This window comes from Mugil cephalus, chromosome 13 (assembly GCF_022458985.1).
Source record: "Mugil cephalus isolate CIBA_MC_2020 chromosome 13, CIBA_Mcephalus_1.1, whole genome shotgun sequence".
NCBI lineage: Eukaryota > Metazoa > Chordata > Actinopteri > Mugiliformes > Mugilidae > Mugil > Mugil cephalus.
In genome coordinates this window covers 1,276,310-1,418,280 of record NC_061782.1, presented here as the reverse complement: position 1 = coordinate 1,418,280, position 141,971 = coordinate 1,276,310, and the positions used below count along the sequence as shown (strand labels likewise).

Sequence of the window (141,971 nt, the reverse complement as noted above, 5' to 3'; positions counted from 1 at the left end):
GGAGCTGCAGGACCAGCGACGTGGAGGCGCTGGCTGTGGTGGAGTGAGCAGCAAATATGAGCTCTACTGCTGTTTCCTGTAGGAAGGGAGAATATGGCAGTTTTTACTAATGCACTTGAAATTCTGTCACAGTTCAGTGGTCGTTTATGCTGTTCTTCAAACACTGTCTATCAGCCATGTGATCAGAACTTGTGATGCTGTTTGCAGACTTTCGGAACTAAGTTGTGCATCTAAACACTGAGAAGAATCCTGAAGAAAAACACCTTTAGTGTATTTATACTTGATCAAGTATTTTCCACCGCGGAGCATGCAGACTCCAGGGCTGTACGTCTGTTTCTACATTAGTTTACCTTGAGCTCCTGGATGCTGAGCTGATGGCCGTGCTCCTTGGCGCTGGACAGCATGTAGTCAAAGGCGTCGTGATACTCCTCCTCCATCTGCTGCCGCTCCATCTTCTCCTCGATGATCTTCTCCATGTTGGCATGCAGGATCTCTCTGGCTTTTATCCCCTGCACACAGAGAGGTGTCGTTAGAAATCTGTTTGTGTTGGAAGCTGGTAGCCATGAGGCTGTGCTCTCTCTTACCTTGCGTAGCCCAGTGAGCGGAGCGTCTATGGGCAGCGAGAAGAGGTTGTTCATCAGCTGTTCGAAGATTCCCGCCAGGTAAACGATGCGTTCCTCCTCCAGCTGCAGACCCAGCAGCACTCGGACCGCGATGCGGAACGTCAGGGACCTGGCGGCGCTGTAGACGTCGATGGCGCCCGGCTCCGAGCACCATTTGGCGATTTCAGACTTGACGACGTCCTGCAGACGGGGCAGGTAGGACTCCAGAGCCCCCCGGCTAAACACTTTGGCCAGGATCTTGAAAGGGTTAAGGAAACAAAGAGTGAGGAGTCGTAAAAAGTTATTACCTGGTACACGGCAGTCAACACCTTTCAGTAAACACTCGCTAAAGAGGAGACAAGGCTGGGTGGGGTAGGACTTATGTTGAAGAAGACAATCGTAAAATCTTCTAAAAATGCTTTCAGTCATCCAGGATTACTAAAATAAACTGGAGCACCACCCCCTTACCTTTCTCTTCCTTTTGTGTAGGTCCCCAATGGAGTTGACCAGGGTGTTGGGTCCCAGGATGATGCGGGTGCTCTGGGGCCACTGGGTGCACACCAGGCTGTGCTCCCCCAGCAGGATCTTCCGGATGTTTTCAGCACCGGTCACCCGGATGACTGGCTTCCCCAGGAGGTGGGTCTTGAACACGTTGCCGTGACGTTCTCTGCGCGAGATGTGGAAGTTGGAGCCCTGGAATGAGAAAGAAAGTAAAAAATAATTAAATAATTCATTGCATTTTAAGCAACAACACTGATGGTATTGAAACAAATCAGATTCATCTGTAAGTAATGAAGATATCTAAAAAGAAAACAGAAGATTTCAGTATCATTTGGAGGAAAAAGTTTTTTTTTTTTTTTTTTTTTTTTTTTACTGCAGTTTATTTATTATTTTCTTTAGGTTTACTTGACTATTTTTCTGCAGCTTTAACCCTGAATTTGATGGAAAGTGGAGAGTCCTGCAGCAGCTTCCACTCTGGGAGCGGTAACACTTGGTGCATGTGTTATTTTTCAGCTTCATCTGATTCTCCGAAGAAAAATATTTGGCACAAATTAGGAACTATTGTTCATTACCCATGTGATAAAGAAAATAGTTTTAACTTTTGCATCACTTAATGAAACTTTTTTTTTTATCACAGAAAGGCAACTTTGATGAGATCTAAGATGCTTTAGTCACTGCTCTTGCCCCTGAATCCTGAAATCTGTCTTCTGCTGTCTTCAAAAGTTCCATTCTCTCTTGCGTTTCTGAATATCTGACATTAAATCTGGTACCTTGATGTCCTGGATGCTGAGCTGCTAAAATCTAAAGCAGAAACCAAACACAGGCCTCGGGACTCCAGTGTGGAGAGGATGGGTTGTGGGAAGGATAAAGAGATTCGGGGGAGAGGGGTGCATTCCTCACCGTTGGAAAGAAAGAATGAAAAAGAGGGAAGGAGGGAGGGAGAGAGCGGTGGAAGAATTGAACAGAAAACGTCTGTTTTTGCTTCCCAAGAAGGAATTACGCACCGAGCATCAAGTCCGCACATGTTGCATTAACAACAGAACTCAGCCTGCACAAGAATCCGCGGAGCTCATTGAAGCTTCCCGCGTTTCCAGATACGTTGTCAATAATCTGATTAGTAAAACCGCCTCGTTTATAGCAGTAAAGACGAGAGTTTGAACATTTGAGCAAAAAAATCAGGACAAAGGAGGAGATAACCTGTGTTTAGGAACACCGTCTCTCACCTGGAAGAGCCAGTGGAACGTCTCCCCGACCAGCGGCCATCCCATGGAGCCCTTCGGCAGCGGCAGGCTACTTTCTTTGTCCCGGGTCAGGCTCCAGCGGAGGCTCCACAGCTGCCGGGTCAGCGCCAGCAGCAGGAGCGCGGAGAGGACCGAGGTGAGCGCGGTGGCCAAGGCCGACAACACCCCAAACTGAGCCAGGGGTAACATCTCCTCCGAGCTGGTCCACGTCCCAGCATCCACCTGCGTCTGTGCGCTTGGAACTGTGTCCGGCTGCGGTGCGTAAAGCTTCTCCTCCTGGTCCGACCAGTCTTCTCCTACGTCTTCTGGTCCTCCCTTGTGAAAATGAAAATAAAGGCGTGTTCGTCTGAGTCTGAGATCTGATGCACCAGAAGAACCAAAACAAAGAGGGAGAGAAAGAATCCAAACTCCTGTTGAGCCAGTTAAAGGTTAATAACAACACGATCATACACGATCATACGGAGCCTCCTGACTGATCCGGTAACAGGCAGCGATGGAGGTCTCCTCGGTCCCTTTTTACATTTAACTGCAGTTTTACATTAAAACTAATATCTGTCAGTTTGGATTGAAGTTGAAAAGAAAAGAGTAATTAGACCCAAATGGGATTTTTTACGCGCAGATTAAATCTAGAGTCAGAACACGTGTCTCTTTTCTCGTTTGTCTCGTTTGTGATTATTTCAGATAGATAGACTTTAAAGACTTTTTTTTTTTTTAATTCCAAGGCTGCCGCGCGTCCAACACAAACCAAAGAGTCGTGGGTCAGAGCGGATGGATGCGCCGCAGACTTAGAACCTGAATGAGCTCCATGAGAAACGTGCTGCTCTCCTGTGAGGAAACTCCCCTTCATTCCGCTGCTGCTGCTCAGTGATGAGTAGCTGTCAAGTATTCCAAATAGTTTTACAGGTTTGCGTGCGCCGGCTTGTCTATTAGGTTACGCGCCTTTATAGGTACAGTTTCGGGGGGCTCAGCCGCCCCCCTCCCCGGGCGGCCCGAGGTTTATGGACCAACAGCAATAAATCAGGTTTAAAAAGACGAAAGAAGAAAGAGGGATTTGAATACAGTAGGCTACAGTATGGAGCAGATTAACAGGCGGTGCTAAACTAAACTAGAGGTGAGATCCTGTAGCAGGATGAGCGCAAGAAAAGGAGAAACAAATTAGTTACTCACTTACTTTCCCAGTAGGACTTTTGGAAAGAAGAGTCGCCTCTGACAGAAAAACAATCCTCCTGGTTTTAAAAGGAAAGTTTCTTCCGCGGCGCCTTCTCCGTCAAACCGGTGACTGTTCCTCCACAGTGAGTCAGGCTGCGGGGGGTTTTATAGAACAGGCTGCACGGCGTGATCCACCTTCAGCGGATGACGTTGGTCTGAATATGTTAAAGAGGCTCGTTCATTCACACGGAGCGGACCCGAGTGAGAATTAAAAAAAGAGAGAGAGAGAGACAGAGGGAGAGAGAGAGAGGGAGGGAGCGAGAGAAAGAAAGAAAAAAAAGGGAAACGTTTGGAGATCAGAGCGGAGACGCAGCGGTGCGCTCAGAAAGAGAGAGGGAGAGACTGAGCACAGGAGAAGAGAGAAAGAGAGGGAGGCTGTGAGGAAGACAGAGAAGATCAGATGGCAACGAATGGAGAAAAGTCGCAGGTAGCCAATGAACTGGGATCCGTCCAGAGTTTGACGCAGGTTTGGAAGCTGGAGCCTGATTTAGGGAAATGTGGCTGCAGACTTCTAACAGAAAACATTTAAAATACTGGAACAGTTGTACAAAACAAAACAAAAAAAAAAGATGTTATTATTTTACAGAATTAGACTCGGCTCCTCTACACTTTTTTTATTTAATTCTTTGTTTTTCCCTGATAAGAGGAGGTAAGGCTTTAAATTTCAACCCGGAAAAGGCCAAATCCAGATGAGACTTGTCCACAGGTCTAGATTTAGTCTGTGCGTAAAAAAGCAGCTTTGGGTTTGTTCCACTGCGACGTTAATCCAAACCTGCATCTTACATATTTATATATGTGCATTTTTTATAGACTATTAACAAACTAAAGCGCGTTTTATCACCACGCTGAGAACTGTTTCACCTCTCAGCTTAAAGTTCAATTAGATTGGCGTTAATTAAAGCTGAGGTTTGCGCGTCCCAGCGGGAGCAGCGAGCGGCCTGTGCGCGCACATCCCGCTGTGACCGGTGTGTCTTCCCGGGGAGCAGCGTTTACATTCGCCCGGTGTTGATTGGAGAGCGCGCTGGTCGCTTCTGGCTGTGGGCGGCTTGAGAATGAGCCCCGACCGAGCAGACTGATGCAAACACGGCCACGCTGTTGATTTTCACACCTTCAATTAACAGGACGTTTCTGTGGGACTTTAACCTGGACCCACGAGCGTAAGATACGTTTAACTAAATGTGATGTGATGTGATCCGGCCTCCGCGTAGTTTAGGTGAAATAACGTGGAAACACTGCGGAGCTGCGGGGCAACAACGTGAAATAACATTTATTTTAATGTAGGAAAATACATTAAAATTCTTTTTAAAACGCCATTTAAATACTCATTTAAAAATGTAAAACATTAGATGAAAACTCACAGTGTTTTTTGTTATTTTATTGATTTTTTTTTTCGTTAGTTCAAAAACAAACAAAAAAAGACACATCAAATGTAACATGTTTTGTTTTTTAATGTTTTATTTTATTTTATTTTTCTGTTTTCCTGCGTGAATTAAAAAGTTTTATCTTCACGTTTTATCTTCAGCCCCAAAATCTCCAGATAAATGTGAGATCCAGGAGAAGCTGAGGCCCGGGAATAATCACACAATAATAAACACAAAGCTCTTTAGGATTCACATCCAAATCAGTCCTGTGGCATCTTTCATGCTGGAAATAAAAGCAAACAATACATTAATTCATTCATTCATTTTAGAATGAATATATATTATTAGTAATATTAGTAGAATAGATATGTTATTAGTGCTAGAAATTATTATGATTACTACTATTATTAATATTAATGTTATTTAATTAGAGCTGATTCTTATTATTGTTATTAATAGTATTTATTTTAGAGCACACATTTATTTCTTCTTATTAATATGAGCCGTTTTTCTAAGCTCCTGATTATTGTGTGAGTTTAAAAAATATTTTATTTCCCTTCCTGTAGAAATGACTCATTTTATTTGTGTTCAGTTTTTTTCTTACTCTTGTGTGTATTTAATATTCTCGCTGTGTTTTTGAGTCAAAATCAAATGTGAAATAATAAATAAGTGATGGAGACTTAAAGAAAAAAGCTTTAAAGGCATCAACGGACCGAGCAGAGTTCTGAATTTATCTTTTCCTTTCCAAATATTCATCTGTTGCTTATTATATTTTTACCGTTATTATAATATTTAGTATATTTGCTCATCGCTCAGAGCCCTGAGTTAAATTGCAAAATTAAAAATTTAAATGTCTTTAAATGTTCTAATATAAGTTACTAAAAATAAGAAAAACCCTTGTCCCTCCTGTTTTCTTTATCCGTCCATCCTCCCTCCCTCCCTCCCTCCTCCTCCTCCTCCTCCTCCCCCCCTTTGTGATAAGTCTCAGTTCATACTTGTGTCAGAGCGTCCTGGCTGTCAGCTCCCATCACAGTCTGATCATGAGAAGCAGCAGCAGTGGGGAAGTTTGTCCTGGTTATGAGTTCAATGAAATCCACCAAACCAAAAACAAGAAGATCCACGCTCCTAAAGAACGACCCTTAATGGAAAACACACACACACACAAAAAAACACAGTTTATCTGTTTATTCTAAGCTGTATTTTAACTGTGACTTTAAGTTGCATTCAAGGACTCCCCGACATCTGATATCTGAGTTCAGACTGCAGGTGGAATTCAGATAAATGCCTGTTAACCCTCATGGATTATTCATGTGTTTGGAGATCAGTTTTTAGAAGCCGTGTTGTGGTCTGAGCTGAAACACAAAAGGTTTTTCCTCCGGAGACACAAACAGAGATGCATTTCCTGTCCTCAGCTGGGACACTTAAAGGGCCGCTCCACTAATCCCGGCGCTGAGCTTTTAAAAGCTTATGTAATGGAGACCTTCCTCGTGTGGCGCCTCGGGCCGCTTCGTCCACATCGCGGCTCTGGTTTCAACCTCAGGCTCCGGGAGACGACGGCAAACAGGAATAAAAACACACCATCATCCACGGGAAGGCGATGGAGGGAAAACATCTGGACCAGGCCTTCTTCTCGTTTCTTCTACCTTTATTTATTCAGGGACGACCAGATGAGAGAAAGATCTCTTCTCCAACGATGTCCTGATTCTAAACAACACATCAGCTCAATGTATGATACAAGGCATCGATCAGAAGACATTTAAAATGTGCACTCAGAGAGCATGGAGTTAAAAGGAGTCAAGGCATCCAGCTGGAGTCCTCACAAAAGATTATTTCATCCATTTGATTGGTGCAAAATACTCAAACGTTTGGGACATTAGGAGCCAGTGACTGGAGTAACTGAATAATTCAAAGATAAACAGAAATAAACAGTAAACAACGTTGTTCTCTTCTCAGAGTCAATCAGACGACTTTTTGGTCCACGTTTATTAGTGACTTCTCCGTAGTCTGACACTGATAAAAATCTGTCTTCCTCCAGGAATGAGATTCAGTTTGATTAGAAAGTGTCTTAAAAGAGAACTCGTCGTCAGCGTTTGGCTCGTATCAGGCCTGAGGGCTGATGACTTGATAAGTTGAGGAACATCTTGATCCTCCTCTGGTCTCAGATGTTCTCCTCACGTCTGAAGCTTTTCATCCGAACCCGGAAAATCTGAAAAACCCCAGACAACAAAAGGAGGAATAAAAGATGACTCCAGCTCCAAAAAAGCGTCTGATATTTAAGATCGTAAATCTCCCCCAACCGCCACAGGAACATGAATTCATTTATCGGCTGGAGGAGAAACTTTTCTCTGTCAACTCCCTTTTAAAGCCTCTGGGCTTTTATTCCAGGGAGAAGCACCTAGAGTCGTGTTTTTCTATTAGTTTCTCCTGCTGTTAAATAGCAGCTGCATTAATTTAAACCTTCTTAGACTCTAGATCTCAGATCCTAAGTAAAGATCCATTATTAACTGGGTTCCTGGGCAGTGGATTCTCCTTCCTTCTCTTCTGTTTCTTGTTCTAAATGACACATCTGACTCTTTTAAATCCAGTCTCAGTGTCCAGATGTAGACAAATCTGAAACAAATCCAACTGGAAACACAGTTTAAACCTCTGCTGAATGTTGTAATGGATGGATTTCATGTAGTTTTAAGTTTTTAAACCTATATGAGCTTCACATCCCAGAAAATACATGTAGGGATGTCTTCAAAGATAACGTTATATAGGAGGAGGCAGGGGCATTGTTTCTCTTCACTCCTCATAGACAAATAGAATAAAATAGAATAGAATAGAATAGAATAGAATGTATAATGACGGTGGAGAGCTTCTCCTTTTACTAATTATATACAAAATAGTGCAAAAGGAATAATTTACAAAACAGTTAAAATACTAAACACTAAAAATATTGAAAATATATTAATAGAAATGTAAAAATCTATTTTACTGGTGAAGACAGACAGACAGTGTTTTATTTGGATTACATTTGTTTTGCATTAAAAGTTCTACATAAATAAAGTTTGATTTGATTTGATTTTGAAAAAAAAAATCTGTAGAAATGAGACTGGAAAAGAATCTGGATCAGGTTTGGATCTGGTTCTTCAAAAGAAGAAGAGATGAAGGAGAAGCAGAAGAAAAAAACTTTTATAATCCGGATTCTTTGTAGATCCCGTTAAACACATTAGTGACAGTCTGAACGGTTTAAACTGATCTTATATTTGTAAAGTAGGAACATTGTTTCTCATCTTTACATTGAATCTGAAGGAAATTCATCTGGAATCACATTTACATTAAAAAATGTTTTATTTGATGTGACTGGAAACACATTTTGAACCTGGATCTGGATTTGATCAAAAATGTTTTCTGTGCGACTTTTAGAGCCAGAGTCTGAACTATTCAATCTGGTCTCAAAGGTTAATGTTTTCGTTCCTGGTCTTCACCTCCTCAGACGTGTAAACCCAGCGTCCACATGAACGTCTGTTATTCATTTTACAAGTGATGCACACAGACACACACACAGAGAGAGGACATGTAGCAGCACGCTGGACACACACACACACACACACACACACACACTAATCCACCAACAACACGAGCAGCTTATTTAGATAAACACACACATCCATAAACAGGTGTGTTGGTTTCCAGCTAAATAACCTGTGACTAAACACTTTGAGACGGTTTGATGGATTAAATCAGGATGGAGAGGATTAGACAAAAACACACAAAACTACTTCCTGTACACAAAATAAGAGAGGTTTGCAGGAGAATTCACCTTATCAGCCTGGCTGTGTGTGTGTGTGTGTGTGTGTGTATGTGTGTGTGTGTGTGTGTGTGTGTGTGTGTGTGCAGAGAGTAGAAAGTGGTGTAATGTAAACACTGGATGAACTGTGGCTGCTGTCAGCCTGAGGCCTGAGGCAGCGCGCTCTGACAGTCTGAAGCCTTCACTTTGATCAGAGTCCTGCTCCATACCAGCTAGTGTGTGTTTGTGCATGTTTGTGTGTGTGTGTGTTTGTGCATGTGTGTGTGTGTGTGTGTGTGTGTGTGTGTGTGTGAGAGAGAGTTCATCTTCCTCATTCTCAAAATGTCCCATGTTAAGTGATGCACGCTGAAAACGCCGTGTTCATTTCAGGTTTCGTCCTCTGGTGTGTATTTGCGATCCTTCAACACTGAACCGCTGTGTGAGTGTGTGAGTGTGTGTATTTGTGTGTAATTAGCGTAGCTGCATGCCTCTCCGGGTCATGTGTGTGTTTGGGGGGGGGGTCTCTTCAGGTTTGATGCCGACAGAGTCTGACAGGTGCTAAAATCAGCTTCAGCTTCACCTCGTACTACCTGAGAGGACGCACACACACACACGTACACACACACACACACACACACACACACACACAACACACACACACACACACATGTACACACACCTCCTGATGTTTTGCATGCACAGTTTTTATCCTCATCCATCTGTCAGCCATCCAAAGTAAAAAGGGGAATATATTTTTCCAGATTCCAGATAGTTTAACATCACTTTAATTCACTCAACGATAAGAAAGAAAGAAAAGAATAATGTGGAATAAAGTAATAAAGTCTCTGTAAAAACGCCTGAAACAACAACGACGAACACTGAACGCTGCAACGTTTCAAAGATGACAAACCAGACCAGAACATTTCTGCAGGTACGAGCTCCTCTCTCCACTGACTCTGACTGAAAGAAAGATTTACTGGACTGAATCCAGCCGACGCCGGTAAAGACTTCAGGAAGCTACAGGGACCAACTCCAGGACATGAAAGATCAGATCAGGATCTACTGTACGTGGTGTCAATAAACAGGTTGAGCTTCACGGTTTGTCTCTAAAATAACGTCAGAAATACGTTAGACCTGAGAGTCTTTCCATCTAAATCTGGATCATGTCTCCAGGTCTCCAGCCATGTGTCCCTGGTTCTGGTCCAGTGGTAGGTAGAGATCCATCACAGACAGAAGCTGATACAATATTCTACTGACCACATGGTGGCGCTGCAGCTGATTTACACACAGACTGAGACCAGATCTCCAGTTCTGACTGGGGACGCATGTGGAGACACATTATAATTAATTAATTCAGACCAGGTGTGAACCATTGGGACTCAGAGGTTGATTATAAATTATGAACATTTGATGATTGATTCTGTTCACAAAATTACTAGTTTAAACCAAACATCTATTCTAATCTGATCTAATATGAATTCGCAAAGTGTAAAATGTGGAAATTACATAGATGACTACTTGTGTTTGGAAGGTTCTTAGAGTAGTTGGAATGTCCTTTGTTCAAATTGGTTCCTGAACGCACCACAGTCTTGATTGGCCAATTAGTGACGTTCAAGTTGAGCTACTGGGTGAAACGTGGTGGAGACGGTGATATGAGTTAGTGTGAAGGAGTGGATATGACTGGAAGCTCAGGAGGAGCCTTTTTCCTTCAGGTAATCTACTTAATTTATGCAAAACCATGACCACGCTGAGGCCTGTCGCTAGTTAGCGCCTCATGCTAGCAGAATGAGAGACTTGGGCTTGTTGGACTGAGCTGCTGAGAACCTGCAAGGCTGCATCCCAGCTCCAACATGCACAGCACAGGCATTAGATCCTGGTATGTGTGGGAGCTATGGGGCTACGGTGGTTTTGTTAATGGGTGAGAAGCTGATTTGTTGCATATGAAGTAAACCAGGTCTCTATGCACCCGAGAAAGATACTGAATACTGAAATATTCTGATTCGTATGTGGCCCCTGAACTGAAACTGGTTTAAACCATGAAATAAATGCATATTTGACCTCCACCATCTTTAAATAAATAAATTTAAAAAATGAATAAGCGTAAACAGTAAAAAATAAGCAGCTGAATCTCCGCCCATTGGCTTAAAATCTCCACTCGCTGTTACCCAACACCCTGATGCCGTTGCGGGGTTTCGTCGGGTGAAGCCGTGTGTGGAGCACAGATATTTATGACGTTGACTTGGAGCCAAAATAATCAGGAGACTTTAATAAAGTGTGAAACCTGAACCTGTTGATGTCACCCGTTGGTTGTTTTTGTCTCGGTCGCTTCCCTCAGAAGCGAAACGTTTAACACTTACCACAGTCATCAGCTCGCCGCCCTTTGATCTGTCATTCTCATTTCTAAAAAGGTTCATGTAATGAAAGATATCAGACAGAGTGTCTCACAGGAGACCTCTGATATGAACTCTCATCTGTAAATTGTTCTTATTTATACCTGAGGTGACTCGGACGGGTTGTTTTCCTCCACATGGAGACGGGTGCAGGAGTCTACGCCAAAGTGTTTTGTCGTATTGTTGTTTCATCCACATGGAACCAGCGTTTCAGGAGCCCGTATATAAAAGCACATTTTTGAAAACAGCCCCTGGAGCAGATAAATCCCTAAACGCCACCCAGGCATTTCCATGTGTACAGAAATACACGTATCTTTCTTTACGTCCCTACGTCTCCCATGTGATCATCCCAACACCATCACCACCAACAACAACTACAACTACAGCAGGACACAGTGTTGCTCTCATGCTGCAGACGCTACTGAACTTTATATCACTATTATACCAGGCGGCCTCCTCCAGGTCTGAACAATGAAGCCCATGCACAAGTGCAAAAAACTGCAGTTCATCGAATGGCCACAAGGGAGCAAACCCCACAGACCCCCATGTTAAAAAGCCCAAATTCACAGCATTATTAAACATGTTCACAGGCTGGTTCAAAAAAAGGATTATTTCACTATTCACGGTATTTTTTTAAATTGGTAAGATTTAAAATTCTGCATAATTAAGTGGGTTCTCGCTTTGTGTGACAGGTGCTAGCCTGAGCTAACAGCGTCTGACATGACCCTCATGTCCATATTTGGAGAATCCTAGTGTGGGCGGAGTGAAGCTCATCCAGGCTCCGCCCACTTCGGGATTCATATTCGAGGTTCAGAATCCAGTGGGTGACGTCACTAGTATATTCAGCCTGTAACTTATACGCTCTATTTCTTCTTCTCTGTCTTGTTGTATTAGTGTTTTCGGTTTCGTGTGGACGCAAACATTTCCTTAGAATTTTTTCAGAACATAGTCGGCTCCGTTTCAGTGTGGACACGGCTGTGACTTGCACATTTTATGAGAAGCAACTTTTTTTGTGCAACACAAAGTGCATCCTTCACCTCCTTTAGTGTTGACTTGAAATATGTGTGAAGACGCATGTGAATCAGAATTGCGGAAAACATCCTTTCATTTGGGTCCACCATCCTGAAGAGTTTTTACATCCAGACAAACAGATACAGACACATTTTAATTAAAACCAGGTGTGAACACAGCTATCTAAAGATGGGTAGTTGAGATCTGATTGCCTGAGTTACATACAAATGAAGAAAATTCGTAATTAAAGGACCAGAAGCAGGGATTTAAGGACATCTACTGGTGAGGTTGCAGATTGCAGCCAACTGAATGTGATGCTCTTGATCCTCTCTTTCCAAATGGAGAACTTAATCGTGGCTTAAATTCAACTTAAAGGTGTGATTATGGATGCTCTATTCCATTTCTGCCAATAGATCCTCTAAATCCCATATGGTGGAGCTTTAAAGGCTCTAGGATGTTTCCATTGCCAGTGGGATTAAGCCGAGCAAAGACCTCAAAAACAAACCAAATGTGCCTAAACATGTGCAAAAAAATGTGTTAATGCTGGGGGAGTGATTTGCAAAGCGTCAACTTTTGCCCTGAAATCTCTGCATAGAACCATCAATCAGCAGAAATTAAGAATCTCTCAGTGTGAAATGAAAGAGCTCCTCATTTCAAAAGCTCTTTGGTCCATGACCTGCACCGGCAGCCTGGTGGACGCAGACTTCCTGTCCTGTTAAAGAGCTGCCAGTCAGGGGAGCGGCTGTCAGTTTACAACGGAAGCTGCGGTCGGATATTTTACACCGTCTTTCCTGGAAACCCAACACTCCTACGAGCAGCCGAGCAGCAGGAGGGAGGAGAGAGAAAGTTTTCACTCGTTCCCAGGAGACGAGGGAAGATGAATGAGGGATTGAAAAAAAAAGTGCACGACAGGGGTGATAACGAGGTAACGTGGGTCGTCGCAAGGATCCGCGGCGCTTGATTTCATCCATCTGTCCTCGCTTTGATTTATTTACTGACGGCAACAAGAGGCAACTTCATTCAACAAAGAACTTTTTAATTTAACAGAATTATTTTACATCAGGATGAAACTAAAGAATCAGTTGCAAAAGTAGCATCTCTTTATGTCAGAGAGACAGATCCGAGAATTTCTTCCAGAACAAATAATCACTTGAATCATGAATGAAGCTTTTTTAAAAATTGCAAAGGGCAGAATAAAAACTAAGACAGGTTAAAAGATTTAATCATCTTAAACCAGTTTTAAGTTGGAAACCTACATAAATTCAAGGTGTAAGAATATTAACAACCAATGAAAGGTTAAGATGACCAATAATCCTCGGGTGTAATATGTTGAAGAGGTCACAGAGATGGTAAAAAGTTTTTCATGCCATTTACTTATATTCGCGTTTATTTGTAAGAAGAATGTTCTTGCAACACGAGAAGAGATGCATTAAAAGACCCATTCAAGTTTGCATGATGGATGTGCAACTGTACAACGTTTTTATTACTTTAAACCTCCAACATCATCACTTTAGTGTCAAACAATCAGTCCCAGATCTTTTGAATCCTCCTCCTCCTCCTCCTCATCTCTTTGATACTCTCCTCCTTTCTCCTTGTCTGAGTCGCCGCCTGTCATCAGAAGCCCCCCCAGGGAAGAGGTGTGTGTGTCTGGTGCTGATGGAGAGTGTGTGTTATCCTGTTAGCTGCTTCACAACAACGACATTTCTGCCCCGTTTGAATCCTCTCCCTTCGGTACGAGGGCCCCTTCCTGAATCCGCTTTGCATTACTCACCTGAACGTTTTCATCTTTTCAACTAAAACCAACAAAAGAATTTAGAATAAAAGTGAGACTGAGTCTGGTGGCACCTTTAAGCTCATACATGCTGAATATTTAAAATAAAGTAAGAGTGGATGAGCATGAACGTTTTACGGCTGGAACTAGTTTTTCTGTCCAGATTCAAAAAGTCTGTAAAGTCCTTGAGCTGAATGTGAAGAGAAACTGGGTCATGGAGGAAGACAAGGAGCCCAAGAACACCAGTGGTTCTCCAGAAGAACCAGATGAATGTTTAGGAACAAGTCAAAGTCCTGACCTTCATCCAGTAGAAATGTTGGAGCATCAGTTGATGAGAGGAAACCACCAACATCTCACAACTCAACTGGTTCTGATCTGAGGAACTGGATCGAATTCTATGCAAATTCTATGGTTTTCTATGCAACAGAGCAGATTTTCTGTGAATCATCCGGTTAGAAATATATATTTTTTAGCATCACTGCATCATGCAAAAATATACGAAACCAACATCAGGTCCACATCAGACGACCGAACAAGAAATGTGTGAGAAAAACGTCAGATTTTAAGGCTTCGGGGGGGAGAAGGTGAGTAAGGTGAGGCGTACTGGGTTTGACCCCCAGGCCAGCCCCTGGGGTGAGGGGCAACATGGGGACTACCGGTGGGTCCACTTCCTTATCTCTCAGGCGGAGCGCCCCGCCGAGCCGGCAGGTCGGGGTATCGGGTTGGGGCTGAGGCGAGAGGTCACAACCTCTGCTGGGAACAAGAGCTACTGTTCGGCTGCACTCGAGTTTTTAAAAGAGACGCCTGTTTCCAGAGAGGAGAGGAGGCGAATGTTTCATCCACACAGAAAGACGTCTAGTAACAGCAGACAGATCAGAAAAGCTGCACTTATGTCCTTCCATGTCATATTTCACATGTGATTGTTTTATTTCCATCTAACTCATTGTGGACATTTAAGACTTTTCTTGAAACAACGAGAACTTTATGTGCTGTTGGTGCTACCGCAGGAAATAACTGGAAACTCACCTGGTTTCATCGTATTTGATTGTTGCGGCACAACTCAACCTCCTCACATCCTATTTTATTATTTTTACATTCTTTATGGATGTTGCATGCACTCAGTTTTATCTTTTAATTAAAAGAAACACACCTGGATTCAGTAAGTCTGCATTTGTTTTTATCAAAATGTTAGAAAACGATTCATCTTCATCCCAAGACTTTGCACTAGTCAAAGGGGTCATCAACAAGTTTAGCTTTAACCCCAGCGCTAACCCTAAATCCAAAACTAACCCCAACCCAAACCCAAGGTGAAGCCCTAACCCCAGATTTTCCACATTTATGTAAAATAAGTCTGACTTGAAAATCAAATAACTCAAGACTTTCTTGAAACAGTGAGAATTTTATCTCCTGTTATCAGTTCACTGGGCATCCTCAACTGGTTTCATCTCATTTGTTGCATATTTGCTACACATTTCAACTTCGCATGCAGTCAAACACATCTGCTTTCATTTGGTCCCAGTTTATTTTTTATCCATTTTCATTTGCAAAAAGCAACGAAACCAGGAAGCGGCAGCAGCAGCAGACGTTTCATCTCTAACTCAAAGCAACAAACACCTTTTCATATCTTTGTTCTGCTTCTTTTTCTCTGCACGGCTGCATGTGTGGTCCGTCGTCCGTCTTTCCTGGAGCCTCGTTGTGACGATGTCCAACAGGAGATGGGACGTGTGCGTCTCTGAACCCTCTGCCGTGGCCCCCGGGGGCTGACATACCTGACGCTAGGGAAATGACCTCCCCACTGCCTACCTGAGAGTGTGTCTATAGCTGCCTTTGTCAACTCTGACGAGGGAGTAAACAAAGGAAGGAGGAAGTGTCCTTTATGTGAGGGAAGAGCGTCCATCCAGCCCTGCAGTCATAGCACAGCGCACAGCAAGACCACCTGCTACACAAACACTTTGGTGGCGAAGAGGCTTCAGGCTACGATCGCTCTAATCAGTGTGGAGCTGGATCAGCTAAGGCGTGTGAGTGAAGTTTACGAGCTGAGATGACGTTCGCAGTGAACCGCAGAGTAAATGTTTTCCCCTGTGGTTTGAGTTTGAGTGGGAACACGATTGAAGCAGAAACACGGTCGTGCTAAAAGTGACACAAGCTTCTTTAAAAGAGGACAAGAGATATCAGAGAAGGGTCTGGTCTAAGTAACGTCCACATGAATGAATGTCAGGCCCCAAAGTTTCCCAGCAGAACACTGAATTATCACAAGATGGTTTAAACCAGTTCTGCCCAATTCTGGTCATCAAGCTCTGCAGTGGCCTGATCAGGAGCCATTCATTTGAATCAAGTGTGTTGGAGGAGGGTAACATGGAAAACATGCAGGGCAGTGGCCCTGGTTATTCAATGATCCTGTCCGTGGTCATAATGTTGTGGCTGATCGCTAAAAGGAGCGTGTCAAAGGTGCAAATAAATGTAAATGATCTGAATTCTTGTCTTTGTAAACAATCCTCATACCTTGGTGAAGATCCTCCATACAACTAAAGCTGTTTGACGGTGCAGATACAAGGATTCATCCAGAGGAAACTTTCATCCAAACGTGTCCTCCGTCGACCTTCTGCTTCTTCTGTCCATGTCACAGATTACTGACATCAGGATATGTAGGGATGTGCTGCATTGATACGGTTTTATTGATACTACATCGATAAGCATGAAGGCTAATGATGTCGAATTGAACCTGTAGGAACCGGTTCTTCTAAGGTTCTTTGCCCGTCCCTGCTCATATGTCTTCTCTAAGGAATGCAGGAATATCCCCAGAGCTTCCTGAAACACTGCAACACCTTTAGCTTTATCAAACTTTATCAAAAGATTGAGTCAAATGAGAAGACGGACCCAAACATCTCCCCAGGTGTCCACGCTGAACAGGCTGGAGCTAAAGACGAGACTGTGGGTTTCTGCAGGAGGAGGTTTTTATAAAAAATGTCTGTGCAGTAAAGAGAAGGAGAACCAGTCAGTATTGAAAGTGGTTCAGTCTCTTTATGGAAACCAGACGGACTCGTTGATCAGATTCTTCTCTGATGGTTTTGATGTAGAGTGTGAAGCTCTAAAGAGGCTGAAACTAAATTTCTGTGGTTTGATAAGAGAAGGAACAGGATGTAGTCGGTACCTGTTCTTCCATGATCCCAGAGGTTAATGAGGACGAACTGGGATCTGATGTCAAGTGCAACAAGCAGCGCCACCATGTGGTCAGTAGAATGTAGTATCACGGATCTCCACCTACCACTGGACCAGAACCAGGATCCAGATTTAGGAACACGATGGAAAGACTCTCACATGTCCCACCTGGTCTCTAACGTGGACACTTGTGATCAGATCACTCAGGCCTGATGTTACTGTGGAGTCTGGACGGGGAGACCCCCCCTCATCCATCACTTACAGTAGGAGGCAACCTGCCACCAGTGAGTTATCTCTGCTCCGCCCCCCGACCAACACAGACGGCGGCTCGAGCTGCTTTTCTCAGACAAAGCGAAGACAAAAAATAGTTTGTAACTTCTAATATTCCTGAAGACATTTTTTCTTTATTTTTAGTTCCCTAAACTGCTCTGCACGTTTAAACTGTGCAGTAAATTTCAGTTAAACAAAGTCACAGTTTAAGGTTTAGTATCCGGCAGGTAACCATGGCAACATGCATATTATATTATATATGATATATTATATGTACGTTATGGTGGTAAAGCCGTGGAGACAGTAAAAAGCAGATCAGTTCATTCGTTCCCAGGGCAAAAACCTGAATTCATCCTGTTGCTCAATGTGACACTGTGATGTGCACATGCTCACAGGAAGTTTCATCTGATGATGATGATGATGATGATGATGATGTGTCATAACCAAAGAAAGTCATGACCCTGAACTTTAGTTTCACAACTCTGGATATATATATATATATACACACACACATTTATATGAGTGTGTGAGTGAGAAACGACTTTGTGAATGAACACCTGGACTCCGCCCACTCACACACACACACACACACACACACACACACACACACACACATATACCTGAACTGTAACACATGCACACCTGGCAAGACCTGACACACACACTCCTCATTCCTGACTGCTCTCTGATTCCTGCCCCACTGACCTTTGACCTCTATCCATCAGAGAAGCCACGTTTCCTGTGTGTGTGTGTGTGTGTGTGTGTGTGTGTGTGTGTGTGTGTGTGTGTGTGTGTGTGTGTGTCTTTTCTGCCTTGACATTGACCTGCTCTTCTTGACCAAGTTAAATAAATTTGTAATTTATGTGACGTTGTCTGGATTCTGCTGGTTCTGTTTGATAAATGCCAGATCATCAGTATTGAATGAATCACTTCACACAGGAAGTCAGACAGTAGTAGAACATACTTCTGTAAGTCACTGGATACTCCCCAACCAATCACAGCCACTTTGTTGTAACCTAATTAAACTCCACGCCTCTCAGGTGACAGGTGTGACTACTACTACTCTTCTGGCCATCGCCGATCTGAAGATCCGGGGGCAGGTGAGTCAAAAAAAAACAAAAAAAAACTAGTGTCTTTTATTTCCCTTTATTATGAGAATCAGAATCTCTTTATTGGCCGAATGTACAACATTAAATAAAAGTTAATATATAAAATTTAAAAAAATAAAAACTGGAATTAAACATTGATTGAGTGACGGATGCAGAAATGTGGGGACTTGGGGAATGTTGAGGAGTTCTACTCTGAGCTTTGTCTCTAAAATAAATAAGGCCAGTGCATAAATCAAGAAATCTGACAGGCACATTTTTTTAATTAATTAATCAACACCAGGTGTGAACCAATGGGACAGACTGGAGGTTAACGGAAGGCGTGAACAGGGTCAGTTTGAACACAGCCTTGTGTTTAAACACCGTTCTCTGTGCATCCATCCCGTCCTGTCCCTCTGCTCTGGAGGTTGAAGCTGAGAGCTGTAATTATAGCGTCTGGCCCAGAACCACCACCTGTCACATGCGTGTAACACTACACCTCAGCATAGCGACGCACTCGTCAGCTCGTCCTTATCTGCCGCCTTTGAACTCGACTCGTCTTCTGGCTGAACGCAGCATCGCTCTAAGTGACTAAGTGAGACCACGGTTCATCTCGCGCCCTGTCACACACCTGCAATTTAAAACCTGCAAACACCTCCACAGTGGTTGACACGTCATCCCTGCATACTTCTGACATATTTTGGAGACACATCATCCTCTACGCACCAGGAATGTTCTTCAGTCAGCCTCTGCTTTTCTTAAAGGTGACTACTGGCACCAGACACTGACTGACTCAAATCATAATATTAAAAACCTGGATAAGATTTTGTTGCATATTTAAGCCGACAGACTTAAATGTCAGGACATGAGTCCATGAGCTGAATGTGAAGAGAAACTGGGTCATGGAGGAAGACAAGGAGCCCAAGAACACCAGTGGTTCTCCAGAAGAACCAGATGAATGTTTAGGAACAAGTCAAAGTCCTGACCTTCATCCAGTAGAAATGTTGGAGCATCAGCTGATGAGAGGAAACCACCAACATCTCACAGCTCAGCTGGTTCTGATCTGAATGGGATCAGATTCCTTCAAGCTGCTGAGTGAAATGATTCATTTTCTTGAACAAATAAATGCACAAGTCTAATATTTCTGATTCATTTGTCTGATTGGGTTCTCCTTGTCTCCTTGTCTCCTTGTCTGCTAAAGTGTTTAGTTCATCATTTTTACAAAGTAATGTTTGAAGATCATTGTATTTTAAGTCTGGAAAGCGAGAGCTGACACCAGCTCAGAGTTATTACCTGAAAGTTTGCACCAAGTTTACGAAAGGTGTTTCCAGGTGCAGCACTAGGCTGGTGACTCTCCTCCTGGATTTCATTATGAGGCGTGTTACAACAATTGTGTAATGTGTAAAGTCCTCAAACTAATCAGAGTCTTAAATTCACCTCCACGGTGCTCAGATGATGAATATTACTATAATTATTATTATAACTTTTATTTAACCAGGTGTGTCCCACTGAGATCAGCGATGTCTCCAAGAATGTCTCAACACATGATTCCATTAAACACGGACATAAAAGATAGTTAGTCAGTTAAAAATGAAACATTTCACTGGATATAATGGGATTTATCTTGGGCTTAAATACATTCCAGATAGACTCCAGATTTTGCAAAAAGTTTCATCCCCTTTCCCTTCATGGCCTACGTCACTGTGACGTTAGCCGGAGGCGAACACTGTTCGAACCATGAAAATGTCTTTTTGCTGATTAAAAGACAGGACTGAAGTGAGACAATTAACAACAACAACACATTTCACACCAGGTCAGATTAATATGTGATGCACATCAGTTTCAGCCTGGATAACGTCATGGGTTAGAATAAATCGTGAACTAAATTACGTTAAGTTAATGATTATTTTGAAGGATTCTTGTAACATGTTAATGCTAACGCTAACTGCTAGCTAACACAACATTAGTTGTGTGTGATTTAGGGGGTTGTCCAAACAGAAGTTGCATTTACTACGTTACCCTCCACAGTGGTTCCTCTTACTTCATGTAATATCTTTGTAGGAGAAGCTTCACTTGATAAAGACAAACCAGACTTTGTCTCCTCTGTGTCCTTTGGTCAAATTGTCCATCCAGTGAGTGAGAGTGTAGAGGACGGTGAAAATAGTCCCATCAGTCTGAGTCAACTTTTAAAATAACTCTCACACTCTCTGTGCCATTTCCATTGAAATGTGCTAACTGACATTTACAGGCTATATGTTTGAGATGTTTTGCCTCCAGCTAAGCCCCGCCCCTAAAAAAATATGTGACACTGTTTACAAGCTGTGCAGGGGTCTATATGTGATATATATTAAGCTCTGAGTGTAACCGGCTCCAGAGAGACTCCGGACCAACCAAGAGGAAGGTTGTGCAAAAATAAAAAATGCAAACAGAAATCTCCCAGACATGATCATGAAAGACGTTTTCCAGCCAGAATGAAGCAGTGCAGGCGTTTGGTTTGATGGAAATTCAGAGTTGGCCCGAGTCTTTCTGGAGCCGTTTGGACCTGAAACAGGATCAATTCTGTGTAAAAGAAAAATAAAGTAGCTAAACTGTCGGCTGTGTGCGCAAACTCACTTTTCTTTTAAAGCGTCTGTGTATCAGAGATTGTTCCTTTAAATGGAGATTTAATCATTGAACAGCCTCCGCTGAGGGGGGGGGGGGGGGGGGGGGGCTGATGTGTTATCAATACATTAGCTGGATAGTTGGATTAACTGTATGAGGTGGTGTCAGGTAGGACGGAGCACCAGCGCTGCTCAGACTGACACAAACAGATGAGATGAGCTGCAGGGAAACGGCGAAGACAATGAGGGAGGCAGAGCCCAGCGGGGGGAGGAGGGGGAGGAGGGTGAGGAGGGGGGGCTGCCCCGCCTAATCCCCTCCATGGTAATTATATTGGAGAGAGGCTGAGTGTGTGTGCGCTCTCCCCTGCTATGTGAGGGAGGGTCAGCATCACTATGAAAGGAGAGGAGGAAGGAAGTTTGGCCAGCGGAATAAAAGCTGAATTAATGGGCAAGTTACAAAAAAATACTGGAGCCTGGACTGAGTGACGGATGGAGAGGAATTAGTTTGAGCTCATAGTTTGACAGTGAACACCTCACATCCTCCAGGATGCTCACAGGAAAGCTGAGTCTGACCCGGATCTGTGTTGTTCGGGTTCTTCACCGTCAATTAGCAAATAAAGAAATAAAAGCTGATTGTTGTCACCTGTGAACTCAGAAACACTCCTCATTGGTCGCTTTAAATTTCACACGCCCAATCCAGCTGGGAGGTGTCATATAAACAGATGCCTGAAGCAGGAAGTGCAGACAATTCGGATTTATGTTCGAGTTATAAAAAGACCGGATGTTGCCAGACTGGCTGATAATAATAATAATAATAATATAAAATTTATTAACCTGCATCAATGTGATGGCGTAGCTATGGCGACAGACCAGACCCTAACGCTGTAGCGTGACGTCCACCTCCACAAGAAGTGTAACGTCATGTAGCCGAGGCTTGGTAGCAGTGTGTTTCCTCTGTAGTGTGTTTCCGTCAACATTTTCATGGAGGAAATTGAGGATTTAGGCCACATATGTAGGTCTAGTGAATGCAAATCATTTTCTTTACATTTCATGCAGATTTGCTCTTAGAAACAGCGATGCATTGGATCAGGACATGATTCACCCAGACTCATGTAAAAGAAGGTCACGTCTATGTCCTGATCAGACAGATTTCATGGAGACATGGACTAAAGACTCAGGGTCAGACTCAGAGACAGTTTCTCATACAAGCCCTGACCAACCTCAGCCTGATATTTCTGATATTTCCATAAATTGCTCTGTGTCTCCAGTGAAAGTTGCTGTAACTCTGGTAAAGTCTCGTCTGCTCACATCCCATAATCACTTTGAGGAAGATGGATTCAGATGAACTGGTCACATGACCTCCTGCATCGTCTCCAGTGTTTCACTGAACTTTAGAGATAAACTTTTATGTGGATGCGTCTGAGAAACCTCCTCATGAGAGCAGAGATGTTTCAGCTTCAGATGTTGGAGAGGTTTTTATGAAGGTTTTTTATTGACACAGAAAATGATCACAGCTGTACAATACTAACTTCATTTAATGCTACTAATACTTCCTCTTCTCACCACAGTGCAGTATTTATTTATATATTTATATTTTTTTAATATATTACAAGTATTCTTTGCTTGAAATATTCATCTTTTAATATTTGTTTCTTGATTCCTGCACTGATTGTTGTCAGTTGTTTTGTTGCACCTCTAATTTCGTCGTTACTCTGCCACAGTGACAATAATAATAATTATAACAAAGCTGTTTTTAGTTGAGGCTGCAGACCTGCACGGTGCACGACTGACTAAACGTCCTGAAGAGAACCTCCAGCTTTTCACTTAATAAATCCTGGTTTTCAGCATCGACTCTATGAATGTGTGACTCTCAGAAAACAGAAAATCTAGTGCAAGTTTTCCATTTTTTAAAACTGAAACAAATGCAGACAGATGTCACAGAGCACATGTCTTCCAATGGCCTTTGGTTCTCTCTTCAGATTATATTATATATTGTTATATATGATTATATTATATATTATTCCCTTATAACACAACGGCTCATGTTTGAGCCCAAACGTAGAGACAAGCGACAAAGGTGACAAATCTCTGTCCACTCTCCTGAAAACTCTGAGGCAACAAACACAACTAATACACGAAGGATGTTAGTGAGGATGATGACGCCTGAAACACCTGTCACTTGTTGTAGTTATTGAGCAGGAGGTGAGATCTAACCAGGAAGTGGAGGCGGCTGTTTGCGTCTCCTCTTCGGCCTCTAAAGACTAAACGTTGACGTCCTGAAGAGCTTTACTTTCTGTTTTAAGTGATAAGAAGTTATGTGGAGGTGAGGAAAGATGAGCCTGTGATGGTGTGATTAGAAATCTGATAGAAATCAACGTCCTCGTCTCAGGATTTTAAAGTTTTCATCGTCCTGTTCTGTTCCTGTTAACAGTTTATGGAACTATAATATCAAATCCCCAAAGATAAAATGAGGGTTCAGATGTCTCACATGTCTCACAACAGTGGACGGTACCGAGTGGGGACAGCGGGATTCAGCTGAAGTCCCACCGGGGCCACTGTAGTGGATGTGCACTCACTCCTGGGACTGGAAGGTGTCTGGATAAAAGCCTCCATTAAATCAGATGTTTGGGAGGAGTCGCTGCTCTGTCTCACCTCTGGCTCCGCTCGGCTGTAACGGGATTAAGAGTCCGGCTGATGAATCATCTGTCAGGCAAAGTTAAAAAAGGCATTAGACACAGATACCGGTTCACTCGCCGGGTGTTTCATCGGGTAAAGTGATTAAGTGAGGTCGCTATAGCAGAATTAAAAAGAGGCAAAGAAAGCAAAATGCACCGGGGCAAAGGAAGTTAAATAATAAAAAACCGAGAGAATGAAGAGGACGACTGTGCAAAATAAAACAAAGACCAGTAAAAGACACGGAGAACGGATAGAGGAACAATCGAAACAAAGAAAACGAGTGGTCGTCGGCTTCTTTACGTCTTCAGATACTTTAGACCAAACAGCATCAGTGCTGATCGGCTCTTTTTCATTTGTTCAGATCTTCGGCTGAAAGAAAACTCCTCCGTCCTCCTGAGGAACCTCTGACCTTCTGCTCAATGGACTTTGCTGCTGATCAGCTGATCAGCTCCCAAACACCTCAGGCCTTCACGTCTTCTTCCACCGTCATCGCCTCCTAAACATGAAACTGATTCTCCAGCGTCTCCTCAAACTCTCCTTGCATGTCCATTAGATCAGTGATATTTAATGAAGGATCAAAGCATCAATTCTTCATCTTCATTTTTATTTTATTTTATTTTTTTAGTAAATTTCAAACTCAAATCTCACAATGCTCCATTTTTACTAAATTATTAACTAAATTGTTCCGTTATTACCATCAAGGGACAAAAGTGTCCTCTTCAAAAACGCCCTAAGAGCAGAAAATTATGATTTTTTCACTACTTTAAAAAAAATCTTTTAATCCATTTTGATACTAATCACAAATACCAAATGTTGGATTTTTTTTTTCCTTTTTACTGTTTATGCCAGTGTTTGTGAAAAACTTTAGGTGTTTGTGATTAGTACTAAAGTGTATTAAAAGATTAATGCAATAAATCAATAAGTATTAACATGTGCTCTTATTTTGAAGAGGACACTTTTGTCCCTTAATGGAAACAATGTAACAATTTTATAATCAAACAGACACTTTGATAAATCACCAGAACTTTTCCTTCTTCTTTAGTTTCATCTACAAAATCAGAAATGTAACATTTATCTTGTGCAATAATTTCTACACTTTACAAGCAGCATTTATTTTATTTTATTTTATTTTTTATTTGAGCCGCTACATTAGAAAGAAGAAGTAAATGTTTCACAGATGACGCACATCGATGAAAAGCTTTTGTGTTTCGCGGTGTCGTGTTCAGTTACAGAGACATGTGAAGCAACGCTCAGACCTGAGGAAATTACAATAAATAAAATGTATAAAAACATAATAGTCAGTGGATATATGGATGAAACAGGAAGTAAACTGAGAATAACTGCCTCACCTTGTTGGTTGCTGTTTTTGTGTTTTTGTGTTGTTTTTTGTTTCTTTTTTGTTAGAAGTTTTGTCGTGGAAACTTTTTTCCTTTTGTAAAAATATAGAAGCATTTAAGTTAAATAACTGATGGAGAAGAGACGGGACCAGATAAGTTTTCCTTTTAGAATATATTCCATGTTTCTTTCTTCCATATAGTTTTTTAATTTATCTTTTTCTTTTGAATATATTTGAAATAAATAAAGCTCAGTCACACTCACCTGGCATCTCACATCCTTTACATTTTACCTTTTATATACTTTCATTCTGTACTTTTATTCTGTCACTTTATGGGAGCACACACACACACACACACACACACAATAATAAATAAATAATAAATAAAAGGTTTGTTTTGTTAAATCATATAAATTGTCTAGTTTTATTTAAGGTCTTTGGTGCAAACGAACCAAACGGACAGAATAAAAATAAAAAAATCTGAACCTGCCACAAAAGAAAAAGGAGAGAATTTCTTTGCAGCCGTCACCGAACTCAGTTCAGGTGAGAGAAAGAGTCAAAAGGAGCCGAGTGGCCGTTTCTCTGACACATGCGGCTCCTGAAAGGCAACAAAGATGCACCGAAGGGGTCAATCATCCACCCGCTCAATGCATTCCTTCCTTCCCCCTGAGCTTCTGTCTCTCTCCCATTTCTTTTCTTCTGACGGGAGGTGGGGAGCTGCTGGAGCTGCTTGAGAAAACACACACACACAGAAAGAGGAGAAGACAGAAAGAAACGAGGGCAGGAGTTAAAGTGAATGAGTTTTTCTTTTTTTTCTTCTTCTTCTTCTTCTTTTTGGCCACAAGTGGACGCCGTGACAGGTAGCTTTCATCGTGGGCCGCCCCGTCATTCAGCATGATTAATGGGCCGCTCGGGGACAAGCAGCGCCCTCTGAATGAGAAATATGACTAGTGTCTGCTAATTTGTTTAGCATCGAGCCGCTCAGAGAGACGACTCTGTCTGTGTCTGTGTCTGTGTGTGACAGCCTCATCCATCCTGACAACAAGAAAGAAAGAAAGAAAGAAATAAAGACAAGCCAAAGGACGGTTCAAGTTTGATTGACACCCTGTCAATTTATAGAGGTCCAGACAGGAATGACGGGGGGTGGGGTTGGGTTTTTTGGGGGGGGGGGGGTCTGGTACTTCATTACCAGTTGGGTTCCTACAGCTGTCAATCATTCAAACAATGTGCACCAGGGTGCCGTCCCCCTACTGGTGTCTCTCTTTCACGCTCACTCTTTCACACACTGGTCTCCGGACTCATAAACCACACACACACACACACACACACACACACACACACACACACACACACACACACACACACACACACACACACACACACACACTCACACACACACACACACACCCAGACAAAGCCGCGCGGCATCACTTCCCGTCTGAACTGAACCGAGGTCGTTATGTGAAAGTGACACCGCGGTAATTTAATATAACGTGTGAAAGACTTCAAGATGTTTTTGAGTCGCGTGTTCTGCAAAAACTCAAGTTAACAAGAAGGAAAAACTGGTTTAAAATGAAGGATGTGTTATTTAAAATGTAAATTTAAAAATATAAGATTTCTATAAAAAGATTAGATTCAACTTTATTGTCATTACACGTGTGCAGGTACTAAATGCTACATGCACCTACTAAAGCAGTAAGTGCATGTAGCATAACTAGCGCGACGTAAAGAGGTGGAAAGAAGTTTTTGGACACCATTAAAAGGTGTGACTGCATTAGACAGACACAAACAAATACAAATGATATTTATTATATCTGCAGGAGGAAGAAAAAGCTGGAAACTGGACTCATCTGACCACAGACTCTGTCCAGTCCTTGTGTTCTTGGGTCTAACCTCTGTCTCTCATTGATCAGCCTTGTAGGACCTTAAGCCGTGATCTAAAAGTCGACCACGTTCACCCGCTTGGTTTGACCACTGCTGCTGGAGCTCCTGTGATGTCATTGGCTGATTTTCTCTGCACATGTGGATCAGGATGAGGTTATTTCTGTGTCTGTCTTTTATTTCCTGATCATGTTTTGAGTTTCCTGCTTTATTTTGTCAAGTTTCTTTGTTTCCTGGCTGTTGTGTGTCCTCTTGTGTCCCTGATTGCTTATTGGTTTCTCCCCGTGTGATCGCCCTGATTTGTCTCACCTGTGTGTATTTATAGCTCTGCCTTCCCTGTTCCCTGTCGCGTCATTCATGTTATTTCCGAGCCGTGTTTTAGTCGCCTCCTCATTGTCCTGTGGATCAGTTATTTTGTCATCTGTCAGTGTTCTTGTGGTTTTCCATTTTTGGATTTTCCTGCCATGTGTGCAGCACCTTCTGTTTCCTTTTTTACTCAAACACTTCTTGTTCCTCATCCTCCTTTTCCTGCAGTGAGTCCTCACCTCCTTCTTTACCTCCACATATCTGACAGAAGAAACACTTGGACGTCCGTCTTTCAGTTTTTGGTTCGTCTGTGTTTCTGCACAGCGGATCCAGCTGATGAAGGACTGAATCTGCACTTCCTGGTGATGTGGAGGCAGCTGGACCTTCCTGGCTGAGAACCTGTATCGTCTTTAGGTTCCTTGTTTTAGATGTTTTAGTCTCTGAAGAACTTTCAGATGTTCTGGTTTTATAAAGACACGAAGCAACGGATAAATGTGTCTTTTAATGAAAAGCACGGCCTCTGTTAGTGGATCACTGGAACCAAAGTGACCCAGGACTCAACATCTCTCATGTATTTTTATGGAACAAACCAATTTGAAGTTTTTAGTGACTGTGGTATTTTGTCTTCTTTCCTCTGAAGATGGTTCTTAATGACCTTGGCTGGATGTTTGGGCTCTTTGTCCTGCTGCAGAATAAATGTCCATGTCCTCCTCCTCCCTGATGGAGGATGATAATGGATCAATCTATCTGCCTGAGGACCATTGATCCTGACCAGACTCTCCAGGAGCCTCCTCCATGCTTCACTGTTGCCTGCAGACTCTCGTCATTGTAACTGACTTCTGCATCAGTCCAGATCTGCTGCTGCCATGTTTCTGAGCCCAGTTCCTATGTTCTGGTTCATAGTTGAGTCTCTTGGTCTTGTTTCTATGTCAGAGGGATGTTTGGCTGCAGCTCTTCGATGAAGACCACTAGTGTCCAGACTTGTCCAGACAGTAGATGATGAACCTGGGTCCCTCTGGTTTCTCACAGTTCTGAGCTGATGTCTCTGCTGGACGTCTTCAGATTTCTAAGGGAAATAATCTTGATGTGTTTTTCATCTGTTGCTCTAAGTTTCCGTGGCCGACCACTGAGTCTCTGATCCGACATAAAACTCCTGACTTTGTGCCAGTCGACCTAGAAGGACTGATGCTGGTGTGAAGGTAAAGGGCAGTAACACCAGATATTGATGTGACTTCGATTTGTCTTTTCTTCGCATTTTATAAAAACTGATAAAAGTAGACAGCATTTTTCCACACCTGACTAAAACCTTTGCACAGTACTGTAGGCCACTTGTCATTTGGTAATGTGCTTGTTTGGCACATGTTTGGCATGTGAAACTCACCTTCCAACTACAGGTGAGTATGTGGTTGCTAACAAACTCTAGTCATATGAGTTTCTGATGAGCAACACCCACAAATCCTTCCTATTTCTACGTTAATGCGCGGTTTAAACTTTGGCATCCAGAGCGAACCGTGTCCAGACCCCAGAAATGGAGCTACTGTTTCCTCTTTAGTATTTAAGGCTTCTTCTCCACATCACGATTGTTTTGGATCAGTAAAGATGGAACACATGGAGGAAAGGTTCCCTCAGCAGGTTCAGAGATACGAACAATTTTATGACTCGTCTTTGGTGAAATTTCTGCAAAAGTTTGTTGAAGGTGAAGCAGGAGGTAGAGAGAAAACTAACTAGCCACTAGTGTTTTTACAGAGCGAGGCAGACTGATGAGTGTACAAGTATAAATGACTAGCACGGATGTAGGCGTAGGTTACACCGTCTATGACCCGCAGAAACTCCTTTCATCGTCTTTACAAAAGAAGATGAAACTCCTGTTCAGATCCTGTTCAATATGTTTCACCTTGTTCCTTCATTTACAACCGTGACCTGGACGGAGCGAGAACCTTCACAAACATTATACTTCCTTCGATTTGAGGAAACCGGGAGTCATCCAGTGTCGGACTGATTCAGAACAGTTTAAAGGTTCCTGAGTGACATTTCTTAAGGGAAGGCGGCGTAAAAACAGATGAAGAGACGTACAGAAAGGACTGAACGCCCACAGACACAAACCCACCCGTTACTGTTCCCCTGCGTTACTGAATGAAACAGAATAAATACACAACACAAACAGCCCCTCAGCTGTTTTTGTTTTCAAGCAGACATTCATAAGTGGAGCAGTGACGCAGCCTTAAAACCACTTCAGCCCAGCAGCAGACGGGCGGAGGGAGGCGAGCGGGTCTTTGAAGCCGAGGCGAGGTGAGCCGCAGGATCACGGAGATTGATGCAGCGACACGGAGCTTTGGAAAGCAAACGCAGAGTTGTGACAAGTGGTGATTAGCAGCATTTGTGTCTTTAAGCTACACCCTCTGTCTGTCTCCAAAAACAACACACATCCACCCCTTCTTGTCTTCCTCCTGCAGAACCAGCTCTAATCCCCTCCACAATGTTCCTGCTACCGTCTGTTTTCATTGAAGCTAAAGCTTGAGTGCGTGGAGCTCCCTGTAACATGACAGTGGAGGTTTGTTATGGCTGGAACGTGGAACCAGAGCGTGCTTTTATTTTTTTATTTTTTCTCCTTGGCCGTGGACTGTTTTTGCTCTGAGCGCTCGGCGGGAGCGGATCTGAGCGCTGAACCGTAGCAAAGCAGAGTAATTGTCTCTTTCCTCCTTAACAGGATTAGAGCCCAGCGGTGTGGCGGGTTCAGGACTCCAGTCGGCCCCCGAGCCTGCCAGCTGGTCAACCGCTAACGTTAGCCGGGGTCAAAGAGCCTCCACGGAGACTCCGGATGAAAGAAAGTAAAAGAGCTGCGAGAGGCCTGAAGGTTGATGCTGAATCTGAAGTCTCGCCGACGCGGGAGGAAGAAACGTTGTCAGATCTGAGTTTAGTTTGCACAGGGGAAACAGTAGAGTCTGAGGAAATCTGGAGAGAGGCCTCCTTTCTAGTTTTAGAAACTCTAAACCTGAACTTTGAGATGCTGCTGTGAGGTCTTGTAATGAGGATTTTAACCCTCCATTGTTCCTCTGGTGGTTTATGGGACAACAGAAGCTTCATGAACCAATCAGAGCTCTGGACTCCAGCTGTGTTTGATGTAATGTGTCATTTTCTTCTGATTTCAATGATAAAAGTCAGAAAAAAGTAAGAGAGATTCTGACTGTAGTGATAGAAACATCAGAGTCTTGTCTTTAAAAAGAGACCGAGACCATGAATGAGCTGCAACATGTTCATGAACAACGTTCAGTTAGTTTGGATACGTCCTAAATAGGACACGGTTTTCATTATGTCTAAGAGGCAATTATTGTTTCACTGATATTGAAGTGAAGAAATCAGAGGCAGCCAAGGTCTATAGCAGCATCTTTAACTATAAGCTTTATCAAAAATTAAAGTCTTAAGCTTTATCAAAAATGAAAGTGTTAAGCCTTAAAAGTAGAGAACATGTCTGTCCAAACTGGGAATAGCTGAAGACTCTGCCATTCTACTTAATGAAACTCTAGGAACCACAAGTCAGCTTCAACTTTGACTATGAGCATCGTATAATTAAAGCTTTAAGATATGATTCAACCTGGCCTTTAAGGGCCTTGTATGTAAGAAGGAGAAATTTGAATTTGACTCTCAAATATAAAATGTTACTAACTCCTTTCAGACTACAAACGAAGGAAAATCAGTTCCGCTTCCTATCACATCAAATGGTTTAACATGTAGAGCCTTAAAATCAGAATCATTGAATATTGAAATCTACCTTCTACCCAGAGGTCACCACTGTTTTAGTCCAATACTGTTGGGAGGTTTTAGAAGGACATATGTCTGACCCTTAAGAGAGTGGATAAAAACAGGACTGCACAGGTTTGCTCATGCACACAGAATAAAAAGCCCCAAACAATAACAATCCCGTTTGGGAAGTGGTGTGTCATGGTTTCAGAGCATATATCTGGTTGTGTGCACGCGCCTCGCCGGCTCTGAGCAGGTTTACTGTAATTTGTCACGTGATTTAAAGAGCTGGTCGTCTGTCCGTGTCTGGCTCCGCGCAGGGCGGCGCAGGGAACCCGTGCGATCAGGCATTTTCTCCGTAGGTGTTCAGGTTTCACCTACAAAAACACAAGCGTCAGACAGCAATAATTACCAGATCATGAACTCGCAGGAAAGGTTCAGAATCATTAAAAACAATTATACAAAGCCTCCCCTGAGCTGCTGAAAGCCTTCCTGTCTGATCGGAGGTTTGCACGGAGGATTCCTCCGCTGTGGGTCCCCCGTGGACTCGGGCGACGCTAGGCTCTGCTCCATTCATGCGTTCATTTGTACTGTATGTACATTAGGGTTCATCAGGTTATTGTTCCACTAACCCTTCATGTTTCCGTCTCTGAGCCCAGGGCCCTTTGTGAACCTGATAAGATAATAACAGCACGTCACCGTAGCAGATCTGATTAGACAAAGATTAATGTGAGGTGACATAATAGCAGCAGGAAGGTTACATCTTCTGAAGAATGAAAGCGCCTCGGGGGCCGTGAGTGTGTGGTCTTTCAGTCTGTTCCGAGACCAGTCTGCACGTCTTTTCTTTCTTTCTTTATTTCTTTTTTTTTAAATAAACGTGAGAACAGTTCGGGGGGGAAAGTAAAAGCACGAGATGAGATGTCTGAAACGTGAGAACATTTTTAGAAACATGAGAAGACGTGCCTAAACATTTTTTGGTCGAGTTGATGCAGCGATATTTTGGGGAAGTCCAGACGGCAAAAACATCTGCACGAAGACACGCTGGAAAGTTTTGGAGCGCACGTATTTTTTCTTTGGGTTGTTTGTAAAATGAATAATCGCTGAAGTCCGAGGAGGAGTTTGTGTGTGTGTGTGTTACCCTCACGCCGACACACGCTAATATCCAGACTGTCAGACCTATCCTCGCACTCTAAACACTAATTACAAGCAATTACTCGACATATCTGGTGCTGCTGCCCTCCAGCAGTTTAAAGAAGGCGGATTCCTGAAGGAAGCCGAAGACTTCGCACTGAGCAGCTACGTGTGGACCAACGAGTAAACGACCAACGAGTAAACGACCAACGACTAAACGACCAACGAGTAAACGACCAACGACTAAACGACCAACGAGTAAATGACCACACTTCTGGTTCATGACTCTTATTTATTGAAAACAAACACGACTGTCAACACAAGACAGACGACGCCTTTATCTTCAGTTCAGTTCTATTAAAATCAGCTCATGAAGAAGCTTTTTAAATAACATTTATAACAACATTAGAACGGTGAGAATGTTTCCTGGAACATTGTGAAACATTGTATGAATTTAGGTAGATTGTGTCAGAAAGGACGTTCCTACTGGAACATTTTATAAAGCAGCTATATTTTCTGAAGGTTTTTGAGAAAAAAAAAATCTTGAAACATTTGTTTTAAATAAGGATATTTTGTGGAATATTTTACAATTTTTATTCTGGGGGAAAATATGTAAAACGTGAGGAGATTTTCTCAATAATTCTTTTTTTCTTTTTCTTTTTTTTAAAAAAAAATGTGAGGACGTTTTCTTGAAGCAAGGACATTTTCTGGAACATTTTTAAAAAAGTGGAGACATTTTCTGGAGCTCTTTTGAAAATTTCCTTGAACAATTTTAACAGTGAGGATATTTTCATGTAATTTTTGGGGAAATTTGCACCTCAAAAACTGCACTTTCAGGAACGTTAAAAGAACATTTTTCTGAACCATTTTTCTTTTTAAAGAGTGAGGACTTTTTTTTAACTGTGTGGACACTTGCTTCAATGTTTAAGATGCAAAGACATTTCTAGAACATTTCTAAAGAGAAAAGTCTGGAATGTTTCACAAAGTGTGAGCATGTTCTGAGAAGGAGACATGAGTCTAAAAGGACATATTTGAGACTTTTTTGGATGTCAGGAGCATTTTAAGTAGGTGGGAGATTGGGGAGAAACATATTGGAGCGTTTTCTGAAATTTTCAAAGAAAAGTGAGAACACTTTTCAAAAAGCTGGAGACATTTGTATGTGAAAAGAGCATATAGACATGTACGCAGGACATCTGAATACCTGTGTGACTGAGTCAGCATCTGTACGATGTGTTTACATGTGTCTGTGTTTCCTGACAGACGTGACTTACAGGAGCTTTAATGACGGCGCGTGAGGCCTCGTGGCAGCTTCAACTCCAGCAGACGAGCAAACACTAATAATCTAATGACTAATCTAATCTGCACCAACCAGCTTCTACATCACTTTCAGTCCAGTATGTAAATCACCCAAGTAAATGTTTGACGGAGTCACTATGGGTGGGGTTGGGGGGGTGTGGGGGGGCAAACCCGACGCAAACTTACAGCTGCAGAGTTCAGTTTGCTAATCACGCTGACAAATAGGGTCAATTAAATCTTAATGACTGTTTACGGACTCTCACATTTTAATAATGACCAGCAGATAAGTAGAAATCCTCTCAGCTAATGAGTGTCTTCAGGTTATCAGTGAGTGTTTGTGTGTTATCAGCTGGGGGGCGGCGGGGGGGTGATAAGGTTCGGCTGTGTTTACGCTCCATCCTGAGCTCCAGATAAACAGCAGATCTGATTCAGGCTTCACCGTCCACCAGCTTCAGCTCAGCTCAGTGAAACCAGAGAGACCTCATCATCTATTCTATCCTAAAAAAAAAAGTACATAACAAATATAAATGTCGTTGTTATATGTCAAAAAAATCCCCATTTTTAAATTTTTATTTTGCTAGATTTCTGTTAAAAAAGCACTAAAACATGAAGAGCTGCAGATATTAGAGATATTCTTTATTAAAATGAGGCTTTTTGTTCATTTCTAGCTATTGAAGAATGAGCAGGTTGGACAAACAATGAACCTTTAACGGCCTGCGTTCACACCCGGTATCAATTAAAGGGTTTAGAACATTTACAAAGATACAAAAAACACTTAAAAGCTTTTAAAATAGACATAAACTCTGTAGTAATCAGACGAATCGTTTTGATCATGAGCAGAATGAAAAAACACCAGGAACCCACTTTATAACACCTGTTACTGGAGAGATGTTCCTTCCTTCCTTCCTTCCTTCCTTCCTTCTTTCCTTCCTGCCTTCCTTCCTTCCTTCCTTCCTTCCTTCAGGCAGTAGGGGGCGCCCCATCGGCCTCAAGCCTTTAATACAGAGATAAATTATTACTTATTCGAAATGAAGCAACAGTTTGAACCTTTGACTTGTCACAACACGTAAAAGCTCAGACGGAACAAATTTCATTAACCATGACACACACACACACACACACACACACACACACACACACAGACACACACACACACACACACACACACACACACACACACACACACCAGGTTTCAGTGACAGTACCTAAAGCTTTTGCCTGAGGCCACAACAGACTCCAAAGCTGAGACTTTGACTTTTATTCTGCATCGAGAGGAAACGTTAACGTCTCCGTCTACATGTGTGCGTGTTGTGTTTCCTCTTTTATCCTGAGGAATTATCTCTGGACGCTTCTACAGTCTGGTTTTAAAATATGGGACGTGGGGAAAAAAACAACCTGCATCCAAACTGGATGGTCCTTCAATCAATCACAGCCAGTTTGTTGATAATAAATCCAACACCTACGACTACTGATGCTCTTCTGTCAATCACTGCACGAAGCCCCGCCCCCAAACAATCTGAATGGCTGAGCATTAATGGAGCTAACGGAGATGCTCCATGAATAAATAAAGGAAAGATTGTTAAAATGAGTGGAGGAAGAATTAAAATGTGCAGAGAGGTTAAAACTGGAGAACATCTGTCTGGGTTTATTTTTTATATTTGAGTCTGTGAGTGGAACTGACAGCGTGATAGAGTACGTGACACCCGTGCTGTCTTCACACTCACTCAGCACACGACAACAACAACAACGCGATGAAATGGATAAAACTCTTATGTTGCCATCTAAATATTTTTAGTTCTTCTGTAATATTTGTGGCCCAACAGAGACCTGGTCTGACTCCAGCTCCGTCTGTGGAGACATGATTTAAAGTGTATTTCTGAGTCACAACAAAAGAAAGAATGTGAAGGATTCCTCCGCGCACACACACACACACACACACACACACACACACACACACACACTCCTGTGGATGCTTCAGATTTGTTCTTACCTGTTTGCTGCTCCGCTCACATACCTGCTCCCTGAGGACTGTTTGGCAAACACTGATACTGCAGGATGCTGATGCAACACACACACAATCACACACACATTCCTACACGATACACACAGATCGCACGTACGTAATAAACACAAACACATGCAGAGGTCATGCAAACACACACTATCACACACACAACGACAGGACAGAACGGGACTTTGGACAAATGTGTTCTGAGTTTGGTAGAAACAGTTTAAAAGATTTAGTCACAAACAAACACTCAATACAACTTCCTTCCTTCCTTCCTTCCTTCCTTCCTTCCTTCCTTGTGGTCCTGGTTCTGGTCCAGTGGTAGGTAGAGATCCATCAGCAGCTGATACAATATTCTACTGACCACATGGTGGCGCTGCTGCTGATTTACACCCAGACTGAGATCAGATCTCCAGCTCTGACTTTGAGACACATTATAATTAATTAATTAATTAATTAATTAATTAATTAATTAAGACCAGGTGTGAACCAATGGGACTCAGAGATGAGATCAGATGAGACGTTTAAGTTCTGAAATATTCACCACCTCATCCTTCTCCATGAGTCCACTCAAAAAGTCTTTTTTAAAATAAATAACTGTGTAACGTTCAGGAGGCCAAACACAGTTTTAGATTTCTGAGATGTGGATAAAGTCCAGTGTCTCCGTGTCTCCAGTGAAATGATGTAACTCTGGTAAAGTCTCGTCTGGTCACATCCCATAAATCTCTGAAACTCTCGTCACTTTCAGGAAGATGGATTCAGAGGAAAAACCTCCTCATGACAGTAGAGATGTTTCATCTCCAGATGTTTGAGAGGTTTTTATGAATGAGATATTTGGATTTTGCACGTTTCTAGGAGGAAAAGAAACGTTGTTACTTCTAGGTTAATATTCTACCGTGTTACTTTCTTTTCCGTGGAAAATGGCGCTACCTTGCACACCTGCACACCTGCACAACTTCCTGTGATGGAAATTCCTGGGCTTGAGTCAACAAACACTTGAGAACTGACTCATACGTTCAGCAGGTTAAGACATAAATGTCGCGGATGGATCTCGGCGAGGTTGTGACCTCTATACTGCAGCCGTCCTGCCCCTCCCATGTCTTCTTTATTTTTTCACCTGAGTGATGCACAGCGTCTGTCATCGCGCACAGAAGAGGTGATGGGATTATCTCCTATTTGAACTGATCTCAACTTTCATACGACCCCACCCTCCGTGCTCCCTGTCAGTTTTCTCCCGTCCTCATTATCTTATAGCTGTCAATCCCGTCTGTGTTGGTTTTGGAGCCGGGTTTTAATTCTCTCTGAGCTAAAGCGATGTGAAATCCTCTATCATTGTGAAAACACAAACATCTACACCTGGGATTGTTTCGACTATTGTTAGAACTTGTCAGCGTGTTCCACCCTTCAGGCTCCAACTCTGGAGCACGACGGAACAAAAAGCACAAGTTTATGTACTTGCAGCAAGAGTTTCTGCTTATGGTGCAACTCTGAGGTGAAGCCTCGTCTCCAGTATCGTCTGTGACTGAACGTTGGTAACAGCTGATCACAACCGCTTCAGTTCTGAGATGCTTCAGGTCCAACATTTCTATTGATGGAGTTCAGCTCTTATCTACATTATATAGACAAATGTTATCGTACACGGAGAAAATACCTCGGCCGTTATATGTATTTTATCACGGGCGCCGCCATCTTGCTTGGGCAGGTTTTATCTGATACCGGAGCCAAACTGGTACTTTTGAAACGTTTTTAATGCATTTTGTGACGTGCAAGTTGAACAGAATATTAATTTAATTAATATACAACTAAGACTAAGAAATAAATAAACCAATATAATAATAATAATAATAATACTAAACCAGTGTTGTGGGGTCTGTCAGGCACCAGAGACGCTACATCTCTGGTCTGTTAATAAAATGCTAATGCTAATGCTATGTGTGGTCAGATGTTGAGTCTAATTCCAGGTGTTTCCTCCTTGTTGCATATTTAGAGGTGAAGTCCAGACAAACTTTAGACAAACGTTTGGTCTCAGACGTGTTGAAGGTTCACTTCCATCCATGCAGCTATAGAGCTAAGGAGGCTAAGCTAATTAAACACTCACTGGAACCAAATGAAGCACCCAGATCAGTCTGGTTACTACCGTTAGCATCAGCACCGTTAGCATCAGCACCGTTAGCATGGTACCCAGTGTTGATACCGACCGACCAGACTGATCTGGGTGCTTCATTTGGACCCAGTCAGTTTTTAATTAGCTTAGCCTCCTTAGCTCAGTTCTTCTCCTCAAAACGTTGAAGGACAAACGTGATGTGCAGATGGGAGCAAAATGTCGTCACTCTTCAAGAAAATTACGATGAAACGGAGGCATAACATCATGACCACCTTCCTTCAGCCTTTCAAAACAGTTTGACTCATTAGTCAACACCTCATTCACACGTGATTGGATTTTTCTCCGTGAAGAAACCAAGAGGAAAAAGCTTTCAGAGTTCACTGGTGGAATTCACAGCTCATTGGTCCATCAATGATGAGCAGATGCAGCAGAACAGGCCCAAACCAGGACATTAGCGCCCCCATGTTTCATGGAGGGATGAGGTTCTGATGCTGGAATGCAGTGTTGGTTCATCTCCAAACATTTAAACCAAACTATTCTACTCTGGTCTCATCTGTCCACTAAACATTGTCCCAGCAGAAATTTGCAGCTCACAGATTATGTTCAGATAAACAAATAAATGCACACTTTGTCTTCTTTAAGTTGTTTTTTGCATTTTGTATTTGAGAAAACAGCAGCCACCATTACTTCAGCTCTACACTGACGGTTCATGGTGACTCTGGCTCTGCAGCTTCCGCGTCTTTTATATTCCGTTCACCCCGGGGTGTGTTATAGCCGTCAGCACTCGGCCCATATGCAATTAGTGTCGGGGTCGAGGGTCAAGGCGGAGATTTAAGCCTGAGACCTGCTGGTCGGTCAACAAACCTGAGGACCAAATCCCCCCCTGGACTCTGGGGAGGGAAACCCCGCCGCTGACAGATCTGAGCCAACACAAACACACATACATGGATCTGATGTGGAAACGGGTTTTAAACCAACACTGAGTTCAGGTAAGCACAAACACAAACAGACACGACTCTGAGCCCCAGCCACATGCTAATTAATGCTAACTGTGTTTTTTTTATTGAAGACGATGAAGATAAACTTGATTCCATGAAGGGAGCTGATCTCACACCTGCTTCACACCTGGTCTTAATTCATTCATTCATTCATTATAATGTGTCTCAAAGCCAGAACTGGAGATCTGGTCTCAGTCTGGGTGTAAATGAGCAGCAGCGCCACCATGTGGTCAGTAGAATATTCTGTCTCTGATGGATCTCTACCTAAGGAAGGAAGGAAGGAAGGAAAGGCCAATACCCGTTCAGCTTATTACACAACATTGGTGGTGGTTGTGGGGGGGGGGCACACCTGAAGCCAGGAGGCGAATACAGCCGCACAACAAACAAACACGCCTTCAGATTTACAACAATACACAACACGCCATCAACCCACACAGGTCGTCTTAAAACAGATTAATGAAATTAAAAAGTGGAGGACCTCCCGTCTGCTTCCTCGCAAACACCAGAGTCTGTCATTTAGTCGGCATGAACGCGGCTCGGTGGAACGTTCAGCTCCAGGCTCCTTCCTGAGGTTCACCGCCATGTCAAAACCTCAACCGTCCTCCCATCAAAGCGATCGTGACCCGTAGACCTGCCGATGCTGTGAAGCGATTTCACATGAAAGTGCTCGTTGCGATAATTGGTGCCTTTGGTGAATTAAGGAAAATCCCCCAAAATTGGAGATAATAGGTAGAAACCTGGAAACTGTCAGGACATGAACGAATGAACTCCCACAGCTTCACCTCAGCACACTCCTGTTTCTATTCTTTCTATTTTACATAAGACGTTGTTTATTTATCCCACCTATGGGAAACTTCCTCAGACAAGAGGAAATAGACAAATATGTATATATATATGTATATATATGTGTGTGTGTGTGTGTGTATATATAGAAACAATAATAAATTTCAAAGAACGTACAAAATGTACAGAATATAAGAAAAATATATAGATGCATTCTGTGTTTACAGTGTGGAACGGTAAAAATGGTTACAGTTGCTAAAATTATATAATATAATTGCTAAGATTGCAAAGGAAGGAAGGAAGGAAGGAAGGAGGGAACAGACCTGTTTTTATTGACCGTTATCTACATTCCACGTGTAACCGTTCCTTTCGTTGAAAACTGTTTGGTAAAGTCTCCTCTAAAGTCTCATAAATCACCGTCGGTTCTTATTGAAGTAAATATTTCCAGCACAGTCACTCACTCTGTGGTTCAGGTTGTGTTGTTGTTGTTGTGCAACAAGGCCGAGCTGACACAGATATTTTTATTATCACGTATCAGCCTTCTCCACCGCTGCCCCCGGGGGAAAAATCAAATCAGAGTTGGCTTTGATGCAGCATTCCTGTCATGTCACGACTCTCATGGCATTTAAACGGGTTTAACCCTTAGAACCTGATCAATGCGTCCACTGTTACAACGTCTCTCAGTGTTTGTGTAACCACAGGTCTGCACACACACACACATCAGTCAGCGAAACACTAACTAGACACAGCAGGAGACAAGAAATAGAGGGGAACACGTTACTGCCCCAGTTTGTCTCAATTGATTCAGTAGAAGAAGAAGATGTTTCCAACATGGCTGCCCACGTGGAGTAGAAGAAGAAGAAGAAGAGATTATCTCTTGGATGTCAAGAAAACAAGGAGGAAGACATGAGGGAAAAGAAGGAGAAAAAGACAAAGAAAGAGGAGAAGAGGGAGGAAAATAAGAAGGAAGAAGATGGAGGATGAGGAGAAGGTTTCTTGAAGAAGTAAAAAAAAAAAAGTAGAAGAAGAAGAAGTGTGTTCCAGCTGGGTTCATCCCTTCAAAAACATTCTGGAGGAGGAGAAAATGAGGAGGAAGAGGAGGAGTGGGATGAGCAAGAAAGACAAAGAGAAGAGGAGGTAAAGGAGGAGAAGACATCTTCTTCCATGTCCTGAATCTCTTAGAAGACGACCAAGATGTCTCCATCGTCTCATTGATTCCATCTTCTGGTTCATCTCTCTAACAAAGCGAGGAGGAAGTCATGGGAAAAAAGAAGGAGCAAAGAAGGAGGACAAAGAGGAGGAAGCGAAGAAGGAAGAGGAACTAGAAGAAGAAGAAGAAGAAGATGGAGGACAAGGAGAAAGTGGAGGAAGAAATATTACTAAAGAAAAGGGTCGGATGAGGAGGAAATTTTCTCGAGTAAGAGTTGTTAGCATGAAGTCAAAGCAGCATCAAAGCTAATCAGTGTTGTATAGAATGTTTTCCAGCGCTTTAAGATTAAGAGGTGGAGGTGGAGGTGGAGGGGGGGTTGGTGTCCATGGATCTATAGACCGGGGGACCTGGCATGCTGCTAAGTCCTTTTTAATTCTCAGCTTTAACACTGAGCTGACATTAACACGACGCCGAGAGGCCTGAGAGAAAACGGAAAACTTTTAACGTGGTTTAAATATCAGCTGGTGGGTTTTTTTTTTATGGTTCAGACTGAGGCGAAACCAGAGGGAAAACAAAACAGGAACAGTTTTAAGATCCAGAGCGAGAACAAGAACGAAGGGCGCGTTTTAATTTTGGCATGTACATGTTTCAGGAGGGAAGAAGAAGATGATGAGCAGGAAGACACAGGGAAAGAGAAGAAGAAAGAGGAGGAGGAGGAGGAAAGATAAAAAAAACAGAAGGAAAGTAAGAAGAAGGAGGATGTCTAGAGTGGAAGAAGACGACCAAGATGTCTCCACACGTTTCAAGTATTAAGAAGAACATGAAGAAGAAGGACAAGAAGGAAAACAAACCAAAGAAGAAGAAGAAGGAGGAAGAGAAAGAGAAGACATTGTCCTCCACAGGGATGTTTGATCCTTTCTGATCTGATACTAAAATTCAGTTAGTGATACCGACCCGATACCAATACACCTTACGTTTCAGGTAACAAATAACTGAAGTATCAAAAGTATCGAAATGTTAATTTGAGTATCGGTTTTGGAGCATTAAGATCTGGTATCGGAGGTATCGATGTTTCTGCATCGACCTGTCACGTGTTTCAGGACAGAAGAAGAAGAAGAAGGGATTAGTAAGACGTGGGTACGAAGAAGAAGAAGAAGAAAGGGAAGTAGGACAAGGAAGAAGAAAAACAACGTCAGTATCAGTAAGTTTGTGTTTCTGTCACATTCAGTAAAAAGCGAGTGTATTATGGACGTGGGGAGCGGCCGATGTGGAGCAGCGAGGTGCCTTCATTAAGTGAACTCATGAAGTGTGTGAGAGGTCAGAGCCCACGCGGCGCTGCCTAATAAGAACACCAGCACCCCAAACACACCCCTCCATCAGCCCCCGCCTCCTCCCGGTCTCCTGTCAGTTAGCATCTCAGGCCTCCTCTGGTCCTCTGGTCCTCTGGTCCGCACCAGTAATCCTGACCAGTCTGAGGCCGTGTAAAAAAGAAAGGAAAAGAAAAGAGAAGAGAGAGGGAACGAAATTCAATCTGACTGAACTGATTCTGTTTTTGGCAGATTCTGGTTTGTTGCCGTCTTTGTGGTGCGGTGATGTTCTTCAGGGTTCATTTATGAGACAGAAAAGGAAACTGTGTCTAACCCTCTATCATTCAGCAGCGTCTCCATGAACCAATCAGAGCTCTGGACTCCAGGTGTGTTTGATGTAATACGTCATTATCTTCTGGTTTCACGGATAAAAGTCATTATAGGATTCAACCAACACAACAAGTTGTTATTTTTAACTGGTGATTCCTCCTGAACTAAACCACTTAGAGAGATTCTGACTGTAGTGATAGAAACTTCAGAGTCTTGTCTTTAAAAAGAGACCGAGACCATGAATGAGCTCCAACATGTTCATCAGCAGCGTTCAGTTAGTTTGTCTATGTGGTTACCAGGGAAACAAATAGCGGGAGAAGTGGAGATATTTGCATATTTGCTTTGACTGGAGAACTACATGCTTTTTATTTTCTAATAGATACTGAATATTCAGTGTATCTTCTTATTCACCAGAGGAAAAGCCTCCTTTATTTTCTTCTGTAACAAGGATGGAGAAATCTGTTTTATCTTGTTTGTGAGTTTTTATACAGTGGAAACCTGTTGTACAAAGACTAATTCAACCTTTCTTTCTCTTTTTTTTTTAATGTCTGATGTACATGTTCCATGCAGGTATTTTAACGTGTTTTCTTGGTTCTGTTCAAAGTTTTTCTTCTGGTTGTGCTTGAAAAACAATGAAAAAACAGCTTTGCAAATTACATTAATATTAATACTCAGACTCCACAGAGGTTGTGAGGGACGTCGAGATTTAATCTGCCTCCAATTTACTTTAAGAAGAACAGGACAGAACAGGACATTTAAAATAATAATAATAATAATTAAAAGTGTGGACATTTTTCTTTAAAAAGTGAGAAAATTTTCTTGAAAACTTTAATTCAGGAATGTTTCTTAATTGTCGAAGTGTCTTTACAAACAAAATGGTTGTTTATCTATTTATTGAAAAGTAACTGAAACCGTGGACATTTTCCTGGAAAATTTAAATAATTTAAGATTTTTTTTTTTTGTCTTTACATTTATCCACAAACTATTTCTCTATACAAATTTTAAGGGAGAAAACTTTTAATAATTTGTCTTTTCTTTAAAGTGTTTTTACATTTATCCCCCACATATTTCTGTAGTTCAGACCTTGACTCTGGACATTAATGAGTCACTAGAGAATCACTGACAGGATGTGAGGAATTAAACTGGACCAAACTGAAGCTAGTTTTATGAGTTCCAGGTCCACTTCACCCACATGTTCCTATTTAAACATCCATCTGTCCATAGAACCAGATCAAATATGACACAGAACATGTTGGAAACACAGCATAAAGGATTTAACAAACCAGTAGAGTTTGTTTCTGGTCTCTGATCCGTCCTTGTTCTTGTTGTTGAGACGTCACCTCTTAACCTACCTGAGCCACACAAACACACAAACACACAAACACACACTGCGGCTGGTCCTGGTCTGTCACTACCTGCCCCCCCCCCCCCTCAGACTCAGAGCTGATGAAAGCGGGGGGGGGGGGGGGGCGGCTGGCGTGACTGCAGCGGTGGCATTAATTGCTGCAGCTTGTTTCCACAACAACACACCAGTGGTTATCATGAGGCGTCCCTTCCTGGTTCGGTATCCCCACGGCAACCGAAACTATTAAAGGGGAGGGGCCGCCGTGGCGCCGCACCCCCCCCCCCCCCCCCCCCCAGGTGGCGTTGAGCCGAGGAGTCTGAGGAGCTGCAGGACGTCCTGTCGTCCAGGTTTGAACCTCCTGCTCCTGAATCCATCTCTGCTCCTCGTCTCATCGTCTCGCTCACTGGTCGGATTAATTAATAATTACAGCTTCATCAGGGTCCTTTAATCAGGGAATCTCTAAAACTCAAGTTGGTTTTTTTACGAAGTCCCTGGTTGGAAGCTTAAATTATTGATTTGATATTAATTAGCAGCTGTTTAAGATGCAGATTTAAAGTTTATCTTCTCTAATGAGAAATAAGAGTTCATTTATCTTCTGTGTTTCCAAACCTGTTAACGTTGAAGAGGCAAATTCTAAATACAGAACCAGGGAAATGTGCAACTTGTGAGGAGCCCTGAGTGGAAATGTTTCAGAAAATGAACTTTTCCATTAAATGTTGAGTCACTTTTTAAGAATCTTGCAGCAGAGTGGTGCAGGATGACATCCCTGGTTCAACGTCTTTAAGAAACCGAGGCAGAAAATGTCTTGACTTCTGTAGAAATGTTTTCAGCTTTCATGTGTTAATGGGAGGGTGGTGAATTCCATGCACTGGAAATATTTCAAATATTTCTGAAAAATGTCCTGTTGTTTTTAAATTTACCAAAAAACTTCCTCGTGTTTTTGTCGTTTTTTGTTGTTGTTGTTTTGTTTTCAAGAAGATTTCTGAAAATTTCCAGAAAATGTTTTCACTCTCTCAAAGAAACTTTCTAAAATACAAACTCATATTTTAAATGTCCCTGAAAACGTGTGGTGTTATGGGTCAAATATAAACTCATGGATCATAGAAAATGTTTTAATTTTCTCCATTTTAAATACTTTTTTTTTTTTTTTAGATGGAAAAGAGATAAAAGGTCTATTGGGCCAGAAATATCATGTTTAATCCAGAGTTTACATATATATATATGAAAGAATAACAAGTTAGATATGAGGTGAAAACCCATAGTGGAAGATAAACATAGATTTTTTTGACAGTTTTGGGCTGAATTAAGTCGGTTTGACCCAAAAGACGTTGGGTTAAGGACTGAACGTGGTCAGTTATGCCTCATGTTGCTCTTTATTCTTTCCTAAAAAGGCTCCACTTCATAAATATCTCCTCAGCCTCTCCCAGGAATAAAGAAGAGAAGCAGACTAAAGTCCATTAACCTTCTGAGTATTTAGAATTAGTAGGACCCAAGAAGAATAAAAAAAAAACTTAGCATCATCTTTGGACAGGAAGTATTAAAAAGTATTTCAATCCCTGAACATGGCTGTGAAGTCCCAACGTCCTCAAATGAGTCCCTGGTAATTGAAGTTGTAGCTCGTTACTGTTGATAGAATGTGTTAAATTTGTGCATCACATCAAACCTGGAAAGTTTCAGTCATAAAATTTGGACCTTGTAGCACAAACCTAAAAGTAAACGTCCCCACAAGAGGACGCAGGGTCTCAGAAGGTTAAAGACGACGTCTGCCAGGAAACTGGAACGTGAAACCAGCCTGACAGAACTTCCCTTCAGCACCGGCGCTGGAGGAGAGTGTTTCCCTCCAGAGAAGCGTCCGGAACATCTGAGGAAGGTGATAAGTGACGAACACAAAGCGTCGACTCCACCTGACCAGGTGAGCGGGAGATGTCCCAAAATGGCCGCCATACTCTCATCGTTTTTTCCGTCTGGCGCCACCCGCAGGGCTTAAATCAGACAGATGGTCCAGAGGTAAAATGTGCAAACTGAACTCGTGAAGACGTACGTACAGATGTTCACGTGCAAAATAAATGAATAAAAACCTTCCTGATCGGATCAGACTGGAACACGTGCAGACATTTCCTCTGTCTCCTCTCTACGCTCTGTTCCTCCCGTTCTCATCAGCAGCTCTATTGACGGCAGCCTCCCATCCCTCCATCCTCCCATCCTCCCATCCCTCCATCCCTCCTCCGACTCTCCCTCCATTCTTCAGAAGGACACAACCTGCACTAATCCGCCACCCGGCGCTGGTTCATTCCCTCGTTCCCCCTTCTCGTTCGTGCACAAGAAGAATACCGGCTCCTCTTCCCTCTGTTTTTCTTTCTCATTCTGCCTCTGGTGCTGCGGGGTGAACGGCAGGTCAGCCCTATTAGCCTTTTTCACTGTTAGCGGCCCGCTAAACAAGACCAGCTTTTATTTCACTGACAGAAAGAGACACACACACACACAAACGGAACGGACACGAACGGTTGACCACCAACAAACTCCCTAAATCACTCTGTTGTTATGTCATTTGTCTTTTATGTTTATTTATCTATTTAATTTTATTTTTATTTTTTTACATCTTTTCTTCTGTTTCTTCATTCAAACGTCCAACGAATCCATAAACTGTTTGGCTTTTTAGTTGGATGGGAATGGAGCAAAAAAGTGGTGCAATGATTGCAAAGCATCATGGGAACGTGGATTGATTCATCATCATGATTAATGTGATTAATAATCTGAACCCAGTGAAGCATCTGCAGCAGAACGACTGTGAATGTGTCTCAGTTTGTCCAAGTAGATGTAAACCAGGTAAAAATATAAAGAAAGAAATAACGGGTAAAGAAAAGCACTCATTTATTATTTTTTGTATATCTCTTTTATTTAATTATTTCCTGTGACAAATACATATTTTGTGGTAAAAGTATTATTTAAATGTAAAAATATACATTAGTTCATGTTTTACTTACCCGTGGTCAGAGTGAACCGGAACCGGAACCGGAAGAGGGGTGACAGAACCGCGAAAGGAAGGGTGAGGAACTACATGGCGGCGGAAACATTACGGCAAAGAAAACGACTTTGAGAAGTTAACACGCTGGTTGAGGGACGTACATCGAGACAAACGGACAGTGAGTCTTCGAGTCACCGTTCAGTCAACGCAGCACCGTGTTTGAGTCCACAGGAGGAGCATTCTGGAAAAGAGTGTTCGAGAGAAGCGCAGCTAGAAGCTAATGTAGCTAACGTTAGCTTTCACGACCGAGCCGCTCATTCAGCCAGTTAGCCTGTTAGCCTGTTAGCCTCTTAGCCTGCCGCGGTGAGTGTCCACCACGGACGCTACCGGACGGGAGGAATCGTCTAAGGCCCAGGATGCAGCAACACGCTGACCCGCGGAAAGGTCAAGGACGAGGACGCCATTGCTGCCGTGAGGCGGCCATTGTTTCTTTGTCGCTGTGGCGCGAAGCGGCCATTGTTTCTTTGTCGCTGTGGCGCGAAGCGGCCATTGTTGTTTTCGGGCTCCTACGAATGCGAGCATCGACCCAGGCCCCGCATCGGGTACACATTACATTTCATTTTATTTTATTTTCATTTAGCGAATGAAAGTGCAGGCTATAGGTGAAATAATTTATTTGTTGTGCTTTTGAAACTTGGGTGCATGTTGAAAAAATGACATTGAACTGGCAGAGAAACGGGTTCTTTAAGTTTATTGATTGGTCTCCTTATTTAAAGGGACAAATAAGCACTTGAATGTTACTTTAATTTTTTTTATTTTCCATTATTGAAATATTTGTGTGCTTAATAGCAATAATTGTTAAAACTTTTTTTAATGGTATTTTATAAATAGTATTGTTTATGTGTATGTAGATATTCTAGCGAGTACTTGGGTTTAAGGTACGAGTGCTTCAGAGGGAGGCTAAAAGGAACAAAAAGGGTACCTACCTATAAAAACAGAAAAAGTAGTTTCATTTATGTATAGTAGTGATTAAAAAACCCTAAAAAGTATTAAAAACACAGTTGGTTAGAAAGTAGCTTTAATAATAGAGTTCATACATAACAGTTCATTACAGTATACTTGCCTCTTAGCACTAGTTGCCCATAAAGAAAGCGATTTCTTGCACTAAACACAAAAGTTGCTGAGTTGTTGAAACTGTTGAAGGTGTTTAACCTGTTTGTCTCGAGGCCTTTGAATGTACGAATCATTTTGGTCACCTGTGACACAAACACCTGTGAGATTGCTACAAAAGTGTCAGAATAACAATATATGTTACTGTGTCAGAGAAAATTCATCTGGAACAAAGTAGAAAATATAAATTTCTGTTCTTGCCTCAAAAACAACAACAAAAAAAACCCTGATATCTGGTTTAAAGGCCAACGAATCCTGAGCAATTTTACAGATTTAGCCCATTTGTGTCCAGGAGAATTGTGCCTTTTTGTTGCATTTTGGCCAGTCTGAAAAACTAATTTAGTTTCATTGATATATCACTAAACACAAAAACAACAGCTTTGACTCATTCACCCAGACCGTCTGTAAAAAGGAGGCCTTTGGTGAAACTCAGAGGAGAATATCTCGACAACAGATTGGTCAATTTTACTGATTGACACCTCTATCGACCAATCAGAGTCTAGACAATCAAAAGTCATGCCCAAAGTTACCGTAGCAACCACCAATGGCGATCCAGAGCAAAGTAAACACAAAGATTGCACATGGTCAACGACCAACCTAGAATTATCTTCCTTTTCATGTAAACAAATGGGAGCTTCATGATTCATTTCAGTTATTTCCACGACTCTTTGGATTTTAGTTTTTTTGTCACATGGTGAACAGACAGACATCATTGTATTCAGCAGCATCTCTGCGTTCATATGGTTTGTGTGGCTATCTTGAAGTGGTGAGGTTAGTAGAAGCGCTGAATTACACGATCACCGTTTCGTTTAGGTGGCAATGCCAGATAGAGGCTTTTAGATGAGTTTCTCATCGTCATTTTGTTGTATTACATGTTCTTAATGGTGAATGCTATCGTGCGTTTAGACCGTTTGTAGCGCACGGATCTGACGTCAGGTCAAAATGGACAAATGATGGCTGTTATTGACTAAATATTTGTGGGTTCATCATTATAGCACTAGTTTTTACTTTATTTGATCTGAGCTAATGTTATCTTTATCTTTACTGTAGCTTGCCAGTTTTAGCTGTTAACTAATATAAATTAGCAGCTGATTAGCAGCTAATGTTGTCGTTTAGGCATAAAAACTACCCTTTTCTTACCAAAGGTATTGGTAACTCTCATATGCATGACTAGCTTAAGCAGGTATGTATAATTAGCTGCACCTTCACCTTAGTTTTTTCAAGGTTTTAGCTCTAGAAGCTAATGTAACATGACTGACATGGCCATGTTGTACCAAATGTCTGCAGGTAGTAATTAACACTGTATTCATTTGACAGTAGTTAGCTTGCAGCTAATTTTAATTTCAAATGTTTGTATTAATTTTCAAATACAATGCAGGACAATACACAGATCGATATTAAAAATACTGAATAATGAAAATAAAATATACAAAATAAAATAAAAAATACTTGCTTACAAGTATGCATGTACACAAATAAATAAAAATACATATGTGCGTCCTGTGCAAAGTTTACAAATTGACAGTTAAAAGGCGTTTAGAAGCTAATGCTACACGTGTTTAACTGGTAACACTGACAGTGAATTAGCAGCTAATATTAGCATGGTATGTTAATTTAACATTTCCATGTATTAATTTATTTCTGCTGACGTTTATTCATTTATCTCTTTCCTAAACCTGCTCCTTTCCTTTCAGGTGGGTTTTTGGCTGTGACCCCCCCACGGGCCTCCCCCCCTCCTCCTCCTCCTCCTCCTCCTCCCCCCCGGGCCTCCCCCCTCCTCTCTCCTCCTCACCCTGGGTGTGCCAGAGAGGAGTGGATGTGAACTCTGGGGAAACGCCGGAGCTGATTAGGCCATGTCCTGCTGCTGTCATTAGGACACAGTGGAGACACTCAGCTTAATGGGGGAGACACATCGCAGCTAATTGCCTCAATTTGGATGAAGCCCTGTGACAGCTCGCTGGTGAGGAAGGGCACACACAAGGTCAATTGTCCTGCGCCTGAATGCTAAACTCATTTCTGATGTGTTATGATTGACTGAGTAGACACTAATGAACAAGGAAGGGTCATTATTTCAGGGTTCAGGGAGTACAGAAACCGCGGACGAGCACAAGGAGCCCGTTTTCCGCCTCGATGCACCGAGCTCGGCCACCAGAATCATATCATTTCAACTTTCGTCATTCCAACGTCAGGCCCTGTCATTTGGAAAATGACCTGCGATAAAGTGATTCCCAGAACTTTATGTCCTCCACCTCCTCCTCCTCCTCCTCCTCTTGTGATTAATTCCTAAATCAAACAGCGCGATCAAAAGACGTACGGAATCGCCGAGAGCCTTTGAACCGGTTCTGACCAAGTAAATGTGTGCATCGTCGCTATTATTATTACGGACAAAGTACGTTTTCGTTGGCACAGTCGATGGAAAGCCACCGTGAAAAGTACAAGAGGAGCAGTGACGCGAAGCAGCAGTGAATACAAAACGCTGAGCGATGGGAAGGCCGTGTTCGGTTTAATTAAGAATCCGTGCATCACACTGTATCCTGTGAGTTTTTAAAGAGCACATTTCCCTCATTAGCTCCAAGGAGACGTTGGTGGGTTTTAGTCAGAACTCTGAGAGTCTGCAGCCGTAGAACGTGAATCAGAGTCGCCACCGTGTGAATCGGTTGAGCTTTTTTTGTTTAGTTTAGTTTTCCTTCAAACTATGGAGGAGCTGGAACTGATAAATGTTAAGCAACAGAAAGAAAAAGAAAAACTTCCTTCAAACATGAAGGGCTGAGTTCCTGGAACAAACCGAGGGCATAAACAGAAGCTTTAAAAACTGACCGATAAAAGAGGAAAAATAAGAAACCGAAGAGCACAGAGAACCATGAAGGTGAATCGGAGACGACTGAGTGTTTGCTGTAAATCAGCAGAAACGTGTCTAGTTCAACATGAAACTGAATAAAAGGAAAGACGAAGGAAGAAGATGTTGAAGAAGTAAAATAAGATGAATAAATGTCTGGAGGAGAAGGAGGCGGCGGCGCTCTGCAGGCGGCTGGAGGTTCAGAGACACGTGGGAGAAGGACGGAGTGCGTGTCTCCGTCCCAGACAAACTGGAGACACTTCAACAAAGACGACATGCGAACATGACACACTAATGAACACATGAGTCCTTCAGATCACATCACGTCATTCAGGACTGTATCTGGAGGAAGAGCTTCACATGAGCCTGATTAAAAATAAGAATTATAATAATAATTAAATTATAGAATTAAAAACTATATTTATTTTAAGCTGTAAACCACAAATTAATGAACATTCAGTAATGACAATAATTATAACAATTTCAGTTCAATCATCAATCAAATTTTATTTATATGGGACTTTTCGAATTGCGCCACATTTTACATTTTCACTGACAAAACTTAATGTAAAAAGTGAAACAAAAAAGGACACGTTAAAATAATAAAAGATTAGTATAAAAAATTTGAATAAATAAAACTATAAAATTGATAAAATATAAAAACACAGTAAGATATAAGAACATTAAAAACATAATGAAGTAAAAAGGATAAAAATATAGAATAAAATATACAAACGCTTGAAACAAATTTAGTTTAAATACTTTTCATTCAATATTAATTTTAATTAATTTCATTCATTATAGTTCACTGTAAAAAAAAAAAAATCCAGATCTATTTGTTACATGTAGCAAAACAGAAATAAAAAGAAAAACCAACCCTTAATAAAAAATCACATCTGCTTTATAAATAATATAAATAATAATTAAAAAAATCCCAATTAAATAATTATTATTTTTTTAAGATTAAGCAGTATTCCACTTTTTTTTTTTTTTTTTTTTTTTTTTCTCAGAATAAATAATAGGAATTAATTTAAATTAATTTTATTATATATAAGAAGAATATATCATATATATAAGTATTTATTTACCCTGGTTGTGTTTCACGGTAAAATCAAGCAAATTAATAAATAATAATTTAATTGCAGGGATAAAAGGAACAAAATAAATAATAATGCTGGATCAACAAATATGTTAATAAAAAATAATAATTTACCGAAATTAAAATTTATTTTTGAACTTTAAATATTAGCAAACCGATTATTTTTATTAAAATGAAAAAGATTGGAACATAATAAGCAACGATAATTGTTGCGAATGTCCATTATTTGACTGGGAAAACAAACACAAAGAGGAGAAAAAAGCAGCAGAAAGGTAGAATATAATGAGAGCGGAGAACAAAGAGACGCAGAGAAAAGAGGAGTGCGGTGTTTTTGTGCCCTTTTCCACTCTGGAACACCACTGGTGCCACGTTCAACCGCTGAAGCTGCTGGCCAATCGCCTCTCCTCGTCTGCCATGTCACCCCCGGCATCATTGGGGGTCAAAGGGCGCCGTGCCCCCCAATTAATGAGCCAGCGAGAGCCTCCACCTCCCAGACTCCCACAATTCAGCGGGAGACGGAAACCTGAGAGAGGAGCGAGGAGCGAGGAGGAGGCCGCTGACGTCTGCAGGAGACGCCGCTGTTTTCTTTTCCATCAGAACCCAAGAACAAGAGTTGCGTTAGACAAAGTTCCCCAAAGTTTCCCCCGGCGCTAACTGTTCACCCTTGTAATCAGATCATGCCCGCTGAAGGGTCAGGAACAAAGGCATGCAAATTCTAATTAAATGCGCAGCGTTGGGACAGGCCCCGTTTGATCGCCGAGCCCTTTCATGCCCCCTAATCGCTCCTGACAGCCCCTTCCAACAGATTCTGTGACAAACTTCTCAATTCTAACTGAGGGGGATTTTTGAACTTTGCTTGCTCCTGCGGCCTTGGCTCCGGGTCTGTCAAACAATCCAAATCAATGACCCAATTGACCACTGGTCCCCTTGTAGATAACCTCAATGAGCTCTATGTTGCCATTCATTGTGTCGGAGGGGGCTAAATGCCGATAGCATTTTATGGTAATTAAACATTCGTTTGGTTCCTAGCTTTGAATACAAACACTGGAGGAGGAGGGGAGGATGAAGGGGCGGAGGGGGGGTCCGGAAAGCACGGGGCGGCTCTTGGGGGAGGTAGGGGGGGAGGATGCAGGTGCAGGGAAAGGATGGAGGGATGGAGCAGGGACGAGGAGGAGGAGGAGGAGGGGACGGGTACAACCTCGGCACTTTCCCACCAACATGGCCCAGCGCCACCGCCGCACTCATTAGGTCATTACAATAAGGAAGGAGGCATTTTTTTGTTTTATTAAAAATCTCATTAATCCCACAACAAAAGGCACGTACTGACCTCATTGGTGCCCCTGTTATCTGAATATGCCTTTATATAATGGGGGTGTCTAATTGCAGCTCGGCGCCGAGCAGCTTTCCCTCCGTCCGACCCGCCGGGCCTCGCTCTGTGTGACCAGTGAAAGGGGAGCTAAAGAGGAGGGGGGGGGGGGCTGACCTAATGGGAAACCGGCTCAGACATGAGTCCCTGCTTCCTCGTCTACAGGTGGGACGTCCCGGCTGAGACCCGGCGTCCTCGTACGGGGACGTTACCCTGCTTCATTTTCCACGTTCGTCCTCTAGAACTAGACGCTCGTCGGATTCATTCACGAAGCAAACTGGACGAAACGTCACATTATTTTATACTATATATTCTCTGGTTTAATACGACACAAACTGTCAACAAGTTCTAACTTCACTAATTAGTAAGAACTTTCATTATTTGCACCGATTTTCTTTCTGAGCCGATATCGAGTAAAATTCAGGCTGATATCAGTGATACCGATCAGATAGTTTGTGTTAATGCACCGTAATGTGTCTGGTGAACTTAAATAAAAAAAAAAAAAAAAAACATTTCAAATCATAGCATCATAGAGAACACAAGACGTCAGAGTCATTTATTTATTTATTCATTATAAACTCTGAGATAACACAACAACAGAAAAACCAGAGACACAATCACACAAAATATGAGAAAATCTTTCAAACACTAAAAGAGGAATAAGTAAAACGATGACACCATTAAAATAAATGATTGTTTAACTGTTAAGAACGACTATAAAATGAAACCTTTCATCTTAATCCTGACCCTGTTTTCTCCTCCTCGTCATTAACACCTCGTATCCTGTGTTGTGGTTTAACATGAGTTTGTTTCACAAGGTTTGTTGTGTTGCCACAACTCAGTAGTTTAGTTACTTTCCACTGTTCCTACATCACCTCCAATGACTGAAGTATTGATATTTTATTTTGATTTGAGAATCAGTTTTTGAGCTTAAAGCCTTGAAAACGAACAGTTTGATTCACTTCATTGACCCAAACATAGAAATGATTTTGTCCAAGATAAGAAAGAACATATATGAACCAGACATAAGACTAAGAATCAGATTAAAACAGAATAGAATAAGAATGAGGTAGTAAATTCACCTGAACTCTGATATCACACACGTTGCTACGGCAACAGCGTTATATTCAGTGTAAATATGTAAATATATTTGTATAATCTCAGTGGATTCTCCCCGTTCATGAGCATCAAACCCGCCTGTCGCCTCCCGACAACCCAAGTAACCTGGAATAAACAGAAAAATAAATTAAATTACAGACAAAATTTGCTTACGAGCAAGTAAATTAAGTCCATATATACGTCTCTCTGGTTGCCGTGGTAACACTCCACCGTGTTGTCATTATTGTTTCCTATAAAATAAACAAATGGTCTTATTTTTCGTTTGTTTTATCAAATGTCTGTGAAACTACAAAATATTTAAGGGCTGAGATCAAACTCTGACTCTAGTTTAAAATATTCAATCAATCTTTATTTATAAAGCTTTTTAAAATGTGCTGCTCACAGACTTTAGAACGAATAAAAAATAAAATAAAAATAATAAAACTACTTCTCAAACTGAGTTTAAAGTCAAAGAGAAAAATGATTTCATTTGTAAAATAATCTTCAGCTTTTGGTCCTTTTGGTTTGATTTTGTAAATGAACAGTTTGTTTATTGATGTTTGTTTTTGACCCAAATGAACGTGAAATAATAATAATGATAAAAAACGTGACGTGTGATTAGATCTTTAGATCAAAGCTCCACTAACTTCGTGCTGATTAATGATAACTGATAAATGACGGATGATGGATGATAAATGTAAAGTTTAACCTTTGAGCCGCATCGCGTACGTGTTGATGTGAACAGGAAACTCCAACCACAGATCAGATAAACTCATCTTTTAGATGTTTGCAGATTCAAATGTGACGTTAGTGCTCGTTTTCCCTGAGTGAGTCTGCAGTGTTTTTATAACATTCAGATTTAATTACGTTTAATATCAGAATAAACGTCAGGAAACGGTCGATACCAGGAAGAATCACTGTTACAGCTTTATTCCCTTTGATCTTCTCTGATACTTCTAAGTATGTTTCATATATTTTACACTGATGTGTTTATTCTTTTCTTTTTTTATATGCAAACACACAAACACAAACCCAACAAATACAGATATATTATAAACATATACAGGATTCTTAGATAATATCTAGAACTTTTACCCGTTAAACTGTCGGGAATCATTCCCAGGATGAGACTTGCTGCATCCAAAGAGAAACTAAAGTCTCCTTGTGAAGCTTCTTCCAGAATCCGTCCTGTATTTTTGTGCCCTTGATTAGTTCATGTCCTTCTGTGTTATTTCCTGCTTTTCTCTTAGTTCTGAACACTTTAACGAAGTCGTTCTGATTCTGATGTATTCAGAGCTGATGGGTTTTACGCTGCAAACTTTGTTTTGAGCTTCTTTCTTTTTTAATTTTTTTATTTTTACCAGGTGAACTTGGCTCTGGTTGAGTCTCGTCTTCTTCGCACCGACTCTATAAAACGTCTTTTAGTCCATTTAAGTCACATTTTAAAGCAGCAGAGAATTCATCATCATCATTATTTTTATTCTTTATTCTTTTCTTTTAGTCGAACTCGTCTTTAAAGTCGTCGCCGTGTGTGAGGATCCGTTCATGACTCGATGTAGAGGAGAAACTAAACAGCCTGTGGTGATGGAGTGATGAGAGGAGGAGGAGGAGGAGGAGGAGGAGATGAGTGATCCAGTCATCCACAGCTATGGGACGTCCCAGAGGAGAGGAAGGACGGGAGTGTTGACCGATGGTCTGCTCCTCCTCCTCCTCCTCCTCCTCTTCTGTCTCAGGTTCCTTTAATGAATTTATTTAAGAAAGAGACGAATGATTTGATTAGTTTTAATCATTTATCGCATCAAAAGTCTTTTAAAATAAATCGACTTTTTAAATTTATCAAACCATGAGTCTAGATTTAACATTTAATCAGAATCATTCTTCTTCTCCTCCTCTATTTCCAGTAGATGTGATGCTCTTTCTACAGTCGTGCATCTTCTTATGTTGAGCTCATTTTTTAATTTTTTTTATCTGGTCTCCATGGTAACGGCGATAACTCCGATTGATTTATGTAACCCCCCCCCCCCACATACCTCCATGGCCTTAACCACCCTTCACTCCTCCTCCTCCTCCTCCTCCTCCTCCTCCTCCTCCTCCTCCTCCTCCTCCTCCTCTTCTTCTTCTTCTTCTTCACCTTGAGAAAAACCTGAAAGTTTCACCAATAAGAATCTTAATCAGGAAACACAACAACTACGACTCCCATGAGGCTTCTTCTTCTGTTCTTCTTTCCTCGCTCCCCCTGAAACCCTGACAACCTGATTCAACTTTAGCACCAATAACAATTTTTATTTATATAAAACAGGACAAAATAGTAACTTCATAGCATCTACTGACCTGATCGACACATAACAACTACAACTCCCATGAGGCCTTTTTTTTTGTAGTTGTAGTTCAGAGTCAACTTTACAATAATTAAGAATAATGAACCACAGTAAAGACAACTCGTTTCTACCAGGACAGAAAAATTAACTCCGGGCCTCAGGCGCCATCTAGTGGTTGGAGGAGTGAACAACAATGTTTAAAAAAGTGCTGAGAAAAAAGATTTTACTTTCTCCACCACCTTTAAATTCTCCCCATCTTCCTCCCCCTCTTTTTTACTCCTCTTCCTCCTCGTCCTAAACATTTTTCCTGCCTCTAATCATCTCGTTTGTTTCCTCTGAGGAGAAAACACATAAAACATCTTAAAAACTGAATCAACACAAACCAAAGGCTCCGTTTGCTCAGATATTTATTTACACATTTATTTAACTAGTGGCCATTATATGAAAAGAAAGAACTGGTTTTATTTTCATTTTATTGTTTGTTGTTGTTGTTTTTTTTTTACAGTTTATTTACATCACTTATAAGGCATCATGAAAAAAAACAGAACCTGTACACGGAAATAAATCTGACGACAAAAAGCAAAACAAGAAGCTGAATGAACGCGCGCACAAACACACGGAAGTAGAAAAAGACACTTAAATAAAAAAGAAGAAATGATCACGTTACTTCGGGAAACCGAGCCGCTGAGGATTCTGGGTAATGACGCACTGAACCGCCAGCATCATATTGCACTTTATTTATTTATTTATTTATTTATTTATTATTTTTTAGAAACGTCCGTCGATCGATTTAAGATTCAAAACTAATATTATTTTTTTTTCTTCTTGAACTTTGAATAAAATCCAAATAAATTGGTTTAAAATGGATTTAAAGTTGGAAAAATGAAAAACGAGACAGAAAAGAAGATGAGGAGGAATGGAAGTTTCATTCATTATATATTTTTAATGATTTATTTTTACTCGTGTTGAATTGTTGATCAGGGTAAAATCTTCCTCTTGGTCCACATTTAAAGTTGTTGTGTGTCTGTGTAGTGTTGTTGTTGTTTAGTGTGTCAACAAATCAAAGTGTGTGTTTTACTTTTAAACTTCATCTTAACGACGACGTCGACTCTTTAACGAATCAAACATCTGAAACTTTCAATAATTTAATTTAAAAAAATGAAGCGGAGGAGAAAGAAACGTCTGAGGATGGAGAGAAGAAGAGAAGGAGGAAATTAGAGAAAAGGAAAAAACTTTGAAGATCATCAGTTTTATAAAGAAAACAAATCTGTTTTTTTGTTGTTAGAAAACAGACAGAACAGATTTTCGTCTTTTTTTCTGCAGCTCAGAGTAAAAAAAAACAACGTTCGGCTACAGAAACGTATTGAATCTATAAAATATTATTAAACAGCTCATGATGACGACGACGACGATATGAAACCATCAGGTAATAAAAAGGATTTAATTGATAAAATAGTTGCCGGGTGTTAATTTAATTAAACTTAATTGCAGACATGTTGTTAAAGTAAAGAAGCACTTAAATAAAAAAATGTTAAAAACCTCCTCCCACCTTTAATTTAAGGACTTTTCTTCCTCTAGTTTGTTTCTGTGAGTGTTTGTGACGTAGCTGCTGTAGATAAAGTGCTCTGAGGAGGCAGCAGACGCTCAGGAGGAGGAAACACCTGTGGAGTCATCGTGTTTGGATTTCAAGCTAAAAAAATAAAAAACGAAACGTGTGAAATGAAGAACCATGAAGTCGTCTCTGAGCCTCGGACAGAGAAAGGGGGCGGGGCTTGTCCTTAGTGGGTTTATTCCATTGGTTCCCGTCGAGGCCTCGTTCAGTGTTTTCTGACGTTTACTATAAAATACTGCTGAGAGGTCGGAGGCTCTGGTCCCGACACGGGGTTGGAGGGAAACTCGGCCTCCGGTTTAGTTTGAGGGGAGGCGTTAGCTTAGCTAGTGTTAGCTCAGCTAGTGTTAGCTTCTCAAAGCCGGGCTGGTGTTTCTGTCCGAGTCTTTAGCTCCGTCCTTCATTAACGCAGAGAACACCTGGAAGGAAACAGGAAGGAGACGCGGCGTTAGAAAAACTACAGGTACACACATTCACTGGAGAGGAGGGGGAGGAGCTGGAGGAGGAGGCGGAGTGAAACCAACTCAACTCAATTATCTTAATTAACGGAGCCTGAGTGTGTGAGGACAGGGGGGCGGAGCCTCAGTGTGTGTGAGGACACGGGGGCGGAGCCTCAGTGTGTGTGAGGACACAGGGGCGGAGCCTGAGTGTATGTTAGGACGTGGAGGCGGAGCCTGAGTGTGTGAGGACGTGGGGGCGGAGCCTGGGTGTGTGAGGACGTGGGGGCGGAGCCTGAGTGTGTGAGGACATGGAGGCGGAGCCTGAGTGTTTGAGGACACGGAGGCGGAGCCTGAGTGTTTGAGGACACGGGGGCAGAGCCTGAGTGTGTGTGAGGACATGGAGGCGGAGCCTGAGTGTGTGAGGACGTGGGGGCGGAGCCTGAGTGTGTGAGGACATGGAGGCGGAGCCTGAGTGTTTGAGGACACGGAGGCGGAGCCTGAGTGTTTGAGGACACGGGGGCAGAGCCTGAGTGTGTGTGAGGACATGGAGGCGGAGCCTGAGTGTTTGAGGACACGGGGGCGGAGCCTGAGTGTTTGAGGACACGGGGGCGGAGCCTGAGTGTGTGTGAGGCACGGGGGCGGAGCCTGAGTGTGTGAGGACACGGGGGCGGAGCCTGAGTGTGTGAGGACATGGGGGCAGAGCCTGAGTGTTTGAGGACACGGGGGCGGAGCCTGAGTGTGTGTGAGGACATGGAGGCGGAGCCTGAGTGTGTGTGAGGCACGGGGGCGGAGCCTGAGTGTGTGAGGACACGGGGGCGGAGCCTCAGTGTGTGTAAGGACATGGGGGCAGAGCCTGAGTGTGTGAGGACACGGGGGCAGAGCCTGAGTGTGTTTGAGGATGTGGAGGCGGAGCCTGAGTGTGTGTGAGGACGTGGGGGCGGAGCCTAACCTGAGCCCAGCGGCGGTTCCTGCTGATCATGTGCGTGGTCGCCATGGCGCTGAAGAGCGTGTGCGCCTGCAGGTCGTCCGGGAGGCGGGTGAGGAACTGGGCGATGTGGATGAAGTCCATCTGCAGCAGGACGTCCTCATACAGGCGCAGGACGCCCAGACCCGTCCGGAACAAGCTCTCCTCCCCGTCCCGGCAGAACACGTCCCACACTCGGCACGCCACGTCCAGGGGGAGGGACTTACTGTACAGGGTGAAGATCCTGGAGACAAGAGACAGAGACACAGACAGAGACAGAGACACAGACAGAGACAGAACAAGTTCATCTCAGAGCCACAGGAGACGAGAACACTCACTTCCTTGCTTCCTTCCTCCCTCACTCCTTTCCTTCCTTCCTTCCCTACCACCCTCCCTGACTAACTCAAACCCTCTCTTCCTCTCTCCTTCCTTCCTTCCTTCCTCCCTCCTTTACTTCCTTCCTTCCTTCCTTCCTTTCTCCTTTCCTTCCTTCCCTTCCTCCCTCCTTCCTTCCTCTCTCCTTTCCTTCCTTCCCTCCTTTCCTCCCTTCCTTCCTCTCTCTCTCCCTCCCTCCCTTCCTTCCCTCCCTTCCTTCCTTCCTGACTAACTCAAACCCTCTCTTCCTCTCTCCTTCCTTCCTCTCTCCCTCCTTCCCTCCCCCCTCCCTCCTTTCCTTCCTCTCTCTCTCCCTCCCTTCCTTCCTTCCTTCCTCCTCCACCCTCCCTGACTAACTCAAACCCTTTCTTCCTCCCTCATTTCCTCCTTCCTTCCCTCCATCCCTTCCTTCCTCCTTTCCTGCCTCCCTCCCTCCCTCTTTCCTTCCTCCCTCCCTCCCTCCCTCGATTCCTCCTTTCCTTCCTTCCTCCCCTCTTCCCTCACTCCTCCCTCCCTTCTCTCCCTCCCTCCCTCCCTCCCCCCCATCCTCCCTCCCTCCTTTCCTCCCTCCCTCCCTCCCTCCCCCCCTCTCTCCTCCCTCCTCTTCCTCCCTTCCTCCTTCCCTCCCTCCCTCCCTCCCCCCTGTCCTCCCTCCCTCCCTCCCTCCCCCCCCCTGTGCAGTGACTGACCAGTCTATCAGGTAGAGGTCGGGCGTCAGGTTGTTGGTCTGGAAGTGGCTGAAGAGACGAGGCAGATTCTCCTCGAAGAAAATCTCAAAGGCTGCGAAATACTTCAACATCTGAAACGTTGAGAGAAGACGAAGCTTTTTTTAAAAGCAGATAAAACGATTCGCTCACGGACGTGTTAATTTAATCTCCTGTGTGATTGTGACTGATGGTATTTGCTGGTTCACCAGTTCGTGGTCGACCCTGAAAAACGCCATCTGACAGGGTTTGTTGAGCAGGTTGGCGAAGGTGATGAAGGCTTCGGCCTCCTCCAGGTTGAGGATGAGCACGGCGGCGATGAAGGACATTCCCTGCACCTGGAACATTCATTCATTTAAATAATATTTTATTTATTATTATTCATTTTAAAATATTTTAAATATTTTTAAATCAGCATCTTCATCTTTCTAAGCCTTTGACTCCACATGTACACGAGTTTCTGAGCCCTCTGCTGCACCCACACAGTAAAAACTGATCTGCCCCCTAGTGGACTCATCACGCCTCTGCAGGCAGGAGCTTTTGGCAGCCATTTCCAAAATGGCCGCCTATGTGGACGTTTCCTGCAAGAAAATCTTTGCTAATTTCTAAAAAGGTTGCATGAAGAATATTATTTACGCTGTTACTCATATTTCTGGTGATTAATTTAAAGATCAGTTAAAATATTTTTATTATTATTATTATTATTATTATTATTATAAAGAAGAAACCGAAACAAATATTTGAGATGAGAAGACACAGACATTAGAGCGGCAGATATTAACATAGTTCTTTCCTCACGTGTCTCAAAAAAAAAAAAAAGTCTTTAATTAAATATGTCAAAGACTGTTTAGACAAGTATAAATAAAATAAATAGAAATTAAATAAAGGCATTTTAATACTTTTTCAACTTCAGTGTCTTTACAATATTTTCCTTTATATTTGAAATGTTATATATAAAATTAACTGTACTCAGTAAATGGCCATAACCCCCAATGTGGCATATATGATAAAAATATATATATATATATTAATAAAATAATGAGAAAAATAGATTTTTCTGACTAAATAAATAAAACTACAACTAGCTGCAGATAACGCAGGCAACAATTTATTAAACTGAACTATTTCAATAAATACAAAATATAAACTCGTAGATGTCGGCAACATGAAAGTACTAAGAATTTGCTTTTTAATAATAAAACCAGGAATGTGCCCTTTAATCAAAAGAAATCAGATGAACCGAACAACTTGTTGGAGTGATTCTGACTTTTGTGAGAGTCTCGGCTTTAAAAAGAACAAAACCATGAATGAGCTCCGTTTACTTCGGCCGTGTCCTAAATAAATAACTTTCTTTATGAAAAAAGTTGGAATGATGAGACGTTAAATCAAGCATCAGCTCTTATAAAGCTCAGCTAGTTCACGTCACGTCTGGATGTTTCCTCCTGGTTTGTGAGAAATAATCTAATTTATAATAATCTTAAATCTCCACAGTCTAAAAAAACAAAAAAGCATAAAAAAGGCATAAAACTTTAAGTGGTAACATTGATTTCTGTGAGATGTGTTCAAGAGCAATAGGAAAAGACACAACGAATGCACAACGTTTAAAGGAAAATGGAAAAATTATGCAAAAAAAATGCATAAAAAATCTGTTTTTCTACGTGATTTTTCCGTTTTTTTTTCCTCAAGTCATTAGTTTCTTTCTAAGGAGCCACTGGTTTGGACATTTCTTCTTTTCGGCATCACAACGTTATTGGAGACGTGCAAAAAAAAAGGCGGACTCACGTAGCCGATGTCGGGTCGGTAGCAGGTGTAGGCGCCCAGGACGCTGTGCAGCAGGTCGTGGTACGGGCCGCCCTGCACCAACAAACAAACAAAACACAAACTTTACCCCCGTTCACCTGCTGCAGCGACGCAGCTTCACATTCGACAGCTTTTACACTTCACCTTCTGGAAGATGAAGAGAGAGGGGAAGGTTCTGGAAATGTCCAGTTTGATGAGGTCCAGACTGGACTCTCTGTCGGCCAGAGACGCTCCTCCGTCTGGAAACACAACAGAAACACAACAAAACAAAATGATTTTAAGTGTTTAAACTTGTGTTTTTATTTCGTAAACGTCCTTTAAAGCTGAGTGGTACCGCTCTCGTTGTCGTTGACTGAACTGGTCTCACTGTAACTCCTCCACTTCTCTTTGGCTCTGGACAGAAAGATCTCGTACAGCTCTGAACAAACGCACACAAAAAAACACAAAAGACACGGAGAGATTTCTTAAAGTCTTTGTTCTGGATGAAACATTAAACTCTGGCGTTGGTCTGGTGCTGCCGGGAAAAAACACTGACATACGATTCTACGATTCGTCTGTGGCTGAACAGAAAATATATGTGAAGTTTAGGGACATTTTTGACCATTTGGGCAAAATTTTCCTCTTTATTTTGTCTGTGTTTGTGTTAATTTTTTATAACAAAGTGCATCTCTACATTCTCTACAAAGTTTGAAATTTTAAAAAAAAGTGTTGAACACTAAAAATAACAAATTTGACCATTTTTCTCATAAATTAAACTCTAATATTCCAGAATGAGTGATTTTACTGTGTCATGGCTCAGAGATTAAACAATGCAGTTATAATGGAAGTCAATGGGAAAGATTTGCTGCCCTCACGAGAGGGTAGTTAATCTTAAATCTGATGCTACACAAAAACTAACAAAGCAATCACGTCGTTATTTTAGATAATAAAAAAGAAAACAAAGCCCCATTCACCCGACATTAGTTTTATGGAAAATAGCTGATTTTTCATGTTTCTTTTTGGCTAAAAACAACATTTACTTAAAGGAATTTCAAGGGTTAAAATTATTTGGTTGGTTTAAGAGATTTATACAGAAAAAAATATTAATCAGTTACATTTTTATAGCAGTTTTGGGCCATTTTTATCTGCTGAGGTTTCAAGAGGGAAATAATTTAACTGTTAAGTTTCCAGAAGTCACTTCACTTCTAAAGGTCTGAGTTTTACTGTGAACATCACATGGTTGGTGAGTCTGTAACCACCAGATACTTGTAACCGGAGGAAACTGTTCTTTCTTTTCTTTTTGGCTTCATCAACATGAACATCAGCCAATGTGAGAGAGGCCTTTAGCTGCTGAGAAGTTCCCCTGGTTCCTCTGGTTCCTCTGGTTCCTCTGGTTCCTCTCCCACTATGAAGGAGTGATGTTTGTTGGTGGACCAGAGGGAGTTTACAAAGACATGAAGAGGAAGTTTCATCCGAGTAGTTTTCTTCTGGGAAGTTTGAGGTTTAAATAAGAAACTCTGGGTAAAACCGTCAGAAACGTTCTTAACCAGTTTCCTATTTACTTCTCAGATGAAACGTCTTCTCAAAACTCTACAAGTCTGTGACAGATGCAAATACGCAGAAGCCGACTTACTGCACGGTTTAGTTTTATGGCCAAGACGACAAAGTTACAAAGTGAATCCTGTTATAATTTTGTTTGGCGTCTGAGAAAGTCCAAAAAAAAACATTCTCATCTTCTTCTCTGATTTTTTGCAGCAGTGGATAATGATACTAACGAAGACGTTCCATCCAGAGAACGTCGGATACGTCTGAACTGGAGGAATATAAGAATATAAGAAGAATATATAGGAATATAAGAAGATCTGGGGACCAATGAACACATTTTTAAAAGAACACGTGTTTCTACTGCAGCGTCCCTCAGGCTGGACGGGTTTCTATGTTTGTTTTATTATTATTTGTCTCTGTAAGTTCTGTCCGTTTGATCGTCCTATAATGTTAGTTCTTAAAGTTTTCTTGTTGTACATATACGAGTCTTTCTGTTCCCAGTAAAAATATGTGAGCTTTATTATTTCTTACTAATTAAAACCCTGTGAATCTCTGGAGGTCTGAGCTCAGTCTGATGTGTAATATCGCTTCACTTTCCAGACTGAACTCAGACTTTTTTTAATAAACGACGTCCGGGCTCAAACCTGGAGTGATGTTGAGCTCGTTGCCGATGGCGAGGCTCCACACTCGCCCCCTGACGCTGGGAGGAAGTCCCTGCCACCACAGGTCCCTGACTCGCCTCGTCGCCTTCCTACAAACACACACACCAGGTAAACACACTGCACAAACACAAACACACAAACACACATAGTGTTTCATGTGTGGCCACGTACACGGCGTCCCAGTGAGGCAGGATCTCGGTGTTCCAGATCACCATGGCGTTGGAGATGCTGTCCTCCTGCCGGTGTCTCTCCTTCATCTGACGCTTCTTCCTCTGGGCTTCTTTCAGCTCTGACGGACGAGAGGCCACAGATCAGAACCAACAGTTCACAGAGTTCACGGAGTCTGAGACTCAATAACGTTAAAGTTCTACCTCTCCTCTTGGCTCCTGCCACCATCTCCTCGTACTCCTGCTTGTGCCTCTGAGTTTCCTCCGTGGATTTGGCGGGAAGGTTCCTGGAGGACAGACAAGGAGACGATGACCTACATGGACAGAGTCTCTGGACCAACCACACAATCAGGACCTCTCTAAGAAACCTTAATAATCAGAGTCGTATATATCAGAGAGAGTGCTGATTGGTTCTGAGCTGGTCACGTGTTTCATGGGCGCCATGTTGGATCCATCTAACCAATATTCACCCACAGAGAAGTGGATTAAATTAAAAGGTAAAATATGCCACAGGATCAGGAAAACACAGAGGAAACTCCACCGTTTCCCCAGTGAACAAAAACAGAGAAAGTTATGGAGCAGAAGATTAAAAGGAAGAACTGGACGTCAGCTGGTTTCTCTCTATGATGTGATGAGATAAATGTCAATGTCTCTGTTTGACGTTTGTTAAGATTTTATATAGAAAAATAAAGTCACACCATCATTAATGTGAACCTTGATCTTAAAAAGACCCAAATTTACAAATGAATGAAGTTTGAAGTTAGCCTAGCCTTATGCTAGCCTTATGCTAGCCTTATGCTAGCTAGTTATCTAGACTAAAGGCTTAGAAAAATAGCAGCTAGCGTCATATATACTGTGAAACCCATGTGTTCATGTAATTTATGTCCATGTAGATAAACACATTTAACTGACACGTAACTTTACCTCAGTTACTACTAAGTTATTAAGGCTAGCATGCTAATGCTATAATGCTAACACTAAATAACAGTGAGACTAGTTTCATAGTTTTTCTAATTTTTCTGTGTAATTTGAACCTTTTAACGGTGATGGATGAACACGGAGACTGAGGAGAAGGTAAACACAGCTCCATGACTGATGAGGTGATCGGGCTACAAAGCTTTTTACAGCTTATTTAAGATATTTAAAGGAAGTAGACGCTGAGATATTTAAGTGAGGACCTTTTACATATTAATAACATTAATAACTAGTTACACTGTAGAATCTAAAATCTGATGCAGGAAACATTTCAAGTCAAATAAAACTTAGAAATGATCATTTCTTGTTTCAACTTCATTTCAACTTATTAGTTTGCAGCATATCAGCCTCCATTTTTAAGTCGAGACGTTTCTACGTTCATGTTGTCTGTGTAAAAACTTCAGATAGATTCAACTCACTCAATCGTGTTCATTCAGAAATTTAACATGTATTTTATTTAGGTCTTTTAAAAAGGATGGAATTAAAAAAACAGACCATTACACTTATGGTGCCAGTATTTTTTGCCAGTTTATTCGTCTTCTTGTCTTGTTTCGAAGGTATTTTCAGTAACAGTTACGTTAATAATAGATAATATTTGTGGGAGGGGGAAGTTTACCACTTAAAAGCAGAGAATATATTTTGCACGAAACTTTTAACAGATTATTAAAACTCCTGTCCATCAAAAGCTGAATCCGATAAGTGGACTGTGATTCCCGTGGTTTGAGTGAACACTTACGACGGCCGGTCCTCCAGGATGAGGGCGGTGGTGGAAAGAGGCTCAAACTCCAGGTTCTTCCTCCTCCCTGCAGCCAGGGGGCGCTGAGGACACGACGCCGCGCTCGACTCGTCCGTCTGCTCCAACTGTGGACGCCAAAAAACCAAGAAACGAGCTTAAAAAATGCTCCTCTCCAGCAGCTACAGACACATTTAAATTAAACAAATAAAGTTACCAGAGGATCCATCATTAGTGAAACATTATCTCCTTCAGAAGATTCAGAGTCAGAATCAGAGCTGCTGAAATGAGCTTCAAGTCAAAAATAAACTTTTCAAACGTGTCCATGACAACGAGGTGATGTTCATCAGAGGTTCACACGGATATAAGACTGTGTCTGGGCCAAGAAAAGGACGTTCAGGTGTTTTAATATGTTTTAATCAAGTTTCATTTTATCTGAAACTGCACAAAAACAACCTAAAAAAAGCTGCATCATCTTCAGTTTAATTCAGTGGGAAAAGAAAACAGGATGAAGAACCTGAACTGAATTCTTCCGGTTAGAGGCGAATATCTGCTCATTCATTGGACAGAACTTTGTTATTTGGATATAAACATTTTACTCAGAAGAATAAAAGAAACTGAAAACTCCTTGTTGATTTTTAAAAGTCTGTATTTAAGTTGTTGGTTGTTTTTTGGACTTTTAAATATTCTGTTGGTACCATGATGCTAACGGTGCTGATGCTAACGGGGCTGATGCTAACGGTGCCGATGCCAGACTGATCTGGATGCTTCATGTGGTTTTCAGTGAGGTTTTAATTAGCTTAGCATCCTTAGCTCTATCGCTGTGACGTCACGTCAGTTTTTCTCCTGCGTGGATTCAAAATGTCTGAGAACAAAAACGTTTGTCAAACATTTGTCACCTCTAAAGATGGAAAACTGGAAAAAACTGGTATCAGATAACAGGGTTCACACTGGAAAAGTGAAGCACAAGGAATTTGATTTAATAAGTTTCCAGGTCTGGAAATGTGTGGAAAAATATTCACGTTGCCAAAGACTGTTTAAGTTTCTAAAAAATGAAATGATATTTATCTACGTGTGGATCGATCTGTTTATATATATATATATATTCAGATTAATGAAAACAAAAATTAATTCCACTATTTAGTAAAATCCTATAAATTTGAATTTTTTAACCGAGTCCGTTAAATAAAGTGTGAAACTTTTGAAATGTGAAATATTTAATAGAACCTGAACTGGTTCCATCGTCTACAACCTGGACGCTGGTTAATCCTGAGGAAAAGACTGAATGTCTTTGTGTCTCTGTGTCTCTGTGTCTTTGTGTCTCTGTGTCTTTGTGTCTCCGTGTCTCTGTGTCTTTGTGTCTCTGTCTCTCTGTGTCTTCGTGTCTTCGTGTCTTCGTGTCTCTGTGTCTTTGTGTCTCTGTGTCTTTTTGTCTCTGTGTCTCTGTATCTTTGTGTCTTTGTGTCTCCGTGTCTCCGTGTCTCTGTGTCTTTGTGTCTCTGTATCTTTTTGTCTCTGTGTCTTTGTGTCTCTGTGTCTTTGTGTCTCTGTGTCTCTGTGTCTTTGTGTCTCTGTATCTTTTTGTCTCTGTGTCTTTGTGTCTCTGTGTCTTTGTGTCTCTGTGTCTTTTTGTCTCTGTGTCTTTGTGTCTTTGTGTCTCTGTATCTTTTTGTCTCTGTGTCTTTGTGTCTCTGTGTCTTTGTGTCTCTGTGTCTCTGTGTCTTTGTGTCTCTGTGTCTCCGTGTCTCCGTGTCTTTGTGTCTCCGTGTCTCCGTGTCTCTGTGTCTCTGTGTCTTTGTGTCTTTGTGTCTCTGTGTCTCTGTGTCTTTGTGTCTCCGTGTCTCTGTGTCTCTGTGTCTTCTTGTCTCTGTGTCTTTGTGTCTCCGTGTCTCTGTGTCTCCGTGTCTCTGTGTCTCCGTGTCTCCGTGTCTCCGTGTCTTTGTGTCTCCGTGTCTCTGTGTCTCTGTGTCTTTGTGTCTTTGTGTCTCTGTGTCTCTGTGTCTTTGTGTCTCTGTGTCTCTGTGTCTCTGTGTCTCCGTGTCTCCGTGTCTCCGTGTCTTTGTGTCTCTGTGTCTCTGTGTCTTTGTGTCTCCGTGTCTCTGTGTCTCCGTGTCTCCGTGTCTCTGTGTCTCTGATTCACAGCTGTGTGTCCACGGGGACAAACGGGCTTTTCATGAGCGTTTTCTTTCAGCAGGGGGAGACAGAGCTTCCTCTGTGAACGTCTTCAGCCTGAAGCCAAAGTCACGTAGAGAAATAAATAAATCATGTGACCGATGGAGCGACTTCCAAGTAAAAAAGCGCTGGAAATAACTTGAAATAACCAGTGATCGGATCGAATCTCACATTTAAACGGATGCAAATGTCAGACGTGACTCGTATTTCGCTGCTTCCTGACGAAACGTTCCTCCCTGTAATAATCACAGCTTCCTCTGACATACACGATTAAACAGCCCGGTTTCTTTTTTTGTTTCTGCAGATTATTTACTTCTCCGTGGAGCCGTCTTTTGTTGCGTGGAGCCTTTGTGTGATGTCGCAAACAGGAAAGAGCCGAACCTAAAGCTGCTGCCGCAAACTTGGAAACATGTTATTGTCTCGCTGGAGACTCTGCAGAGTTTCAGGCTGAATAACGAGAACCAGCCGGCGTAGTGAAAAGAATCAGGTCACGGCCGATACCAGGTCATTTTAAGACTTTCAGTTAAGATGGTGATTCTGGCCGACGTCCCTCTTTTTTCTTCCTCCTCCACAGATTTGTGTCTGACGTGTCAACCAACTTAAGCCAAACCACATCTGGACGCCTCCTTTTTCCAGATGAATCATCCGAGTCTGGCCGAGTCCGTGAGAGCGAGGGCCAACGCGAAGGCCACCAGCTGTCAGACGGTTTGTTGTGAGCAGCTTCCACAGATCAGCCAGAAAAACACTTCAGAGCTTTAGCTTCGTCTTCGCTAAAAGTTTATTTACCATAAAAACATCCACACGTTCCTTGTTGTTTCGGTTCAGGTTGGACACATCACGTCCATGGAAGTGTCCTCGGGTACCACCTGGTCCCAGGGAGGACAGAGGGGTGGATTGTGAGTGGGAGTGGGGGGGTGGATGGGGGTATAATCATCCTTTCCCTCCTCAGCTGCAGGCTCCGTGTGGACGTTGCTTAGCGACCGCGTACACTCACAGCGTCTCCGTGGGAACAGATGCAGCAGCAGCAGCATCGTCGTCTTCTTCTTCCCGTCCAGTTCTTCTTCTTTCCTTCTAGCGAAGCCTCCGTGATGTTAGCGGAGTCAGGTGGTCACTCATCACTGTGTTTAACTGGACCGATCTTAACTACGGGGTGAGAACAGGAAGCTGACGTCTCCATGGTTACGTGGCAGCTGAACGTGGAGATTAGCAGCTTTAGTTTGAGGCTTCAAGGGCAGAAACAACTGGAATCCAGGTGTTGTGGTTCACATTTAGTGTCAGGTGATATTAATTTATGCTGTAGTTTTTGATGAAAAATCCTTCTTTGCTTGATTAGACATTTTGTGTTTATATATATATATATATATATATATATATATATATATATTTTTTTTTATTATTATTTAAATTTTGAACCACAAATAAGTTTCTTTAAATGCACATTAACATGAATCCAACATATTTTAGTAAAATAGGGGCGATATATTTATTTATTATTATTATTTATTATTTTAGCTCAACATATAATAATAATAATAGTCCCTGTTTTGGACGAACTGTCCTGTGGCTAAAGACGTCCCCAAAAAAATGTCCCCGTTTGTAGCGTTTTATGAATGAGAAAAAAACGTTTCTCCGGTCGCGCTGCTGTTGAAATCACAGACTTATGAGTTTACATGTGTTTAACTACGAATAAATGTGTCAAAACACATGAGACTGTAATTGTCTCTGTTTCCTCATTTCATCTTGATAACATTTAATTATTTTTATATAATCTCTGAGCTGTAAATGTCCACAGAAATGTGAAATGTGATAAATCAAAAACAACAACAAAAACTCTCTGTAATTTAAAGCAAACGATGCGTTTTCTCCACAGATTCCTCCTCAAACCTGCAGTGAAGCATCTAAACTGATCTCAGACAGAAACATGGATCAGAACCAGAGACTGTTCATGTCTAGTTCGTGCAGAACCATTAAAACAGCTCAGAGATCAGGTTGAATGTTGCTGCTATAACCTGGTTAATGAAGAGACGAACGATTAACAGCACAAACAAACAAACACAAAAAAACCATCGACCTGCTGCTCGGACGCCTCCGACGCCGGATCTTTGCCCGGATCGTCCTCTCGGGGAGCAGCCTTCCCGAACAGTCGCCACCCCGTTGCATTGTGGGACGTCGCCCTGGGCTCTTTGGATTTCCTAGAAAATAGGCTCCTGGAGGAAAAACAGGAGGAGAAAGAGTGAAGTTACGACGATGAAACGTAATATAACAAAGAAATGATGTGAAATAAAAGCAAAGAGCAGAAAACACAATTTATTTGAAACTGAAAGGATCATTTCCATTACTGGTTTCATTATATCTCATCCCATCATCCACATTTAAAGACTTAAAGCTACGAAGCAAATAAAACGTTCAACTTTATTCAAATGTATTGACTGAAAAGATGGTGCAGATTAAAAGAACATCACAGGATGAAAACACACAAAAAATAAAGAAAATAAACACAACGACGAACTAAAATAGAGATGGAACTATTTTAATCTCACTAGGCTCCATTTAAATTCCAACCACAACCAGTAACTTCAGTAACTTCAGTAACTTCAGTAACTTCAGCCTTTTTCAACAGAACTTTCACCAACAAAATACAAAAGTCCAAAAAACTCAGAATCTGAAACATTAAAACTATTTTAATCAGTATTAATCAGAAAACATGACAATCACATCATCTCTCTAACATTTTACACTTTTAACAGACTCATTGGTGTTTTCATAAAAAATACATGAAATAAAAAATAAGTACAATCACTGAGAATTATATGAAAACCATTAAAAAGAAATCTAATTCTAACTGAACCTATGAAAAACCATGGAAACCGTCCAGTTTCTTCACTTCTTATTTACAAGTAAACAAAAAAAATCAGCCGATTCAACTTTTACCTTTTACTATTTTCATATATATAAAAACAGTGTTTATATAAATATATAAACACTGAGACCAAACTTAGACCAGAAAAGCTTCTTCCTCCTCGACTCCATAAGTTAAAAAACACAGAACTAATATAACCCACGACGCTACTATGCTAATTAGCTCCGGTCTAATCTAGCGAGGCAGCATTTAGCCTCCGTCACTGCTTTGGTTAAAGTGATAACACCATTTTTAAGCTAGTTATCGTAGCTTTAGCTCGCTAGCATCAGTCCAGCGCGACAGACACAATGAGGAAAGTCACGGGAAACAATTTATCAGCCACCGAACGCTGAAGAGTCGACACCTCGATGTAAAACACACGAGGTTTTATCCTCGTTTGTCCTCAGTATAAGAAGTTTCTCCAAAATAAGTCAACAAACTGTCGCGTCTTCTTCTGTGGTGGTTAAGCTGATGTTTAGGAGCCGGGATCAATGAGACTTTTTGGTCCTAACATGTGTTTGTTTGGTTGTGATCCATTAAAAACTTTCAGTTTAAACGACGGAGCAAAAAACAGCATCGACGCTGAGCCAAGATGTTTTAATCAGACTGTTCAAAGACTTTAAATATATTTAAACATCAGATTTATTTCATTTTAATTCATTTAAAGTCGCAAAGTTCTTTCTAGGAAAAGTCTCGGCTTTTCCAAAATACGCATCGTTTTTTCACTGGATTTCTGTAAAACATCTGTTTCTTTTTCTCCGTCAAACAAAGAAGAAGTGAGACGACGTCGGACTCAGAGGAACATTTCAGTTCCTCAAACGAATTCATCCCGATCGTGAAGCAGCAGCAGCAGCAGCTTCTAAAATAAGATGAAAAGTGCCAGATCATCAGTTCTGCAGCTTGTTGCTTTGGGGGAGAAGAGAAAGAGGAATCGTGAAAAGGAAGTGGAGGCGCGAAGGAGAACAAACACTGAGCGCCGAGCAAATATTATTCCTCCCGCTCAGCGGCAGCTTCGCTTTCTTCACCCTCTCAAGAAACGAGAACTCGCTTTCAGACTCGTCTCCAGCCGCGTTCACACCAGAAATAAAGAAGAGAAACACTTTGCAGCCGGGTTGTGAAATAACTCGTCATCTTCTGGTTCTGGTTCTGGTCCTGGTTCTGGTTCTGGAGGGAGAAAGTAAATCGACGCATCCAAAGAGTCGACCACAGAAAATCAACCAGTTCAGGAATAAAAGAGAAACAAAACCTGACGAATCCGACTGATTCAACTACACCTGAAACAAACAGTTCGTCCCGTCTGATCATAAACTAATATACTCATTTAACTCTTTTCATTTTTATCTGCCCTGTTTTTATTTGTTACTTATATCCTACACGGGAAATAATCCAGGACCTGAGAATATAATTTGTACAGTTGACAAATAAAAACCCTTGAATCCTATGAACTGAGCTGAGTTTCTTTAATGTGAATCTTATTTAATGACAACATCTTTGTAGAAGGTCAGAAAAAAAAACCACAGTGACAAATAAAACTCAATTATAACCAAAAAGAAAAAAGGTTTCTGCTCTAGAACTGAACGACGTTTGTGACATGAGAAGCTCGTCTTCGTGTCTTTATCTCAGAGCAACAAGTGAAAGAACCGAGCAGAAATAGAAAAGAGGAAGTTTCTCCTCTGAGCGTAGTTGTGACCAGGTCACATTCAGCACCGAGTTCTTCAAACGCTGTCAGAACGAATAAAGGAATAAAGGATCCTCGCAGCGTCTCATGCATCAGATAAATACGACATTAAAGCGCTGCTCACATCATTAAAGCGTCTTTATTCTGCAGACGTCACACCTGCAGCTGCACAGTCAGCAAACGTCTTTCAACCTACAGGGAAAATCCTGCGTCGTCACAGGTCGATTCTTGTCCTAATATTTCGTCCCAGGTCAAATCATCTCCCTCCTATCGACCCGGGACTTTAGCTGCAGCGTGAAAAGTGAAAACCGTCCTAATAAATTACCCGAGGACGTCGATGCACCTGCCTGTCGACCTCCGCTCATTTCTAACAACCTGAACCATGATTCTCTTAACGCTCTAAATAAAAACGAATCCAGTGCGAATCGACATCTCTGTGATTCAGGGACGAGTTTTCACCTTTTTCTGCCTCTCGTCTCTTCAGAAATATGAAGGATGTTCTATAATTAAAAGCCGGGACAGATGCTGGAGAGTAAAGCTGAGACGTCTCTGAACTAAATCAACCTTTAATGTTGCTGGTTAAACAGCGACAGGTCGTTGGTCATTTCTTCTCTGGGATAAATAATATGAAAAACACATGTTTATTATCTATAACATGCAAAGCAATGAAAACAGCCTCTGACACACAACGGACGCAACTGGAGAAAGCGAACGTTGCACGATTCTTGCATAAAAGTTTTTGTTGCATGTGGTTTTTTGCGATGACGATAAAGTCTGATGGTGGTTCTGTTTCCAGCCTCCCTGATCAGAACCAGAACTTCTCCGGGCCTGAACGGCTGCATGAAAAGCTGCAGCCGGTGCTGCTGGTGTTTGTTATGTGTGAGCGTGAAACCAAACAGCCAGCGTGGAGTTTTTCCAGCGGCGTTCCTCCCCGTCTGCCTGGATTTCCTCTGAGACGCAGCGACTTTCCAGCCGAGCAGACGGATATTTAGCAAAACACAAACGCTCGTACACCTGCCACCGAGGAACCGACGCCGCTAAACTTCTTCTTCTTCTTCTGACGCACACAAACAACTTCCTGCTCCGCGACCGACTCTGGTCCGTCGCCGTGGAGATGAAAGAAACATGGCCGCTCACAGCTGGGAACGTTTTCCGTCTCAAAACAACATCGTTAACTCCACATTCAAACACATCTGGAAACGTGTCGGGACGCTGATCTCACACCCAGCGGCCAGTTCATTAGGTACAACACACAACGCTTCCTAGAGTCCGTGATCACATGACAAAGACAACATGGCCGCCTCCTGGACGACAGAAATGCTCCAGGAAAGATGAAGCCTGTACTATCGGTTAAACTTTATCAAATTTAAAAAACAGTGAGAAAATCACAGACAAAACAAGAAGAAGGTGACGACAGAAACAGAACCAAAAAAACTTGATGCGTCGACCGGTGGAGAGAAAAGCTCAGTTTGTTTATTTGCATTAATTATTTTACGTGTTATTTTCACGTGGGATTGTTTTAAAGATCCAGGTTTTTATTTATTTTATTGTTGTTTTGCACCGTTTACGCTACGTCAGATTCTCTTTAATTTGTTAATGAGAAAATATGATTTGAAGCTTTAATATGTTTTTTTTAATTAAAACTAACTCAGTATAATAAATCGTGAGCAGAGTGAAAATCAGCAGAAATACGTCTGTTCTCTCAGGTTCATCGTCGCTGTTTCACTGAATCTTAATCTGAGGTTTGAACAAACGGCCTCAAGACGTCACAACAAACCTGCTCTGATTTACTCTCATTACTCTCATTTACTCTCATTACTCTCTTTTACTCTCATTACTCTCATTTACTCTCATTACTCTCATTACTCTCATTACTCTGTTTTCACTTTATTACCAGCAGCTGCTTCTAAAACACAAGAGGCCAAACTGGGCTTTAGTCTGAAACGTGTAGGAAGGAAGGAAGGAAGGAAGGAAGGAAGGAAGGAAGGAAGGAAGGAAAAACCACAGGAAGTAAGGACGGAAGGAAAGAAGGAATCTTGAAAGGAAGGAAGGAAGGAACCTGGAAAGGAAGGAAGGATGGAAGGACAGAAGGAAGGACAGAAGGAAGGAAGGAAGGAAGGACGGAAGGAAGGAGAAACCATAGGAAGGAAGGAAGGAAGGAAGGAAGGAAGGAAAAACCATAGGAAGGAAGGAAGGAAGGAAGGAAGGAAGGAAGGAAAAACCATAGGAAGGAAGGAAGGAAGGAAGGAAGGAAGGAAAAACCATAGGAAGGAAGGAAGGAAGGAAGGAAGGAAGGAAGGACAGAAGGATGCTAGTAAGGAGGAAGCTGCCTAGGATTTTCCTTCCCTCCTGAATGTAGGAAGAAACCTAGGAAAAAGGGAAGGACAGAAGAGAAAGGAGGGAAAGGGAAAGGAAGGAAGGAAGGAAGGAAGGAAGGAAGGAAGGAAGGAAGGAAGGAAGGAAGGAAGGAAGGAAGTAGGGAGGGATGGAAGGAAGGAAGGAAGGAAGGAAGGAAGCTAGGGTTCTAGGTTCCAGGCGTCTGAATGTTGAGCTCAGAGAGAAATGAACTGAAGGGAAATATCGATTCCTGAGTCTTTGTTTAGATCAGATTAGATCCTTTATTTATACCAACGAGGAAGCAGGAAGGATGATGGGGGGGGGGGGGGGGGTCAGGGAGGGGGGGTTAGGGGGGGAGGTCGGGGGGGGGGGGTCTGGGTTCAGCCCTGATAGAAAATAAATCATCAGCTGCTTCAGCGCTGAATGAAAACGTGACGTGTTGCAGCTCTAATGTGGCTCAGTTTGTGGTGACGTGGTTTCCTGGGCTTTGTGGTGTTTCCCCACATGACTAGTGTGTGTGTTCAGATGCTCACGGGGGAGGGAGGAGGAGGGGGGGGGGGGGGGGGGGGGGGGGAGTGAGGGGGGGAGGAAACCACCTGACTTTACCTGGTGAAGAACTCAGCGATGCCGAACCTCTTTGGCATCATCTTGGGGTCCGAGCTCCCGTCGCCGAGGTCGGGCATTTGGTCCGGGGCGCTCTGCCTGCGGCCCCCCCCCCCCCTCCAGGACGCCCCCGAAGTCCTCGTCGTAAACCCCCCCCCTCCCATCTCCAAAATAAAAGCCTCCCCCTCCCCCTCCCCCTCCGTCCTCGTCCGGGGACAACGGGGTGGCGTCGCAGCTCAGCGACACGCTGAAGTTGGGGTTAGTCCTCAGACTCTGAGGCCTGACGGGCAAACTGAGGTCACTGAAATCCTCCCCCCCCCCATCCTCATCCTCCTCCTCCCCCCCATCCTCATCCTCCCCCTCATCCTCCCCCTCATCCTCCCCCCCCTCCTCCTCCCCCCTGGTGTTGTGGGGTTCGGACGCCGGGCTGTCGCCGTTCAGCTTGGACGGGGTGGAAGCGCAGGAGGGCGAAGGAAGCTTGGCTCTGGATCCAGGGGGGGTGGTGGTGGTGGTGGGGGCGGCGTCCTCCTCCGAGGGGCCCGGAGCCGGTGCGTCCCCCCCGGGGCACCGAGGGACCGGCCTGCCCCCCCCCTCCCCTGAGCCGTTTTCCTGGGAACAGTCAGAAGAGTCACATGTCTCCCTGGAGATGTGTAAACCCCCGTTGGCTACTTTCACTTCCTCCGTGGAGCCGAGTCTCTGGTCCCGCGGATCCGGCCTCTCAACGCCCCCGTTGGGCACGTTTACATCCGGACCAGCGCGGTTCCTCCGCTGCAGGTTCCCCGCGGGGCACGTCAGCCCCACACACCCGCCTCCTGTTGACTCTACTCCGGGGGTGACTTCCCCTGCATCGCCCCCCGTCTCCGGCGCAGCTTCCTCCTCCGTGAAGCCGTTCATCAGGGACGCGCCGGGGACGCGCCTCCTCTCCAGGTCCAGCATGACCCCCCCGCTGCTGCTCGGAGGCTGCACGCAGGCGTCCTGCGCGTAAACGCGACCCTTCCCGGGTCCCTGACCCCCCCTGACACCGGCTAGCACCGCTGCGCTCCGCTCCTTCAGGGCTCCTCTCGGTCCTAATCCCTCATTCTCGTTCACGTCGACGGCGAGCGAGCCCCCGTTCTCCGCCTCTTCCATGACCCCCTCGGTACCTCTCAGTCCGCCAAGAGAACCTCGGCCCCGGGCGTAAAATCCTGCGGGGACGGCCGAGCTCCGCAGCGGCTGCAGGTTCTGTTGTTCTCGGAGGAAGACGGGGCTACCATCTTTAGCCGGGGATACACTTCTTCTTCCACGTTACCGGACACACAGCGGGCGCAACATGTTAACTTCTAATGTCTAAAATAAAAAATAAAAACATGGAAAACATACATACATATGTATACACACACATATAAATGTGTGTATATTTGTTTGCGCCAGGTGGAAGATTAATTAAATCCCTCAGCTGGCTGCAGCAGCGGCATTCCGGCCACAGTCCGGCGCCATCTTGAAAATACCCCAACAGTGACGTCACCCCTCCCCATCCCACTCGCTGGTGTTTTGATTCGCTGAGAGGTTTAGCAGCGACACCAAGCGGCCGATCTGCGTAATTACACCCACAAATCACGACTCTCCCCCCAAAAAAACAAAACGTTGACTTTACTCATATAATTAGTTTTTACTTCAAGTGACAAAAGTATTCACACTCTTAAATACATACTTAATTAAAAGTACAGATACTTTTGTACAAAAAAAAGAAAAAAAAAGTACTCTGGTAAAAGTAAATGTATTGTACTTATATATATATTATTAATTATTATTATTATTATTATTATTATTATTATTATTAAGAGACTGACTCTTAATAGAAGTTCTAATAAAACTTTTAAACAATTCAATGTGTAATTTTAGTCAAAAGAGTTTGAATAAAATTATCTATTTAATATAAGTATATTATTATTATTTATCATTATTTTATTTTAAGTGCAAAAGTAACAATTTATAACCTGTTCATTTGTTTTCTGATATCTCAAAAATTGTCTAATTTCGTTTAATCAAGAACAGTCACGTTAATGTTGTGTGTGGAGTAAAAAATGTTTCTGAAGAATTAAGAAAAGAACAAAACAATTAACAAGTTAATGCAAAGATTATTTTTATTTATTTATTTTTTAAAATGTGATCACAGGAAAAGATGCAGGAAAATGGGTCCTCTGAATATGATAACAAGTTATATGATCTTTTTATTTGTTTTCTGATATTTCAAGAGAGAAAAACTTATCATGCTATATGAATATATGGAAAGGACAAAGCGTCGCGTTTACACTGTTAGATATCAATTCATATTCATCACCCCATGCACGAACCTGATCAAAAAACAGGGTAATGTTCAGGGTCCATCTGGTTTGGGATCAGGAATCAGAGGAGCACGCACAATATCACCCACATCTGGATCGGGTTTGGGGTCTGACTCTGGGTGAAATGGATTCTGTTCAGGTTCACTGTCTTTCTCACTGACTGGGTTCTTCATTCTGCAGGAGAACGTCTCTACTTTTTTAGTTTCCTCATCGTTGGTGATGTCCATGACTTGTTCTGACTCCTTCCAGTCTCCGTCATCTTTCCTCCAGTAGAAAGTGACCGGTCTAGACTCTTTAATTTCTCCATAACAAAACAGGTTACAGCTGGATGAAGATGAGTCACAGACTAATGGTCTCACAGTCACAGAAGGATCAGGTACATCCTTGATCTCCACAGATTCAAACCTTTGACTCTGGACGATGTTGTTGATCTCCACTACAAACTCTCCAATGTCATCTTTAGTCAGGTTGCTGATCTCCAACTCTCCAGTTGTAGTGTTCAGGTGTGTGCGTCCATCAAAGGTGCTGTAATAAGTCAAAGGAACCCCGTTTTCCGCCCATTCAGCCACCAGGTTACCTTTGAACTTATAAACCATGCTGGTGATCGTCCCAGAGAAAGGAGGCCTCAGAGTCAACGTACCGCCAAGCTTGAAGTACGACGGTATTTTCTGGGCTTCAGCTGAGCTCAGTGTTGCCAACATCAACGCTGCCAGGAGCCAGAATCCAGCCATGACGGCAGGTCAACACACAGCCGACAGAAACTCGCAGAGAGAGTCGCAGAAAAGTAAAAGTTCAGACGAGTATCACTGCGTCACAGCCTCAGCCTCCAAAGAACGGTGCATGTATATTCTAAGGATTACGGTAAAGGCAGAATTTCAAAATAAAACAATTTCATAATAAATCCTTGGTTCAGCCAGTCATTAATAAATAAGAAAATGGCTTAATATATAATATAAATATAATAAATCTTAATGAGGAAGGGCTCAAATTAAAGACATCAACTACATTTTTAAAATGCTCCAACAAGATGTGTCACATTTTTTACTTTTAAATCAGAAACAAACTCAAAACAGTTTTCTGTAACAGTTTCACAACATTTCACAACATAATGAGTAATTTGATCCGTCTTAATAAAACTGGACACAGTTACTGCAAAATACATCAAAATATAGTCGTATTAATGTTGATTCATTTTGTTTCTGTAGAAGTTTCCAAACTCTTCACTATGGCTAACCTACAGACGATACTGCAAGAGCTTCAAGAATTTAGGCCTGAAAAATAACTCCAGGTAATAAGAGGAGATATTAAGGCAACCAACGACAGAATCTACGAAGCCAAAACACGAATTTGAGATGGAGAAATAAGTACATGGGCTGAAGGAGGCTACGAGCTGTTAAAGCTGGAAGACAAGCTAACGGACCAAGATGGACGAGCCAGACGAAGATTAGTCCCAAACTCCCCGTCGAGTCTCCACCAAGATCCATAGTTGTGAAGTTCAACTAAACACAACTAAAGAAGAAATCCTACTACAGGTGTTAGAAATGGTTTCTGTAAAAGGACAAGAGTCTTTTTTTTTTTTGGTCTGTGTTTTCAGTATCAGTGGAACCTAAGACGTATAAAAACTAAGCACTATCTTTGAAAAGGAAGCTGTAGTTTTTGAATAAAAACCATGTTGTCATATGTGGACATTATTTCATCATTTATATTATAAAGTCACCCACCAAAACAAAGTATACGACTGTTTATTTTAATACCTGAACATTCGTGACCAGTCCCAACGTCCTCAAACGAGTACTTGCTAATTAGCGACGTTGTAGCTCAGTGCTATTGATAAAATTTGTTACATTTGTGGGTCATATCAAACTAGAAACATTAATAAAGCACTACGCGCTACCACTAGGTGGCAGACTAAAGTGTCCATTAGGGGATCAATAATTTATTATTTATTTATTTAATGAGAGCAGGTTTCAATGAAGCACAATAAGCTGCTATAAAACCTAAAATTTAATGTCCCCATATGAGGACGCAGAGTCTCGGGAGGTTAAACCAGTTAAAAAAAGAAAAAAGACAACATAGATATAATATTTCTCCAGGAAAAGTTGACAGAAATGATCAACGAGTAGGGAAGGTGTAATATGGTGGTTAGTGAACTGGAAGGATCAGAAATCCCTCTCCTGAATGTTGTTTGTGGTAAATAAAACGGTGGGAACGGTGCTAAGTGAGATGGGTAGTTTTTGTCACCTTTAGGTTTTAGACAAATGACAAACCAAGCTCCTTCCTGTGAAAATTAGTTGTGGGATTGAAAAAGAGAAATGACGCAAAACATCCCACAACTCAATAATATCAAACCCACATGAAACCTGTGAAAAACTAATAAACGTTACATAAACTTCTGAATAAACACTTATTTAGAGCTTAGTCACTGTTAACTTTAACGTTTGTATGATTTACACACTGGAATAGCAGCTGAAATAAGGAATCATGACGCCTCTATGTCCACAGTCGGCCATGTTTCTATGGTGGCCTGGAAAGGACGAGGCCATTTCTATTATTTGTTTTTGTAATACACAATCTCACCACTAGGAGTCACTAGACCTGAGACACTGGCCCTTTAAGATCAATAAACAGTCACTACTCTCTGACCCCCAACGTTGATGTGATAAAATAATTTCTTATCATAAAACCAAACCCAGTGTTGAGCTTTTACAAGAAAAACGATCTCTTAATAATCCTTTGATCTGAGGAGTCTTATTAATCCTTCCACCTCCTCTGTGGCGACATTTCTCACGAGAACATTCACGTTAAAAGGAGAAGTCAGCTCTTTGTGTTCACTGTGTCTCTCTTCATTCTTCTTTAACCTATTTAGGACAAATAAACTGAACGCTGCTGATGAACATGTTGCAGCTCATTCATGGTCTCGGTCTCTTTTTAAAGACAAGACTCTGAAGTTTCCATCACTACAGTCAGAATCTCTCTAAGTGGTTTTGTTGATGAGTAATTAAAGTTGGCACACAGTTAAAAAAGAACAAGAAGTTGTGTTCACCAGAACCCACTTTTTTTATGTTATCTGATGTTGTTTAAATCCTATAATAACACAACTGGTGTCCAACTAAATACTACAGCTCTCTATATGAAGACAGTGACTGTTCGTTTCATCTGAGGCTGAAACCCGGCAACAAGCAGCGATGCATCCCATAATATCTGAGGAGACGATCAATGCTGATGTTTGACAAAAATATTTAAAAAAAACACTTGTTTGCAGAAAACTGTGTGATGAAATCCATCATGAGATTTGAAGTATTTGCAGACACAGATTAAAACTAAACTACTGCAGCATTTAAACACTTTCTGTGTCATGACACGGTGAATAAAATAAGACCAGGTCCAGATTAAAAGAGGAAGTCTTCAGCTTTACTTCCTCCAGCATGATTAAACTGTTTAAAGGCCTCTTTTGAAAATAATCTCCTCTCAGTGAACATGTATCACACTCTTTACTTTTATTTAACTCTTCATTAGTTTTATAACAAATCTTTTCTTTAAAAGCTTGAGCTTTAAAAAAAAAAACAAAGTCACACGTTTGATATGAAATTTGATGAGATTTAATTAGGAGCCAAAGTCAAAAGCAGAAGGTCAATGAATACATGACGAGGATGAACTCGTAGAAGCAACAGAGAACAGAGTCCAGCTTCCACCAACCTGACAGACCAAGAACTTTATCTGATGGATTATTATTGGTAGAAAGAAAATACTCAGGACCAGTTTAAGGAGCTCATACATGACTAAAGTCCTTCATCATCTTCTTCATCATCTCCTTTTCCACATTTACAGGAACAGATAAGTTTTCGTTTTCTCCACAGCAGGAAGACAAGCAGCCCAGAGACTAACAGGACAACAAAGGATCTCACCACAACTCCTATAAGTTCAGCCCTGAGTCCAGAGTCTCTCTCCAGAACGGATTCTGTTCAGATTCACTCTCTTTCTCACTGACTGGGTTCATCATTCTGCAGGAGAACGTCTTTACTTTTTTAGTTTCCTCATCGTTGGTGATGTCCATGACTTGTTTTGACTCCTTCCATTCTCCGTCATCTTTCCTCCAGGAGAAAGTGACCGGTCGAGACTCTTCAATGACTCCATCACACAACAGGCCACAGCTCGATGAAGATGAGTCACAGACTAAAGGTTGCACCTTCACAGAAGGTTCAGGTACATCCTTGATCTCGACAGCTTCAAACGTTTGACCCTGGAAGATGTTGTTGATCTCTACTACAAACTCTCCAGTGTCATCTTTAGTCAGGTTGCTGATCTTCAACTCTCCAGTTGTAGTGTTCAGGTGTGTGCGTCCTTTAAAGCTGCTGTAATAAGTCAAAGGAACCCCGTTGTCCGCATATTCAGCCACCAGGTTACCACCGAACTTATAAACAATGCTGGAGATCTTGTCGGTGAACGGAGGCCTCAGAGTCATCGTACCACCAAGCTTGAAGTACGACGGTATTTTCTGGGCTTCGGCAGAATCGGGCGCCACAAACAGCAGCACAACCAGGAGACAGAACTGAGCGGATCCTTCCATGATCACGTATCAACACACGACTGACAGAAAAGCACCGTGACAGTTGTAGGAAGCTCAAACTAACACCCTCTGGTTTCCTTCAGAGTCTGTGGCGACGTTTCTCATGACAACATTCATGTTAAAAGGAGAATTCAGCTCTTTGTGCCCACTGTTTCTCTTCATTCCTCTTTATCGACATTTTTAAATCCGTTTGCATCTGGTTCAAAGACTAAAAAACTCTTTTCATCCTGCATCTCTGTCAGTAACATTCAATCTGTTGAAAACCTGCAGCTTCACTCTGTGGTTAAAAACTTCCTGTTGCAGAACCACTCTTCAGCTCCTCGGTTCACGTTTTAAACTAAATACTACAGCTCTCTATACGAAGACAGTGACTGTTCGGTGATCCTTCCATCTCAGGGTGAAACCTGGAACATCTCCCATTACCAACAAGCAGCGGTAGATTATTATTGGTAGAAAGAAAATACTCAGGACCAGTTTAAGGAGCTCATACATGACTAAAGTCCTTCATCATCATCTTCATCATCTCCTTTTCCACATTTACAGGAACAGATAAGTTTTCGTTTTCTCCACAGCAGGAAGACAAGCAGCCCAGAGACTAACAGGACAACAAAGGATCTCACCACAACTCCTATAAGTTCAGCCCTGAGTCCAGAGTCTCTCTCCAGAACGGATTCTGTTCAGATTCACTCTCTTTCTCACTGACTGGGTTCTTCATTCTGCAGGAGAACGTCTTTACTTTTTCAGTTTCCTCATCGTTGGTGATGTTCATGACTTGTTCTGACTCATTCCAGGTTCCGTTTCCCTTCTTCCAGGAGAAAGTTACCGGTCCAGACTCTTCAATGTCTCCATCACAAAACAGGCTACAGCTCGATGAAGACGAGTCACAGGCTAAAGGTTGCACCCTCAAAGAAGGATCAGGTACTTCCTTGATCTCCACATATTTAAACATTATAGGCGGAAAAACGTTGTTGATCTCTACTACAAACTCTCCAGTGTCATCTTTAGTCAGGTTGCTGATCTTCAACTCTCCAGTTTCAGTGTTCAGGGTTGTGTGTCCTTTAAAGCTGCTGTAATAAGTCAAATGAACCCCGTTTTCCGCCCATTCAGCCACCAGGTTACCTTTGATCTTATAAACGATGCTGGTGATCGTCCCAGAGAAAGGAGGCCTCAGAGTCAACGTACCGCCAAGCTTGAAGTACGACGGTGTATTCTGGGCTTCAGCTGAGTCGGACGCCACAAACAGCAGCACAACCAGGAGACAGAACTGAGCGGATCCTTCCATGATCACGTATCAACACACGACTGACAGAAAAGCACCGTGACAGTTGTAGGAAACTCAAACCAAAAGCCTCTGGTTTCCTTCAGAGTCTGTGGCGACGTTTCTCATGAGAACATTCATGTCAAAAGGAGAAGTTCAGCTCTTTGTGCCCACTGCGTTTCTTCATTCTTCTTTTTTGTCTTTTTTTAACCTCCCATCATTCCAGCTTATTTAGGACAAATAAACTGAACGCTGCTGATGAACATGTTGCAGCTCATTCATGGTCTCGGTCTCTTTTTAAAGACAAGACTCTGAAGTTTCCATCACTACAGTCAGAATCTCTCTAAGTGGTTTTGTTGATGAGTAATTAAAGTTGGCACACAGTTAAAAAAGAACAAGAAGTTGTGTTCACCAGAACCCACTTTTTTTATCTGATGTTGTTTAAATCCTATAATGACTTTATCAGTGAAACCAGAAGAAAACATGTTGCATCATGCAGCATTTACTCAAACACAAGTCAGAACGCTGATTGGTTCATAGAGATGCCGCTGTCCCATAAACCACCAGAGGAACCATGGAGGGTTGAAGTGACTTTTTTTTTCTTTCTTTTTTTGTCTGCATTTGTCTGCATAGTTGAACACCACAGGGTGTCGACATTATATGAGTTTGATGCAGTTATATTCTTGCAGCTGAAAGCTTTATTACTTCAGTGCGTGAGTGTGACTATCACCAGCCTCCCTGAGAACTGTCCTGTTGGTCTTTATTGAGTGTAGTGACCTTGTGTGGCAGGGAGGGCAGTGCTACACCTCAGTGGATAGAGGGGGGGAACAGAGGAAAGAAAAGATGTAGAAGGATGGACAGTGGAGGAGATACATGTGGTGCTAGTAGGGAACTAGTGGAGTGTAGGGTTCTGTGCTTCCCAAGTCACCTCATTTAAGTATGACTGGGTACAGTCATCTCTGGAGAGATGAGAGAGTCCAGGGGGGTAAGGGTGTCCCAATGGAAGGAGAGAGGTCTGCCATAGGGCACGTAGTGATAGAGTGAAAACAATAATCCAGCCCTTAATATCCGGGACTCATCGATTCTTCTTGATGTGATCCAGCACGGGCTGGCAGGTGACAACACACATGCATGTGGGCATTCCCTAAATATGAGTGAGACCATTACCAGGGCCCAGAGTCAGGTCAGAAGCCCCAGCGCCCGAGAACCTCCACCCCAGTGTGGGGCGCATGGGTAACAAGACCAGAGACACCTCTCCAGCCGAGGGGACTCCCCCAGGAGCCCAGCAAAGCCCCCGCAGACGGGCACCGGCCCAGCGCCCAACCAGGGACGGGCCGTCCGAGCAGGGGGGCCAAGGTGCCGGCCCCATGGCCAGGGAGACCACAGGAAGAGGGAACCCCCACCCGGCAGGCAGAGACCCCAGCCCCCCATCGAAGGGAGAGGGGAAGCACCAAGCCACCACCCGAACGGGTCGATACCGGAACAACCTGGTACCCAAGGGAGCCGCCACAGACCCGTCGCCACACAGCACCAGGAGACAAAGCCAGGCCAAGAGGACAACAGAGAACCTAGGTAGGTACCCCTACCAACGGCCGTGGGGCCACAGACCACCAGCCCAAGATGCCCCTGCTAGCGGAGGACCAGGCCCCCCAAGCTGTGCCAAGGGATAATGAGAAGTGAGTGTGTACCTGTTACTGTGCTTCTTCAGTCCCTGATGAAGCAATATTCTACTCGATATGTTTGTACATAGCAGGTTGAAGTGACTTTGCATCTAGTTCAAAGTGTTTTTCTTAGTCCTGCGTCTCCATCAGTGACATTTAATCTGTTTAATCTGGTTCACTCCAGCATCCGGACGCTGATTATCTGTGGTTTAAAACTTCCTGCTGCAGAACCACTCTTCAACTTCGCAGTTCACATTTTATATGTGAACTCACAGATATTTTGAAAATAATCTCCTCTCAGTGAACATGTATCACACTCTCCATTTTTATTTAACTCTTCATTAGTTTTATAACAAATCTTTTCTTTAAAAGCTTGAGCTTTAAAAAAAAAAAAAAAAAAAGTCACACGTTTGATATGAAATTTGATGAGATTTAATTAGGAGCCAAAGTCAAAAGCAGAAGGTCAATGAATACATGACGAGGATGAACTCGTAGAAGCAACAGAGAACAGAGTCCAGCCTCCACCAACCTGACAGACCAATAACTTTATCTGATAGATTATTATTGGTAGAAAGAAAATACTCAGGACCAGTTTAAGGAGCTCATACATGACTAAAGTCCTTCATCGTCTTCTTCATCATCTCCTTTTCCACATTTACAGGAACAGATAAGTTTTCGTTTTCTCCACAGCAGGAAGACAAGCAGCCCAGAGACTAACAGGACAACAAAGGATCTCACCACAACTCCTATAAGTTCAGCCCTGAGTCCAGAGTCTCTCTCCAGAACAGCTTCCTCTCTCCAGAACGGATTCTGTTCAGGTTCACTCTCTTTCCCAGAGTCTGCAGCTTCCTCTCTCCAGAACGGATTCTGTTCAGATTCACTCTCTTTCTCACTGACTGGGTTCTTCATTCTGCAGGAGAACGTCTTTACTTTTTTAGTTTCCTCATCGTTGGTGATGTTCATGACTTGTTCTGACTCCTTCCATTCTCCGTCATCTTTCCTCCAGTAGAAAGTGACCGGTCCAGACTCTTTAATTTCTCCATAACACCACAGGCCACAGCTGGATGAAGACGAGCAACAAGATAATGGTCTTGCAGTCACAACAGGATCAGGTACTTCCTTGATCTCCACAGATTCAAACCTTTGTCTCTGGACGACGTTGTTGATCTCTACTACAAACTCTCCAATGTCATCTTTACCCATGTTTTTGATCACCAACTCTCCAGTTCCAATGTTCAGGGTTGTGCGTCCTCTAAAGCTGGTGTAATAAGTCAAAGGAACCCCGTTGTCCGCATATTCAGCCACCATGTTACCTTTGAACTTATAAACGATGCTGGTGATCTTGTCGGTGAACGGAGGCCTCAGAGTCATCGTACCGCCAAGCTTGAAGTACGACGGTGTATTCTGGGCTTCAGCTGAGTCGGACGCCACAAACAGCAGCACAACCAGGAGACAGAACTGAGCGGATCCTTCCATGATCACGTATCAACACACGACTGACAGAAAAGCACCGTGACAGTTGTAGGAAACTCAAACTAACACCCTCTGGTTTCCTTCAGAGTCTGTGGCGACGTTTCTCATGAGAACATTCATGTTAAAAAAAAGAGGTGAAGCAAAAATAGTTTGTGGTCACTGCGTCTCTGTGCTTCTTTATTGAACTCATTTTTAATCTTTTGTATTCAGTGAAAACAGAAACACTGACTCTCAAACGTGTCATTTATCCAAATAGAGATTGCGACAAACCATAAAACACTAAACATGTGAGCAGCTAAGATCAATATTTGAGTTTATGATGTTTAAATGGAGCAGCAGGAAGACACGGCGAACAAACAGAGACCAAGTCCAGATTACAAGAGGATGTTTATTTCTCACTTCCATAAATAAATAATTTAAACACAGGTATTATTTCTGTACATTCATTTTACATCTGTGGAGTAAAAAATAGTTTTGTTTTACATCTGTAGAGGCGACATGAGAAGGCACAGTATGCAGAGAGGTTTCACTAGGATGGGCTGAGGATGCTGCAGCCGCTGGCAGTTTGATAAAATGATTTGTAAAACAGTTTTTGTCTTTATTAATCTGCACATAAACTGATTATCTAACCCACACCTCTAGGTTTTAGACAGACGACAAACCAAGCCCCTTCCTGTTTTCTAAAATTAGTTGTGGGATTGAAAAAGAGAAATGATGCAAAACATCCCACAACTCAATAATTTCAAACCCACATGAAACCTGTGAAAAACTAATAAACGTTACAGAAACTTCTGAATAAACACTTATTTAGAGCTTAGTCACTGTCAACTTTAACGTTTGTATGATTTACTCACTGGAATAGCAGCTGAAATAAGGAATCATGAGGCCTCTATGTCTATTATTTGTTTTTGTAATACACAATCTCACCACTAGGAGTCACTAGACCTGAGACACTGGCCCTTTAAGATCAATAAACAGTCACTACACTCTGACCCCCAACGTTGATGTGATAAAAATAATTTCTTATCGTAATTACTATCAAAAGACAATGAGATTCCAATCTGTAAACAATCTGTAAGAAAATACGAATTAAACAGGAAATGTTTCCATTTAAAAACCGTGAACTACGTCCGTTAAAGCTGATTAGAGCAACGTGACCCTTTACACAGTTATGTGCAACTAAAAGCTGATACATTTATCTATACAACCTTGTAAAACTGTGACGTTTTACAAGAAAAAAAAAAAGAAAACGCATTTTGCAGATAAATCCCAGAAAGAAGCAGGTTTACGCCGTTCCCTGGTTATATGTTTGTATTGTGCTGGTTTGATCAGAACAGAGTGGTCAAGACTCATCTCTGACACCTTCCTGCTCCTAAAACACATTTTGAGGAATGTTTACTTGATTAAAGATACAGATGTGAAGTCAAACTCACTGGAATGTAAAGTCGTCTTTTATCCGGTCTGACTCCAGATAAGGACACAAACACCACAGAGCTTCCGCTGAGTGGCTTCCAAAATACAAGGAGAGCGATTTGAGTCCGGACACGATTCTGGTTCTGGTCCCGGAGGCGGAGTTCTGGTCGAGCCTCGCTGGAATGTGAAGAGAACCTGTGGAGGTCGGTCCTTCGAGATTAACGAGGAGACAGAGGTCGCCTTTCTGAGGCAGCGTCTCCAGGAGGAACGAGGAGTGGACGTCAGTGAAGACGAAGCTTCAGTCGTGGTTTGAGCTTCATTCGTCGTCTTCATACAAAAGAGCCTGAAAAAAAAAAAAGGAAAGACATCGATGACAAATTAAATTAAATTGGTGCCGTAGGTGGAGTCAACTAAATCTGAGGCTCCGCCCAAACGTCCATGATCCAAACTGGTCGTCTCTAATCACCTGTGTTCAGCCTGGTGCTAATTAATTAACTAATTAAAATGTCTGTAAATCAGCTGCAGCGCCACCATGTGGTCAGTAGAATATTGTATCAGCTTCTGTCTCTGATGGATCTCAACCTACCACTGGACCAGAACCAGGACCAGGGAAACAAGGAAGGAAGGAAGGAAGAAAGGAAGGAAGGAAGGAAGGAAGGAAGGATGGAAGGATGGAAGGAAGGAAGGAAGGAAGGAAGGATCAGATTCTAGTTCAGTTTGGTTCTAGTTCAGTTTGGTTCTGGTTCAGTTTGGTTTAGTTTGGTTCTGGTTTAGTTTGGTTGTTGTTCAGTTTGGTTCTGGTTTAGTTTGGTTCTTGTTTAGGCTGGTTCTAGTTCAGTTTGGTTCTGTTTGCTTCCAGTTCAGTTTGGTTCTAGTTCAGTTTGGTTTAGTTTGGTTCAGTTTGGTTCAGTTTGGTTCTAGTTTAGTTTGGTTCTGTTTGCTTCTAGTTCAGTTTGGTTCTAGTTTAGTCTGGTTCAGTTTAGTTTGGTTCTAGTTTAGTTTGGTTCAGTTTGGTTCTGGTTCAGTTTAGTTCTCGTTTAGTTTGGTACTGGTTTAGTTTGGTTCTGGTTTAGTTTGGTTCTTGTTCAGTTTGGTTCTAGTTTAGTTTGGTTCAGTTTAGTTCTAGTTCAGTTTGGTTCTAGTTCAGTTTGGTTCTGTTTGGTTCTAGTTCAGTTTGGTTCTGTTTGGTTCTAGTTCAGTTTGGTTCAGTTTGGTTCTAGTTTAGTTCTCGTTTAGTTTGGTTCTAGTTTAGTTTGGTTCTGGTTCAGTTTGGTTCTAGTTTAGTTTGGTTCTAGTTTGGTTCTGGTTTGGTTTGGTTTAGTTTGGTTCTAGTTCAGTTTGGTTCTAGTTTGGTTCAGGTTTAGTTTGGTTCTCAGCTCCAGGTCCAGGATCTTTTAAAGTCTCGTCACTAATGAACAGACGTCTCTGATTCAGGTTCATTTCTACCAGTGGATGAATGAATGAACGGATGAAAGAATGAACAGATGAACAGATGAACGGATGAATGGATGAGGTCAGCAGCAGGTCTATGACGGGACCAGGACTCATTAAAGTGGGATCACACGGGTCCCAGACCTCCCCCACACCTGGACTGACACCAGATCAGTGTTCACCGAGCCGGTCCAGGGTGTTGTACCTGGCCCAGGTAAGATCAGAGAGTCCACGTCACCTTGCTCTCCAGAACCCGGCTGCGCGTGGAGCTGCCGATCTCCTCCAGAGTCTCTGCTGCAGGTTTGTTGAGGGTTTCTGGGAGGAGGAGGCCCAGACACCCGGCCGACAGTCCGCTCAGACAGAACACGGTGAAGGGCATCGAGGTATGAAGCGCCCGCTGCAACACACACAACCGCACACGGTCGCATTAAGGTGCAGAGACAAACACCAATCATCTACTTCCTAGGGCAGAAAGACAAATCACTCTCTATTAACAGGATCTATAAACCACCTGGGGGTGAAAATCCCTTTGCTGTAATTCAACTAATCCACCACTAGGTGTCAATAAACGCTAATATTTAACTTGCACATGGTTGAGTTCAGGTAAAAGGTCACTTTAAACCAGTTACAAGGGAAATTTCTACCTTTCCGATTCAAATATATCCCACTTAATTACCTGCTACGTATTTAAAGTAGAAACCGACCACAGACGAGCTAAACATTAACAAACCGGTCCCAGACTCAAAGAGCCAAGTCCAGCGGATTAGAACACATGATGGGACAATCAAATGAGTAATAACACCTCAATAAAGATATGAACAAAACATTATCTCATCTTAAAAGACTCTTTCATGAAACATCAGAACAAACATTTCTCTTGTTTTTAAAATATTCTACATGACAAAAAGAAATTTTACTCTCTATTAAGAGGATATAAGAACAAAATAACCAAACTCTGCTGGATGGAAATAATTTGGTGTAATTCAACTAACCGACCACTAGGTGGTGATACATGCTGATACTTAACTGACGCGCTGCTCACATGGTTGATTAAAGGTAAAAGATCACTTTAAACCTGTTAATATGTGATACTTATCTATCTATCTGGTATCTGTCTATTTATCTATCTGTTTATCTAATAACACAGGTGAGGACGTGAATAAAAGGTCAAAACTTTTCCAGTTACTCATCTTTAAAGGTTGTTTCTCTCTGAACTTTTTCATGAATCATAAACATGTGGTGACGAACTCTCTCTTGTTTTTTTGAATCGTCTCCATGGCAGCCAGGAAGCTCCGCCCACTCAGATCCAGCAGGGTGAGGTTTCAGTGTGAATCATTGGCCAGAGTTTCCACTTCGTTTCTTTACAGCAGCTGAGCTCTGCCTTCTAATATTTCAGAGTCATCAAGGGAAAAAAATGACCAAACTCCATGTTTGTTTTTTTTTTGTTTTTTTACTTTAGGGAGGTGCAACTAAAACGCAGTCACAGCTGAAGACTTAATTCTCCAAGAATCTGTGCAGAAACGCCCTGATGACCACGACTTCGTTCTGATACTGTACATGTGCGATAAAACTGATTCCAGATGTTTAGGTTTCTGAGCTGCAGACGGAATAAAGATCTAAATGTTTTTAACTGGATCGGGTTCACAGAGAACGTCCCTGAACGTCCTCTGAAAGTTTAACCAGAGTATTTTGACTGACGACACCTTCCTGTTGGTGGTTCACGCTTCGGTTCAGAGAAGCCGGGTGCTGCAGCCTTTCCTGGTGACCGGGTCAAGAATATGTTGTATATGTTGCTACATATACAATACCACAGTCATATACTGTATAGATACACACTTTTATCTACTTTATACATCCTAGAAGTGTTTGTGTTCTTGTTCTTGCAGTGGAGGGAGACGCCCTCTCAGATTTCGTCATACAGAGGGTGAATCAAGGCACGTTCAGAGAAGGGAAACCGCCATTAGCACAGTTACAAACCTCAGCACAGCTGGTAGACAACCACAGACACACAACACCACAGACAAACAACATCAAAGAGACACACAACACCACACAGACACACAACACCACCCTCATCAGGAAGAACCGGCAGAGAAGTAACTCAGGAACTTTCCTTCCTTCCTTATCCTTCCTTCCCTTCTTCCTTCCTTCTACATCCTTCCACTTCCTTCCTTATCCTTCCTTCCTTCCTTCCACTTCCTTCCTTATCCTTCCTTCCTTACTTCCTTTCCTTCCTTCCTTTCCACATGTCTCTGGTTCTGGTCCAGTGGTAGGTAGAGATCCATCAGAGACAGCAGCTGATACAATATTCTACTGACCACATGGTGGCGCTGCTGCTGATTTACATCAGATCTCCAGCTCTGGCTGAGGACACATTTTAAGGTATTTAAAGCCTTGTTTGAACCCAGTCGGAGTGACATCGACTGTATTTTCTTTACAAACTCGACAAAGAAGTGGACGAGTCTTTTTACATTCACTCTCTTACCATGGAAGGAACGAAAGGTGCAAGGATTCCTCCCACTCTGCACGACATGGAACAAACTCCCAAACCAGCATTTCTGAAACATAAACGACACATTCAGTATTTTGGGATGTTAACACGAACAAAAGCATTCAAACATTTGGCTGAAGGCCGACGGATCACCTGATAACCGTTGGGTAAAGCTCAGACGTGTAGACGTAGGCGATGTTGAATGCTGCACTGACCAACAGTTTTCCCAGAAGAGCCAGAGACGTAACGTTCACCAGAGTCCCTGGAAAGAATCAAATCAATCCTTGATCAGGTCAAACCAGAGGCCATGAGTTCAGTTCCTGGTTCAGTTCCTGATTTAGTTTCTATGAATCAGGGATTTGTCTCATGTTTGTGTTGAAGTGTGTGATGACAACAGATGAAAGGAGCTTTGTGAGGAGCTCAGAAAAAGAGTTGTTGTTGCTCATCAGGCTGGAAAAGGTTCCACAACATCTCTAAAGAGTCTGGAAGCCACAAATAATCCACAGAGAGTCAGACAGATTGAAGACGACTGTTCCCTCCACAGGAGTGGTCCACCAACAAACATCACTCCATCATAGTGGGAGAGGAACCAGAGGAACCCAGGGGAACTTCTAAGCAGCTAAAGGCCTCTCTCACATTGGCTGATGTTCATGTTGATGGATCCACTCAACAACCAAAGACACTGCTCTCTGTCCACAAAGACATGTGGGACAATGTTTAGTGGACAGATGAGACCAGAGTAGAATAGTTTGGTTTAAATGTTTGGAGATGAACCAACACTGCATTCCAGCATCAGAACCTCATCCCTCCATGACACATGGGGGCGCTAATGTCCTGGTTTGGGCCTGTTCTGCTGCATCTGCTCATCATTGATGGACCAATGAACTGTGAATTCTACCAGTGAACTCTGAAAGAAAATGTCAGGACATGAGTCCATGAGCTGAATGTGAAGAGAAACTGGGTCATGGAGGAAGACAAGGAGCCCAAGAACACCAGTGGTTCTCCAGAAGAACCAGATGAATGTTTAGGAACAAGTCAAAGTCCTGACCTTCATCCAGTAGAAATGTTGGAGCATCAACATCTCACAACTCACCTGGTTCTGATCTGAATGGGATCAGATGTTACCAGGAACATTTAGTTTTGAGCAGAAACTGGAGACCAGGCTTCACTAACTTTAACACCTCACACATGCAAAACTAGAATATTTCTGTTTATTAGTATGATTCAGTTCTCTTTTTACACTGTCAGTGGTTTGCATGTTTTGTACAGATGAGGAAGTATTTACTTCTGGGTGATTCTTCAATCCCTCCACTAAAGAAGACACACCCTGGTTCTGAAATCAGTCAGACAGATGAGCCCTGCCCGAAGCGAAAGCTTCCTCCCTGCGCATACTTCCTCACATGCATCATTATTTCCTAAGAAGGAGAACCCGTTTCTGTTCTCTACGTTACACACACCACCACACTAAGACATTCACACCCCCTCCATGGAAGCTCGTAAAAAGCGTCTCACCCGTGTCCTCGGGGATGAACATGGTGCAGAGGCAGGCAAAGCCGGCAAGGCACAGGAAACTGGCCATGCTTCTCCTCCTCCCGGCCCTGTGCGACAACACAACAAAGCCCTTAAAGGAGGAACTGAGCAGTTAATAATTGAGTTTAGTGGCGGTTTCACCGGAAGGATGTGGGACCTTTTCTGTGTAAGAGGCCCTAACGCTGAGGTGTAGGTGACTCACCAGTGTTTGTTGATGAAGTACATGCAGAGCGGGTAGGCCGGCAGCTCCACCAGCCCGTACATAGCCACGTTAGCGTAGCGGCTACCGGACGTCTCGCCTGCACCCAGAGTCAGACCGTAGTACACCAGGCTGCAGGCGTACCTACGGTAACAGCCTTCGTTATTCTACCTATACATCGTCTTTACTGTGTAGAAACAGCTCGAATCCCCCAGAGGAAGCATGAAACATGAAGCATGAAGCTAAACAGCAGTAGTGCATGAGCAGTAATGGAGAAGAAATGAGAAGCATGACTACGAGGTTCTATAAAATAGTGCTGCGCATGTATTTGCACACATAAAACTACGTATTTATATATATAATACAGATGATAAAGGAATAAACTGATGTGACAGGAGTCAAACAGACCTTAAAACACAAGTAGCAAAAGAAGAGGAGAAACCATCCAATAAACACAACAACACAAAAAAAAAACTGCCTTAAACATCATGAATTAAATGAATGAAATGAACCGTATCCTAAAAAATACTGACCATCGCTCTAATGGTGTTTGATTCTTTTTTAGTATTTTTAAATCGATTTTTTTATCCATCCCATTTGTGTTACCAAGAGAATCAAACGTCGGTATTTATTGCTGAGCGTGTTTGGTTTTGTGAAGAGGAAGATGAAGATGATCTGTTTGTCTCGTATCGTATGAATGAAACTGAGAATTTGACGTGAAGAGATAGAGAAAGAGGATTCTTTTCAACTTGTAGAAGTTTAAAAGATTGGAGGCGTCAAACTCTATTAACCATGAATCAAATAAGGATAAATCGTGGATTAATACGAGAAACGATGATGAGACGACGTAACTTTAACACTGTTTTATTATAAGACAGTTCTTCATTCCTTCGCCTCCTCATTCCTTTCTTCCTGCTTGTTATTCTTTTTCAACTCTTCCCTCTTCATTTATTCTCCTTCCTCTCCACTCTTTTCTTTTTCTCATCGTCCCTCTTCCTCTATCTTCTTCACAACATTCCCTTCTCCATCTATTTTACTCCTGTTTCTTCTTCATTTCCGTCTCCTTCCTTTCCTGCTATATTTCTCTTCTACTGCTCTAGCTTCTTCTTTTCTTCCTCCTCCTACATCTTCTTTCTTCTTCTCTACATTCTTCACTCTTCTTCTTCTTCTCCTGTTCCATTATGGGCAGATTTGACGGCAGCAGAATCCAGCGAAGCTGAACTTAGTTGCCGTGCGTCTGAAGCTTTCAGATGAAATTCTTTTATCCTTCGGGGGCAGTTTGTTCACTACGTGTCCTGAGACGCCTTCGCATCCCAAATACAACGCGAGGAAACAGATATGCTCCGATAAGTAAAAGAGAAAGAGGAAACTGGAGACTCGTTGAGGCTGTAGCCAACAACTGAAAATGAACATGAACAGTAAGGTGGAACGAGATGAACGAACCTCAAAGTGCAGCCACTTCATTTTATTCTAAAGGTCTGTGGGTGGTGGAAAAGAAAAGGAAACCTGATCTATCAGATTCCTCCAGTTACAAGTGAGTGTCTGGCTAAATTTAAAACAACAAACTCCCCCCGCAGTCATTTTTTGGAGCTGAAAAAATATGACAAGTCTAATAATCTTTGTGTTCCAGCTTGTTCTTTAATTTATACCGCGACCTGAACAACTGGTAAACCACCACAGACATTTTAAGATGTTATTAGTTGATGAAATAAAGCAGCAGAACTCACTGAGAGCAGCTCCAGATCCAGTTTTTAAAGAAATCACTCATGAACCGACTAATATCTCTGACCACGCGTCAATTGACCTAAAATCAGACGGATTCTCAGGCAGGTTCTGAACTGCAGGACGTGTCGTCACGTGATTTTTCAGGGTCGGACTTGATCAGCCGAGCTCCAGGCGTCTCCTGCGGGAAACACTCACCAGACGTACATGAGGACCATGGTGCGCAGGCGGAGGACCGGGTGGAGCGCCAGGTGCAGGACGCCGGCGTCCCCGTTGTCGTGGTTACGGCCGGCCTTGGCGGCGGCGCCGACGCGCTGGAGCGTGAGGTTCTTGGCAGCGTTGCCGTTTCTCAGCGCCATGTAGCGCAGGACCTTTGAAAAAGATGAAGGGGTAAAGTCACAGTCGTTTGGATCGAGCCATAACATTATGACCACCCAGAACCAGGTCAGAGGTCAGCATTGTCCAAGTGTCCCAGGACTTTGAGGACAGTGCGTTCCTCTGATAGGACCAATGATAAACCATACGGCTTCTATTTAAGTATTTAATAAAGTTTATTCAGGACTTGAGCTACACTGGTTTAAAAGTCCTTCTCCAACACCGAGCATGTTTTTGTCAAACATTCCTGAGCTGATAGTGGTTTCCACAGCAAAAAGACGAAACCACTGCGTGACTCCGCTCATTGTCACATTACTGGCAATAAAAACACTCATTTGAATATGTAAATCATTTTTTATTCAGGCCTCGTCCTTTTCCTCTTTACCTCTTCGGCTCGCTCCGTCTTTCCTTTAGAATACAGCCAGCGAGGAGACTCTGGGAGAGTCCTGGGAAGGAAGAAGAAGAAGAAGAAGAAGTGAAAGCAGAGATGAGGTCCACTTCTCTTCTGTTTATATGTGTGAATACCCCAGAGTAGCACTAAAACCGCCCGTCCCGGTAAAACCGGTTTGTTTGAGGAGACACTTCTAAAAGCGTCGTCCTCTCTGTCGTGGGTTCGGATTTCGCCTTTTGCACTCACACAGAGAGCAGGAAGAAGAGGACGCCGGACGAGTTGGCCGCCGTGGCCAGGTTCCTCCACGGCTGGATGAAGTATCCCAGCGCTCCGAAGAGGGCGATGCCGACGGCGAACGTCATGCTGGTCAGCGTCCCTGAAGGATCACACGCTCACCATTAACACGACAACCACTTCACTTCACTTCCTTCCCCTTCATTTAAACCAAACTATTCTACTCTGGTCTCTGGTTGTTGAGTGGATTCGTCAGTAACAATGGAAACACTCGACTCTAATTGCTTCCCAACAGCTGTGAAACACTGGTGCATTGTCCTGAGTAGTGTCCTGAGTGGTGCATTGTCCGGAGTACGTCGTGTTTTTAGCGTTTCTCCTACCGGTCATGGCCCAGTACGACCGGCCCACGTACTCCTGCGTGAGGACGAAGCAGACGAGGCCGATGCCGCCGTTCATCAGCCCCACCAGGAGACGCGACGCCGCAAAGACCTCGTAGCTCGGCGCCATGGCGGTCACGTAACCGAAGACCACCTCGAAAAACAGACCTGGGAAAGAGCGGCAAAGAACTCGGGTCAACTAATGCAGCTTTAAAGTCTGGTTTGTCCAGATATTAACCCTCCTAAAGTCGTGTTTGGTTCACACCTTTTACATTTTAAAACTCTCTCTCACCTGTCAGGTAGACGGGCCTCCTGCCGATCTTGTCGGAGAGGGGTCCAAAGAAAATGTTCCCGACCAGAAGCCCGGCGAAGAACAGCGAGCCGGCGAGACTCACCTTGTAGGCCTGCTGCCTGATCAGAAACCACTGAAAGACAAAGACAGATTTAAAAAAACACACTCTCCAGTTAAAAATCCGCTGAATCTTACAGATAAACGAACGTCCACCTCGGTCACTATGGAGTCGATGTCTTCCGTGAAGGTGACGCGTTGTGGATGCTCCTGCTGGTTGGATGGGACGCCGTCCTGCGGCTCGACCCGATACTCAGGTGTATATCCAACCAGGACGATCAGCATGGACTGACAGGCCATGTACACCTGGAACACACAACAAACCAAACGCACTTAGAAGCAAAAAATAACAAACCTGGAGTTGTTATGTTCCCCAACGCCAGATTAAAATGAAGCATTTACACAAAGAAAACAATAAGATTATATCAATTCAAACATAATTTAAGCAGTTTCATCTTAAACCACACAATTTCTGATGGAAATTGTGTGGTTTAATACTTTCACACATAAAGGGAGTTACATATTATTCCACCAGGACCTAAATTTAATATTTATTTATTGAGATAAAAATATGAATCATACATGGATGGCTGAAAAAAATACCTAAAGGTTATAAGATGTTTAAATGTTTTCCCTAGCTTAACCGCATATGGCTAAAGGGGGCGTTAGCTTAGCTTCTTCGCCAAACTTCATTTACAAAAGTTGACGTTTTCGGTTAAATATTTTTTTACGTAACAAATATACGCAATGCGACATATTACTTCTACTCCTAAGGAATATTTAGGTCCCTGTGGTGAATTCGGCTCTTGTTTATGGGTCATTTTCTTTCAACAGGTTTTAAATGATTTATGTTTTTGTTTGCGTGTCAATGCAGAGCTAACTGCTCTAGCTAACAGAGTCGAGATTTAAATAGTTTGACACAGTTCATTTAGAGTTAAACGAGCCTTGTATGTAGGGCCGAATTAAATAGTGGTTAATTTTTATGTGTAAATATGTTTATTTGTGAGCTGCAGTGATTTTTAAACTTTTAAAGAAACACTAAAACGCTACTTTAGATGTTTTTTGTATGGAGTCTGGACCCTTCCAGGAAATCACATTTGCTCCACTCACACCAAGCTAACTTATAATCAAATCAGGTCAGCTGATTATAGGTCAGCTTATTATATAATTAAATTATAATTTTAATTATATTGTGAAAGTGTTGTTTTGGTAGTTGACACTTTAACTCATAAATAACTTCACCAGGGAAGTGTCTGAAAGCCACGTAGCGCTGCAGCTGCATCCGTTAACTGCACGAACTACTTTCCCCCGTGACATAAACCATTTGTTTTTGGATTCGCCAACCTGGGTCAGGACAAGAACGGCTACGGCTCGCTTCTGGTACGGTCCAAATTCGCCGACAACTTGAAAAGCTTCTTCTAAATCCATTCCTGGTGCAGCGGACCTGCGACTTCACTGTTTAGCATCACCGCCGCCAAAGAGCAGCAGCAGCAGCAGGAGGAGGAGATGAACCCCCTCCGCTCACTTCCGGGTTCGCTTCTCGCCCTCGAGCTATTTCCTTTGTCGCTGAATATTTTTGGATAATTTATGAAACACCAACATTCTTTCTATCCGTTAAATGTATACATAGAAAATAAACGTTAATTCTGAAAAAAAAATTAAATAAAAATATTTATTTATTCTAAAATAAGTATTAACGCCGCCAAAGACGAAGAGGAGAAGAGGAGCACCTTCCTTCACTTCCGACTTCGCACCTCCCTCGTCCTACTTCACCACCACCGAACAAGAGCTGCTTTTTTGGACAATATGAAGAATTAAAGGGCATCATAAGAACAAAATGTAAATATTAGCGCAGTTAAAAAGGGGAGAAAGGGAGAAGAGAGATAAAAGTGTTTATTTGCTTTAAAGTGGCCCAAGGAAGCGTGTGTTACTCATGTTATGTAGAGTAGAACTGAGCTCAAAGAAATGATCTACCCTGTGTGTCCGTGTTATGCATTAAATCTATTCTCCTGTGTTCTGTTCTGTTTCATCCATCATAAAGAATAAACTTGTCTGGCCAGAAAAGAACCTGGCAACAAGTGAAAACCAAATATAGATAATAAAGAACATGCTGGTGCCAAATAATTTCCGTAGCTGGCAGTGGATCTTAACCAAGGAAAGGGAGCAGGGAGGGGGCCGTGATTCACTCGATCCGTGCAACAGAAAATAGCAGCTTCTTAAGAGGCTCAGTTCCACTACAGATTAAACAGGCTTGATAATATTGTACTGTCTGACTTAGGGTTAAGGCTTGTTACACTTTTGGAGCCACCAGAAGACGACCCAGTTAGTTCTGTACATGTTTTGAAATTACAGGCTTCACTGGACTCCAGAATGCTTTCAAAATAAAGTCAGTGATGAGGTCCTAATAAAAAATATGTGCCCAGACACTGCACAGCCTCAAAAGAAGACTGGTGACATTCAGAGAGAAAAAGGAAGCTGGACACTAAAACGAGAACACTGGGAAGCGGAGCGAGAGATTGAGGAACAGGAAAAGGGTGAAGCCTTCCAGTGCACACTGTAACTGTATTTGTGATGGAGTGTGTTCTCCAATCCAGGCTCAAAGATGAGAAATGGTGCTGGTGTAAAAATAAAATCGTATCTAGAAAAAGCATGTGTCCTTTTTGGGATTTTGACATACTAGACAAAAAGCACGCACACAGGAAAGATTAAAAAGTATCACACCAGATCATTTATTGACAAAAATCATAAATTAAGCACTTAGCAAAGAATAATGGAAATAAGTTGCTCTTTGACCAATTGGTCAGTAGTGTTTTCTGTGAAGTAGAACATCAGTGAATGTATCTAACAACACAACAAAATGCATAATTTCTTAACCTCTATTGTTACACACACATCATAATAACAAAGGTGCTTAACAATAGACAAATATAGACCACACATTATACAAATATAATATAAAAACAGATAAGCCGTCATGAAGACGGGCATCTTTAAAAGTAAAAATCTAATCAACTGCAGTGATTCATTAGTGTTGTCAGTAATAAAACCAAATGAATTAATAGAAAATGACTGAAGTTAAAAGAAGAGTTAGAATGATGAGGAACCTTTTAGACACAACAGTGAATAATTTCTCTATTTTATGGGCTTTTTGTCTTTATATATAATCTGTGTAAATAAATACAACTAAAGATAAAAGTCAACCGGCAAATGAAACAACAATATTTATAAAATTTAGACGCAGGTCACATGTCTAGAAAGACCATGAAAAAGCTGCAAAACACATTAATTTCTCACAGAGTTGACAACAGATCCAACACAGGATCGATCTGATCCTGGTTCAGGCTAGTTGCAGAGGATAAATCACCATGGTTACTGGTCCAGGATAAAGTTATCCTGCTCTTGTGCAACCGGCTTAGGGCTAAATTCCTCCAGGATAACCAACATATCCAGGCTAAATCCCTTATCCTGGCTTTGTGCAATCTATGCAACCATTAAATGTCTTTCGTTCTCTTTTGTTTTAGAAAAACCTTCTTTAAATATGGAAATATAAATTTAACAAAAACATTTATTTTCTTCATTTCACGTTTTAAAGTCACGGGCACTGATTAAATAGTTGAGAACATTCGTCATCGTCACCGTCGGGAGTAAATAAAAGAGACATAGGATTTAAAATGAGAAGAAGAACAACACCGATGATAACAACAAGATGCAGACGGTGGTAAAATTAAAAAATGTTTCCAAATGAGAGCGCAAGCAAGAAAAAGACCCACCCTGCTCCTCCAGATGTTCCTCCAGATGTTCCTCCAGAGCTTTTATTGAACGGATTCTGTTCAGGTTCACTGTCTTTCTCACTGACTGGGTTCTTCATTCTGCAGGAGAACGTCTCTACTTTTTTAGTTTCCTCATCGTTGGTGATGTTCATGACTTGTTCTGACTCCTTCCAGGCTCCTTCATCTTTCCTCCAGGAGAAAGTGACCGGTCCAGACTCTTTAATGTCTCCATCACACAACAGTTGTACAGTACAGTTGTATGAAGACGAGTCACAGATTAAAGGTCTCACCTTCACAGAAGGATCAGGTACATCCTTGATCTCCACAGGTTCAAACGTTTGACTCTGGACGACGTTGTTGATCTCCACTACAAACTCTCCAGTGTCATCTTTACCCATGTTGTCGATCTTCAACTCTCCAGTTGTAGTGTTCAGGGTTGTGCGTCCATCAAAGGTGCTGTAATAAGTCAAAGGAACCTCGTTGCCCACCCATTCAGCCACCAGGTTACCACCAAACTTATAAACAATACTGGTGATCTTCTCAGAGAAAGCAGGCTGTAGGGTCAGAGTTTCTCCAAACTTGAAGTATGAAGGGATCTTCTCAGCATCAGCATGGCTCAGAATCACCAGAAAGACCATCAGCAGCATAGCAGCCATGTCCACTTATCAGCAAAGAACTGGGAAAACGGTAACAACCACAGCCCTGCACCGGCAGACTCCACACCCAAACTTCCTTCCTGTAAATATGAGTAATAGTTTAAACGTGCACAGTGAAAGACACTAACGAATAACAAATATATCACTTATTCTTTTTTCTAATGTAGATAAAGAAAAAAAGATAAATAATGTAGTTTCAATGTTTTAAATCTGTTGTGTTACAAGTTACGTCCGATGTCTTAATCGATTCTCTTTAAGAAATATGCAGAGTTTTACTTCCGGCTTCGCTTCTTGTTCCGTGACCGTTTTCATGTCTTTAAACATTTCAGATTGAACGACAGGGATTCGTACAGAAGTATCTCACTTTAAAAAAGACAATTAACAAAAAAATACGTGTATATTTTGTTATTTTAACAAACACAGAAACGATACAATTCTGTTTATTAGCCACGAAATAGCTCGAAGAAGCGAGAGGATAACCCTCCGCTCACTTCCGGCTTCGCACTCTGTGGCCATTTCCCTCTCGCTGAGTATTTTAGACCCGGTACAAGGAGTCGTATACCAGTATATCATCATTTAATGTTTAAAAACAAACAAACAAACAAAAAAACACATATATGCTATTATTGTGTCTATTAGCTACGAAAGAAACGGAAGTGAGTAGCCCTCACTTCCGGCCTCCCTTCTTCCTAACGCTCTTTTTTTTTAAATTTTTTCTTATTTTAAAGAAATAATATCTGTGTCAAAAATTCAACACCAGCAGACATCATGTTTCAGAGATTAGTGTTAGTAGAATAACCTTAAATGAACAAAAAATAAATAAAAAAAAAAGACATGTGAAACAACTGTTGCGCTACATTAGTCAAATCACTTTTGAATATTTGCATGTTTAGACTCGATAGGTTTTAGGGACTGAATATAGAGGTGGAATTCATTTAAGTTTTTTTAGATATTTATCTTTATGAATAAAGAAATTTATCGTTAAATCCATCTGTTTGTCTTTTAATATAACACCAGAGGTAATGCTGTTGTAGTCCAAGTCATTGTTGTTGTTTTTTTTTTTCTTTTCAACCAGTGTGTAAACACTTTCCAGAACAGCCGGGTTTTAGAGCACGTGGTAAAGAGTTGCTCTGATGTTTCAGTATCACGTTTACAGAAAACTCACAAGTTGCTTTCAAATCCAAATCTTAGTCTTAAAAATTCACTAGATGGATAAAAATGATTCATTATTTTGTTGTGTATGTCTTTAATTGCATCTAAAACATCCATTATGCACCAAATACTTTATCTGTCCAGTCTCTATAAAACACAGGTTTTCCTTGATGAAGAATGTCTATTATTCCTCAGTGGAGTCCTGACATGTGTTTTTAAAGCAACGTCCAAAAAAGTAGAACCTGCTGGTGAAGTTTCGCCAACTAAGTGGTTAGTTTGCTTATGTTGTTACGACGTTTTGAGATGAGCTCTATACTCCACATCTTATCAAATCCAGTCTGAAGGAACGTGTGGCGGATACTGTCCAGGGATCTTTCCTCCTGCTGTCGTCGATCGATCCAAGAGATCAATACTTTAAAGATAAAACCAGTGTAATAACAACACTTTTAGCTTTTAATACAGCAAAAAAAACTTTACTGGAAACTTTCTGTTAACATTCATTGTGAGAAAGTGGATTTATCCTATAAAAGTTTCTAAAACAAACAAAAAAACGTGTTAATTTTTCTCAATCCTGTGAATTCTTTAACACCTAGAAACAACTATACGTTTATTTTATGATTGTATTCATTCTAAATATCTGTGGCTTTTAATTCTCTTTGTGGGGTTAAAGTTAGTTATTCAGAAAAAAGTTTCTTTCTCCTTAAATCTTGTTACTTGACGAGGAAAGTTTAACACCTGGAAATGAATGTGGTCTGAAGAAAACAAAAATAATATTCACACGTTTAAGAATTAAAGACGACCTGAAAACTCTCTTTACAGTTTTTGTTCCAGTCGTTATATTTCTTTAGATATTTTCTGTATTTTAATGCCCTTGAAGATTGAAAGAGTGTAACTCCTCTTCCTGTTTATTTATTTCTTTTAGATTTAATGACACATCCTCACACAGTCACTATTAATAATCTATTTATTGATAAGGCACAGAATGAACATTCAAACACACATAAATTAAACGCATGGCACCATTCAAGCTGTTCAGCAATCACTGTGGTCGTATTTACATTTACTAGTACACTGTTATTTCACACTGATATTTTCCTTTGTCCTCGTCCCTTAGAGAACATGTAACATGGTAGATACACAATAAAATCACAGATGTGATGGAGACATGATTAAAAGGAACCACACATGCTGAATATGATACAAGCATCATCTGTTCATGTCCATTAAGCCGTTACGTATTTAAAAGTGCTAATATTTGGTAAAATTTCACACAAGCTGAAGTCATTTCTCAAATTCATGCGATAGGAGCAGGTCCACTGAGACGTACTCTCAGGTCCACATGGGCTCGTTCAGAACAACGAAATATAAAAAGTGATTGTAGGAAGCACATTTAAATAACAGTGATGGAGAGAAGTCACTTTGCAGCCTGGAATGAGGCAGGAACATTGTTCATGTGGAGTTAAACTGACAATCCTTTTCTTTTTTTGCATGTTAATTATGCACTGATGTTGGACGAAAAAAATTAGTTAAACTACGATATAGAAGAAAAGAGTCCCATTCCATGTGTGAAACAGCAAGAGATGATGATGCGGCGACAAATAAAAAACAATAAAATAAAAAATACTGCTTATATTCCAGACGGGAGGAACTTCTGATGCGGTGGATCTGATGCAGGAGCAACACAGCTTCATTCTTTGTCCTTTTAAGTTCACTCCCCAGATTTAGCGGCTTCTGCGTTGCCAGTCGGATTAAGGGGGATTTTTTCCCTGTTGGTGTTAACTGGACTATTCGGTTTGGAGGCTTCTGGGTCGCCAGTCTCTTTTGGTTTGGAGTCCCCCGATCGATTAAGCAAAAGCCTGATTTTGTCTCTCTGCCAATACCCAAGACCACCACCAATAATGATCAAAACTGGGATCAGAATACCAGCCACGATACCACCCACATCTGGATCGGGTTTGGGGTCTGACTCTGGGTGAAATGGATTCTTTTCAGGTTTACTCTCTTTCTCACTGACTGGGTTCTTCATTTTGCAGGAGAACGTCTTTACTTTTTTAGTTTCCTCATCGTTGGTGATTTTGAGGACTTGTTTTGACTCCTTCCATTCTCCGTCATCTTTCCTCCAGGAGAAAGTGACCGGTTCAGACTCTTTAATTTCTCCATCACAAGACAGGCTACAGTTGGATGAAGATGAGTCACAGACTAATGGTTTCACACTCACAGAAGGATCAGGTACATCCTTGATCTCCACAGCTTCAAACCTTTGACTCTGGACGACGTTGTTGATCTCCACTACAAACTCTCCAATGTCATCTTTACCCATGTTGTTGATCTCCAACTCTCCAGTTCCAATGTTCAGGGTTGTGCGTCCTCTAAAGGTGCTGTAATAAGTCAAAGGAACCCCGTTGTCCGCATATTCAGCCACCAGGTTACCACCGAACTTATAAACGATGCTGGTGATCGTCCCAGAGAAAGGAGGCCTCAGAGTCAACGTACCGCCAAGCTTGAAGTACGACGGTGTTTTCTGGGCTTCGGCAGAATCGGGCGCCACAAACAGCAGCACAACCAGGAGACAGAACTGAGCGGATCCTTCCATGATCACGTATCAACACAGGATCGAGAGAATTAGTACGGTCATATCACCGAAAATTAACATTTATTCACGTTAGCGGTGACAATGCGTCCACACCCTTCTTTCCCGAAACGAGTCTGACGGGCGGAAGTTCAACGCCTTATAATTAGCTGTCCCGTCTGCTGCCTGATTACAATGTGGCAATAATTGATATACAGCTCAAAGCGGAGACAGAATTTACTGAACTAAATCCCTATATATCATTTCGATATTAATAATGCATGATAATTAATTTGTAGTTTAGTCCTCAACGTCGTTTTTTTTTTTGTTAAAAACGAACAGGCAACCTCCGGTCCCAGGTTAGCATGTTAGCTTGGTAGCCCTGGAAGCTAGCTAACGAGCTAACGACTCGTTCTTCTCTCAGACGTTTGCGAAACAGCATTTCATCACAAAAAGCGAATAAACAACAGATATTCTAAACTTGTACTATATATATATATACATATATATACACATACATATACACAAACGAAACCGAAACTAACCACTTTCCGCCATCTTTGTTTCTTGTTAATATAAACCGCGACCGACATGTTCTAGAAATGTGTTAAAACGTAACTTTGAAGGTTAAAATCGGCTATTGGAGCGAACAACAAATCAAATAAGTCCAAAAAAAAAAAAAAAAAAAACGTTTAGGAAGGTCTCGGGCAATTTTGTTTATGTACACAATGTAAAATATGAATAAAAGCAGCATAATTTTCTGATTAAATGTGTGAAAGGTGTTTTAAATAAAGACTTTTGTATCAGGCCTGTAGCGTTTTAGTTGCATTTAATAGATTTTGTCCTTTCTGGTAAAAACTAATCTCATTGTTTAATTAAAAATATACCATTCCTTCCTATGTGAGGGGGACCTTCCACATTTACCAAACAGAGATGTTGTTCATAAAAGTTAGAAACATGTTCTGGTTGAGTTCCTCTTTGTTGAACCGTGTTAATTTTAAAATCCAAATAAATTAAACTACTCACTTAAAAAAAAAAAAAAAAAAGTACAAAAGTACTAAACAAGTAAAAATCTCTTTAATTTTTACAAACAACTTGAAAGTTTAGAGACGGTCACAATATTAAAACAAGTAACAAGTAAAAACGGCAACGTAACATTTAAGAGACACACGTATAAGCAGTAGTTGGAGGCTAATAAAATAATAGAATAAAAGCCGGCTCAGTTCTGACAGCGGAGTGGAAGTCTGGATTTCTGAGGCGTCGCCGTGGCTTCATTTTCTGACGCTTTAGGTCTGGAGGGGATCTTCGTCTCCTTCTTACCGCCCTTCTTCTGCTGGAAAACAGAAGACAATTCAACAATTATTAATAGTAAGATTCTTATACTATGATATTATTATTGTTTTAACCGGTATCTGGACTCAGTAATAATGAGATTATGATGATGTCACTGTTTCTCTGAGTCTCTGGTGCTGCTCACCTTGAAGAAGGGAACGCGTTTGCTCTCGTTGAAGACCAGGTTCTCATCGATGAACGACGGCTCGGTGGCCACGCTCTCGTTACAAGCGCTCACTTCATCCTCCAGAGAGTCCTAGACGCACAAAAGAGTTACACAAGTCCGTCATGAAGAAGAAGAAACTCCCTACAAGAGCCAAGCACGATGTTGGACCGGGAGCTGGACGTACGTGGTCGACCTGACTGTGCTTGTCCTCCTCCTCCGTCTCGTCGTCGTCGTCCTCCTCCTCCTCCTCCATGGCGGCTCGGAGCTCCTCCTGCTGCCTCCTCAGACTCTCCAGGAGCTCTCCGCGACTCCTCGACTTCACCAGCTTCCGGGGATACACAAACTCCCGACGCTGCGGGGTGGCACCTGAAGGCGGCAGCAGCAGCAGGGGAGAAGGTTTGTGATTGGTGGCTCAAACGTGACTGTGTTTGCTTCGCGGTGAGTTTTTTTTAGTTTGGATCTGTTACCGGTGGGAACGTCGCGCTGCAGCTCGTCCTGCAGGAAGCCGTGCACCAGCTGCTGACTCGCCGCCACGTGCTCTTGAAGCTCGTCCTGCTGCCGGTCCACGGCGGCCCGATCCAGAGACGCCTGGTTCTGCACCGACTCCAGAGCCTGCTTCGCCTCCTCCTGCCGGCTGCTCAGCTCCTCCTCGGCCGCCCGGAGCTGCTCAGAGCAGCGCAGCTCCACGTCCTGGAAGGAAGATGGATGTTGGAATCTGGAAAAGCTTCGACTTTAGTGAAACTTTAAAAGCTCTGGAGTTTATTTTTTTTTTTTTTTTTGTGTGGAGACCTGATGGAGGCTCTGAACTTCGGCGGAAACCTTCCCCAGCAGGGACACGTGGTCCTGGGCTCGGCTCTCGGCATGATCCCTGACCCTGGAGCTCCACTGGACGTCCCGCTCCACCAGACCTGCAGGCAAACACCACGTCACAGGCCTGAAGCGCAACGCCTTTTAGCACGTTAGCATCAACGTTAGCGATGTGAAATGGTGCTGCGGTGTCAGCACCAGATCTGCTGTACTGAAATACTAAAACACTAAAACACTAAAACAGTACAACCCAGCGCTGCTCAAGCCTCTGAGGGTTAAACTGAATCAGATGAAAATGCATTTTTGAACATGGAGCTCAAAAATAAACATGTTCAGAAAGAGAAGCGGCGAGAAGCTGTAGCTTGTTGTTCCTTTTACACGTCAGTATTTTTAGCAGCGTCAGTGTGTTACTCTACTCTGAGGTCCAGACATTTCTACACAACATTCAGTTTTTCTAAAAAGTTAATACAAAATAAGTGTGAATATGAAATGTTCTTACAAATCTCTAACATACTGTTGTTATTATTATTATATACTACGATTATACACTGTTTAGTTACTATAACACCACCATCAGATCATCAGTACCACTGCCAGCATCTTACTCTGTGTTTTTATTTGTGCCTCAGTATTTTATTGTATTCAGATACAGGTGCTACGACAACATAATTTCCCTTCGAGGATGAATCTATAAATTCAACCTCCTCGTCCCGACTAGTGTCGATAACGTTCTTATCATATTTATTTTTTCTATGTTTCTTTTTCAATCGTTTATTCAGTTTTTTTTTTTGTATTGTACACAAGGTTTTGCCCATAAACCACACACACAATTCAATGAACTATCTCTATACATGAACTATATATGATTTGTTTCAGTCGTATTACTCACCATCATCATTTTTGTTCTGTTTTGTTGTCTTATTGTAGTCTTCCATAGTTTTTATAAAAACTTATTTCTCGTTTGTATTTGTTATATTGCTCCACTCCTCTATGTTTATTTATTTATTTATTTTTTTAAATAATAACAATAAATTAAATTGCGGGGGGATAAAAATTCAACCTCCTATACAGGATATACTTCTTTTATATTTTTATATATTCTCAACGTTTGCACATGTTTGTTTTTTGCACCGTAGCCTTGGAGGAAAGTCATTTAAATCAAATGTGTTGTGTTGCACGTCAGAATTAAAGTTGACTTTGACTAATTTCTGCACATTTCGTGTTTACTTTCTTTAAAGTGAACGAGGTCGGTGCCTTTAACTGCACCAGTTTCTCTCTCCTTCCTCCGTTGTTGCGTCTCTGAACATTCCTTGAGCTTTTCTTTCCCTTTTTGTTGGTGTGAACATTAACCGAGGGGGAGGCCGGGGGGTGGAGGCCGTACCTGACACGGAGCTGTGGAGGTGGGAGCAGCAGCCGCTCAGCTCCTCCAGCGCCTGTTGGTTCTGGTCAGCGTTGAGACGCAGGGAGGAGGCGAGGGAGGAGGAGGTGGAGGAGAGGAGGTCGGCCTGAGCTGACGCCCGACGCTCCACTGAGCTGCAGCCGCTGCACGAGATACAAGACACAGGTTAACGTACAAAAATGCATCAGGTTTAAGGAGCTGGATCCAAACTACTGGTTTGTACTTTGCATCAAAACAAACATGATTATTATATAAACAGTAATTTATCAGGAAACATTTTTACTATAATCATCAGGTCTTTAGTCTTTGTGTCACACTTTAACGTCATCATGACGTATACGAGGGATATTCATCTGCAGACTCTCAGAAGACAGAGAGTCAAAGTGAATAATAATTCAAACTGTGACTCGTTTCTTTACTTTTACACTGAAGTTGTGACTCTTGCAAATCCTCTCGACCCTAAAACTGAGCCCTTCTTCTTTCCTTTTGCCGACATTCATTCACCAGTGGTTGTGGTGACATTAATGTTTTCTCCTGAAGGTAAAAGCCGAGGATCTGATCATGTAGTAAATGCACAGAACTTTTTCAGAAAGGCACCGTGGAGTAAACTAATGCTAATGGACGAGAGGAGGAGGAGGCAGAAAGGCCGACCTGCTGATGTCCTCCTGGAGGCTCTGCAGAGGTCGGTGCAGGGCTCTGGAGGCCGAGCGGAGGTCGGTGAAGTCCTTCTGGGCCTCCAGGTTTAGGAGCTGGAGCTGGTCCTGGAGACACTGGATGGTTTGTTTCATACCCTGAAGGAAGGAGACGCCAAACAAATAATAAGCGACGGAGGAAGGAACGAGTTCACCTTTATTTCTCCAGGCGGACGAATCATCTTCCTGCAGATATGAACCAAGGTTATGATCTGACCAGACGAGATAAACACTAAATCTTCATGTCTGACCGTCTGGTGTCTCTCCTGGACTCGTCTCATCTCGTCCTCCAGCTGCTGGTGTTGGTCCTGGAGGACGTTCAGGCCCTTCACCGCCGCCTCCCTGGTCCCAGCCAGGTCCTGGGCCAGGCCTCGGAGGAAGACCCCCGTCTCCTTCATGGCCTCCACCTTGTCGGCCAGAACTCTCTGAGCCTCCGCGGACGCCCTCAGGGTCTGGTGGAGCTCCTGGACCGCTGTGAGACCCATCAGAGTCCGAGACACCAGGACCTCCTCCATGTCCTGCTGGTGCTCCTCCTTCAGGCGTCAACAAACATGAAGATAAAACTTTACTTTGTTAAGAAATGGATGAATTAATAATGAGGAGGAGGAGGAGGAGGAGGAGGAGGAGGAGGAGCGGGACTCACCAGCAGCTGCAGCAGAACCTCCTTTTCCTGCAGACACAGCGCCTCCTGCTGCCGCACCTTCTCCCGACACCTGGCCACGCCCGCCGCCACCAGCGGCTTGACTCCGCCCACTAGCGCCTCCACCGTGGTCACAGCTCCTCGGAGCGCCGCCTGGTTCGTCGCCAGGAGACCGTCTGAGGAGGAGGAGGAGGAGGAAATAAATACGATGAAGACCACGTCAGGGCGTAACGTCCGGACACGTTCGGAAACGTTCTTGCTCCGTACCGACGGCCTCAGAGTAGCTGCTCAGCATGGCCTTCTGTTTAACGGAGTGCTCCTGAACGCAGCGCTGCATGCTGCTGAACGCTCCCTCCATCCGCTCAGCAAAGCTCTGCTCGATCTCACTGTTGTGCTGCTCCACCTGAGACCAGGAGAGACCAGGAGAGACCAGACGCCATCAGCATCATAACCTTCCCTCACCCGTTTCCTCCCTCCCTCCCTCCCTCCCTCCTCCACTAAACATCTCATTCTTCTTCTAGGCCTCATCTATGATGCAGTAAATAAAGTGTTGGACCTTCTTCTTGCGGTCCAGTTTGGCGTGGAGTCCTGAGACGTCCCTGGTGCTGGCGTCCACGGTCCTCAGGAGCTGGAGGGGGAGGAGAAAACAATGTTTGAAAAAGCAGAAGTTTAAAAAGAAAAGGGAAGTTCAGAAAATAGTTGGCACATTTTAAGAAGTCGTTTTATTAATAGCCTGGAAAGTACAGCACGGGACCCAAGAGCGGAAAGCGAAGGAGGCGTCGGGTCTGTCTTCACCTGTCCCGCTGTGTCGTAGAGGGTTTCCTGGACCGTGGCGAGTTCTGAGGACACGAACTCCTCCTGACTCAGCTTCTCTCGGGTCTGTAGCAGATCTCTGCTGGTCTCCTCCAGCCTGGAAACAACACACAGACACTTTAACCCAGATATGGAATGAACCCTGATCTGGAGTCAGTCTGAACCCATGTGACCTCGGCCCTTTGGTCCCATTAAAGACCAGCTACTGAACTCATTCAATCTCCTTCCTTCCTTTCCTGCCATGTGGTCCTGGTTCTGGTCCAGTGGTAGGTAGAGATCCATCAGAGGCAGCAGCTGATACAATATTCTACTGACCACATGGTGGCGCTGCTGCTCATTTACACACAGATCAGATCTCAGGTTCAGGCTTAGGATGAATTAATGGAGACACATTATAATTAATTAATCAGGACCGGGTAGATCAGGGGGGATCGTTAAGGTCTTAACGAGGTCTTAACGAGGTCATAAATCACCTGTGCTGCTTCTCATCCAGGTCGATGCTGCACTGCTCCAGTTGGGTTTTACTCTCGGTGAACAGCTCTGTGACCTGCAGGGAGAACCGGGCCTTTAAAATCTCACCACACAACTAATTTATTTATTCCAGCTGATTCAAAAGAAAATAGTGTTTGTTTTTTTTGTTTTTTTTTCTGGGATATGAACCTTCTTCAGCTCCTCCTCCATGGCGGCGATTCGGTCCGTGTACTCGACTGTCTGCTCGTCGTGAGCGGTGATCTGAACCATCATACTCCTGAAACGCAAACAGACGGGTTTAGATCAGCTCTGCACAGATGAGTTTAATTAAAATAAAAACAAGTCTCTGAAGGTAGAAACAAAATAGACAATTTACTCTGAATAATCGGGATTTATGACACATGAAGGATCTTAAAAACTATAAAAACAGGCGAAAGCATTAGCTACAAATAGAAACACAACATGTTAGCAATTTAGCATTAGCAAGGTCCTGCTAGGTGCTAACCATAGACTGTATATAAACATGGACTAAACACGTCTACATAGACCGTATATAAATATGGACTAAACACGTCTCCTCCACAGACCGTATATAAATATGGACTAAACACGTCTCCTCCATAGACTGTATATAAATATGGACTAAACACGTCTCTACATAGACCGTATATAAATATGGACTAAACACGTCTCCATAGACCGTATATACATATGGACTAAACACGTCTCTACATAGACTGTATATAAATATGGACTAAACACGTCTCCTCCATAGACTGTATATAAATATGGACTAAACACGTCTCCATAGACCGTATATAAATATGGACTAAACACGTCTCCATAGACCGTATATAAATATGGACTAAACACGTCTCCTCCATAGACCGTATATAAATATGGACTAAACACGTCTCCATAGACCGTATATACATATGGACTAAACACGTCTCTACATAGACTGTATATAAATATGGACTAAACACGTCTCCTCCATAGACTGTATATAAATATGGACTAAACACGTCTCCATAGACCGTATATAAATATGGACTAAACACGTCTCCATAGACCGTATATAAATATGGACTAAACACGTCTCCTCCATAGACTGTATATAAATATGGACTAAACACGTCTCCTCCATAGACCGTATATAAATATGGACTAAACACGTCTCCTCCATAGACCGTATATAAATATGGACTAAACACGTCTCCTCCATAGACCGTATATAAATATGGACTAAACACGTCTCTACATAGACTGTATATAAATATGGACTAAACACGTCTCTACATAGACTGTATATAAATATGGACTAAACACGTCTCCATAGACCGTATATAAATATGGACTAAACACGTCTCCTCCATAGACTGTATATAAATATGGACTAAACACGTCTCCTCCATAGACCGTATATAAATATGGACAAAACACGTCTCTACATAGACTGTATATAAATATGGACTAAACACGTCTCTACATAGACCGTATATAAATATGGACTAAACACGTCTCCTACATAGACCGTATATAAATATGGACTAAACACGTCTCTACATAGACCGTATATAAATATGGACTAAACACGTCTCCTCCATAGACCGTATATAAATATGGACTAAACACGTCTCCTCCATAGACCGTATATAAATATGGACTAAACACGTCTCCTCCATAGACCGTATATAAATATGGACTAAACACGTCTCCATAGACCGTATATAAATATGGACTAAACACGTCTCCACCATAGACCGTATATAAATATGGACTAAACACGTCTCCTCCATAGACTGTATATAAATATGGACTAAACACGTCTCCATAGACCGTATATAAATATGGACTAAACACGTCTCCATAGACTGTATATAAATATGGACTAAACACGTCTCCATAGACCGTATATAAATATGGACTAAACACGTCTCCTCCATAGACTGTATATAAATATGGACTAAACACGTCTCCTCCATTGACCGTATGTCACATCCTGTTTCTATAAACCAAAACGAAACTTATCCAAGTAAAATGTTCCTTGAACATTCCTCAACATCACATTACCTACGTGAAATGACTGAAACCATCCTTGAAATAAATTTCACGTGTATTTTAGTATTTAATCTTGGCCCACTAACATGTAAGAGGGTGGAGCTTATGACCTATACTGCAGCCTCCAGCCACCAGGGGGAGCTCTAGACATGGAGTATACAGTCTATGGTGCTAACGTAGCCTGGCAAGACAACTAATCGCCCTTAAATCACATATTTTAACAAACGTCATTAAAGATTAACATTTTAAATGAACTATTCAGTTCAAACGTTGGAGCTGTAGCGTTGAACCCACTCGTAGTTCTCTGCCGTCAGGTAAACGCCGTTCTTGTCTCGGGTGGCGGCGAGGTCTCGCTTCAGACGCTCGATCTCCTCGGTGTATTCCTGAGTTTTACAGAAACGAGACGAAATTAGCACCAAACCAACAACTCTGAAGAAGAAGAAGAAGAAGAAGAAGAAGAAGAAGCCGGAGGAGGCGGCCATGTTTGTTTCCTACCTTGATGAGCGTCCTCTTGGTGAGTTTCTGGTTGACCTCGGGTTTGTTCATGATGTTCTTGGCTCGGCTGGCGTACTCCAGGGTGCTCAGAGTCTCCTGCACGGACGCAAAGGTTCAATCAGAGCCCGGATCTACGTCACAAATAAACCGAAACACGTCAGGACATCAGGCGCGTCGCCACGGACGTACCTCCAGGTTGCTGGAGGAAGGCGACACGGTGGCGATGATGGAGGTTTTGGTTCGTCCCCCCAGCGAGTCCTGGAGGATCCTGGTCAGCTTTGACTCTCTGGAGACGGGTTTCACAGGATGACAGCATGTAAATATACATAATATACAATCACTGTAAAATCCAGTTCACAGTTTTTAAAGTTAAGACGCTCTTTGGTTCTGACCGGTAGGGGATGTGCGGCCTCTTCTCCACCAGCGCTGTGATGACTCGGCCGAGCGTCAGCAGAGACTGGTTGATGTTTCCCGCCTCTCGAGCTCGTTTGTCCACGGCTCCGGAGCGTCCGATGTTCTCGCTGCCGGCCAGATCCACCTGGAGGAGAGGGACGAGTCCCCGGAGTTTGAAACAGCTCAGCACGGCGACGTATTCACGTGGGATCAGGTTCACATGGAGACGTCACCGGACTCGGAAAATCCTACAACGTCTGAGTTTTCCTCTAATTTAACCATCCATAGTTCTGACTCTGTTGGATGTTTTACTTTGCAAATTCTAACTGATAATAAAAAAAACATATTGATCTCTGCAAGTATTTAAACCAGATAAACACATTAATCTCATCTCTGATCTAACTCCGATTTCTCATGGATGTCGTCTTTGATCTCAACTTTGTGTGAATCGTCTGTGATTGTAAAGTAAAAAATTGCAAATTGCAAATTAGCAGAACCTTAATTCTTGTAAAATATAATATAAAACTAATCGAGTACGAATGGAGACGTCTGTGATTCAGAGGGGAGCTTGTACTTTCTTGCGACTTTTGTTTACCTCTCGTCTCTTAAGAATCTATAATTCTGCTATAATTCAAAGTTTGTGCAGACGTTAGTCAAAATGTCTCTGAACTGTTTAGAGCCATTAATGTGTTCATCTGTAAATATGAATATGATTTCTGCTCTGGGATAAATAACATCAATTACACATTATTAATCATCATTTATAATTTGCAAAGTAATTAAAACTGTCCCTGATGTGTCGTGGGGTGAGAGGGGAAGTAGCAGAGCCGTAAAGTAAAACACAGTTTGTTTATCCTGTGTGATGCACCACATGAAACAGAGACGTAGGAGGTAATATATGAATCACAGGACGTCGTCAGGTAAAACTAATCCCGGGGCGAATATGTTCATTAAACATCCTTCATCATTCTTAAGAGACGAGAGGCAGAAAAAAAAGGAAAAGAATCAAACTTAAAGTCTTGAAAAGGTAAAAAATTCAGCCCCAAATCACAGAGATTCTAAATGGTGTAATTTTTACCTCTGTCTATTAAACATGTGGATAGAGATGAACATGTGTATAAGGCTGTTACCAGGTTGAGTTTTCCGATCTTCACCAGCTCCTCTCCGTCCAGAGTGATCTCCTTCATGTGGATGGTGACCGAGAACACAGAGTGGGAGCGACTGCAGAAAAGGAAGAAGAAGAAGAAGAAGAAGAAGAAGAAGAAGAAGAAGAAGAAGAAGAAGAAGAAGAAGAAGAAGAAGAAGAAGAAGAAGAAGAAGAAGAAGAAGAAGAAGAAGAAGAAGAAGAAGAAGAAGAAGAAGAAGAGGCGGTGAACAACAACAACAACACAACTAAAACCAGGTGCGTGGGGTCAAACAGAGGGGGCGTCTCGTCTGGACGGGTACCTGGAGTAGGCGTTCATGAGCGTGGAGGCCGTCCTCCTCTTGGCTGCTCCTCGCTCCAGGATCTGATAGACCTCGTCTTTGTTATGGACCGTCACCTCCTCCAGACCCTTGACCACCACGCTGCGCTGCAGACACACCGACCAAACGTTCACGGATCTTCTCCATCCATCCTTCTTTAACCCAAACACACATCCATCCATCCATCCATCCATGCATCCGTCCGTTTACCGACCTTGTTGCGCGGGTCGTCGAAGAGCTGCAGCCTCTCGTTGACGTCTTCGCTGGGGCTGAGGAGGTCGAACAGCTCCTCGTTGTAGATCTCCAGCAGCGACACCTTGACGGAGAACTCGGTGCCGTTCTCAGAGAGCTTCTCGAAGATCTGGTGCAGCGTCCGCGGGATGATTCCAGCCAGAGGGTCCTGCAGACACCACACATACAGCTCAGCCCGTTCATCCAATCCCAGCCTCAGCGTCCTGGTTTTTACCGAACTAGGCCCCAAAAACCTGACGATTCTCATTCTGTTCATGTCACTGTGCAAGATAACTTTCACAATAAAGTAAAAAAATAGCAAAAAGACAAAATGCTGCACAGTAAAACAATGAAGTTAAGACAAAAACATTAAACGACAGAATCAGATTAAACACCAACGATTAGAGAGAATATTCCAGTTCCAGAGTAAAGACACATGTGTTTTAGTTTCATCCAGCTCTTCTTGGCTTCTTAGACTAGTCTCAGCATTTCATTTTGTAAATCTTTCACACCTTTTGAAGCGTTTAAACTTCTCTAAAGTAAATTTCGGGAGCAGCATTGAGTGTTAAATGAAATAAACTCACCTCCTCCCAGGTGAACTGTTCGTCCGGACTCCTCTCTCCCTCCATGGTGAACGTCTTCCCGGTTCCGGTCTGACCGTAACTGAACAACCCGACGGAGCAGAGAGGAAGATTAAACTGAATCGAGTCATTGGGAGTTTTGAGCTAAATTCTGTTGATCTGAGGAGAAACTCACGCAAACACGGTGCAGTTGTATCCCATGATGACTTCGTCCAGAATGGGACAGACGACGCTGCGGTAAACCTCGATCTGTTTGGCAGCCGGGCCGAACACCTGAGGAACAAGAGTTAGATCATCACCTCGATAAAAGACGGTTTATTAATGATAATAATAATAATGTGTATGTGTCCTCTCACCATGTCAAACGTGTAGGTCTTTCGTGACGCCTTGTCGTTGATGCCTCCCGTCCTCATGACCACCTCCTTGCGGTTGTGGTCGCAGTCGACGACGCCGTAGGACGACTTCCGCTCCATGGTGTTGAAAGGTCTGAGGACAGGATGCAGGACGTTAAAATAAACGTCACAAAATAATCACAAAAATAATAATAATTATCCGAAGGACATCGATGTTCTTAAACTTTAAGACCAAAGCCAGCAGAAAAATTCAATCAGACAGTCCAACAATAAACTTAAGGCTCCAGACCAGCAGATTATTAAAAGGATGTTGGAACAAATTCATGTTTTAGTCCATTTGTCGTAGGACTAGTTTCCTTTATTGGGAGGCCAAAGCTGAACTTTCCTAGTAGCCTTAACTCCGTACAAAGTTTAGCCTCCACGTTGTGTTATTACTGGGCCTGTTCTCGTCTCTCACAGTGAGAGACTCAAACCAGTAGATTAAAGACTTTAAATTTAACATTTAAGACAAACCACAGATGTACTTTCAAAATAAAGCTCAGGACCCTGGGAGTAATAAATGGTCATAAGGATTTAAGACGTCACTGAAGTAATTTAAGACTCATATTTTAGACTTTAACGTCTTAAATTGGGATTAACACATTTCAGAATTTAAGACTCTGCAGAAACTCTGCATGCAGATACGTGCAGAGTTATTTATTTCTCGTTATCAGTGGCTAGAAAACATTTTCCTTTTTTTTTTTTATTCCACACAAAACATTTCCAACATAACGAGAAAACACTGAGGAAATAGTTACGTCTGTGAGCAGAAATCATGACTGTTTACATAACTGTGGTTCTTCTGTTGGTTTAGAAGGAGGAAGCAGTTCCTCTTCTACATTAGCCCAGAAAACTCCACATTTAACCACACGTTAATTCAATATTTAATGCACAAATAGCTGTGACACAGACGTTTCCTACTGTACGTAACAGAAACAAAACATGTTCTCTAATGTTAAATGGGAAATATGTCTTTTAAAATATGACATAAGTGCTTTTTAAAAGCTGCCTAAGCAAAGAAACCTGTAATAAATCAGATATTTATCAGTCAATAGATGATTAAAACACAGCAATAACATGTCAAATGATACTAAAGACATTTAAAGGTAAATCTGTCAATTTACCTTCAGTCTCTATAATGTGAAATATAGTTTTAAGAAGAATATTTCTATTTCTCTCCTCTGCTCCAAATAAACTCACATGTAAATGTAGTTTTTTAATGAACACACGGTTTTATCGGCGGTGTTTTAATGATTTAGACGCATTTAAACAGGTGAAAAATGTAATAAATAAGTAGAATTTGATATTAATCTGTCAATAAATGAATAAGAACCGTTTCTCCTGGAATCAATAATCAGTAAAACCAGTTAACAGTTAAAGATCCTTGTGTCTGGAACATTTTAAATGACATTTTTATTTATTTTTTTACCTGCATCTGACAACCACCTGGATGTTTCTCCCCTTCTCGTCCCGTTTCGCTCCGCTCGGATTGTGTGAAGACATTTTCCGGCAGAGATAAGATCCCTTCTGGAAAAATAACCATTAATTTAAACTTCAGAAACATCATTTAGATGAAATTAAACAAAAAAAAAAAAAAAGAAGACCGAGAGTCAGATCCCGGAGTCTGGACCTGAACACAACTGGAAAGTAGCATCTTAAAGTGAAGCTTACGCGAAGCGAAAATGTCACTTTGATCCAAAAAATAAAGCAGAAACTTACCGGATACGATGTTTAAATGACTTCCTCGCCTTTTAGTGAGTTATCCGTTCAGTTAAATAAAGTTTAAGATGTATTTTGAACGTGTGCTGCCTCCTCGGACGTTTCTCTCTGGCGCTCTGAACCTCCGCAGAGAAATATTTCAAACTGTACTTTTAAATTTGGCTCAGCCAATGAGAGGCGAGCAACAGCCAAACAAACAAGGCCATTGGTCCATTAACACGTGACCCACTACGGCGCGGAGAATCACGGGAAATAAAGCGGTTTCAATACCTGACATTTGCCAGTAGGTGGCGACATATATCTATGGGCGACGTCATCCTGAAAACATTATTACTATTTATTTATTTATTGTAAAAAAAATAACAACCAACAGCGAAACTGCAGAGAACAGATTTACTAAAATATTTACTTTCTTTCTTTTTTTAAAAAAAAAGAGCAGACAGAAAACTAAATAAATAAAACAAGAATAAAATTAATAACTAAGACTTTAATAATCCTCAAGGGAAATTACTTGGTCACAGTAGCTAAGTTGCACATAAAATAAACACTCTTAAGAACCACAAGTGAAAAGAAAGTTCGAAAATAAGTAATATCTAGAAATTCTAGAAATCTAAAATAAAAAAGAAAATGGTGTAAGCATGTACAGAATAGAAGAGGAGGAGTTTGTCTCAAATCAAAGAGGAGAAATTAATCATTTCTTGTTGAACTGACCTGAACAGCCTCAGGTCAACAGGAGTTTCTAAAAACGAGTTGAACGTCAGTTCCTGTTTTACTGAAATAACTCGACCTATAATTATGTAGGCGAGAACAAAAGAAAAACATATGATTCATATTCAGTGAATTTGAACCTTTGCACCTCAGGAAGACGTGAGAAAAATAAACCCAGTGTTTCACTTTAAACTGAATGAGACTAATTTGTAATTACACTTTTAAATAACGTTTTATTTATTATATTAATAATATGTCCAACCATCCTATATAGCATTTATCTAATGCTCTAATTTGTTTTAATTATTAGTTTTTATTTTCTGTGCTGCTTCTTTTTCTTCTTCTTTTTTTTATTTTAACCATATTCTAATTATTTTATTTTATGTAGAATAATTATTTTGGGCAACGTTAGAGACAACGGCAGATTTTACTCATAATGATGAAGGGATTATACAATAAAAAGCCTCCTGTGATGTGATGTGTGGTTGTTGCTTGTGTTGCAGCTCTGTTGTTCCTTTTGTTTTGTTTTTATGAACATTTTCTTTCCACTTTTTGATATTTTTCATCTTTTCATGCCTCCTTGTCTCCAGTTTGTGCATCTTTTGTGCATCAGTTTGTGCATCTTCACATGTAATATTTTGCTTTACCTTAAACAGAAGTTAATCCAGGGCCTTTTTATCTTATCTTATCTTATCTTATCTCCAGTGGAGCCTGGATCTATGTCTAGTAGCTCTGTAAAAAAAGCTAACCATGTGCAAAACATGAAAATATAATTAAAAAATGATCACAAATATAAACATTTAGGTCATTTTTGCACCAAAAACTAAAAAAATAAAAAACTAAATAGAATGAAGTTTCATAAAAGCTTCTTAAACGCACCCACGGACACAAAAGACGTCCACACGGCTGTAAATGAATCATATAAACCGTGTTAGATGAATAAAATTGTGCTAAAAACAAGTTAAAGCCATTAAAATGAAATGTTTGAGGTCCTCCTCCGTGGCTCCAGGTTCGTGAAGTGACCAGCCATCCATCTGCCGAGGACCGTCCGCCCACTCGGCCCCCTGAGGCCGGCGAGGGGGTTGCCCTCTTTGCTCTGGCAACCTCTTTATGAGCCGAGTATGGATTCAAAGACACGACACGAAGACATGTTAACAGTCCAGCCTTTGTCTTTAAAGTTCAGAAACCCTGTCAAACTAGGATCACATCAAATCTGCAGATAAAGAGTCAAAGCAGCTCTTTTTTTTTTTTTTTTTGGATTCAAGTCAAAGTTGCTTCGACCTCCGTCCAAACTGAACTCTGAGTCTGAGCCGTGAGAAAGTTCATTTCAGTCCAGTTTATCTCCGTTAACGGGTCTCCAACGTAGACCCAGCAGAAAAAGCCGGAGCTTTCCAAACAAAACTGAAACTGAGTCAGAGGCGTTCCTGCGCCGGTTTGAAGAGTTGCCGAGCTCATCGTTCGTCTTTTCTTCCAGCGGATTTTGTGGAGGCGTTCGTCAGAGCTGCAGATTCTTTAGACGCATTTAGTGTCTGCAGCAGTCGAACAGAAAGTCAGAGAGGAAAAGAATGAATGCAAAGATCTAAACGAGTCCCAATGAGAGCACAGGAAGCTTTGAAGTCATCAACATTCACATTTTTAGTCCTTTACTTTCATCAGATAAACGTTTAATCTCCATTTTTATGATGATTCTTTCACATTCTGTCTCTTCCTGTGAAGCCACATTTTACATTTTTGTGTGAATTCCCTCTTCACACATGTTTCTGTGTCAGGACTCAAGAAAAAAAAAGAGGTCTGACGTTGGTTGATAACTTTATTATAGAAAAGAAGAGACATATATAAATAATCAGTTCATATCTGAGTGTTTGATCCATTTCAAAGCATAAATAAATGAAAGGAGTTCTTGAGCTCGTCCTCCATATTTTCTTCCAGGTGATTTCGTGGAGGTTGTTCATGTTTTAAGCCAAGAAAGGTCAAGAAAAGGTTTTATTCTCAGTTCTCCATCCGTCTTTTTGAGACAGAAATGGCCTGAAACGAGTTGCAGAGTTTCCAGGAAGTCACGTAAAAAAAAAAAAAAAAACAAATTTCTGTGTTTCCTCTCGGTTCAAAAACAGACGAATCGTTGCTGGAGCCTCTTTTTGTTTCTCCTCCTCCCACTAAGACGCTCACATTAAGTTGATTCTACATGAATCGTAGGTGTGAGCGGTTGTTGATGGACACAGGGGACATGTCCAGTTTGGCCTCCTCCTCCTCCTCCTCCTCCTCCTCCTCCTCATGTCCAGGACCAGCTGGGACATGCTGCAGACTCCTTCTGGTGTCTCCAGCTGATGGACGGACGGAGCAGGATGTTCAAATCTTTTAAATCTTTATTCGTCTGTGAAGGTTCTCAGTCATCCAGGTCGAGGTTTATCAAAAAACAAACGAGATAAAAAAAAACTTGTTGGGTTTCTTAAAGGGACACACTCTCACACATTTAAGCCAGAGACGACAGATGAAAGCGTTTACTGGGGAACGGGAAACAGGATCAGGCGACTGTGTGTTTGTTTCAGGTGGACTCCAGCCACCGATCAGGAGGAAACATCTTCTAGAAACAATTAATACCACGACATGGACCTCCAGAGATATTCTAACAGTAAATAAAGCAGCAGAACTCTCTGAGAGCAGCTCCAGGAGCAGTTTCCAGAGATATCATTAACAAAAAGACTAATATCTCTGATCAGGCATCAATTAACCTTAAATTAGACATATTCTCAGGCAGCTTCTGAACTGTAGGAGGTGAACATCACTCTGAATCCAAGAGTCTGGTCATTAACTGACTCGTGTGATTTTCATATGTTCCTAATAAAAACCTAAACTCTCCAACAGTCATTTAGAGCTGAAGTCCAGTTTGTTCCAGCTTGTTCTTTAATTTATACCATGACCCGAATGACTGAGAACCTCTACAGACATTTTAAGGTTTTATTAGTTGGTGAAATAAAGCAGCAGAACTCTCTGAGAGCAGCTCCAGGTCCAGTTCCCAGAGAAATCATTAACAAAAAGATTAATATTTCTGATCACGCATCAATTAACCTAAAATTAGACTGATTCTCAGGCAGCTTCTGAACTGTAGGACGTGATCTGGTCGTTACAGGCGGACAGCACTTAACATTTTGAATGAAACATGTTCAACAACCCCGGACGACTTCTGTTTCATCTGGATCTTTAACTTGTACCATGACCTGAATGACTCACACACATTTTAAGGTTTTATCACTTCAGGAAATCGCCTGAAGACTTGGAGGAAACGTCCTCCAGAACCTCCAGACGGAGGAAATAAACAGCGCTGTTGCTCTGCGTGTCGTCCTGCCTTGCTCCAGAGCCCCCCAGCCCTGAAACCCGAACACCTCCGACGCCTCCTCCGCTTCCAGCCAGAGAAGCATCTCTCTGTGCCTCAATCTGCAGCCCGGCGAAAAAACTCCGCTTCATTACCATAACAATTTTAAGTGCGAGGGTGGAAGCAAAGTGAGGTGGGAACAATCGTATTGTTTCTCCCCCCCTCTCTCCCTCTTTTTCTGTCTCTATCTTTTTGTCAGCCCACTCGGACCCCGGGTGACGATGACCCTTTCCGGGGGCGAGCCAGAAATCCAGAGGAGCGGGTAACTTCTTCTTCTTGGTCGCGACGCCACAAACGTTGGTCTGCACTCGACTCCGGGATCATCTCCGACCACGTCGCCCCGTCCTCTCCCCTCCTCTCTCCGTCTGTCTTTCCACTCCTTCTCTCTTTCCTCCTTCTCCGCCCGGCGGCTCTCCATCTTTCTCGGACCCGGACGAGGCCCGGAGGAGGATTTCTGCTCGGTGAGTGTGAAGCTCATTCTTTTGTCTTTTTGCTGATACGAAGCTTCACAAAACTCTCTCCGCTCAACTTTGACATCACCGTTTGTTGCATTTTCTGCTTTGCATCAGTCAATATGAGAGGATTTATGTTGTTTGTGACTGGAAAAAAAACTAAATGAATGATCCAAATGTGCAGAGAAAGCTTTAAATTTATCAATATTCACAAGGTCAGGCCTTTGATTTCATCAGACAAACCTCTAAACTACACGTTCACGACTAATTCTTCACAACTTTTACATCGTGTCTCATTCTGTGAAGCATTAGCTGCACTTTTAATTAATAATTTTAAATTTCAAGCCTCTGTTTGATGGTTTTGTGTTTGCATATGAGAGGATTTAAATTACTGAATTAACTAAATTATCTAAACGAGTCCAAATAAGTGCAGAGAAAGCTTCAAATCAACTAATATTCGCAATCACATTCCTTTAATTTCATCATATAAAACATTTAAACTATAAGTATATAAGTTATATATAAGTTATATTTTACTTTTTCCACATTGTGCGTAAGAAAGGGCCTAAAGCTGCTTGCTATCTTTCAAAATATGACAGAAAAGAAGGAAAATGTCCTGAATATCAGTTGATAATTTCAGTTTTAAGCTTATATTTTAGTATTTTACCAATTTCTTTGTCTTGAACTGTTGTAAAAATCAATGTTGTATAATAGAACTGATCTTCAGACGCAGCTCTAAATCTGAGTTTTGTTAATTTATAAGGTTGTTCAAAGAGAAAAGAAGTTTAAAAACCTTGAATTAGTGTATATTTATGATGCTTATAGGTCGACGGAGCTCTGGCTTTTTCAAAACATAACCTTTAGAGCCGATAATCGCGTCTCGTTTGAGTCCTGGTTGAAGCCATTCAACGCTCATTGACGCCGTGGTCTATTATTTGACGCTCGGGAGTCAATACATTTCCCATGAATATGCAATCGCCTGGAAGCCTGATTCAAACAACCCTCTGGTTTGAAGTGAAAGACAGAAACAGAAACCTGGTTGTTCCTGAAAGTTTCTGGTTTGGTCTGAAGTCTGAAGGCTCGTGCCGCCACAGGGTAAAACCAGGTCAGCGGTTTCCTTCCTTCCTTCCAGATCTGAGTCATCCACCTACACGACCTGACAATGAAAAGGTGGCGGAAAATCCAGACGAGCCACGGCCTTCATTTTAAAGTCTGAACGTCTTCTGGTTTCGTCCAAACTTTTCAAAATGGCCTCAAGTCAAGAAGCTGGAGATCAGAACAAACAAGTAAACAAATAAATACGAAATAAATAGTTTTAGGTTTGATGAGAAGAAGAAGAAGAAAATCTGCAGCAGCTTGAGAGAAAAGCGAGAAAGTGGAGGTTGAACATGTTACAGTGTAGACGTCTCAACCACTCTCGGTTTGTGGAAATGGAAAAAAAGAGTGTTTCGTTTCAGAACCAAGATCCTTTTTGGGAATTTATCCAACATGACGTAACTGTTACATCTTTAGGAGCCTTCACATATTAACTGGAGCCAGACGTGAGGAGAAACATCAAACATCACGTTCACTCTGAAACAAAGTGGGAAAATCGAGCCAGAAATGTTAAAAATATCGAAAGGAAACGTTGGTGTTTGATGTGACGCCTCAAAGTCTGCGCAGAACCTTCACCTCCAGAGGAAAGAGTCACAAAAAAGTTGTAGCGTCTTGTTCTGCGGTAGATTTGATATCTGAGGTGTGTGTGTGTGAATAAAACCCTGCGACTCCGGAGAAAAGACTTTTTTAAACAGTTCACTCCGTCGACGTTTGTAGAAAAACAAAAAGCGCCGGCCAGCGTTAGCGTCATTAGCATCATTAGCATCAGGAGCAGCAGGCCGGACCGGAGGAACCGAGACAAAGATCCATATTAACAACAAAAAAAAAAGCAGATGACAGATGATTAATCGGCGTGGTGGGGTCTGCCGAGCCGCCGGACCCCCGGCTGACACCCCGAGCCGCCAAACACAAAACCAGAAACCCCCCAGAGCCTGGACGGCCTGCAGGAGCGTGGGCGAAGGGTGGAAGCAGGGCACCGTCCCCATGGAGCCGGTGTTGTTTCTGGTTTTTTATTTCTTGTTAAAATAAAGATTCAACAGTAAAAAGATGGAGGACGAAGCGGCAGCAGTGAGTTGTGAGGCCGTTACATCGAGGGGGAAAGTGAAAGTGTATTAGTGTGGGAGTGTTTGCATTTGTGAGTTAAAGCCTGAGACTGTGTGTGTGTGTGTGTGCTTCCTGATTGTGTGTTGATTGTGTGCGCGTGGACCGACCAAACCCCCCATCTGCCACCGGGTGGGCGGCGCGCCACACAACGACAATACACACCAACATTTTTGTAAATGTGGGCGTTCAAAAGGCTCCGAGAGCTGCAGTCCTCCTCCGAGCTCCGACGGCTTCCTGCTCTCATCTTTTTAGATTAAATCTGCAAAAAAATAAACCTCAGCCATTGGTTTTTATTTGCTCATTCGGTCACAGATTCACCTCCTGTTAAACACACAAATAAAAACCGACAGCTGATCTGTGAGGAATCAAACGGCTCAAAGGTTTTAGTTTAGATTCTCAAACATCTGCAGATGAAATCCTTAGAAATACTAAAAAAAAAAAAAAAATTAAGAAACTGTTTCCTCTACGCTACATGCTACATTAGCTGCTAATCCAGCTGCATTGTGGGTAATACAGGCCCCAGGTTAAAGCAGAGGATTTTTAAATCTTAGTTTCTGTTCGAGCTTGAAGACGTACTTGAATACGGCCTTCAAAATAAAAGATATTTACTTCTTTCCACCTTTAAATAAACCCACAACAAAGACAAGTAACATAAAATACAACTGATTCACACATGAACAGACTTTTTAGGAGATATTTCGTGCGTAAATGATGAAGTGTCTTTGAAACATCTGCATGAAGCTCCAGGATTAAAAGTTAAGACCTTTCGTTACAGGACGACTCAAAGAGTTCCTGCTTCAAGAGTCAGTGCCCAACAGATCAACTAACCTTTAAGCCAAATAAATGAAGTTAAAACTGGGGAAACTATAAATATATGAATGGATTTTGATTTAAATGATAAATGGGACCAGATGTGAGGAAGATTAGTGAGGAAAGTGAGAATGTGAAGGTGGAAACGTTGAGCTGCAGCTGCTGTAGATTTAATATTTGATGGGAGAGGGGTCAAAGGTCACGAACGTCCCTCAGGCTCCATCTTTAAACCAGTTTACCTGAGAGGAAAAATAGCTGCTCTTCAGTCACACCGATAGATTAAGAGCTGGATAAGGAACTTTTTTTTGGCAGCAGACGTGAAGAAAATGAACAGATATCGTATCGGAACAGAAGTGAAATCTGAGAAAACATGAGAACGCTGAGCTTTAAACGTGGAGAGAGAGAAGGGTCAAAGGCCACGAATGTGGCTCAGGCTGCAGAGGACGACTGCACAGAGCCCTCGACTTCATTCAAAGATCATCTTTGAGCCTTTCAAAGCACCGGAGAAAGAGAGAAGCAGCAACAAAAACTAAGAAACATTAATGAGATTAGATTAGAAACAGTTTTTGACACCAGACGTAAAAGGAAATGAGCAGATATCACATCAGAGGAGACGTTAAATCTGAAAAAAGTGAGAATATTGAGCTATTAATGTGGAATATTGAAAGGAAAAGATGAGATTTGGAAGGAGAGGAGTTAACGCGAGGCCTCAAAGGTCGTGGATGTGGTTCAGGCTGCAGGCGACAACGACACAGATCCAACAAGAAAAGCTGTTTTTAGTGGTTTTACTCCAAAGTTTGGTTTTTAGGACGTGGACAAATCAAATGATGCTACAACAGCTACAAGACTAAAACCATAACATGCTCATGAACTCTCCATTTTTGTCCAATCAGACCCTGAAGCAGCTTCTAGAGGAAATGATTTGAATGATTCCTCCCTCCCTGATGATCGGGCCAACAATAGACACTCAGTCAGAGCAGTAATCTGTTCCCTCTATGTGTGTGTGTGTGTGTGTGTGTGTGTGTGTGTGTGTGTGTGTGGGCTCAGCTGGCACAAAGACAACACAATGCAACACAATTTACCCGGATACCAGCCATATAAGCAGACGGAGATCCTCTCCGCTCACCGGAGAATCCATTTATGGAGACCGGAATTCCGAATCATGGCGCGTTTTTATCTCCATTTAAGTAGCAGCGATTAGAATAACGCATAAAAAACTAAATATGAATAAATATTAAAACATTTAAAGCGTCGCTGCATCATTTTTTTAATTAATGTAAGTGAATTTCCTATGATTTGTTATGAATATTTTCCACCGCGTTTCGTCACGGCACGCTCCACCAGTCCTATTTCTGGAGTTCCCTCTTCTTCTTCTTCTATTTTTTTAAGCACAAGTCCATATATGGTAAATGACGTAACGGGACACCCAGAGATCCCCTTTATAACCATAGCGCACCGGCCGGGGACGCTTGCAGACAGAGATGAGAGGCGGAACAGACAAAATGAGGCAGAGTTTTCTCTGAGAGGCGAAGATAGAACCCAGATTAGATCGGGATGGCTGCGAGAATAATGGAGGAGGTGTCCGCGTCCCTCAGCAGCCTCGTTCACGGGATCCCGAAGGATGGGTACACACAGACATCGATAGTTTTTAAAGAGGAGGCTGAAGAGTTTGAGGGGAAACCTGGTGGAGATGATGGCGGTAAGAGTCAGAACCGTCCTGACGACGGCGGAGAATAAACATGTGTCTTCTGTTTCCACTCTGTTCTGAGTATTTTTCCTTTTTTTTTGTCTCAGGTGACCTTCTGTTCGAGGAGAGGAGCGCCCCTGAGCTGCCGCTCCACGGTGACCTGGCGCAGTACGTGGCAACTTTACGCACGCACCCGGTGTCGTTCAGCGGCAGGTTTTCGGTGGACTCCAGAGGCGCAGGGGGGCCGTGGACACCGGGGGACATCATCAACGTGCTGAGCGCTGACATCGCAGCCCCGGGACCGGCCACCGTGTCCGGGTCGTCCTCAGCATCGCCAGATATTTACGCAGGAGGAGGCGGCGGAGGAGGAGGAGGAGGAGACGCGGGGGACGGCAGCATGGCGCACGGCCAGCCGGACATCAGCCACATGTACGCGCCCACTCACCCTCACTCTCACCCTCACCCCCACCCTCACCCGGCTCCGTCCTACTCCTGCAGCGGGGACATGTACCAGGACCCGTCGGCGGGGGGGTACCTGGCGACGTCCACCTGCGCCGTGTCCTACCACCCCCCTCCCACCTACAACTCTGCGCCCAAACCCACAGTTGACGGCGCCGCGCTGCTCTCCATCATGCCCGACTATGGAGGCTTCTACCAGCAGAGCTGCCAGAGGGACATCCAGGCATCTTTCCCCGAGAGGAAGTCCCTCCCCTACCCCCTGGACTCCCTCCGGGTGCCCCCGCCTCTCACGCCTCTAAACACCATCAGGAACTTTACGCTCGGTGCGCCCACGCCGGCCGCCGAGGGCCCCATGGCCGCGGCCTTCGCCGGCCACCAGAACCTCCCACTGAGGCCGATCCTGAGACCCAGGAAGTACCCGAACCGGCCCAGCAAGACGCCGGTCCACCAGAGGCCGTACCCGTGTCCGGCGGAGAGCTGCGACCGGAGATTCTCGCGCTCAGACGAGCTGAGCCGGCACCTGCGCATCCACACCGGCCACAAGCCCTTCCAGTGCCGCATCTGCATGAGGAACTTCAGCCGCAGCGACCACCTCACCACCCACATCCGGACGCACACCGGGGAGAAGCCGTTCTCCTGCGACCAATGCGGAAGGAAGTTCGCCCGGAGCGACGAGAGGAGGAGACACATGAAGATCCACCTCCGACAGAAGGAGAAGAAGTCCTCCGCGTCCTGAACCTGCTCAACTTTCTGAGTTGGACCATGATGCTGCTGCCACAACAACCGCTCCCTGGCAACAGAGCCCAGTCTAGTTCAAAATGGAGGGAAGACACTTCCTTTAGAAGCCATACCTTAAAAATAAGCATCAGGGAGAATCTGAATCATTATTATTATTATTATTATTTATCTAAAAACACGATTCCTCACAGGTTCTGGTGTTGAACTTAAACGAAAATAAAGCCTTTAGTCCCTCTGCTTGCTTCAGTGCTCTGGGGGAACCCACATACTGTCTATGCTTCATGCTTCTCAGGGATTCACTTTTACTTTCACACAGTTACAAGCAGCAGAGATGAGACCAGCTCCTCTAAATCAGCTGCAGGATAAAATGAGTAAAACACAAAAACGAGTCACAGAGGTGGAACTATTTGGATTTAAACTCTCTTTACTCCCTCGTTTGTTTGTGACTGGATGTGGCTAACGAAGCTTAAAGTTTTCCTCTGGCTATAGATGCAGCAAAATGACTTTTTTTGTTTTTGTTTTGTAACCTGGTTTTCTATCATATTAGAATCACATGTAACTCATGTTTGGATTTGATGAGACTGTAGCTTGATAATCTGTTTACGTTCTGGTCCTGTTTCTATTTTATTTTTTTGGATGGTTTGTTTCCAATGAATGTGAAGTAGAGAGACACTGGGAAAATAAAAAGTTCTGTTTTCTAATTTTTATGCAAATGAGCAACTAAAGCCTTTTATTCCGACGGACTGATGCTTCTTGTCGATGCAAATAAATGTTCAGTTGTTGAGTCCAACTTATGTCATGTCATGTTTTCATTTGAGTGAGTACGATTCAGCTTTAAAGTTTCTGCATAAAAATGACTCAAAACATCAGGATTTTCAAACAAGCTCTGATTATACTTCAGGGAAATGTTCCAATCTTCCATCTGAGTGAGTCCTGGTCTCCAGTTTCTGCTCAAAACTAAATGTTCCTGGTAACATCTGATCAGCTGGAGGAACCTGATCCATTAATCAGATCAGAACCAGCTGAGATGTGAGATGTTGGTGGTTTCCTCTCATCAGCTGATGCTCCAACATTTCTACTGGATGAAGGTCAGGACTTTGACTTGTTCCTAAACATTCATCTGGTTCTTCTGGAGAACCACTGGTGTTCTTGGGCTCCTTGTCTTCCTCCATGACCCAGTTTCTCTTCACATTCAGCTCATGGACTCATGTCCTGACATTTTCTTTCAGAGTTCACTGGTAGAATTCACAGTTCATTGGTCCATCAATGATGAGCAGATGCAGCAGAACAGGCCCAAACCAGGACATTAGCGCCCCCATGTGTTCATGGAGGGATGAGGTTCTGATGCTGGAATGCAGTGTTGGTTCATCTCCAAACATTTAAACCAAACTATTCTCTCTGGTCTCATCTGTCCACTAAACATTGTCCCACATGTCCTTTGTGGACAGAGAGCAGTGTCTTTGGTTGTTGAGTGGATTCATCAACATGAACATCAGCCAATGTGAGAGAGGCCTTTAGCTGCTTAGAAGTTCCCCTGGGTTCCTCTGGTTCCTCTCCCACTATGATGGAGTGATGTTTGTTGGTGGACCACTCCTGTGGAGGGGAACAGTCGTCTTCAATCTGTCTGACTCTCTGTGGATTATTTGTGGCTTCCAGACTCTTTACAGATGGTTGTGGAACCTTTTCCAGCCTGATGAGCAACAACAACTCTTTTTCTGAGCTCCTCACAAAGCTCCTTTCATCTGTTGTCATCACACACTTCAACACAAACATGAGACAAATCCCTGATTTATAGAAACTAAACCAGGACCTGAACTCATGGACTCTGGTTTAATCCTGGAGGAGCTCCTCTCTCATCTGAACATTGACTCACTTTAGTCTCATATTTCAGTTTGACTTGTTTTATTTGGTTCTTTGGTTCTTTGTCTGAAGTACATAAAAACTAGAAGCTGAGCTTTGAGTACCTACTCGTCTTCTTGTCCATCCTTTAAACTCTTTTTTGTTTACTGCAGCTGTCCAAAGGTATGCGGACAATCTGCTCCAGATATATTTCTATGTATATCTCTTGGTTTGTTTCTCACAGTTTGTGCGTCTTCGTTGCCATGAATGAGAATCTTAATGCTTCTGCATACAACGACATTCTCCTCCAACACTCTCAACAATGTCCCTGTTCTCAAAGCCAGCTCCATAAAGGACCGACTGTCCCGGCTCAAACTCATCCAACGCCTTCGGGATGAACTGACTGTAACTGGCCCGGTCTGAATGCAAGCTGTTTGGGTTTCCACATACTTTTGGCCAAACAGTGAATGAACTTGCTTTTTGTACAAGACGTGATGTTTTAGATGTTTTTGACCTTGGACGAGCGCCACAACTTTCCACACTGCTTTTTTATTTACTCACTTTGGGCCAAACTGGACATATGAAAGTCTGCAAATAACACGACAGGAAGATAATAGAAAAGATCAGGCATGAACGTGGACGTCTGTGTTTGATTAATAACCTAATTATCCAGTAAAACCTTCCAGGAAAGCTTTGGCCTTCCTCTGGTAGACTGGAAGCCAGTCCTACGCCCCGGTCTACAAATTCTTTTGTGACGGAAAGTTGGTCTGGAGTCTCTCCGTTGGGAATTGATGATTCTCCAGTCGTGTTAGTTCTGTCCTAAACTACTGAGAGGGTTTTGATGTGAAGCAGATGTGATCTCCAGAGGCTGGACGCAACAAAACACCATCAAAGAACAAGTGTCAGGAAAGACGACCGAGTTTGCAGCCAGCGGCAGCTACCACCAACCTCCTCAGCATGAAAGGATATAACTCCCCACACCAGTAGGTGGCAGAAGTTTGTATTTATTATGTAAAAAGCTGCTGTTAGCTGGGAGGCAAGAAAGAACTACCATTTGTTGTGAGGCTCGGAGGTGGTACCTTTAGCTGAGGTTAAGAGAAGCTAGTTAGCTCGGAGGCTGGGGCTCTACAAAGTTACTATTAGCTGGGAGGCTAGGAAGCTGGGTAGAGCTATTATTAGCTCGGAGGCTGTGGTGCTATAAAGAGTTACTATTAGCTGGGAAGCTAGGTGGAGCTACAAGCTACTATTGGGTGGGTGGCTAGGAAGATAGGAAAAGCTACCACTGGCTGAGAGGCTAGCAAGCGAGGAAGGGCTACTATTAGCTGGTAGGCTAGGAGGAGCTTCTTTTAGCTTTGAAACTAGGTATAACTCTGATCTGGTTTATTGCTCGTCAATGTCTCGACTGTAGCTGCTGCCTTGAACTTGAATTTACTCTTAAAATGACCAGATAACTCGATAATCTCTACGACAGATGTGGAGAGAGGGAGGTTAGCAAAGTAGAACCATCGTTTGACTGATCTTATCTCGGCAAAAGAACCATAAAAAGGTCCAAAACTTAATTATGACACCAGATAAGGAGGAAGGATGAAAGGATGGAAGGAAGGAAGGTGTTCACATTTAAAAAATAAAAAACAAATCAAGCTGTATTTCCTCTAATAGTGGCCTTTATTAGTTTTCTGACCATTTACAGCAGCTTAAACGTCTATAGCGAACTGCGGGTCAATATTAAAGAATATTTCAGCTTCCTCTCCTGGTTTTTTCCAAACCTTCCCCTTGAAGTTCACCTCAAACGTTCTTCTCTGCGTCATGCTGCTAAACTCTCTGTTGTTGACCGTATTTAGCTCTAAAGTTGGGTTCATGTGGCACTTCAAATGTAGCTACTGCCGCCTGTGGCATCTGTGTGTTACTACATCTATAAACTGGGGAAACAGGATTAACGTCATTGCAGCAAACACTGAGAGGCCGACGTCTGCGTGTTTTCACTACGGACAGATTTTTTAAATTGTACATCGCGGAAACCAAAGCCAATGTGAAAGTTTCCGCCAGTTTCAGAAGCTAAAAACACGCGGCTGTTCTATTTTTCCCGCTTTACGTTTTGAATAGATCGACTCGTTCAGACAGGAAGTTGGAAAACATATCGGATCCGGGCGTTTTTCAAAAATAAAATTCTATGTGCAGCAAATTTCAGCAAAATTCACTTTAAGTCTTAAACTAAAACGAACGACATGGTTCCGATTGTACACAAATGTCGTAAGTTCCGAGCTCTGAGAAAGACTTTTAGTCGGAAACCCACATGTGAATCTTGGAAAGTCGGATTAATTTTACCAACCTGACACAGAATTCATGCCATCTGCTATTTCCGTTAACAGTAGTAACTTATGTCAATAATTTACACTCTTGAGTTCATACACAAATGTTTAAATGAAACATATCTGGCATAATCTTATTGGCTTGAAATTATTTACTAGGTCCAGCAAAGTTCAAGAATCCTGAAAATATACGGTTACTATTTTTTTTGACATCTTTATTTGTTCGTGCAAATCACTTCCGCTGGTGGCTCATTATGAGAGACCCGGCTGTTAATTGAATGCGCTATTAGAGGATTTACGGTAATTCAGATGCGGCTCAGACCGAGTCAGTTCAGGACGTTTGGGAAGAAAGACGAGGAGACACGTTTAGGCAAAATAAACACCAACGATTTATATAACAGAGAGAAAACCTTCATTACAGGCAGAACACATGGAAACAGAAACACAGAGTCTACATCTGATTCAACACGCACCGCGGAGCTTCTCATTTAATGGTGTTTCTTGATTTCTGTGCATTTTTTTTTTATTTTTTATAGAATTTAAATCCTCGTTTTGAATCGAAAAGTTGATCTGAATTTAGCGAACGTCGCTTTAAAGTTGAGCAAGAAGAAGCAGAGACTTTGATCAACTGAGACGTCTCCTGTTTTTACCCTTGAAGGCTAATATTAGTGCACACGTCTTTACAAACAATCATTTCAATCGGTCCTGAGGGATTTGAACGTCTCACCACAAACGCCTGAAAGAAACAATGAGCATTTAACGTTTAACCGATGTGACCTCGGAAAAAAGTTCAATTCTCAAAACCACAAATAGTCTAAAAACTCGATGGTGACACAAGATGAAGGAAGGAAGGAAGGACAAAGGGAATGAGGAGAGTAAGGGAGGATAAACTTCATTTAAATGTGTCCTGAGGGATTTCAACATTGAAAGGTTCACGGGAGCTCGAACACACGCCACAAAAGCCTGAAAACAGGAAGACAACTTAAAATAAAACAAACAAAAAAAGAAAAATACATTGATGTAGAGATGGACTGTCTCAAAAAAAAAAAAAAAAACTTTTAACGCTGCGTTCAAGGCCACAGACTCTCCTGGCTGTCTTTGAACGCAGCATCAACAACAACAACCTGCACATCATCATCTTTGTCATTTCTCGGCCTCTGGTCCAAAATAAATACTCAGAGGGTCTTATTTTTAACCCCCTTTTCACTTTGGTCCTGATTCTTTTTTAACTCTTTTGATTTCAAACCGGATTAAACTTGGATTAAACACGCAGACACTTGGAGATGCTCCCATCGGGTCATGATAACCGGTTTAATTGTGTGTGAAGTGTGTGTGTGTGTGTGTGTGTCTCCTCGTCCACGACCTTCTCTCGTTTATAATTTATTTATTCATGAGTGTGAGTGAAGCTCAGAGTCTAAAGCGCGGTGCACGGAGCCTTCATCGCGGCTGCACGGGTTCGAGTCCGGCCGGGATCAGAGGCAGACCTCCGGGCCCGGGTACGGCTCCCCCCCGCACCAGAAATCCGGCGGCTGCGAGATCTCCATGAGCCAGACCTCCTGCTCCCCCTTCGGCTCCGTGTTCTTCAGCTCCACGTCCGCCAGGACCTTGTAGTAGTGACAGTCTCTGCCGTCGTCCGGGTCGTACGGGGGGGCCAGGATATCCATGAACGCCGTGGGCCCGTCCACGGCGTCGATCTGGTGCAGGTTGTCCCGGTCCGGGGAGAGCACGCAGGGCCCGCTGTCCTCCGTGTACTCCCCGGCGGAGCGCAGCAGGGAGCGCCGCAGAGAGCCGGTCTGCGCCGGGGACGGGAACGGGGGACCGGCCGGGGGGGCCGCCCCCGGGACCCGCTCCAGCCGGTCGAAGCAGCTGATCCGGACCTTTCCGTACATGACTTTGAGCATGCCGTGCATCCCCGGGTGGTCGTGGAGGGGGATGGAGGCGCCGCTCTTCAGCAGGAACACCCCCATGCTGAAGTGGTCCGTCTCGCAGATGTGCATGTAGGTGACCGGGGGAGGAGGGGGCTTTCCGGGGGAGCTGTCCTCGGCTCTCCGCGGGGTGAGCTTCAGGTCCGCGGCTCGGACTTCCGTCATCAGGCTCCGCAGCTTGCCGTGGTTCTCCAGGAAAGACTTGGTGGACTCCTCTCCGGCCCGCGGCGGGTTCCTGAAGGTGAGGAGCGCCTGTCGAGCTATTCTCTGGACGATGGAGGCCATGTTACCGTCACCGGGCATCATCCCGAAATCCCGAAGCGAAGAGCGGGGCCACCCGGGTCCAATGGAGGCTAGTTAGCCTTAGCCATTCAGCTAGCATCCAAGATCGTCTATGAGCGAGATGAGTTGCTCCTCAGTTGTTGTGTGTTTTTGTATCAACCCTCCTACTATTTATCTGTGGGAGCAATTTGACTCCATTCAACGTTTGACGCCTCTAAATATACAATTAACACATTTCTTTTGCTTCACATTTCATGACTTTTCCCTATGTGATGGGGACACGGACATGGGACACAAGAAGGAAGGAATCAGTGAGATTTTATGGTGATCTACATATTTCTGCATCCTCCTAATTGACCCCATGGATTAAAGTGTTTCTAATTTTGAAGATAAACGTTTTCCCTCCGATATTTAATTGCCTTCCAGTTTACTAACACTTTATTTGTTATCCTTGAATTCGACTTCAGCAAATTAAACCTCCAAAAAAATGATTACAATTTTTTAAAAAATCCCAAGTTTCTGTGTCAGGTTCTGGAAAGAGATGTATTTAAAAAAACAAATATTCTCACATTCCACATATGGAATAAATATTGTCAAAATAAATGGACCCGTAATTGTCCCCGTTTCTTTATTTCATTTTGATAACATTTAATTTTTTATTTATTTATTTATTTCACAAGTCTCGTTCCCTATAAAACCTGTTGTTTTGCTTTTTAAATTAAAATACACAATAAATACATTGAATGAATTAAATAATTGCCGGACTCATCTCGTTTATTTCATACAAATTTCTTTTTTCGAACAAACAGAGTGAGACCTCATGTTCTTCGTCCCTGTCTTTGGTCAGTCTAGCACGCACTGCCCGTTTTGAAACCGTTGGATATCTTCACGTGTTCATTCATTCGTGTCGCTTGAGTGTGGAAAAAAAATACAACAAATAAATGAAACACATAAAATAAATAACGTGAATCCGTGGAGGTGACTTTCAGACCGTCCTTTGGACTTCAGATCCCCATTTCTGAGCAACTGTCAAACACGTCCGCACCAGGCACGCTTTACGAGTTTACACCTCGTGCATTGTGGGAAATGTAGTCCGCTAAGCAAAGATTCCCGCGCTGACTAACTCCAAATGAAGTTTAATTCAAATATCGACACTAAAGCGATATTTATCTTGACGTTTTTATTTAAATATCACATAAATGCTTCAATTATAAATAAACGTATTAGTTTAAAATCCAACAAAAAGCAAGAAAACGGACTACAATTCCCAGCATGCCACAGATTATTTAACATCTACCGATCTTTGCACCCCAGTTATTACTGAAATACAAATATTCAACATATATATACCTCAGCAGTTTAAACATAGGAACGGGAACATAAAGTCCTATGTCAATATTTAAAAATATAAATGGATAAAATCTCAAAAGTTGTTTACCCGAAGCAAATTATTTCAGGCCGTGGTTCTAAACCTCCACATTGTTTACTCTTTCCTTTATTCCCAAGATAACATCCACTAAAAGTTTACTGAGCAATGACTGGAGAATCTGGACGCTGACTCATGGGATATGGAGTTCAACAGCTGTAAATCTTCTAAACAAAACAAAACAGCCTTAAATCTTCTAAATAAAACATCTACAGACCATTTTTAGGTCTCTGGAAAAAAAAAATGTGACAAGAATGTTATTGAACTGGTCGGCTAAAATAATCAAACTTTGCTAACAGACACGAGGCTAACAGTTAGCAAGTCGACTTTACGAAGGAAAGTAAGAACACCTCAATCAAAAAGCATAATTTTAGTATGACTTTACATTTTTTAACTTTAAGTGTCGTTAGCTTGCTAACTGTTGGCCTTTCTAACTTCTAGACGCCAACAGTTGACTTTAAATGGTTTTACCTCTTGAATGCCCAATATTTTTGTGTATTAATCTTGTCATGACTCATCAGAAGGGATCAAATGTTGTTTTTTTCCTTCAATAAATGAACAAGATTCGTAGAAAAAGCTGAATTTGTTGGTTGAGAGTCTCATCAAGCTGGTGCAGTGTCTGCCGTCTATTTTTACCTTCGACTTCAGGTTAATGTCAAATTCATGGTAGTAACATGGTTTATCTTACGGCCACTGCAAGATAAGTTGATCTGATATTAGTCAAGTAAGTATATTTATCTTTCTGTAGTTCCTTTGCATCTTATTGAGGCCATTTTGCATATTTTTGTGATTTTCTTGAGTTTATGGTGTTTGTTTTACACTCGTTTATTGTCATTCTGTGTCTTTCCGTGGTTGCTTTGCGTCTTATTGTGGGATTTGTGGTTGTTTTACACACTTGTCATTTTTTTGTTTTTCTGTAGGTTTAGCTAAGCTAGGCTAACCATGTCCAGAGACAAGACTTATTAATATGAACATACACTGGGTTGTTTTTTTACCCTAGAAAGGTGGTTGGTGAAGACATGTTGGCATTTGAAATGTTTAGCTTAAGTTAATACACAAACATTTATCTGAATGTCAGTTAAAAAAAAAAAAAATTAATGAGTTGAATGAGTTATGCTAATGCAAGAGCTCAAATTCTGATATTTAACCCCTTAAAGGGCATTAATTGAAATACTTGAAGTGTTATGTGTCAAAATTTTAAATGATCATGTATTAAATTTCCCACATTTGGTTCCTGGTCCTTAAACAAAAGTAAACATGTATTCAGAGCATTAGAACATCAGAGCTGATTCTGGACAACACTTCCTCCGAGCGCCGTTGTGTTGGATTTGTTAACAACAAAGTGTCTGTGGCAGAGGCTAATTCGTGAGCTAACAGGCTAGCTTCTACTCTTAGACGTACAAATGTATTTAGCTAATTTGAAGTGGTTCCCATCTTTCTTGACCAACTTATTGAGTAAGTAAATGGTGATAATAAAGCTGTTGGTCAGAGATTAGCACGGCCACATCACCAGCAACACTAAATAAGGAAAAACACACTTTAGCCTCTTAACAATGACTCACGAAGCGTGACTCATTTGTTGCGGCATCCGAGTTTGGCATCTCACGATGAAGACGTGGGACGTTAATTTGGACGTCTTTCTGCTGGGAAACACCCGCCCACACACACACGAGCTCTTAAATAGAGAGAGATGACAGCCTACAGCAAGGAAAGACAACACAACAAAAACCCGTTCCCATAATTGTGTTCATTGCTGAGGTCAAAGTGGAGAAACAGGAAGTGGGAGAAGACGGATGACGATGAGCGACCGTCCTTTACCAGGTAGCTTCCGACAGGTTGTCTTACACTGGTTTGTCATTTTGTATTTTCTGTGGTTGTGTTCAGTTTCTTTTTTGTTTTTTTCACATTATTGTGGTCATTTTGAATTTTGATGTTTTTTTTTATCACTGGGGTCTTTTTGCAGTTGTTGTTGGTTTTTTTTCAGTTTCTCGGTGGTTGTTTTACACTGGTTTGTCATTTTGTGTCTTTCTATAGTCGTATTTTGTATTTTCTGTGGTTGTGTTCAGTTTCTTTGTGGTTGTTTTATACCGGCATGTTGTAATTTTGTGTGTTTCCTTCTGTGTCTTATCGAGGTAATTTTGCATAGTTTTGTGGTTCTTTTGAATTTATTGTGGTTATTTTGCACCAGTTTATTGTCATTTTGTGTCTTTCCGTGATTGTTTTGTGTCCTGTTGAGGGTTTGGTGGCTGTTTTACACTAGTTTGTCAACATTTTGTGTCTTTCTATAGTTGCTTTGCGTGCGGTAAATTTTGAATATTTTTGTGGTTCTTTTGAGAGTCTTGCTTGCTGTTTTGCTCTGGTTTATTGTAACTTTGTGCCTTTCAGTGATAGTTTTGTGTCTTATTGAGGTGTTTTTCACGGATGTTTTCAGTTTCAGGTTGTTGTGTTACACAGTGTTTCTTTGTTTTTTTCTTGCATATTATTGTGGTCATTTTGAATCTTGATGAGTCTTGAGTTCCTGTTACCTAATTTCCCTTCAGGGATGAATAAAGTCATCCATCCATCCATCCATCCATCCATAAACCCTTAAGTAGAATACGTGAGACTGGATTTATAGTGTGGATGTGTTCAGGTGTGTTCATCTGTATTAAGACGTGTCCATTAGAGATCAGATCCTCCTCATGTGAAGGCGTCCGAGGCCAGATTTGAATCCAGAAAGTGATACTTCCTCCTGTCCACTGAGCCCCGACGCTCTTTAGAATGATAATAATAATGAAGATGAGGCTGAGGCTGTGTGAATGAACTCATAAACATCTCCGTCCGGAGAGATGTCACCTTCTCCCACGCTGCTCACCTCCTCGCTTCCCTTCACTTTGACACCCACCTCCTCACAGTGCGACATGGAGGCCCAGTTTATACGCCAGAAATACTCCAGAGAGCGTTTCCAGTCAACGTCACGCTCCTCTTGAAGAATATTTTATTGTTGTTATTATTATTACTGTTTTTTTTGTATGAGCAGGAAGTGAAGGCGCTCGTAAAAATAGACGGCGTGATTCAGAGCGTGGACGGTTTTAGCCCTGATGTCGAGCCAAACTGTGGAAGCCCTGCGTAGGTCGCCCTCCAAATCAAATAAACACGATGAATTATTATTCTGCAACAGGCTGTTGCTATTCGGCCGATCGGCGCACACACACAAACACAGGGACTTGTATATTTATAACACAACAGTAAACAGCAGAAGCTGTGTATGTTGTTGTGTGCGGACGACAGATTGTTTTGAGGTTTGCTGTCATGTAAGTCATCTCGCTGTCTGCTTCACTGTCTTCAAAGCTGCCTTCAGTTCCTTTATTCTGCTCACACTGGCCATTAGGAATCATCCCGGTGTCGGTGACGGAGCATCTGAAGCTAAACTGAAGCCTGAGCAGAGTTAGAAACAACATTTTTCTTCCAGAGTTAAACCCACGTGCAGCTCAAACACAAACCTCTGAGACTGTTTCAGTGCTGCATGTTTCTAATTCATAGAGCTGCATGTTTCTAATATATAGAGCTGCATGTTTCTCATTTGTAGAGCTGCATGTTTCTAATTCATAGAGCTGCATGTTTCTAATTCATAGAGCTGCATGTTTCTGATCTATAGAGCTGCATGTTTCTGATTTATAGAGCTGCATGTTTCTGATTTGTAGAGCTGCATGTTTCTGATCTGTAGAGCTGCATGTTTCTAATTTGTAGAGCTGCACGTTTCTGATTTATAGAGCTGCATGTTTCTAATTTATAGAGCTGCATGTTTCTAATTCATAGAGCTGCATGTTTCTAATATATAGAGCTGCATGTTTCTGATCTGTAGAGCTGCATGTTTCTAATTCATAGAGCTGCATGTTTCTAATTCATAGAGCTGCATGTTTCTAATTCGTAGAGCTGCATGTTTCTAATTTGCAGAGCTGCATGTTTCTGATCTATAGAGCTGCATGTTTCTGATCTATAGAGCTGCATGTTTCGGATCTATAGAGCAGCATGTTTCTAATTTATAGAGCTGCATGTTTCTAATTCATAGAGCTGCATGTTTCTGATCTGTAGAGCTGCATGTTTCTAATTCATAGAGCTGCATGTTTCTGATCTATAGAGCTGCATGATTCTAATTCACAGAGCTGCATGTTTCTGATCTATAGAGCTGCATGTTTCTAATCATCAGTGCTGCATGTTTCTAATATATAGAGCTGCATGTTTCTAATATATAGAGCTGCATGTTTCTGATCTGTAGAGCTGCATGTTTCTGATCATCAGTGCTGCATGTTTCTAATTCATAGAGCTGCATAT

General features: G+C 42.3%; 12 protein-coding genes across 15 annotated transcripts in view; 1 reads left to right on the top strand and 11 right to left on the bottom strand.

Annotated features, from left to right (window-relative positions):
- Positions 1 to 3,798, bottom strand: part of LOC125018591 (cytochrome P450 26B1) — a 6,911-nt gene extending 3,113 nt beyond the window's left edge. Inside the window, exons 1-6 of one of the 2 annotated variants that reach the window (XM_047602611.1) lie at positions 3,516 to 3,798; positions 2,327 to 2,659; positions 1,071 to 1,295; positions 585 to 860; positions 351 to 509; positions 1 to 76 (exon numbers count right to left, since the gene is read on the bottom strand). The exon at positions 1 to 76 is cut by the window's left edge and continues 329 nt beyond it. In XM_047602611.1, the coding sequence (XP_047458567.1) occupies positions 1 to 76; positions 351 to 509; positions 585 to 860; positions 1,071 to 1,295; positions 2,327 to 2,533 (943 nt within the window). In that variant the 5' untranslated portion in view covers positions 2,534 to 2,659; positions 3,516 to 3,798. Of the gene's footprint in view, positions 77 to 350; positions 510 to 584; positions 861 to 1,070; positions 1,296 to 2,326; positions 2,660 to 3,511 lie in introns of both variants that reach the window. The other variant, XM_047602610.1, reaches the window with a different exon arrangement.
- A 52,871-nt stretch (positions 3,799 to 56,669) lies between these two features.
- tbc1d12a (TBC1 domain family, member 12a) lies at positions 56,670 to 77,342 on the bottom strand. The gene is given in 14 exon segments (XM_047602606.1): positions 56,670 to 58,241; positions 59,212 to 59,470; positions 60,291 to 60,400; positions 60,515 to 60,643; positions 62,088 to 62,159; positions 62,250 to 62,344; positions 62,440 to 62,523; positions 64,274 to 64,380; positions 64,463 to 64,580; positions 64,663 to 64,745; positions 66,170 to 66,294; positions 70,410 to 70,545; positions 75,859 to 75,971; positions 75,973 to 77,342. Coding segments are annotated over 14 exon segments (2,514 nt in total). The 5' UTR covers positions 76,984 to 77,342; the 3' UTR covers positions 56,670 to 58,169.
- A 618-nt stretch (positions 77,343 to 77,960) lies between these two features.
- LOC125018615 lies at positions 77,961 to 79,031 on the bottom strand. The gene has a single exon (XM_047602646.1). The coding sequence runs from the start codon at positions 78,908 to 78,910 to the stop codon at positions 78,212 to 78,214; it is 699 nt and encodes a 232-aa protein (XP_047458602.1). The 5' UTR covers positions 78,911 to 79,031; the 3' UTR covers positions 77,961 to 78,211.
- Positions 79,032 to 81,778: 2,747 nt separating this feature from the next.
- LOC125018616 lies at positions 81,779 to 82,767 on the bottom strand. The gene has a single exon (XM_047602647.1). It carries the CDS (start codon positions 82,744 to 82,746, stop codon positions 82,093 to 82,095), a length of 654 nt encoding a protein of 217 aa, XP_047458603.1. The 5' UTR covers positions 82,747 to 82,767; the 3' UTR covers positions 81,779 to 82,092.
- Positions 82,768 to 83,266: 499 nt separating this feature from the next.
- Positions 83,267 to 84,042, bottom strand: LOC125018617. Its single transcript, XM_047602648.1, has one exon. The coding sequence runs from the start codon at positions 84,026 to 84,028 to the stop codon at positions 83,375 to 83,377; it is 654 nt and encodes a 217-aa protein (XP_047458604.1). The 5' UTR covers positions 84,029 to 84,042; the 3' UTR covers positions 83,267 to 83,374.
- Positions 84,043 to 86,091: 2,049 nt separating this feature from the next.
- LOC125019015 lies at positions 86,092 to 87,141 on the bottom strand. Its single transcript, XM_047603518.1, has one exon. It carries the CDS (start codon positions 87,139 to 87,141, stop codon positions 86,278 to 86,280), a length of 864 nt encoding a protein of 287 aa, XP_047459474.1. The 3' UTR covers positions 86,092 to 86,277.
- A 365-nt stretch (positions 87,142 to 87,506) lies between these two features.
- slc22a15 (solute carrier family 22 member 15) lies at positions 87,507 to 99,185 on the bottom strand. Its single transcript, XM_047602614.1, has 13 exons — positions 98,995 to 99,185; positions 97,807 to 97,956; positions 97,594 to 97,726; positions 97,305 to 97,469; positions 96,937 to 97,066; positions 96,685 to 96,745; positions 96,123 to 96,295; positions 94,206 to 94,346; positions 93,986 to 94,071; positions 92,627 to 92,735; positions 92,468 to 92,540; positions 90,221 to 90,379; positions 87,507 to 88,894 (listed from the first exon to the last, which is right to left on the bottom strand). The coding sequence occupies exons 1-13, from the start codon at positions 99,076 to 99,078 to the stop codon at positions 88,868 to 88,870; spliced, it is 1,491 nt and encodes a 496-aa protein (XP_047458570.1). The 5' UTR covers positions 99,079 to 99,185; the 3' UTR covers positions 87,507 to 88,867.
- Positions 99,186 to 100,355: 1,170 nt separating this feature from the next.
- Positions 100,356 to 102,310, bottom strand: LOC125018614. The gene has a single exon (XM_047602645.1). It carries the CDS (start codon positions 102,074 to 102,076, stop codon positions 101,375 to 101,377), a length of 702 nt encoding a protein of 233 aa, XP_047458601.1. The 5' UTR covers positions 102,077 to 102,310; the 3' UTR covers positions 100,356 to 101,374.
- A 1,864-nt stretch (positions 102,311 to 104,174) lies between these two features.
- On the bottom strand, positions 104,175 to 105,963 carry LOC125018607. The gene has a single exon (XM_047602628.1). It carries the CDS (start codon positions 105,819 to 105,821, stop codon positions 104,937 to 104,939), a length of 885 nt encoding a protein of 294 aa, XP_047458584.1. The 5' UTR covers positions 105,822 to 105,963; the 3' UTR covers positions 104,175 to 104,936.
- An 892-nt stretch (positions 105,964 to 106,855) lies between these two features.
- On the bottom strand, positions 106,856 to 119,602 carry kif11 (kinesin family member 11). Of its 3 annotated transcripts, none has more exons than XM_047602603.1 (26): positions 119,454 to 119,602; positions 119,164 to 119,261; positions 117,699 to 117,828; positions 117,518 to 117,615; positions 117,346 to 117,424; positions 116,745 to 116,930; positions 116,513 to 116,637; positions 116,197 to 116,287; positions 115,066 to 115,211; positions 114,863 to 114,959; positions 114,674 to 114,769; positions 114,473 to 114,561; positions 112,307 to 112,394; positions 112,120 to 112,193; positions 111,629 to 111,743; positions 111,390 to 111,461; positions 111,101 to 111,236; positions 110,837 to 111,009; positions 110,445 to 110,726; positions 110,153 to 110,292; positions 109,484 to 109,644; positions 108,085 to 108,203; positions 107,763 to 107,985; positions 107,480 to 107,661; positions 107,275 to 107,385; positions 106,856 to 107,130 (listed from the first exon to the last, which is right to left on the bottom strand). In XM_047602603.1, exons 2-26 carry the CDS (start codon positions 119,235 to 119,237, stop codon positions 107,017 to 107,019), a joined length of 3,201 nt encoding a protein of 1,066 aa, XP_047458559.1. In that variant the 5' UTR covers positions 119,238 to 119,261; positions 119,454 to 119,602; the 3' UTR covers positions 106,856 to 107,016. The 3 variants fall into 3 exon arrangements, with proteins under 3 accessions (XP_047458559.1, XP_047458561.1, XP_047458560.1); XM_047602605.1 differs by having other exon boundaries at positions 106,856 to 107,127; XM_047602604.1 differs by having other exon boundaries at positions 119,164 to 119,258; positions 119,454 to 119,580.
- Positions 119,603 to 128,459: 8,857 nt separating this feature from the next.
- On the top strand, positions 128,460 to 130,666 carry LOC125018597 (early growth response protein 2b-like). Its single transcript, XM_047602617.1, has 2 exons — positions 128,460 to 128,691; positions 128,787 to 130,666. Exons 1-2 carry the CDS (start codon positions 128,547 to 128,549, stop codon positions 129,872 to 129,874), a joined length of 1,233 nt encoding a protein of 410 aa, XP_047458573.1. The 5' UTR covers positions 128,460 to 128,546; the 3' UTR covers positions 129,875 to 130,666.
- Positions 130,667 to 134,389: 3,723 nt separating this feature from the next.
- adob (2-aminoethanethiol (cysteamine) dioxygenase b) lies at positions 134,390 to 137,068 on the bottom strand. The gene has a single exon (XM_047602635.1). It carries the CDS (start codon positions 136,253 to 136,255, stop codon positions 135,497 to 135,499), a length of 759 nt encoding a protein of 252 aa, XP_047458591.1. The 5' UTR covers positions 136,256 to 137,068; the 3' UTR covers positions 134,390 to 135,496.
- Positions 137,069 to 141,971: the final 4,903 nt, after the last annotated feature.

Coding starts and splice junctions, on each gene's coding strand:
- LOC125018615 (XM_047602646.1), bottom strand. CDS start 78,910: ATGGCTGGATTCTGGCTCCTGGCAGCGTTGATGTTGGCAACACTGAGC.
- LOC125018616 (XM_047602647.1), bottom strand. CDS start 82,746: ATGGAAGGATCCGCTCAGTTCTGTCTCCTGGTTGTGCTGCTGTTTGTG.
- LOC125018617 (XM_047602648.1), bottom strand. CDS start 84,028: ATGGAAGGATCCGCTCAGTTCTGTCTCCTGGTTGTGCTGCTGTTTGTG.
- LOC125019015 (XM_047603518.1), bottom strand. CDS start 87,141: ATGGAAGGATCCGCTCAGTTCTGTCTCCTGGTTGTGCTGCTGTTTGTG.
- slc22a15 (XM_047602614.1), bottom strand. CDS start 99,078: ATGGATTTAGAAGAAGCTTTTCAAGTTGTCGGCGAATTTGGACCGTAC. Junction 97,727..97,806: donor TCGACTCCATAGTGACCGAG/GTGGACGTTCGT, acceptor TTTGTCTTTCAG/TGGTTTCTGATCAGGCAGCA. Junction 92,541..92,626: donor CTTTACCCAACGGTTATCAG/GTGATCCGTCGG, acceptor TTTATGTTTCAG/AAATGCTGGTTTGGGAGTTT.
- LOC125018614 (XM_047602645.1), bottom strand. CDS start 102,076: ATGGCTGCTATGCTGCTGATGGTCTTTCTGGTGATTCTGAGCCATGCT.
- LOC125018607 (XM_047602628.1), bottom strand. CDS start 105,821: ATGGAAGGATCCGCTCAGTTCTGTCTCCTGGTTGTGCTGCTGTTTGTG.
- kif11 (XM_047602603.1), bottom strand. CDS start 119,237: ATGTCTTCACACAATCCGAGCGGAGCGAAACGGGACGAGAAGGGGAGA. Junction 116,288..116,512: donor CTCATGAACGCCTACTCCAG/GTACCCGTCCAG, acceptor CCTTTTCTGCAG/TCGCTCCCACTCTGTGTTCT. Junction 110,293..110,444: donor TCCAGGAGAGACACCAGACG/GTCAGACATGAA, acceptor TCCTTCCTTCAG/GGTATGAAACAAACCATCCA.
- LOC125018597 (XM_047602617.1), top strand. CDS start 128,547: ATGGCTGCGAGAATAATGGAGGAGGTGTCCGCGTCCCTCAGCAGCCTC. Junction 128,692..128,786: donor ACCTGGTGGAGATGATGGCG/GTAAGAGTCAGA, acceptor TTTTTGTCTCAG/GTGACCTTCTGTTCGAGGAG.
- adob (XM_047602635.1), bottom strand. CDS start 136,255: ATGATGCCCGGTGACGGTAACATGGCCTCCATCGTCCAGAGAATAGCT.